The sequence below is a fragment of the Dendrobates tinctorius genome, unplaced genomic scaffold (genome assembly GCF_039654945.1).
Source record: "Dendrobates tinctorius isolate UK_male_01 unplaced genomic scaffold, ASM3965494v1 ptg000156l, whole genome shotgun sequence".
In the NCBI taxonomy this organism is placed as follows: Eukaryota; Metazoa; Chordata; class Amphibia; order Anura; family Dendrobatidae; genus Dendrobates; species Dendrobates tinctorius.
The window spans coordinates 20525931-20670109 of NW_027361823.1; positions in this window are offsets into that span (position 1 = coordinate 20525931).

Genomic DNA, 144179 nt, shown 5'->3' on the forward strand with positions numbered 1-144179 from the left:
CATTCATGTCCGAACTATAATGACCAATTTATGACAAAGCATCGTGAGAGGGCAGTCATGTTACCACAAGTATGTGATTTGCATACTTTCAACCACATTTCAAATAGACTTTATCCGTCCGAACTCAATACACTTGCAGTAAGTGAGGCCAGATGAGGTCTTGTTGGCACCTGTCCGCAATTTGCACACTTCTCGACTAGAAGGTTTCTGCCCTTGTGCAATACACTCTAACTGCGTCTAGTTGGCACGTGCGGGCACCAGAGAATCCTTGCAGCATGCAGTGTGGGCAATGTCAGAATTCACAAGTCTATAGTCATATAGAGTAACTGCAGACTTGTAACCCAAAGCCCGACAAGCCCTTTAAATACCAATAAAGAGAGAATCCATGCTATCTTGCAACAGACCTTCATGTCTTACAATAAACTTGATGGAAGAAAAGTTAAAGAGATATTTCACTACTATTTGAAACGATTATGAAGATACTAAGAAATCTGATTGCATAGGATAAGAATGAATCTGAGACCGAAATTGTGACAAAATAAACTGTATTAACAAGCAAGGTGTACAACATAAACTAATAGAGATTATCTTGAATTTACAGCGAAGTGCAAACAGCACAAAACAAAAATATCCAACAACTATGTTATATGAAGCAGAGTGCGACCGGCACTTATACATAATGAAAATGTCCAGCAACTTTCATGGCAGTCCAGAAATATGCAGGTGATGTTCAGCAATGAAGAGAATTTGCAGTGTACTACTTTAGGGCTGAAAAAGTCCCGCAAAGTTCAGCACCACAGCCTGCTCAGACACAGTTCAAGAATTAGTACACTGATAATGTCAAAGGTAATTACGGACACAGTAGTTTCAGAAAAGTTTAACTCCTCACTTAGACGTCCGAACAAAGGTAACCATGTGAGGAGACTGCAGGCACGTAGAATGCAGTAACGGACTGTACACAGACCAAGGGTGAAAGGGGTTTACCATACAGTAGAAACTCCACGTAGGGAGAAAACGGAGGGATAATATTCCCTAATACAGCAAAAAGCTAATGGGGATAACTTAAGGAACAGAGACAAGTAAAGCCGACAATACAATAAAGTATAACTTATCACTCAGGCGCCAGTCACAGTTGACTTTCTTTCTGTGACTGGTGCTGCCTAGATTGGGTCACAGTGGGGGTCTGTCACAATACTAAGGTAAATGATGTAGTATCTTTTGATGTTGGCGGTATCCTCCCGTGGTCCTGATGATGGCGGAAAATCCTCGGGATCCTGACGCTGGTCTTGGGTCCAGCAGATGAGGTGAAGAAGAGGGATTCATCCTCAGCGGTGAGTGTCCCAACGCTATGGAGATTTGCTGCACTGCCCAAACACAGTTTACAATGGACAGAACTTGTCTCTCACGGTCAGTACTGTCAGCAGGGGTGGATGTGGCAGCGATGTTAGCTGTTTCAGCAGTCTCAGCGAGGGTAGTGATGTTGGCTGGGACAGCAGTGTCTGAGTGGTACTCAGTCGACGGTCTCCTGTCAAAGCGCTCTGCTGTCCCAGGCTCTGCTCTGCCGAGACACCTCTCAGCTGATTTAACCTCACAGGCATCCCGTGCACCCAAAGTTCCCACCCAAACTGTCTGGTCATTCGCGCACTGCAGCTCTGTCAACTTAGCCATGCCCCGTTTTCCCTTAAAACAGAGTATGTTCTGGAGTCTCAAGCTTTCTACCCTGCAATATAGGTGACAGCCCCGACGGTTCCGGACCCTTCACGGAGGAGAAATGCCTAGTTAGTTTCTTCCCCATACAACCACAACCAGGATCAGGAAGCAGCACAGATGACTGAAGGCAGCTGGAAGTGCTGAGGCAGAGCACGACTAATGAGCAGCAGTAGGAACTACTGAAGCAAGCCAGGAGGTAGCTCAGGAGCCAGCAGCACACAAAATACTCAGGCAAGGAGTGTTTCCCTACCCAGACTTAAATAAGAGGACAGAGAGGAAGTTCAAGGGCTGGACAAAGTACCAGACTCCATCTTGGACAAAGGCAAAACAGGCTCCATTGACAATCCGTAATCCTTGCATTACTCCTACCTTAGAAGTGGCCTCAGGACAGTCCAGGACCAGGATTTCCAGGATATTTCTGATGAAGCAGAGCAATCTTTTGAGGAGCTCAGATATTACCAACATCCAAGAGTTCTCCTCAGATGAATATCCCTGTCACTTAATGAGGTACTGCAGCTGATTCCTCTGGATCCTGGAGTCCAGAAACTTCTCCACAACAAATTATTCTTGCTAGGCTGAGGAGGAGGTGTAATACGACCCTGAAAAGTATTCAGAGATACAGATTTTAATAAGGAGACATGGAACACAGGATGTACCATCATGGTCCTTGGTAACTTCAGACGGCAGGCAACGGAGCTCCCGATCCCAGAGATCTTGAATGGACCTATGAATTTTTGTCCCAGCTTCTGTGACAGAACATTCAATTTCAAACTCTTAGTGGATAATCACACAGACTTTCCTATCTTAAACATGAGTGCAGGTCTCCAGAACCTATCGGGTGATTTTTTGTATCTCTCCTGTGCAGCAGATAGCAATTCCTTCAGTGTTTCCAGATTTCGTTTCATCACCGCCAACCTCTCACCTACTGCAGGCACCAGAGCATCGCTCAGGGATCTGGAAAAATACTAGGATGATAACCCTGGTTAGCAAAGAAGGGTGTTACCTTAGTAGATGCATTCTGCGAGTTATTGTAAGAGAACTCTGCTAGAGGAAGAAACTCCAACCAGTCATCCTGTGAGTGACTGATATAGCACCAAAGATACTGCTCCATATTCTGATTTGTCTGCTCCGTCTGCCCATTAGTCTGAGGATAATACACTGAAGACAGACATTGATACCAAAAGCAGAAAAAAATCCCTCTCAGAATCTGGAGGTAAACTGCACTCCCCAATCAGAGATGATCTCATCTGGAACTCCATGCAGCCGAAACACATTCTGAATGACCAAATCTACCATCTTCTTAGCTGAGGGAAGACCAGTACAAGGAATGAAGTGGGCAGCTTTAGGAAGCTGATTTACTACAACCAGAATAGAGTTCTATCCCCCAGAGGTGGGCAATTCCACTATAAAGTCCATAGAAATGGACCCCCAAGAGCGAGCAGGAATAGGTAGTGGTTGCAGCAATCCAGTAGGTGATACACGAGGAGTCTTAAAATGTGCAAATACCTCACAAGAGAGAATGTAGCTCTTTACATCCCTCAGACACGTCGAACACAAAAAGAAAGGGCTCAGGAACTCCTGTGTCTTCTGTACCCCCGATGACCAGCCAACTTGGATTCAAGCTTGAGGACTGGCAGCCTTACGACCTCCATAATGTATAAACGTCAATCAAGGACCCACATACCGTACTTAAGAACCAAGTTCATATCATCAGTTAGCGAGAAATGGGTCTGCGTCGTATGCCTCCTTAATAGTCTTCCATATGTCCTTATTCTGGACGACTCCAGCAAAGTTGTCATAAGACAAAATGGTTTTGGATGGGGTCCCAGGTACGGAATCCATGGCATGGATTCGGGACAAAGCATCAACATTCCCATTACGTTTAATTTGGGTGGTACGAAATGATAAAATTAAATTGATTCAAAAATAAACTCCAACGAACCTGACGTGGAGAAAGACATCTAGCAGATGTAAGAAATTCCAGGTTGCGATGATCCGTGAGCACAATAACTTGTTGTGCTGCCCACTCTAGATGGTTCCTCCATTCCTTAAATGCAGCGATAATGGCTAGAAGCTCTTTATCTCCCACATCATAATTCTTCTCCGCAGCAGAAAGTCTACAAGAGAAAAAAGCACATGGATATAACAGACTTTTCTCTCCTGTTCTTTGCAAGAGGGTAGCACGGTGGCTCAGTGGTTAGCGTTGCAGCGCTGGAGTCCTGGGTTCGAGTCCCACCAAGGACAACATCTGCAAGGAGTTTGTATGTTCTCCCCGTGTTTGTGTGGGTTTCCTCTGGGCACTCCAGTTTCCTCCCACACTCCAAAAAACATACTGATAGGGAATTTAGATTGTGAGCCCCATCAGGGACAGTGATGAAAATGTGTGCGAACTGTAAAGCGCTGCGGAATATGTTAGCGCTATATAAAAATAAAGTATTATTATTAAGAGGATAGCTCCCAGAGCACAATCCAAAGCATCCACTTCCATGATGAAAGGATATGCTGGGTTAGGATGAATCAACAAAGGTGCAGAAGTAAAACGGGACTTGAGACAATCAAAAGCCTCTTGAGCCTGTGTAGACCACAAGAAAGTATTTTCCTTCTTGGTTAGTTGCGTAATAGATCAAACAATCTCAGAGAAATTCCCGGAGTGTTGCACAGACCAAAAGGCATCACAAGGTACTCGAAATGCCCATAACGACATCTAAATGCTGTCTCCATTCATCCCCAGAGCGGATCAAAATTAGGTCATAAGTTCCTCGAAGATCCAACTTAAGATTTTAGCGTGTTGTAATCTTTCCAGCAGTTCAGGAATTAACGGCAAAGGATAAAGGTTCTGAATGGTTACCTTGTTGAGCTCCCGATAATCAGTACAGGGTCTAAGAGTTCCATCCTTCTGTTTTACAAAAAAGAAGTGTGCTCCTGTCAGTGATGAGGGGCGGTGAATGAAACCCTTAGCCAGATTCTTATCAATTAAGGCCTGAAACTCTGCAGCTGCTAGTGGGTAGACATTCTTGAATGGAATAGCCGCCCCCAGAAGTCATTCAATGGGACAATCATAATGTTTGTGAGCAGGAATCTGATCTGTCATTTTCGTATCACAAATATCAAAAAATTCATTATAAATGGATGATAACATAGATACCTTTGTGGTACATTCGGTATCCCGAGAACTTGCCAGACTTGTTACTGGTGTGTCCCTTGGTGGAAAAGTGATCTCCTTGGTCTCCCAGTTGATCATTGGATTCTGCGACTGCAGCCATGGAATTCCTAGAATTAACGGGAAATGTGGCGAAGAAATTAACATATAGGACAGCACTTCCTGAAGATTGGGTTCTATGAAAATCTCCAGAGGTACTGTCTCCTGATCCACCGGTACTGAAACTAGAGCGGAACCATCCACTGTTTTTATGGTTTCTGGGGTGGCTATCTGTTGAATCTGTAAGCCATGTTAGGTCCATAAAGTTATTTCCCACCCCAGAATCTACCTTAGCTGCACAGGAGATCCATTGTCCTGACAACAAGATCTTAATTGGGAGCAAGCAATGCGTATCTTTATCCTTCCATATTTTAGGAGAGGTAGTCACCAACAGAGAATGAAAGACAGCATTCAAAGAAGAACTGGACCCAGAAATAACAGATTCAGCATCCTGATCCTCATACTCCCCTACCACGGCTAGTACCTTGCGAGGCTGCTTGGGACAATTAATAACAAAATGGTCTGATTGACCGCAGTAGAAGCACAAACTCTCACAAAAATGATGCTCTCTGTGCTCATTAAACTCAAGCCACTGTAAAGCATCCACTTGCATGGGAACTGGTTCCACTTCCCATGAGGATTTACCTGCCGGTTCTTTAGGAGAAAGGGGAGAGTTAGTAACACTATTAGTGGTCACAAATTTCTCCTGTCTACATTCAGTATTATGTATGTCAATGGGCACGCAATGCTGTATGAACGCCTCTAACTCTTGAGAAGCATCTACATGGGCTAACTCATCTTTAACCATACTATAACGTCCCCTCCAAAAAATGGGTACTTGAGCATAACAGTCCCAAACCGTATTCACTGCTAGCCATCTAAATTCAGTAGCTTATTCATAACAGAGCGCTTACCCTGACGTAACAATAACAATGCAGTTTCAGCAGTAGAGCGACAATTAGGAACATCAAACATCATAGACATTGCAGCTAGAAAATCGTCTAAATTATTCAAACGGGGGTCACGAGTCTCAATAAGTGGATTTGCCCAAGCGAGAACTCATGAGGTAAGTAGCATGATTATACATAGGAACTTGGACAGATCTGTATGAAAGTGGGCAGCATGCACATCAAAATACAAAATACATTGATTAATAAACCCACAAAATTTGTAGCGGTCTCCATTAAATCTAAATGGCAGTAGCTTTAGTGTGCTAATTGGCAGTGGCTGCACTGGAGGTATAGGCAGCTGTGCTGTTATTTGATTACTTAAGTCCTCCAGAGCCTGTCCGAAACAAACCTCCCAGTTAGCAATCTTGCTTTGTAGAGCCTCCACGTCCTCTTGTAAAGAGTTAATCATGGAGAACAACTGTTCCAACCTTGCCTCAGTTGCCATTATCCCAGCAGATTCCTTATTGTGGCCTGAGTATCCTGTAACAATTATGAAGATACTATGGAATATGATTGCATAGGATAACAATGAATCTGAGACCAAAGTTTTGACAAAATAAACTGTATTAACAAGCAAGGTGTACAACATAAACTAACAGAGAATATCCTGAATTTACAGCGAAGTGCAAACAGCACAAAATGAAAATGTCCAGCAACTATGTTATATGAAGCAGAGTGCGACCGGCACTTATACATAACAAAAATGTCCAGCAGCTACAGTGTGTTATATGTAGCAGAGTGCGACCGGCACTTATACGTAATGAAATTATCCAGCAACTTTCATGGCAGTCCAGAAATGTGCAGGTGATGTTCAACAATGAGGAGGATTTGTAGTGTACTATTTTAGGGCTGAAAAAGTCTGGCAAAGTCCAGCACCGCAGCCTGCTCAGACACAGTTCAAGAATTAGTACACTGATAATGTCAAAGGTTCTTACGGACACAGAAGTTCCAGAAAAGTATAACTCTTCACTTAGACGTCCGAACAAAGGTAACCACAGCCAGGATCAGGAAGCAGCACAGATGGTTGAATGCAGCTGGAAGTGATGAGGCAGTGCACCAAGTAAGGAGCAGCAGTAGAAACTACAGAAGCAAGCCAGGAGATAGCTCAGGAGCCAGCAGCACACAATATACTCAGGCAAAGAGTGTTTCCCAACCCGGACTTAAATAACAGGACAGACAGGAAGTTCAAGGATAGGAAGAAGTACCAGACTCCATCTTGGAAAAGGCAAAACAGGCTCCATGGAACATCTGGATTCCTTACACTATTTTAATAATCTTTCATTTGTACTAACGCTTCCTAATTAACATTTTTTTAATACACGTCAGGCTTCAACCTTTCCTGTCTGAGTGCTGCATTGAAGTACTTTGCCCTCAGCTGACAAGCCCTGTGAAATACTTTCTAACGATCAGCACATTGCAGGACATGTCAGCTGAATGAATGACACTTCAAAACAGGATTCAAGCAGAGAGGAGAGAAGACTGATCTGAGCATGCTTGCTCAAACTGCTGTCACTCGCCGAGATGAAGGGTCACCCCCACCAGTTAAGTGCCCTGCTCTGTTTGTCCGATTTCCATCCCCAGATCAAAAGTAGAAAAGCCAGAATCAAAATAGTAGGATATACTGTATGGCCCACAGAGAGATGAGCTTACAGGAGCAGGGCCAATAATAAAAGTATATTAGAAAAGTGTTAGCTAGAAAGAGATAGAAGAATTAAAAGATGGTTAAATTAGTAGTGGAAAACCTCTTTAAAGAAATTTAGGATGGCTTACTTTGCCCTTGAAATTGTCAGTTTAGCCATTTTCTATTTATGCCATTTTACTTTTACCCATATTCAGTTCAATGACTAATATACTTTACAATTTGTCTTTAAGAGAACAACCAAAGTTGTAAAATCTTCCTCTTGAAATATGGTATGTAATTAGTAACGTATGGTGCTACTGGGAAAATGTATTCTTGCCTGTTTGAACTCTTGATTCCATTAGTTTAAGCTATGTTTTTTATCAGACTGTTCCCTTTTGTCCTTTCCTTATTATTAATTACTTGCAAAAATGTATATCCAATAATTACCATTCTCCCTTGAGTAGGATACCCACCAAAAACTATGAGCAAAATAATTCACTTAAATGTCTTTACTACAAGAGAGTTAAGCTTTTACAGTTCTGAAATTGCTGATTTGATACAATGAAAACACGAATGATTTTTTAAACATGATGTACATTTTCAAATCTGTAGAGGTGGCATTAAAAAAAATAAAGGAAGCTATAAGATACAAAAGGCCAGCTAGTTTAATAAACTGTCTACAGCTTTGAAATTACAAGGCTGATATATATCAGAGAATGCAATCTTATCTAGAGTTCATCTGAGCAAATAATTAATTTGGCCCAAATTACAATCCGCAGTTCTATTTCATTACACAATGAAGGTGCTGGTTTGGGAATATTAATATTTTGGTTTTGTCAGTCTATTACGGTAAATTTCATTGTGAATTTGCTCACGAAAAATGTTCCCTTTAATACTTTCTAATGTTAAAATAGTCACTAGGTCTCACAAAAATCTGTTATCTATTGTGGTCTGAATGAGTCAGCTAAGGTTGGATGTTCTACACTAAATAAGGGATATACAGGATGGCCATTTATATCCATACACCTGAATAAAATGGGAATAATTGGTGATATCAACTTCCTGTTTGTGGCGCATTAGTATATGGGAGGGGGGAAACTTTTCAAGATGGGTGGTGACCATTTTGAAGTCGGACATTTTGGATCCAACGTTATTTTTTCCAATGGGAAGAGGGTCATGTGACACATCAGACTTATTGAGAATTTCACAAGAAAAACAATGGGGTTGCTAACAGTGTGCCAAGAGTGGGAGAAGAGGGTTGCATTGACAATCCAACACAATGGGCAGCACTTTGAACACATTTTATAAGTGGTCATAAACTTGTAAATAACTCATGAAAGAATAAAGTTACGTTAAAACCAAATATACCATTGTTTTTCTTGTGAAATTCTCTATTGTTAAACCCATCTTGAAAAGTTTCCCCCCTCCCATATACTAATGTGTCACAAACAGAAAGTTGATATCATCAACCATTCCCATTTTATTTAGGTGCATCCATATAAATGGCCCACCCTGTATATTACTAAGTTAAAAAAATCTTTTGCCCTCCCTAGCAGTCCCCCTAAAAACAGCTGTGTTGGACTCATTTCCAAAATATCAGAGGGTCCTTTAGGAAGTCTAAATTTTGACAAAATAATTGACCATAAAAACAATCCACATTAAGGCTATGTGCCCACCTAGCGTTTTTTTCCGGACACTAAAAACCGGACTCCTTCCCAGAAATCGCGCGTTTTTTTCCACGCGATTTCTCCGCGATTTTACCGCTTGTGTCCCTGTTGGAGGAAAAGTTGCAAAATCTCGAAGAGAGGTTAGCTACGTTGAAGATCATTAAGGAAGGTGAAGAGTTCTTGGACAGAGCAGAATTATCTCTTCATGTTACAGAAAGAGAAGAAATTCGAAGTGCACCTGAAGAAACAGAGGAATGGAGACATGTGACCCAGAGAAGCAGGAGGATCAGGAGGCAGTCAGCACCCATACTGCTCAGGAATCAGTACCAGGCTCTCACACAGGAAAACGATGAAGAAATACATCAGGATAAAACTTTGCCAACAAACAGCAACCTTGTACGCCTTCAGAGTCCTCCTGGATGGAGAAAGAAAAATGTTGTGAAGAAGAAACGGAGAGTGGTGGTCATGGGGGATTCCCTGTTGAGAGGAACAGAGGCCGCTATCTGCAGACCGGATATAACTTCAAGAGAAATGTGCTGTCTTCCAGGTGCAAAAATTAAAGATGTGTCTGACAGGATATCAGGACTCTTCAGACCTACAGATGGCTACCCATTCCTGCTACTACATGTGAGGACAAATAACATCGCAAGAAATGACCTGGAAACCATCTGCAGAGACTTTGAAGACTTAGGCAAGAAAGTGAAAGAACTGGGAGCGCAGGTGGTCTTCTCTTCCATCCTCCCAGTGGATGGCCATGGAACAAGGAGGTGGAATAAGATTCTGCAGGTGAACAACTGGCTACGTCAATGGTGCCGTCAGCAGCGATTTGGATTTATGGATCACGGATTGTGTTGAGCTTTCCGATACCGCAAGTATCGGGTATCGGCCGATATTTGCCGTATCGGAATTCCGATACCGAGTACCGATACTTTTTTCGTATCGGATACCGGAATCGGAAGTCCAAAATACAATGAGCCACTTTTGTGGCTCTGATTGGCTGCCGAAATGACGTCATCATGATGCGCTGTCTGTGCGCATCATGATGCGCCGTCAGTTCGGGCCTTCGGGGGGGCTGTGCCGACTGTCCGGGGGTCTGTACCGGCCTGCCGGTGGTCTGTGCAGGCTCCGGTGGTCTGTGCCGGCCTGCCGGGGGGCTGTGCCGGCCTGCCGGTGGTCTGTGCAGGCTCCAGTGGTCTGTGCCGGCCTGCCGGGGGGCTGTGCCGGCCTGCCGGTGGTCTGTGCAGGCTCCGGGGGTCTGTGCAGGCATCGTCCGATGGGACTACAAGTCCCATCGGGCGATGCCTGCTACCATGACAGTGATTGACACATTAGCCAATGATGGGACAGTAGTAGTCCCATCATCCGGCTAATGTGTTGAATGTAAAAAAAAAGAAAAAAAAAAAAAATTACATGCTACATACATGCTACATACATGCTACATACATACAACATGCATACTACATATATACTACATGTAACATACATACTACATACATGCTACATACTACATACATGTAGCATGTATGTAGCATGCATGTTGCATGTAGTATATATGTAGTATGTATGTTACATGTAGTATATATAGTATATATATAGTATGCATGTTGCATGCATGTAGTATATATGTTGTATGTATGTTGCATGCATGTAGTATACACTCACTGGCCACTTTATTAGGTACACCATGCTAGTAAGGGGTTGGACCCCCTTTTGCCTTCAGAACTGCCTCAATTCTTCGTGGCAGAGATTCAACAAGGTGCTGGAAGCATTCCTCAGAGATTTTGGACCATATTGACATGATGGCATCACACAGTTGGCGCAGATTTGTCGGCTGCACATCCCTGATGCGAATCTCCCGTTCCACCACATCCCAAAGATGCTCTATTGGATTGAGATCTGGTGACTGAGGAGGCCATTTGAGTACAGTAAACTCATTGTCATGTTCAAGAAACCAATCTGAGATGATTCGAGCTTTATGACATGGCGCATTATCCTGCTGAAAGTAGCCATCAGATGTTGGGTACATTGTGGTCATAAAGGGATGGACATGGTCAGCAACAATACTCAGGTAGGCTGTGGCGTTGCAACGATGCTCAATTGGTACCAAGGGGCCCAAAGAGTGCCCAGAAAAAATTCCCCACACCATGACACCACCACCACCAGCCTGAACCGTTGATACAAGGCAGGATGGATCCATGCTTTCATGTTGTTTACGCCAAATTCTGACCCTACCATCCGAATGTCGCAGCAGAAATCGAGACTCATCAGACCAGGCAACGTTTTTCCAATCTTCTACTGTCCAATTTCGATGAGCTTGTGCAAATTTTAGCCTCAGTTTCCTGTTCTTAGCTGAGAGGAGTGGTACCCAGTGTGGTCTTCTGCTGCTGTAGCCCATCTGCCTCAAAGTTCGACGCACTGTGCGTTCAGAGATGCTCTTCTGCCTACCTTGGTTGTAACGGGTGGCAATTTGAGTCACTGTTGCCTTTCTATCAGCTCGAACCAGTCTGCCCATTCTCCTCTGACCTCTGGCATCAACATGGCATTTCCGGCCACAGAACTGCCGCTCACTGGATTTTTTTTCTTTTTCGGACCATTCTCTGTAAACCCTAGAGATGGTTGTGCGTGAAAATCCCAGTAGATCAGCAGTTTCTGAAATTCTCAGACCAGCCCTTCTGGCACCAACAATCATGCCACGTTCAAAGGCACTCAAATCACCTTTCTTCCCCATACTGATGCTCGGTTTGAACTGCAGGAGATTGTCTTGACCATGTCTACATGCCTAAATGCACTGAGTTGCCGCCATGTGATTGGCTGATTAGAAATTAAGTCTTAACACACAGTTGGACAGGTGTACCTAATAAAGTGGCCAGTGAGTGTATATGTATTATGTATGTAGTATGTATGTAGCATGTATGTAGTAAGTAGCATGCATGTAGTATGTAGCATGTATGTAGTATGTATGTTACATGTAGTATATATGTAGTATGCATGTTGTATGTATGTAGCATGTATGTAGCATGTATGTAGCATGTAAATTTTTTTATTTTTTTTTACATTCAACACATTAGCCGGATGATGGGACTACTACTGTCCCATCATTGGCTAATGTGTCAATCACTGTCATGGTAGCAGGCATCGCCCGATGGGACTTGTAGTCCCATCGGACGATGCCTGCACAGACTACCGGAGCCTGCACAGACCACCGGCAGGCCGGCACAGACCACCGGAGCCTGCACAGACCACCGGCAGGCCGGCACAGCCCCCCGGCAGGCCGGCACAGACCACCGGAGCCTGCACAGACCCCCCGCAGGCCGGCACAGCCCCCCGGCAGGCCGGCACAGACCACCGGAGCCTGCACAGACCACCGGCAGGCCGGCACAGCCCCCCGGCAGGCCGGCACAGACCACCGGAGCCTGCACAGACCCCCCGGCAGGCTGGCACAGCCCCCCGAAAGGCCCGTACAGACCCCAGAGAGGCTGTACAAGGCAAAAATAGGGTTTTTCTTATTCTGATACCGGAAGTCCCATAGACTTGAATGGGACTTCCGGTATCGGAATCGGCGATACCCGATATTTTTTTTAGATCGGCCGAAACCATCCGATCCGATACTTTTAAATATCGGACGGTATCGCTCAACACTAATCACGGAGTGAATTACCTTTACGATGGACTACTTGCTAGAGATGGGGTGCACCTTACGAAGACTGGAAAACATGTATTTGGAAGTCGCCTTGCTACACTTGTAAGGAGAGCTTTAAACTAGAACAACATGGGAAGGGAAGCAAAAGACCAGAAAAAGCCAATCACCTGACAAATGCTATTGAGAACTCTGCTATTAGAAGTGGAAAGGAAGAACAAAGACAAAAGAATCTAATTAATAAAAATATTGGAGAAAGAGAAACCAATCACAAACTAAAATGTTTCTATACTAATGCACAAAGCATGGGCAACAAACAAGGAGAATTGGAACTACTAACACAGGAAAAAAAAACACATCCCATCACCCTCACTCCCCATACTCTGTCTGCATACATTTTTCACATCGCTACTCATACTGTGTCTGGAGCGCCCCGCGGGGCCTGGGGGTACTCGGTACCGGGCCCGTCGACTTCCATGGGGGATGGTGTCACGGCGGCGGTGACCCGGTCCGTGGCCCAGAGACGTCCAGTAAATGGAATAGGGGAAAGTTGTGTGGTATTTATGTGGTAAAAAATGAAAATAACGTTATTAGATGGTGAAATACGTGACGCCACCTGTGGTATTCTAGTCAGAGATGACCAGCGCTGCAGTGTTGCTTCTCTGGGATGGATGTTGGGTGCAGCTATGATGTTGTAGCCCTCCACAGGTAGGGCTGTAGTCCCAGGGCAAAGATGTTAAATAAATAGTAAAAGTGTCTGTAAACATTGGGGTGCAGATAAATGAGAGAAAGACACAGAGAGGTGCAGTTTCTTTACCTGTTACTGGTAATAGGTTGCAGTCCGGAGTACCACATACAGGTGATGGAATGAGTCCGGCTCGCCTGGAGGCATTCAGGGGATCCACCTTGCCAGGTGGGGATTTAGGACCTTCCTTTCTGCGCTTTGTATGTGGGTCTCCGCTGTATATAACTATGCTGCGACCGTCTATTCGTGATGGTTTCACTAACCTGTACAGCTGTCACGTGAGCCTCTTCCACGGGTACCGTTCTCGTCACCGTCGGCCCCGGGCTCCTTATCCGCTGCCGTGCCCTCAGGTGATTAATGTGCACAGGAATTTACAATCCCCTGTACTTTCAGATTCGGCTATCAGGGCGTACAGTTCCTGTCAGCCTAGGACTCTGATGTCCCTTTTCTCTTTATTAGCGTTTCACTCAGGGGTCTGCTATATGCAGTATTTTAGCTTCACTAGAGTCTCTCTGTCTCTGCTCTTGTCCTTTCCCTCTTCACAGATCAGCTCTGCCTATCGAGCTCCTCTCAGATCCACTCCCTGTCTTCATCTGACAGGATCTTCCAGAAAGATCTCTTTACTTCACTCCTCACGTTGTAACTGTCATTTCTCCTCACAGCTCACAGCTGTTTCGTTTCCATGACAACCCCTTCAGCTGATTTCTAGCTGACTCACCAACCCCCTATGCTGGCCAGAATTTATAAGGCATCTCCCTTTTCTGACCTGCAGCAGGAAATTGTGATAAATCTATGCTGCCTGGCATGGGGTCCCTTTCTGCCTCCAAGCATGACTTCACCTCTTAGAGGGAGGCAATGTCAATGTGACAACCGGACTCTGGGGTGTCACATTCCCCTGCAGTTAAGTTCAGTACTCCTGGACTGAGGAAAAATATAACAAGAATTGTTGACAACAACAATTAATGCAAATCTACAAAGTCTTAAAAATGTAAAAATTATCAAAAACCAGACAAGAAAAAGAAAACAATGCACAGTTACTGCAGCGACCAGTCATTACGCTGCTGTCGAGGAATTGTCTTTGTTCTTGTACCTGGAGTTTAGTTGGTGGGAACTGCCTTAACCCACTTTGTGTGTCGTACTTGGGCATGGCTACAGGGCACCCTGTAGATGGGCCTGTTTTTTGACCACACCGGCATCTTATTTCAAAGGCCTTTTTGGAGTAACTATTTACAAATACAGTTCTGACCACACATAGTCCTGTGGCCCAATTGTCCTTTAACTGTTTATTGCGAATACTTAAAAAGGTTCTTACAGTAAGTCTCTGTAGGCTCTCATGCTTAACGGTTACAACTATACATTCTTATTACTTTATTTACATCACGTAATCTCTGTAACGGGCAGGGATCTGACCTCTAGTACTGCGAGTGGATCTACGCAGTATAGGTATTTCTGATGACCTGACTTGTTCTCTGATGTCTACTGTTGGTGCATTAGTCACTACGCTATAAGTAGACTTGTGTAAGATAGGTATTCTAGACTGCCTTCTCTCTACTCCTAGACTCACCATGAGATTGTCAGATTCGCTGTTAGCAGGGGACAGATTTCCGCATTCATCTGCAGATGTGGTATCTGTTACTGGAGCCATTTCATTTAGAGTCTCTGCTTCATCTAGTGCAGTAGGCTGATGAAAGGTTAGTACTGGTTCTACTATTGCCTGATTTACTTGTGTCCACGTCTGAGGAAATTCTCCAAGTATAGTTAGAATCTATTCTTCCACCTCTACTATGGGTTGGGAAGTGTCTTGGACTTCTTTCTTGTCCTTCAATAGATCAGGGCCCATCTTTAGATGATCTCTTGAGACTGCTTCGAAGGTTTCTCCTCCATCTTTGCTGATGATACATACTTTGGTCTTATTAAAGTCTGAAGGTATCACGGTGTATGGCTCTGCTTCCCACTGGTCATCTAGTTTGTGAACATGTCTCTTTCTTTTAAGTACTTTGCTCTCCTGGTGTCAAGGGAACTGCAGGGGCGTGTTGGTTGTAATTTCTTTCCTGCCTCTGTCTTGCTTGGGACAAACTTTTCTCCACACATTCTTGCACTTTGCTGTATTGTTGCTGCTGCTCTGTATCCCAGTCTGCATCTGGTGATGTTGTCTCAGGTGTTAAGACTCCCATGTCTAAGTCAATAGGTAACTTGCCAGGTCTTGCTCTCATCAAGTAGGCCGGAGTGAAATTTGTGGAGTTTACCGGTATATGATTATATAGATCTACCAGATCTGGCAACTTCTCTGGCCAATGGTTTCATTCTTCCAGAGGTAAGGTCTTCAATAAATCAATGACCACCTGGTTCATCTTCTCACACATGCCATTTGTCTGTGGATGGTACAGCGTCATTCTGATTTTCTTGCAACCGTACATGTTACAGAACTCCTGAAACACTTCTGCCTCAAAGGCTGGACCTTGATCGGTGAGCACTTGTTCAGGGTATCCATGCGGTCGACAAAAGTGCTGCTGAAATGCCTTGGCTGCTGTCTTCGCTGTTTGGTCTTTAACAGGCACAACTGCCAAGAACCTTGAGTAATGGTCCACGATGGTCAAAGCATAGGTGTAGCCATTCCTACTCGGAGTTAACTTCACGTAATCCAAGGCTTATACCACCTTACACGGTGACACAGAGGAAGGTGCACATGAAAGTGAAGAGAAGGTGATGGATGACCCAGTTGTTGACCCAGATTAGCATCCATTGGGGGAAGAGGGTGCCGCTGCCAATAGCTCAGAAGAGGAGGAGGAGTATCCGCAGCAGGCAACGACATCGCAACAGCTGTTTTCCTGCATGACCGTAGCAGTCCAAAAACGTGTTACAAAAACCAAAAGAGTTGCAGGACAGCTTGGCCAGATCGTCAAATTAGCACAGCGTGCAAGATCTCAAAATGTTTTCCATAGTAGGAAGAGTGCAGTGTGGCACTTTTTTGAACAAAATCCTAATGATCAGGCAAAAGTTATCTGTAAGAAGTGCGCAAAGACCTTTAGCCGAGGGAAAAATCTGAGAAATTTGAATACCAGTTGCATGCTTAGACATTTAACCACCATGCACTTGCAAGCGTGGACGGACTACCAAACCTCACGTACCACATGTGCACCTGCTCCAAAAGCAGGTAGTCAGCAACGCTACATCGCTTCCCCCACTGTAAGCCCGCCGGTTAGCACACCACCAGCAGCAAATGTCGAGGTGTCGTCGCAAGGGCAAAGCAGTCATGGAATCACAATGTTATTGCTACGAAAGACTGAATTTAGGCCATCAGCAACACCATCAACACCTTCACCATCACCAACCCTCTCTCAGTCCGCCATGTCCACCACTAGTTCCACCATATGCAGCTCTCAAGTCCAGCACACCCTACCAGAGACTGAGTAGGACAAGAAAGTACTCCTCCTCTCATCCGCATACACTGGCTTTGAACACCCACATTGCCAAACTAATCTCGTTAGAGATGGTGCCCTACTGGTTGGTTGAAAGCAAAGCTTTCCACGAGCTCATGGCCTACGTAGTACCACGCTATGACCTACCCAGTTGGCACTTCTTTTTGCGAAAAGCCATCCCAGCCCTGCAAGTGCATGTGAAAGACCACATTGTCCATGCACTCAAGCAATCAGTGAGTGGAAAGGTGCACCTCACAACAGATGCATGGTCCAGTAGGCATGGCCAGGGCCGTTATGTGTCCATCACTGTGCACTGGGTTAATGTGATGGATGCAGGGTCCACAGAGGACAGCGGCGGTGGGACAGTGCTGCCTAGCCCACGGTATAGGAAACAGTTGGCTGTAGGCGTTTAACCCTCTTCCTCCAGAAGCGAAAGCTCATCCACAGAGTGCAGTCGCACGAGCACTCCATCCGCAGCTGCCAGTGTTGCACACGAGTTGTCCCACTATCGAACAGCTAGTGGTAAGCGTCAGCAGGCTGTGTTGAAGATGATGTTTGTGGACGACAACAGACATACCGCAGAGATACTGGCCTACTACTTGCAGCGACAAACTGAGTCATGGCTGGGCAGTCTACATCTTGAGGCAGGCAAGGTAGTTAGTGATAATGGCCGGAATTTTGTGGCAGCCATAGCCCTTTCAAAACTCAGACACATAGCTTGCCTGGCTCACACCTTGAACCTAGTGGTGCATTGCTTCCTCAATAATTATCCGGAGTTAACACCCCTGCTCCATAAGGTGCGAAGACTGTGCTTGCACATCCGCCGGTCACCTGTACACTCCAGTCGTATGCAGAAGCTGCAGCGATTGCGCCACCTTCCCAAGCACCGCCTAATTATCGACGTTGCAACAAGTTGGAACTCCACCCTGCACAAGGTTCAGAGTCTGGGCGAACAAAGGCAGGCTGTAATTCATTTGTGGGAGGATACACGGGCAGGCAGTTTGCAGGCAGACATGGAGTTGTCTGGTGTGCAGTGGTCGAAGCTGAAAGACCTCTGCAAAGTCCTTCACTGTTTTGAGGAATGCACACGGCTGATAAGCGCAGACGACGCCATCATAAGCATGAGCATCCCACTTATGCGTCTGCTCATGCGAACTTTGACGCACATTAAGGAGCAGGCATCTGCAGCCGAGGAGGAAGAGGAGGAGGGAAGCCTTGATGACAGTCAGCCATTGTCTCAGGGAAGTCTTGTGGATGAGGTGGAGGAAGAGGAGGAGGATGATGGGGATGATTATTTTGGGGAGGAGGATGCTTCTCAGGGGGCAAGAAAAAATGTTGGCGTGGCAAGGTCAGGTACAGGGTTTGTGCGTGACTGGAGGGATGTTGGTTTGCCAGAAAGTGCTCCTCCACCCAGCACTCGCAGTGTATCATTGACACCTGGAACATTGGCCCACATGTCTGATTATGCCTTGCAGATCCTAAAAAGGGACCCCTGCATTGCCAAAATGATGAACGATGATGACTACTGGTTGGCCAGCATCCTGGATCCACGCTATAAAGGTAAATATCAAAACATCAAGCCACAGGAGAACCTAGAGCTAATATTGGCTAACAAACAAGCAACTCTGGTAAACCATTTGTTTGAGGCATTCCCAGCACACAGCGGCGGTGATATTTTTCCAACGAGCCATAGGGAGCAACATGGAAGAGGTGCTCGTGGTGCACACAGCCAAAGTGGCGTTGGACACAGGGGTTTCATGACCATGTTGTGGACTGATTTTTCAAGTACCGCTCACATGACTGGTAATACTACATCAATCGAAAGTGACAGGAGACAGCAGTTGTCAACTATGGTAACAAACTACTTCTCCTCCCATATTGATGTTCTCCCTCACCGGTCATTCCCCTTTGACTATTGGGCCAGTAAACGTGACACCTGGCCTGAATTGGCACAATATGCCTTACAGGAGCTCGCTTGCCCTGCTGCTAGTGTGTTATCTGAACGAGTCTTCAGTGCTGCTGGATCAATCCTGACAGAAAAAAGGACCCGTCTGTCGACCCAAAATGTTGATGACCTAACCTTCATTAAAATGAACCATGCATGGGTTTCAAAGGATTTTGTCCCACCCTCCCCTGCTGACACGTAGGTTGCCAGAAAAATGGCTTGCTTTTGTCGTCCTCTTCCGCGGACTTCTCCAATTACTCCATTTGCAGCTGCTGAATGTCCATCATCAACATATGCCATTTTTTCCACCTCCCTAACTGGGCTGCCTCCCCCACAGGGCTGGTGTCACCACCTGGCGCACGCACCCGTGCGAGTGCCATTGCCCTGGACAGGTGGGTGGGCACACTCTTTGGCAACGGCACTGGCACAAGGTCCCTCATAGTAGAATCAAGTGTCTCTGACGGTGGGGGTGCACACCCGCCGTCAGACACACCAGCATACTATGAGGGGCCCTGTGCCAGTACCGCCGCCCACGAGTGGGCCCCCCCTGCTTGCTCAGGACACCAGCACTTGCAATACTTACCTCTCCCTGCTCCACCACTGTGTAGTCTGGCCTGTTAAATACTTCACTGGGACTGCCAATACAAATTTGGTGAAATGATAGATGATGGTTAAGATGTACCTATGCCCTGTCCTGCTGGGCTCTATCTTCAGATGATCAATGGCTTCCATTTGTTATGGACGTCGACTCACAATGAGATGCAGTGGTGGTTTATCATCAGCTTTCACGGTTTTCCGACTCACAGACGTGTGACATTCCTGCCCACATTTTTAAATGTGTCCTCTCATGCCAATCCAATAGAATCGCCAACGGCCTGTGGCTTGTGTCTTTTGCACACCAAAGTTACCTGACAGATCATGATAGGCAGAGAGGACAATGTCTACATCTGTCCCTGTGATCACAATTTAATGAAGATAAGTAACGGTGATGGGTTCCACGGTACTGCGATACAGCAAACCTTTATTCACAAGAACTGTTTTCGCTGTCTCCACAGACAAAGTAATTGAGGGTCAGCATCGCCTCTGAGAATTCTCCTGGGAGTTTTTACCGTGATTAGTAATTCTAAAATTTCTGCAATCACTCGACTTTCCATCTGTACTGGTATCCATCTCGTTTCCTCTTGAGGAGAGTCTGGACTGTCTTACTGAGACTGAAATATATATGAAGATTGAAAAATACCCCAACAGTGTATACTGGTGTACGCTTCGAATACATAACCCTTTTTCTACTTTTTAGATTCTTGTCTAATCCATACTGAGGCTGTGAGTGTCTTTGTCGGACTCCGGAAATATACACAGATTTTTAATGTTTAAACTATGCTATATATACCTGTTATCCGGTGATACTGTACCCTTTCTCAACTTTCTACAATCTTGTCGAATCCATACTGGGCCTGAGACCATCTGAGTCTGCCTCCTGATTAGAGATGAGCAGTGTTCGAGTCAACCTTTTCGCCAAGTTAAAATTCCAGCTGTTTTGGGCAGTGTTCAAGTCGTTTGTCGAACTCGAACACTTTGCTTAAAATTCGGCTGTTCGAGGTTCCGTTCGAGAACGGTTCGTTCACCAAAAGCGTAACTTCATTTTCACATTAATAATGGTTTTCAATGTTAATAGACTGTTTCATGGCATAGTAGCGGTGTGTGGTAGCAAGTGGTGTAGTACACCTGTCAAGGAGCTACACCGTGTGTGTTTCTAATTATTTTTTACCACATCTTGTCCAGAAAATCCTTTTGGGCCTTGTAGCACTGTCTGCTATTCAACAGAGGAGCCCACCAGTGAACCAAGCTATGCCGCCTGTTTATGTAAGAACTGCATGCTACTCAGCATAGGAGCCCAGCTGTTAAGCAAGCTACAGCACCTGTGGTTTGGACACTTAATTTTTTCTGGAATGCTGGTTAGGCCTAATTCTTGAATTCCGGTTGACCTGCACTTCCTCGTTCGCGGGGAAGAATTGTAATCCCAGATCCCCATCACTAACGGGGTTCAGCAGGTTATCTGCACCTGTAAGCGACACACGCTGGACCTTTCAGTGTAGCGTGCATGCAGCCCCGGACATGTAAGGGCATGACAGACCGGTTATTGATTGATCTCGCGTGCCAGAGCCTCGCGTGTCCCTCTAGTAAGCTTGACGCGTACCGCGGGGGCATGCCGGAGTCTCGTTCGTTAACGGAATTAAGCTGACAAATCACTAGCACAACAAAAAACGGACATCCACCACCACCCACAAAATCAACAAAGCTTGCAATCTGTCAATCTTTTCTGTAGCTGGCATGGTTGAGGTTGCCCATGTGGAGTCCAATTAAGGACATTCCTTTAAGGTTCAGCTTTGCAACCATACTGCCCCCGGAAAACAAACACTTTGCCTTCTTGGACGCTGTACGGAGGCTCGTGGGAATAACGCCGCCTGATCAGCATTTGGCCTAATTTACGGTGGGAAGTCCGACGGTATATGATCGTCTTCGATTTCAGATTTTTACTGTTTTTTGGTATTTTACATTTTTATTCCAGCCTTTCTTGACTTCATAAGGGCATGACATGCCTATATCTGTGTCTCCTCCTCCTCCATTTACTCCTCCACCTCTTTTCTATATGTAGTTGCCGTTTTCCATATGTTATTTTTGTATTCTGAGCATTTTGTTCTTTGGGACACCTTTTAAGGTGTTTTGTAATTGTTTTCTATGTGTTTGTATGTGTTTGTGTTTGCCTGCCATTGTTTTCAATGGTGTTCAACGTTGTTCGTCGAACATTCGACAAACATTCGACGAACTTGCCTCGTGTTCGACGAACCAAAACGAACTGGAACACTAGCGGGGTGGCTCAACACTACTCCTGAATATATAGACGTACATTTTTAATGTTTAAACTATGCTATATATACCTGGTATCTGGTGATACTGTACCCTTACTGCCAGGAAGTCCTCCTCCACCCACCACTCTAAGTGTATCATTGACACCTGGAACATTGTCCCACATGTGTGATTATTTCTTGCGGATCTTCTTGTTATATTGTGGTGTGATCCATCCTGAGCATGTGACAGTCTGTGTGTTAGTCCTGCAATTTAGATGTACATTTAAAAATTACCCCAACACTAGTGTTTACAGCTCTACACTTGTGATACATTACCCATTTACTGCTTTTTATATTCTGGTCTAATCCAAACTGACCAAGTGAGAGTTATTTTCTGACTGTGGAAATAAATACTGAGATTGAAAACAATGACCCCTACACTGTGTACAGCTGTACTCTTCAGATCCATTACCGTTTTAAGGCTTTTTATATTGTGTTGTAATCCATACTGAGCCTGAGAGCATCTGTGTCTGCCTCCTGAAATATCTACAGAGATTTAGAATGTTTAAACTATACTATATATACCTGCTATCTGTTGATACTGTACACTTTTTCTACTTTTTATATTCTTGTCTAATCCATACTGAGCCTGTGAGCATCTCTGTGTGACTGATGGTATATATAGGGAGATTGACAATCATCCTTTGACTGTATAGAGCTGTACGCTTCTGATACAGTACCATATATCTGATGTTATTTTGGGTTCATGTTCTGCAACATTTTGAAGTTTGGAGGAAGAGGCCGCGGATGTGGGCGGGCCAGCTGGTGCTGATGGTGGTGGTGCATGGGCTGGTAGTGGCAAAAGCACAATAACAGCTAAGGCAGGAGGTGTTGAGCCTGCGTCATGGTCTGGCTCTGGAATGCCTGGAAGGCTACCTTTTCTGGGAGTAGGTTAACCGCTTTTAAAGCCGGAGCATCAGGAACTGGTTTTGGCTTACATTGTCAAAACAGACTCCAGCAAATATGCCCTCCTCTTCTGAAGTTTCAAAAAATGCAAGCACTGAGTCGTCAAGTGCTGGCTCCTGGTCAGGAAGAACCCCTTTCCTTGTGTCCTTCACCCCCACCAAAAGTGAATGATGCAGCAGGCCACACATCACATTAGTCCATGTAGCTCTTTCTCACATACCATGCCTGGGTTATCAAGTCAAATCATGAATTCCCCAGTCCAAGATGAATCTGACATGGAATGTGGGTGGCCAGCCAGGGCAGTGGGGTTAATCGGTACGTGTATCGGCCGGTGTCTCAGAGGGATGTGTCACGTTGGTGGTGATGACCCGTTCCGTGGCCCTGCGTGTCCATGCAAAGGGGTGAATAATGTTTATAGGTGAATGATACGTGACGCCACCTGTGGTTTCTGATCAGATTGACCCGCGCTGCAGTGTCGCTTCTCTGGGACAGATGTTGTGGTGCAGCTAAGATGTAGAAGCCCTGCACAGGTAGGGCCGTAGTCGCAGGGCAGTTGAAAGAGTTGGTAGATGGTGTGCAGTGCAGGATGTAGCAGAGCCGTGACCCAGGCGCAGGAGAAAGATGACAGTCACAGTTGTACAGTTCCTTTACCTGTACTTGGTAAGTGCCGTCCAAGACCCAGAGTACAGATGGAGAAAGTGTTGGACAGCCTGGAAGCAAATTTGGAATTCTCTCTCTGCAGATAGGTAGTGTGGCCTCCGTTCTAGCGCTTATCTGAGGTACTCGCAGTACTGAGTTCACTGAAGTTCCCCCTGTTGACTCTCTTTTGGAACTTTCTCGTATGGCAGGCAGCCATAGCCTTTTCCTTCTGGCTCAAACATGTCACTGCTGGGGCCTCCGAGCCTTAGTTGGGAACAGAGCATTTACAGCTGCTACTCCCTCCGGTTTCTGCTGCAGGACCGTCAGTGTCCCTACAAACTCGGAGACCGGAATCCCAACCGTGCGCTCCAGCTAGGAGTGAGCCTTAACTCTGCTCATCCTCCAGCTCCCCTTCTCACGTCCACACACTTCCCCTTCCCTTCACAGACTGCCCTAACTTACCTCCTCCCGACCACAGAGAGCAGCTCCTCAGTAGTCAGGTTCAGAGGTTTCCCTGCTGGCCTGGAGTGGGAACTGTGTTGTGTGTTGGTTTAACTGCTAGAGAGATCCTTCATTGCTCCCAAGCATGGCATCACACTCCCTAGGAGGAAGGTAATGCCACTGTGGCGACCGTACTCCTGGGGGCGCCACAAGTGCACTGATGCCCAGCCACTGCTAGATGATTCTGGTGGTACATTGACACACCACTACATTCCCCTCGCACTCTACACAGCCAGAATCTGACCCTGATGAAACTCAGGTTCCCCTTCCCGCATACTATACCACCTTACACTGTGACAAAGAGGAAGGTGCAGATGAAAGTGCAGGTTCCTTGAGCAGGTGGGGGGGCATACTCATGGGCGACGGCACTGGCACAGGGCCCCTCATAGTACACAAAAGTGTCTCTGCCGGTGGGAGGGCCCGCCTTCAGACACACCGCCGTACTATGATGGGCCCTGTGCTAGTGCCGTCACCAACGAGTGGGCCCCCCGTTTGCTCAGGATCACAGCACTTGCAAAGTTGAAATACTTACCTCTCCCTGCTCCACCGCCGTGACGTCTTCCGCGTTTCCTGACAGTGACATTCTGGTCAGAGAGCGCGATGACATCACGTCTGTAGTCCTCTGCCTAAACAGTCCAAGTGCAGTGAGATGGAAGATGGGGACGACAAGGAGTCCAGACTAGTACAGGGATTCCCTAGCGAGGAGACTTATTTAATTGTTTTCAATGTTGGGACAGCTATTTTTGGGGAGCACTGTACTCTGGAGAATGATATATGAGGCCCACCATACACTGGAGCATTCCAAAGGAGGGCATCAGACACTGGAGCAGCATTTACAGGGCCCATTATACACTGAAGCATTAGAAATGGGGCCCATTATATATGGAGCATTATTTGGGCCCATAACACAGTGGAGCTTCATCCATGGGGACCAACATATACTAACATCTCGAGCTCTCAAAATTAGAACTAGAGAACACTACCGCGAAATCCTTAATGCCTGTGACATTAATGACTTGGATTTGTTGAAACCTATACCTAAACATTTTAAAATCCATCATAATTGTGATGCGAAGTCATTGAGGGTCAAAGGCATTGACAAAGTCCATATTGATTTCAGAGGAGGTAATTGGAGGAAAAATTTGGCCCAGTTGGAGGCCAAGTGGATCGCCAAAGTTGGGTCCATTCAACCTATGGGCTTAAATGAGATTCTTAGCTATGCCCCTTTTCTTTAATATTGTTTCGCCTTTTGTTTTTATTGTTACATTTCTGTGATTTTAACCTTTTTTCTTTTTATTTATTATAGTGTTTTTAGGTATTGCGGTTTTCCTGTATTGTGCGAAAATGACATCATTTTTTCTCTTCTGGCGGATATGAAGTATACAGTCTAGGAAGAAGATAATTCCCCTTTTTATCGTATGCCCCCCTTTTTTCACCTTTTTTATGCATTTTAAATACACTTTATTCTCATTTGTATACATTATTCACTTATGTGCTGTCATTGTAATATTATTGTATGTAGCACTTTTTTTCATGTATCATCAGTATTTGCACTTCTGTGACGCTTAGCCTTATTAATTGGCTTTATATTTTGTATATATAATAGTGTATTTCACTTTTTTGTCTATTGTTTTATGAATATACTTTCTTATTATTGCATACATTTATGTATCTTTCACTGTATTTTTATAAGATAATATTGTATTTCACTCTTTGCACATTTTGCACTGATACATCTTTTGTATAGCCACTTTGTTCAGCCTGGGTACGTGGTTCACTGTAGATTGGGCATGTAGCTCCTAGCCTGTGTCCTTATATTTGGGTTTATCTGCATAGTTCAGACTTCAGTTGTAAACAATCTCCTGCAGTGTGCCGCCCACAGAAGCTGTATGGCTGCATTCACGTCCGACCCTCCTCCTCACCCTGGCGCGCGGGGTGGGGGGGATGTTTGGGCACCGGGGTGGCGTTTTCCAACAGTTGCCTTGGTGACGCTCGAACGGGGTCTGGCCCCTCCCGCTCGCCCTGACGTGTCGGACGGGTGGGCGAGGCTTGTGCCCCATTGTGATATTGCTCGCCATGGCAACGCGCCGCTCTGGTGTCGGCCTCTCCTGCTCTGACGTTTGGGCTTGGAGACGCGTGGTGTCCTTGCGGGCCTCGGCTTTTGGTGGGCGTCACTCTGGAGCTGCGGGCGGACATGATGTCACTTCACCGCTGCCACTAATGATCTTGACACAATATAAAAGCGCCAATATATGGCAGTTTGATAACATCTCCCCTGGATAAAGCCAAGTGCGAAACGCGCTTTGGGGTCATTGCTGCTAACAGATATAGACACAGATTCCTTACATGGGCACCTTTTGCATAACCAGTGTTTCATTGTAGTACTTTCTCATGGTAATTAGACTTGATTGGTTTGATTATTCACTCATCCTGGGCAATGCTAATATAGCAATTTAATTATATACCTTAAGGACCATGGACTTGTCCCTTTTGTAGACCTATTTGTCTGGAATTGGTTCTTTTTTTGCACAGTCATCTTATTCACTCCATTACTGTTATGCTTGCATTGCTCTATTTATAGAGACGTCTCTCTAATACTTGGTACAAGCCTTCGTATATATATATATATAGATATATATAAATATATACAGTATATATATATATATATATAAACATTTCACTAGGATTTGGTCATGTAGGCTAGTCTTTTGGACATTTTTTGGTAAAATAACCTTTTTTGTATTCTCCATTAAGCTTATCTTTATCTGGGCACACTTTTATGCAGGGAATGCATCATCCATCTATACCATAGGATATTTGTGCAGCAATTTTTTTGTATTGGTGTTACCCGCTTTTAATTGGCATTGTTGCATTTATTAAATAAAATTTGTCTTTTACTATGAAAATATGTAAAATTTGCATTGTTGCATGTACTAAATAAAAATCCATTTTTTATGGTATTTGAGCTTCCATTATTTTTTCGGTTTTCCTGTAGCATTATGTGGAGCTCATCATATACTGTTTCAAACATTATATGGAACCAATGATTCTGTATGGAGAAATATGTGGGCCTCATTACTCTGTATAGCGCACTATGCGGTGGCCATAATACTGTATGGAGTAATATGCTGTCCGTTTTTGGAGCTATTGGAGAATTTAAAATGGATATCAGTCATGAGATGTAAGAAGTGAAGTATTTTTCATTGTACTATACCACTATTTCTCTGCTGTATCAGAGGATCATGAATTGTGGCATGTGTTAAAAGAGCCCAGTGACACTCTTTGGCCCAGGGCCCATGAAAATCTGGAGCCAGCCCTACCCCCCCTTATAACTTTAGCCAAATAACCCCCAGTTTTCAATGCCTAATTATTATTATAAAGTAAATTAAGGTTGACAAGTTTAAGTAATAAGAATTGATGTTTTTGGCATTAAAATGGGCACTGTAGGTGTGTTTCCTATCCTCCACTCCCTGGCGACCTTGGTTCCCCATTGATTTGCATTGGGTTTCGTGTGTCAGTCGGCCTTCGACTTTTCACGATAACCGGCCGATTTCGTTCAACTCGATTTTTGAGAAAGTCGGGTTTCATGAAACCCGACTCGACCCGAAAAAAGGCAGTCGCTCATCTCTATTTCTTATATTTAGAGACTCTATAGCGACGGGGTCTGTTCCACAGGACTGGCGAATAGCCAATGTGGTACCAATATTCAAAAAGGGCTCTAAATGTGAACCTGGAAATTATAGGCCAGTAAGTCTAACCTCTATTGTTGTTAAAATATTTGAAGGGTTTCTGAGGGATGTTATTCTGGATTATCTCAATGAGAATAAATGTTTAACGCCATATCAGCATGGGTTTATGAGGAATCGCTCCTGTCAAACCAATCTAATCAGTTTTTATGAAGAGGTAAGCTATAGACTGGACCAAGGTGAGTCATTGGATGTGGTATATCTTGATTTTTCCAAAGTGTTTGATACCGTGCCACACAAGAGGTTGGTACACAAAATTAGAATGCTGGGTCTGGGGGAAAATGTGTGTAAATGGGTAAGTAACTGGCTTAGTGATAGAAAGCAGAGGGTGGTTATAAATGGTATATTCTCTAACTGGGTCGCTGTGACCAGTGGGTTACCGCAGGGGTCGGTGTTGGGACCTATTCTCTTCAACATATTTATTAACGATCTGGTAGAAGGTTTGCACAGTAAAATATCAATATTTGCAGATGATACAAAACTATGTAAAGCAGTCAATACAAGAGAAGATAGCATTCTGCTACAGATGGATCTGGATAAGTTGGGAACTTGGGCTGAAAGGTGGCAGATGCAGTTTAACAATGATAAATGTAAGGTTATACACATGGGAAGAAGGAATCAATATCACCATTACACACTGAACGGTAAACCACTGGGTAAATCTGACATGGAGAAGGACTTGGGGATCCTAGTTAATGATAAACTTACCTGGAGCAGCCAGTGCCAGGCAGCGGCTGCCAATGCAAACAGGATCATGGGTTGCATTAAAAGAGGTCTGGATACACATGATGAGAGCATTGTACTGCCTCTGTACAAATCTCTGGTTAGATCGCACATGGAGTACTGTGTACAGTTTTGGGCACCGGTGCTGGGGAAAGATATAATGGAACTAGAGTGGGTACAAAGGAGGGCAACAAAATTAATAAAGGGGATGGGGAAACTACAATACACAGAGAGATTAGCAAAATTAGGATTATTTAGTCTAGAAAAAAGACAACTGAGGGGCGATCTAATAACCATGTATAAGTATATAAGGGGACAATACAAATATCTCTCCGAGGATTTGTTTATACCAAGGAAGGTGACGGTCACAAGGGGGCATTCTCTGCATCTGTAGGAGAGAAGGTTTTCCACCAACATAGAAGAGGATTCTCTACTGTTAGGGCAGTGAGAATCTGGAATTCCCTGCCTGAGGAGGTGGTGATGGTGAACTCAGTCGAAGGGTTCAAGAGAGGCCTGGATGTCTTCCTGGAGAGTAACAATATTGTATCTTACAGTTATTGTTAGGTTCTTTAGAAGGACATAGATCTGGGGATTTATTCTGACAGAATTTTATAGACTGAACTGGATGGACTAATGTCTTTTTTCAGTCTTACTAACTATGTTACTATGTTACCCTTGGGAAAATAAAAAAATTGTTGCTAAAAGATCATTTTTGTGACTAAAAAGTTAAATGTTCATTTCTCTAGTCACCTTCCACGACAGCCATATCGGAGGATGTCTTCCCGCCCTAATGGGGGACAGGAAATGCACAAGAGGTTAAATAACCCTCCCCTTCCTGCTATATCCAGTGTTTTTCCTGTCCCCTATGGGGCATGAAGAGGTCCTGATAGTGCTGCCGTGGCCAGCGACCGGAGGCACTTCAACATCAGATATCTGTAACGCCGGGCAGTCAACGGTCGGGGGCTCTGATCTCCTCCGTAGGAATGCTGCTCCCATCTCCACTTTGGTGGTACTCGGGACCCTTGCCCGCCCCTCCTGCGCCCCCTCAGCAGGGTAAAGCGGGGTGGTGCTGTGCGGCCGGGGTCCTCCTGGAGCTCCCCGGCATCCTCCTCCCCATGTGGCATGCGATCCGGGCGTGCACGTGCCGAACTTCCGGTTTGCCTTCCACCTGTGTGCCAGGTGGGAACGCATGCGCGACTGCAGACGCGGTCCGGGGCCCCAGCCACAGGCCCTTCTGGGCTGAGCGTGGCTGCTCTCGTCAGAGGATGGAGCACCGCCGAGTGTGCAGGAGCAGCCGCTGAGCAACTGGGGAATTCAGCTGTTGGGAGAGGTGATTGAAATGACCCTCACCCGTGGACCAAGGGGAGGAGGAGCACACAACACACTGAATGGACCTCGGTTATTCTAATCCCGATCCGGGTGCGTCCAGGTAAGGCCATTATCTGTACAGTGACTGTGGCTGGCTGACTGACCATGGATGGCGACAAACCCTTACTGCCAGCTACTGCGGGCACAGCGTCACCCTCCTACTGTAAGTAGCGGGGTGGGTCCCCCCTTTTCTGTCCAGAATAGTCTCGGAGGTGGCTTAGTATGCCTTCTCTCTCTCTCATAGGGAGACAGGGCCTCTGACCCTAAAAAGAATAAACCAGGTGTGGTTCCAGGCCTCCCTCTTCAAATAGGGTAGCTTTGTCAGCCCTGCACGGATGATGTATTACGTACAGAGCAGCCCTCCCTACTGGACAGTATAAAAACTCTCATCGGACAAGAAGTCCAATCTTCTATGACGACATTTTCCCAGCCACAGCCCCCTCCTGCTAAGAGGAAATCAGCACCTGTGTAATCTGATTTGACTCGGGTGAATTTGATAACTCTAACGCAGAGGATGCTTGGGAAAATGAGGGTTCCACTTCCACCCTCAGATCTGGGAATACTATCTCTCTTCCGAAGGTGCCTCCGGCCATTCTAGGCTGAGCATGACTACATTTGTCACGGCCGCTAAGCAGCTTGAGGCTGGGCCAGGACGGGAATGAGAGACCAGATTAGTTAGTACGGGAGGAGGAAGTGGAATTCTCTATATAAGATGAGATGTTTGGAGGGGCTGAAGCCTTCACGGCTGGTAATGGGCCCCTCCCGAGAGAGACTTGGTGTCACCTCAGAATTGAGGAATCGGTTTTTCCCTTGGACGGAGATGGCTCCTTATGGGAAGTCCATAAAGTGGACATGCAAGAGAGCGGCTCTTCCATTTAAGGGCAACTGTCAATGGCAAGCTTGCTCAGGAAATCCTGGGACGCCTCCACAACCTTGCTTAAGGCCAATATAGCCTCTACATGTGTAGCTGGGTCCCTGTCTGCTGGTGGCGTACACCGGAGGATCACCTCACTCAGGGTACCTCCAGGGAAGAAACCCTTGACTCTCTTTCCCTATTACAAAGCGACAGGGTTCCTAGCGGATGCTTCCGCTAAGTCCGTCCGGGTAGCAGCAAAATCTGCGTTGTCAACCAGCCCTTCTAGGTTCCGCAGGTGGTGGCTGCTAAGCAGCTTGAGGCTGGGCTGGGACCCAAATGGGAGACCAGCCTGCAATCGCAGGTCACAGGTCATGCATTTACCTCTCCAACTCAGCCAGGGGAACTCTGTGGCTGAAAGCTGGGGGAGGAGACTTTATGTCAAACGTCTATACGTTTCCCTTTCAGGGAAATTATTATGTGGCCCAGCTCTGGATGATATCCTAGAGAAAGCAACTGATAAAAAGAAGTCTCTTCCGGAACCTAGGAAACGATTTTTTCGTCTCCCTTGCTGTTACCAGTCCTCCCAGAATTCACGGTTCTCTGGTCGGGGGCCGACCCTTGAATTTCATAGATTGTTGCAATCCATCTCAAACCAATGGGTTATTTGCACCTTTCACAATGGCTGAGATTGAGGTTCGAGAGTCTTCCCCTGCAATGCCTAAGAATGACGTCCTTGCAGGCGTACCTCCAAAAATCCTTGCTGTCAGACATAAAGACACTTCTGCAAAGTGATCTCCCCAGTCCACGCTGTGCGTGACTGCTCCCGTTGGGTGTCGATTGCTGGGCGGCTTGGAGCAGGTCCGGAACCAGAGTGGGAGACAAGCAAGCAAATCCACAGGAGATAGGCAGAGGCCACTACTCTCGCCTCTTTATAATTGTAAAACTCTCAGGAAAGCAGGGTTATAATAAACTTAAAACCCTTGAACCAAGTGGTAAAGTACAGATGATTCAGGATGGAGTCGGTTAAGTTGGCAATCCCCCTCATAGGACAAATTGGGTGTTGGCCACAATCAACCTGAGGGACGCTTACTATCATGTCCCGATTCATCCAGACCACAGAGAATTCCTCAGGTTTGCGGTTTTCCAGGGTCCCTGGGCCAACCACTACCAGTTCAACGTCCTGCCGTTTGGGGTATCATCAGCCCTCCAGTGTTTACCAAGATAATGGTTAAAACTAAAAGAGAAAGAGCGCAATAGGGTCTTACCCAGGTAAAAGAGATATAGTTCAAGCTATTATACTCACCAATAGCAGGAGAGTTGGAGGCATAAAGGAATAGAAGTCAAAGCTGCTGCACATCCAAATGGCCACTCCGTGACCATAAATCATCAGATATCAAAGAAATAATTTTCGGATTAACCGTGCGCTGCTAGACAAAACGACTCCTTTCCAGATTGTGTACTTGTATACTTTTATTTTCCCAACGCGTTTCGAAGTTTCAAACTTCTTCCTCAGGGGATGATATGTACAAACAGACAGAGTAGCTCCCAGTTTTATACATACAAATTTCAAATATTGGCGCCAAAGGTCACATGTTACAGGGAAAGAATGTCAAAGGTCATCAGTACCAAAAAAATGTACAAAAAAATGTTTAAAACTGCATTGTTTCTACCTTAATACATTCTCTTAAAATATTTATTTGCAGGTCATAAAAAGAAAAAGAAGAATAAACGAAAAACGCAATGAGATAAATATATAAAAATATAAAATGATAGACCTGTGCTAGAACTTATAAAAAAAGCAAGAAGGAGCAGTAAATCACAGCTCAAACCATCATCCTAAATGGGCAGACAAAAGAGAACGAGAAAAAGAAGAAAAGAAGAAAATGATGGATAATGATTATACATATATATATATATTAAAAAGATTATTTTATTCAATATAATAAAAATGTTTTAAATGTTTTATATAAAAATATTCGCATAATATGTACTTAATAAAAAATATTAGAGATAAAAAAATGTTTTTATGTGTATTTTGTATTTAAAAATTTAACCAATTTAAAAAGTGATAGATTGATAAAAAACTGTAATATAGGTACACGTTTAAAAGTACTGGATGATAGGGGTTAATGAAAAAGGTTTGCAAAGACATCTGTGAAAACTCAATGGCTCACAGAAAAAGAAGACAGCTCACGAGGGAGGGAAGCACCCAGGGAAGACGGATCGCATCCAGGAGGGGGAGAGAGACCGGAGAAGACACCTGACCAGACCGCAAGACGGTATACACGTCTTGCGGTTTGGTCAGGTGTCTTCTCCAGTCTCTCTCCCCCCCTCCTGGATGCGATCCGTCTTCCCTGGGTGCTTCCCTCCCTCGTGAGCTGTCTTCTTTTTCTGTGAGCCATTGAGTTTTCACAGATGTCTTTGCAAACCTTTTTCATTAACCCCTATCATCCAGTACTTTTAAACGTGTACCTATATTACAGTTTTTTATCAATCTATCACTAGAGTTGAGCGACTTTGGTCGGATCGGGTTTCGTGAAACCCGAATGAAACAAAATAAGTTTCAGATGAAACTCGTCCGACTAGAGCAAAAAAAGTCGGAGTTTCGTCCGACTTTTATTTCCCATTGACTTGCATTGGGGTCGGGTTTCGGACGAAACTCCGACTTTGTTTTGCTCTAGTCGGACGAGTTTCATCTGAAACTTATTTTGTTTCATTCGGGTTTCACAAAACCCGATCCGACCAAAGTCGCTCAACTCTATCACTTTTTAAATTGGTTAAATTTTTAAATACAAAATACACATAAAAACATTTTTTTATCTCTAATATTTTTTATTAAGTACATATTATGCGAATATTTTTATATAAAACATTCAAAACATTTTTATTATATTGAATAAAATAATCTTTTTAATATATATATGTATAACACAGGTCAACGAAAAAAATTTTTTTTTCTGGTGTCCAAAATATTTTAATGAATTTGGGGTATTTTTGGGGTGCTGATTCTGAATATGTCATCAGTTTTGCCAGATTGGCTCAAGTTTTTGAGATTTTTGGTATCTTATTTATAGCACTTGTTGGTAAATGCGACGCATCATCTCATTAATTTCTTTGGATTAGTACTTGAACTGAGCAGTTCTCAATATAGTTTTGTGTTAATTAGTGTTCTAAAAGTTTGTTCATAGCTTGATTTTTGCACTAACTTTATGTTGTTGTCTGTTTTCCAGTGAAAAGCATGAACTCATCATGAAGAAGTTGTCTTAACGATCCAGACTCATTCTGTTACATTTGTGGTGAATATACACTGCCAAAACATAGAAGAAACATAACAGACTTCGTAAAAAAAGTGTATTTTGCCTATTTTGGGGTTATGCTTGGGGACCAAGACAAGTTTTGGGCACCACACATAGTGTGCAAAGCATGTATCGAATTATTACGAAAATGGAGCAAAGGACAAAGAAAAAGCTTCAAATTTGGTGTTCCAATGGTGTGGAGAGAGCCAAAAAATCATCATGATGACTGTTATTTCTGTGCAGTGCAAGTGCAAGGATTCAATAAGCATAAGAAACGAAAATGGGAGTAACATGGAATCTGCAAGAAGGCCTGTCCCTCATTGTGAAGATGTGCCTGTACCTGTGTTTACCATAAATAACAGTCATCATGATGATTTTTTGGCTCTCTCCACACCATTGGAACACCAAATTTGAAGCTTTTTCTTTGTCCTTTGCTCCATTTTCGTAATAATTCGATACATGCTTTGCACACTATGTGTGGTGCCCAAAACTTGTCTTGGTCCCCAAGCATAACCCCAAAATAGGCAAAATACACTTTTTTTACGAAGTCTGTTATGTTTCTTCTATGTTTTGGCAGTGTGTATTCACCACAAATGTAACAGAATGAGTCTGGATCGTTAAGACAACTTCTTCTTGATGAGTTCATGCTTTTCACTGGAAAACAGACAACAACATAAAGTTAGTGCAAAAATCAAGCTATGAACAAACTTTTAGAACACTAATTAACACAAAACTATATTGAGAACTGCTCAGTTCAAGTACTAATCCAAAGAAATTAATGAGATGATGCGTCGCATTTACCAACAAGTGCTATAAATAAGATACCAAAAATCTCAAAAACTTGAGCCAATCTGGCAAAACTGATGACATATTCAGAATCAGCACCCCAAAAATACCCTAAATTCGATGAAATATCTTTGGCACCAAAAATGCTGTTGACCAGTGTAATCATTATCCATCATTTTCTTCTTTTCTTCTTTTTCTCGTTCTCTTTCGTCTGCCCATTTAGGATGATGGTTTGAGCTGTGATTTACTGCTCCTTCTTGCTTTTTTTTATAAGTTCTAGCACAGGTCTATCATTTTATATTCTCATTGCGTTTTTCGTTTATTCTTCTTTTTCTTTTTATGACCTGCAAATAAATATTTTAAGAGAATGTATTAAGGTAGAAACAATGCAGTTTTAAACATTTTTTTGTACATTTTTTTGGTACTGATGACTAGAGTTGAGCGACTTTGGTCGGATCGGGTTTCGTGAAACCCGAATGAAACAAAATAAGTTTCAGATGAAACTCGTCCGACTAGAGCAAAACAAAGTCGGAGTTTCGTCCGAAACCCGACCCCAATGCAAGTCAATGGGAAATAAAAGTCGGACGAAACTCCAACTTTTTTTGCTCTAGTCGGACGAGTTTCATCTGAAACTTATTTTGTTTCATTCGGGTTTCACGAAACCCGATCCGACCAAAGTCGCTCAACTCTACTGATGACCTTTGACATTCTTTCCCTGTAACATGTGACCTTTGGCGCCAATATTTGATATTTGTATGTATAAAACTAGGAGCTACTCTGTCTGTTTGTACATATCATCCCCTGAGGAAGAAGTTTGAAACTTCGAAACGCGTTGGGAAAAATAAAAGTATACAAGTACACAATCTGGAAAGGAGTCGTTTTGTTTAGCAGCGCACGGTTAATCCGAAAATTATTTCTTTACCAAGATAATGGCAGAGGCAATGATCTTCATTTTCCAGCAGGGGATTTGCATTGTCCCATACCTAGATGACCTTCTAATAATGGCTCCATCCATGTCTTGCCTGAACCCGGACGTAGGAAAGTCCCTGGAAATTTTACGGTCCTTGGGTTGGATCCCCAACCTGGAGAAATCAGACCTTCTTCCTTCGCCAGGGAAGAAGTTCTTAGGGATACTCCTGGACTCAGGAATGCAAACATCTTTCTTACCCAGGGAATGACAACTCGACCTTGTTCAGAGGTCCTCCAGGTCGGAGACCACAGAGCACCAACCCTAAGACTCAATGTCCATCCTAGGTTCGCTTACAGCGTGCATTCAAACTGTTTCCTGGGCTCAAGCCCATACTCGGTTCCCTCGGTCCTATGTACTCCGGTGTTCAAAGAAGTATCGGAATACTCTGACCAAGTGAGCCCCTCTTCCTGGTCATGTGAAGGCGTCTCTCCTATGGTGGCTGGACTACCAGAACCTCCAGCGGGACGTCAGCTGGGATCAGCTCTCCCTGGAAATTGTCACCACAAACGCCAGTCAGAGAGTCTGGAGTGCTATAGTGGAGAAATCACACTTCCAGGGGGTATGGCCCCCAGACGTCAGAGCCAGCTCCTCAAATGTGAGAGCACTGAAAACTGTGGAGGAAGCGTTGAAAGCAGCATCAACCCTTGTCCAAATCATTATGTACGTGTCTGCCCAGACAATGCGACTACAGTGTCCTACATCCGACATCAAGGAGGCACGAAATTCTTCAACCAAAAAACTGGTAGCTGCAAGAAATTTTTCTTGGGCAGAGAAACGTCTCTTGTCCATATCAGCAGGTGAACTTCCTCAGCAGGAAGGATGTTCATTCCGGGGAATGGAGCCTAGGCCAAACAGTATTTTTTGCCTCTGGTGTCAAGGTGGGGAAATCTCGATGTGAACCCTTTGCGCCAGCGGTCAAAACGCGAAGGTGGAAACTTTCTTCCCTCAGTCCCACCGACGGAGCGTGGGGAGTAGTTGCCTTCTCCCATCCATGGCAGTTCAATCTTTCTTACACCTTCCCTCCGATTCCCACGGTAGCGAGAACACTGCAGAAGATACGGGCAGAACAAGTCGCTACAATCCTAGTGACTCCCTTGTGGCCAGGGGAAAGCTGGTACGGAGCCCTACGGAACATGGCTCAGAAAGGCCCAATAGTTCTGCCCCTAGAGGGCCAGTCTCCTTTACTAAGACCCTCTACTGCACCCAGACACGCACAGAATGAACCTTGCGGCCTGGCTACTGAAGCCGGAATTTTAATGGCTTAAGGCTTTTCCGAGGAAGTGATCCAAACTCTACAGGGCCACTGGCCATTCTAGGCTGAGCATGAGTAAGGTTTACGGGAAGGTTTGTAAGATGTTCTCATCTTGGTGTTCACTAAGTGCCCTGGACCCCTTCCATCCTAATATCACAAATCTTAGAATTTCTTCAAGACGGCTTAGTTCTAGGGCTCACTCCTAGTACACTAAAGGTACAGGTATCAGCTCTTAGTTCATTTTACAATCAAGATCTGGCAAGCCATTGCTGGATCAAGCAATTCATAATCTCAGCAACTAGAATCCATCCCAGACTCCATAGTCTGTTTCTCTGTGGGACTTGAACCTAGTTCTCAAAGGCTCGACCAGGGAACCACTGACCCACTGTCTTCCACGGCTGTGTAAAACTTAACAATAAAAACTGTTTTTGATAGCAATTACTACCGCAAGGCGCATAGGAGAATTACAGGCCCTTTCAATACAGGAGCCATACTTGACCATCACGGAAGATGGCATCTTCCTAAGGTTAAATCCCTCCTTTATGCCTAAGGTAGTCCCAAACTTTCATAGGTTCCAAGACATTGTATTACCTTCCTTCTGTTCAAACCCCTCCAACATGAAAGAAGAAGCCTTTCACACCCTCGACGTCTGTAGAGTAGTTCTCTTCTACCTCCAGCAGACGGAGAGTTGGAGGATTGACCAGATTTTATTTATTCAAATTTCCGGTTGGAATAAAGGCAAAAAGGCAGCAAAAATTACAATCACGAATTGGGTCAGGCAAGCTATCAGCCTCACCTACTCGTCACAGAACGTTCCTACTCCTACATCTCTGAAAGCCCACTCTGCTCATCAGTATCAACATCATGGGCAGGAAGAGGAAACGCATCTTTTGAGCAGATATGCAGAGCCGCCAACTGGTCGTCTGTACATACATTCACCAGACACTATACACTAAATTTCAACAGGGATTTAACGTTTGGCAGATATGTTCTGCAGGCTGTTGTCTCTCCATAAGAAATTAGTTGTTGGTATTTCTCCGATATGGCTGTCATGGAATGTGACTAGAGAAAATAGAATTAGTCTTACCTGTAATTCGGTTTCTAGGAACCTTCCACGACAGCACTAATTTCCCTCCCTATCTGATACTCTTATTGGATGATTCCTACACCTTGGTGGTAACTATACATGCTAGTGTGTCCAGAAAAAACACTGGATATAGCAGGAAGGGTAGGGTTATTTAACCTTTTGTGCATTTCCTGTCCCCCTTTAGGGCAGGGAGACGTCCTCCGATATGGCTGTCATGGAAGGTTCCTAGAAACCGAATTACCGGTAAGACTAATTCTATTTTTTCCTTCCAAGTTACTTCTGCTCCTGTGAAGCACGTGAAGGGTTAATAAACTTTTTGAATGTGGTTTTGATCAGCTTGAGGGGTGCAGTTTTTAGAATGGTGTCATTTTTTGGTATTTTCTGCCATATAGACCCCTAAAAGTGACTTCAAATGTGAGGTGGTCCCTAAAAAAATGGTTTTGTAAATTTTGTTGTAAAAATGAGAAATTGCTGGTCAACTTTTAATCCTTATAACTTCCTAACAAAAAAATAATTTGTTTCCAAAATTGTACTGATGTAAAGTAGACATGTGGGAAATGTTATTTATTAACTATTTTGTGGCATATTTCTCTGTTTTAAGGGCATAAAAGTTTGAAAATTGCAAAATGTTCCAAATTTTCATCAAATTTCCGTTTTTTACACAAGCGCAAGATATATTGAAGAAATTTTACCACTAACATGAAGTACAATATGTCACGAGAAAACAACGTCAGAATCACCGGGATCCGTTGAAGCATTCTAAAGTTATTACCTCATAAAGGGACAGTGGTCAGAATTGTAAAAATTGACCCAGTCAATAACGTGGAAACCACCCATATGGGTTTAAATGTACTCCATATGTATTCCCCAATATGTTATTTATTAGGTTCTCCATTGTAGGGTTTTTATCCTAGTATTTATTATCTGTAGCCTAATTAGCAATGTTGCTTCACGCTACTCCAGATTTATGTCTGTTTCTTCTATATTATAATTTTCTACAGTGCATCTTCTTTATTCTTTGAAAATGCTGATACAGGATGATTAAAACAATGGTTAATCTGAGCAATCTTCTTAAACTGGGCTGCACTCTAGTCATGTTGAGGTTTTCCCTTGCGCACTTTCTTTATTGTCCATAGATAAGCTATGGTTGTTATGCGTTCCAGCATGGAACGCATATCCAAATGCATGTGCCCAGTAATATTACAGGAAGTACTTGGCACGTCCAATGCATTCCACCTTGGAGCGCATACTGGCGTGACACACCGCTCATCTAAATTGCTTAATGTGATTAGCTTGTGATACCACTACATGTGTGTTACGTTCTAAGAACATGTAGATATCGGGCCACCCCTCCTCGATGAGTATACGGCCACACACTTTTCTGAAGCTACACCAACATGGCGGATTACCGGAGGAAAGCAGACAGAGACTCAGTGCTTGTACCTCTGATTTTTTTCAGGTGGGTGTGTTGCTTGTTTCATTGATTGGTCCCCTGTTTTCTGGGAAGGATATATAAATCCCCTAAGCATAGGCTATTTGGGTATACTTTCCTCATTGGAGCACCTTCTATCTCTGGCATAGCCAGGTTTCTATCAGGCCTCCTGATGAACCGCATGGACTGGGAAATGCGTCAAGGCGAGATCTCCTACATGGGATAAGTCGCTTTAATTTATTTCCTTCCATTAGGCTGTGTATGCCTTATCTGTCTGTAGCTTTAAGAATTAGGTTACACTTCCTTTTATATATGGGCCTTGAATTGATTGCATTATTATATGCCTTTTTTTTCCCATAGAAGGAATCTTTTTTTACTCCACAGGGATATTATACCTGTGGTGTTGGTTATTATAGGGATACAGTGCATTTGTGAACTAATTTTTTTATCGCCCTTGGTATTCCTTAAGGTTTTTTTTATTTCCTGGTCATAAAAAAAGATTATCTCTAATATATTGCTGCAATATAATTATAATTATATCTATATTTCATATCTTATCTTTAACCTATATGTTTCCCACCTGTGTAGTACAGGGAATAATAAGGAGAGATTGGGAAAGTCATCAGAGTTAAGGCGCCATCCACTACAGCTAGGAAGTGAACAGATAGGGTTAGACCAGGGAGTCATTAGGTTATTCGATGGATATTATCAGTCTAAGTATCTATTAGTATTGTTACCTACTTTTGTTTATCTCAACACTATTTATTGGTTTTACACACTGGGTGGTGTTTTTTAGAAGAAATTAATACTGACACAATACAATTGCAGGTCTCTATAAAAAATGTTTGTGTTAAGTATTAGTTACACCAGGGCTCATTGCAATGATGCAGTACAAGCAGTACAAGATATACAGTAGATGGAATAGTTGACAGGTTCATTCTACAGCTCTCCAAAACTTATAATAGTGATTGGGCATGAAATATAAAAAATGTGAAAATCCTTTGAAGTTTTATTTAGTTCGGTATCAGTATGATATATCTGAAAGGTCCATGTGGGTCTAGACATCTTGCATGAAAGTAGAAGAAAATATATCAAAATGGGTTGCAAACTGCCTGGTTCTATAGAATTTTAATAAGTAGAATTTTTTTAATATGTTACTCTTCAAACTAACATGTTTTATACAGACCCAATGGATGTTTTCTTCCTGTTATATGTAACCCATTAGTCAGCTTTGCTACACTAGATTGGGACACAGTGAGCGGAGCCATCTCATCATTAAAGGACAAGCAAGTTAAGAACCGCTCTTTTTTACTGCTGTTATAAAGCACACTATACAGATACAGAAGAAATAATACAATCCAAATATGGCTGCCCCATGGAAAGTTTTTAAAAATAAATGCCTTTCGCATACCATCAACCCTGCTGCAAAGATTAAGAGATATCAGGAGTTTACTGTATTGTATAGAGACCGGACCGTGGGTACCTGCATGCTGGGTCCGGAACTAGAAAGGCTGCATCCTTTGTTCCCGGGAAAAGCCTGAGCAAGGAGGACCTTTGTAGGGACGGAGAAGGGCGGGGAAAGCCAGAAAAGGGCACACAGCAGAGGCATAAAAGGAAAAAGCGTGCGATGTGGGGCTGTCTGGCAAGGAGCAGTGTGCAGCGCAGTGAGCAGCGCGCTCTGCTTCTCTCACCAGAGGTTATGGGTGTGGCGACAGGCAGAGCAGAACCGTGTCAACAGAGCAGAGCCATGTCAGCAGAGCCGAGCCATGTCAGCAGAGCAGAGCTGAGCAGGGTGTTGCAGCAGCGAGAGAGAAGTGCTCTATCCAGGGAGCACCAGCCCCCCACAGACCAGTGACCGCTGTCGCCCACCGCCAACTGCGGGGACCAGAGAGAGAGGCAGGCAGTGTGTGCCCGGTGATTGATATAAAGCCAGGAGCCAGACACTTCAGGATCGTGAGTATCATGCGTGTGCTGCCTGAAAGGGACCGGTAGTGTGAACGTAACCTACACCCTGACTGTGCTAGTAAATCTCGGCCCCAGACACTTGTGACTTGACTTGGCCTTCGTATACATACAGAGCCACTCTGCACTCATACAGGACTGTGCCCCTTACCGTTGTTTAGCCTCTACAATATAAGAACTAGGGACAGTGGAAGGTACCGGAGACCGACCACTGTCACCAGAAGATGGGATATTGTCATTTACTTGGCCCCACTGGATGGACATTGTGCCAGCCACTGTCGGCACAATTAAGTATGCAGCCGGAGCTTCAGATTTAGGACTTCCTAAAATGCTTGCTACTGAACTGCCATTAACTGTACCATTGTAACTCACCTCGCAAAATCCATTGTCATTTATATTGTTTAACCTTTTAGCTCCCTGCATGGAGTATTCCCCTGTAAATAAACCTGTTAACCCCCTGCTCTGCCTGCATCCCATCACTGCATCCCACGTTCCTGCTTGTTCTATTACATTTGGCGTAATCAGCAGGATGCAGTATGGGCACAGGGGTGGCAGACCAAGCGGTTGGGGGAGCTTCAAGGGCCAGTTTACCACTGGGGACAATTTTGAGTAAGCTCCCCAAGTTTACATGGAGCAATGTTCTGTTATTTAGCTGAACTGAGCAGGTTAGGGGGATGAGAATGTACCCCATCACTCCTGCGCCAGTTGCGGAGGTTTCCCTGATGGCTCTAGACAGAGAGGCCAGGGATTCCATCATGCTACAACCTCCCCTTGACCGAGACACTTTTGACAAAGTACTGCAAATACTCGAAGAGACACATGGAGACCCCACAGACATAGGAGAGTTACACATACACTTATTTAGGCGTATTCAAAGAGAGGGGGAGACTGTGACTCAGTACATGAACGTGCTACAGGAGTTGCACACTGCAATTCTTAAGAAAGATGGCATAGGAGCCTCCGACATAGTGCTGCGTGACCAGTTGGTGACAGACCTGAGAGATGTGCTGCTTGGGCGGGCGTTGCGTGAGCGCCTGCGAGCTAGCCCACACATGACTTTTGCAGAAATTGGGGCAGAGGCGTGCATAGGTGAACAGGAGCAGGGGGTTGCAGCCTTGACAGGGATGGTCTGGTGTTGCGGAGTACCCAATCCAAACAAGGAAAAGCTTATGTGTACTCGTGCATTATGGCAGGGAATACAGAAGGTCTGGGAAAAAGTTGTAAAGCTGGAGGAAGCTCTTACAGCTGTCTTGGAGTCCCTTGCCATCCCCCAAGGTGACTTGCAGCAAAACCTAAAGGAAGTTAGGGGAGAGGTGTGGAGCATCAGAGGTACCCCAGCAGTTGTCCCGAAGTTTGTTTTCAGATTGTGGAGTGAAGAACGAATTCAGAGGGGGCATGCTTCCCGGAGAGGATGGCGATCCAGACCGAAGCTCCCACCAAACAGGCGCAGAAACAAATGTTGGATGTGTGGAAGAATGGGACACTTGTGCAGAAGTAGCTTGACCCAAAACAGACGACGGAGAAGATCCGCTCATCCCTCTGAGGGTCCTGTGAGTTGGAGAGAACGCCGCCTCTGGGAGAAATGGTACAGCGAGAAGGGAGCAGCCGCACCAAGAGCCAGACAGAGCCACAATGCCGGGTGCCAAGAAGAGATGGAGAAGAGGTCGACTATCTATGGTGCAGGGTCAGTGTTGGTCAGGGGCATGGAGGCGAGCCTGGTGGAGCTCCAACTTCGATCCGAAGGTTCTGTCTGTGAGACAGCCTGAAGAAGAGAAAGAGCCAGATGTCCCTGAAACTCCCACAGTTCCTGTTTGTGAGAAGGAAGGATCACTTAACTTGTCCTCTGAAGTGGACAGTTTGCCGGCCGTCAGCTCAGGGGACCCTGATCCGATGGAAGACCTGCAAGGTGCCCCTGAGGTACTCCCGCCAGAAACAGTAGACTATAAAGAGGAAGAAGGTCCTGAGACATTACATCCGGCAGCTCTAGAATATGAAGAGGCGAGTCTGGTGACACTCCAACCTGGAGTCCCCCTGTAGTGCCATCCCTGAAGACCTACCTGAAAGGAAAGAAGGTGTCTAATCGAATGATCCACCGAAGCCTGTCGTGTCCCTGCCTGGTATGGGAACCTGTAGAAAGGGAAAAAGTGCCAAGTGTTCCCAGTACGCCCCCTTCTACGATTCCCATTTGTGAAGAGGAAGAACCACTGGCTTTGCTCTCTGAAGTGGAAAGTTTGCCGCCTGATAGCCCTGGAGATCTTGACTGGTTGGAAGAGGCGAAGCAGCTGGGTAAGGCAGAGAGTGTGGCTGAAAAGCAATGGGAAGTGATGCTCGCAGTATCCAGCGAGTACGACGAAAGACCTGGTCTACATGTTCTTAATCCATCCAATTTCTGTCCTGACGGGAGTGCGCCTGTCAAAGAGAGGGTATGCTTTGGAGAAGAATTGCCAGTACTTAGTCCACAGACTGAGGAGTCTGAGCAAGAAGTCCCTAAGGTTTCCGCAGAAGACAAGGAAAAGGACGAACTGTCTGCTGGCAGCAAAGCTAAGAACAGGAAAAAGAAGAAAGGTGTGAAAGTGAATGATGTTGCAGAGATATTGGATGAGACTGAAGATGTGACAAAAGTGACTAAAGTCCCTACCACTTCACTCAAAGGTTGGAGTAACCTCTACAAGCCTTACTGGGAGAAGATGGAGCCAGAAAGGCAGGAGAAGTTGCGAAAATTATGGGCAGCTGTCGGCCCTCAGGAGAGCATCGTGGACTACGACGAAGCCTTGCCTATGGAATGGCGAGTTAAAAGAGAGGGGGAATGTAGGGAGATAGATCGGACCATGGGTACCTGCATGCCGGGTCCGGAACTAGAAAGGCTGCATCCTTTGTTCCCGGGGGGAAGCCTGAGCAAGGAGGGCCTTCCTGAGGACGGAGAAGGACGGGAAGAGACAGAAAAGGGCGCGCCACAACCCCTGCTCTGCCTGCCTCCCATGACTGCATCCTGCGTTCCTGTTTGTTCTCTTACAGTATCATGGTAAGGTAAGTTTATGATGAGCAGAATGATAAGGTATATTTTTCTATTAAATAAATAATGCAGTGTACTAGAGAAGAGTAAAAAAAGATTAGCAACACACAGTTATGACCACTTGTTCAGTCCTCATTTCACTTTATCATCCTCAGCCTGGGATTTCATAGGCTTCTCTGTTGCTAGGACCAGAAAAATGTGTAATGAAAGAGTCTCAAAGAAGATACCAGAAACAGAAGTGAAGTCTGGTTGCAACATAAGACTGGACCAGAGGTTTGAACTGAGTACCATTAATCTTTCCATTCATTTTTCCAAGGCACAAATAATCTAATTTCACATAAATCCAATGATTATTTCAACAACTGCACTTATTTGCAATGTTCAACCAAGAGATCTATGCTATAACAATTCTGCATTCTTCAAAGTTTTATTTTACAATGGAGGAGAGGCAAAGACTAAGGAACGTAAACAAAGATTAGGGAGTCAATCAACCATTAGACACATGCATAAGATGGACATAGTCATTAGTTTTGGAGTTTGTCATTTGGGATATATTACTCTAAGAGCACTAGAACAGCGTGTTTATGCACAGACATCTTTTTTCATGCCAGGTACTCTTCCATTATTAATTGCACAACAACGGGTGATTTCGTTGAGGTCCATTAGGGATCATATATCTTTGTCAATTTGTATAGGTGATTCCCTAGGGTCTGCAGCATCTGTTGCTATTTTGAAAGGATAGTTAGGTGATTTAGACACGATGCAAGAGCTACGTAGAAGATGGGAATAACATTACATGCTAAGGGTCAAATTGAGAACTATAAATCAGAAAATTCCTTACTTAGACATCATGCCTTAGTCTCAATTATTAAGGTTCTTCACAAGTAGTTAGAGCATGGAAGTAAATTCGACTTAGCAGGAAAATCATTTTCCCTCTACATAGATAGAATTTTTCAAGATCATATTTCTTCTGTGTTTTAAGGCTGCTTTTACTATGTGTTTTTGCTTCATTATTGCATTTGTGTGATGGGAGTATCTACATGGTACTGCCGTGCCAAGACCTTCTACTTTAGTGACTTCATAACGAATCAAACAAATACTTGGACTCATTATTGTTGAGTATTGTCAGTGTGAGTTTAAACTCCATTTACGTTGAAAGAAAATAGTACAAGAGCGTTCTTAAGTATAAGCAATCTGCTGATCATCCGATAAATGAGCAAATCGCTTGCTCATCGGTGAAGCGATACAAAAACATTATCGTCCACAGCAGTACATTGTACTTTGTGAACAGGACTCGCACTGCCGAGAACCATCCTGGCCTATGAGCAGTGATCAATATATTACAGATCTCTCAGTGTAATTCATAGACCGAAGGCAGATAGAGGGGTCAGGGAATCATAGACAAGGAGGATTAGACCCATTGTATAGTTCAGTCCTTCCTTGTGCACTAAAATTTAATTAGCACAAAACTTCAGATGATGATTAAAAAAGAACCACAAAGCTGATTTCTTCACCAAATATTATCAAGGTAATCAGTATTGCAGCATCTTTACAAGTATGTCTTTACTCTACATTACAAAATCGTGCATAGTTTCTCTTTAATTGCTTTTATCATACTTGTGCTGTAACAACACTGTATTAAATATCTATTTTCTGTGACCTCCATCTACCCCCCAATGCCATTACATTGCCAAGTGCAGTTTTCGAATATAATGCAGGGGTTATTATCCATTTTTTACTTTATGATCTCTGTTCTTGTATGACCTAATGTGCATACATTTAATACTGTACCATAGTGGGTATAATCAGCAAACCCTATGGCTTCACAATGTTTCTTATCTATATACTGTGAATACATTGTTCCAAAACTATGCAATAATTAGCAAATTTTGACATTACTGTGTTCATTAACTCTTGGATTTGACTTACAGGCTCTATTTCCCATTTGCTGTGATATCATTATATGTTAGTGATTTGTGGGTCACAAACTAGCCGGCACATTGAGGGAAAATGGGAGCTGCTCCCTCTTGAGAGCCACATATACTTTATGAACTGGCTTTGACTTAGGGTAAACTTATGTGGTCTGAACGTTTCGATATGTTGTACCCCTGTACTGTGAATACCCTTAAACCCTAGACAGAGATTTCATTGCTTATTATCTATTTAGTATGATCTCACCGCATTAATTATCCATGCCCTGTGACTTTTGAGTATTTATGCTAGCGGTGAGATACAGATTGCATTACCCATCATTTCTGTGCAGCGGTATCACACTGCATTTCGATAGGGTTATTGACAAGGTGCAAAGGTTGGAGTTGCCTCTGGACCTTTATAGGAAGCCAGTACTAGAAATTGAATGTAACTTAGGGGCCCTGTTTTAGATTCTGACTCAGATCTAAGAACTTCAAGTTATGGCTCTGGGCCTAGCTACAATATATTTTAGTAAACTGACCTCATAACTAGACTTTTGTTGACCAAAGCTCACCTTCTATGATCTTATTATAGGAAAACTGCAACAGAGAACTATCAGGATTGTGACGGGAATGTATAATATAGAATAAAAATCATGAAGCAAAATAATAGATTTTGACTGTCTTCCTAAATTGTAAGGACAAATTTCCTAATTAAAGAATATTCAATCTATCTGTGCTGCCAAGCCGCACCGGAGACCTTGTTTAATTTATCTGTGCTGCCAAGCTTCTCATCCTGAGACTAGGCTTCTGCTTTTTGCATAAATTTCTGTAGCACGTGTATGTTCCACAATTCCTTTGACACGCTGCGTGCTCAGGTTGTGTATGACTTTTTTTTCTGCAGTAAACTTCCAGTTAATACAATAGGGTCTTGTCTTTCTTTTCTTTCTAAATATGTTTGATGATGTTAGCATTCATAGCCTTGAGTCAAGGAGTCCAACGTCATTACACGGCAATTGATCTAGACAGGAATAGCAACAATGAGCTGGACCTTTAAAATGATAAAATATGTTGCTACTAGGAATGGTCAAGCATCATTTTATGTCCATGGTTTGCTTTAAAGGGAACCTATCAATGCTATTAGCCTGCAGATATAGGATTTATCTGAAGGTTAATATCAATTGAAAGATGCCTGGCTACAGTCACTGCAGCTGTAACTATGTCCCAGCATTTGCACTGACAGCTGACCCTGCAAAAAAGCATTGCAGAGCCAACTGTCAATCCAAATGCCGGGGCATGCATACGGCCGCCACCCTCAGTACTGTAAGCTGTGACTCCAACCATGTCGGTACACCTGTATGACTGAAAGTCAGAGGGTCCAAGGAGGAATAAAGTACATTTCTAAGGTAAGGTTCACATTTGCGGTTGAGTACGCAGCGTATCGTCCGCAAATGCATGCAAAAATGCATGCACATGCATTTGCGGTTGCGGTTGAGGACGATTGGCAAGTGCTATTTTCCCGGCCAATTTCTGAATTTACACAAGACATGCCCTATGGGTGTGTCTTATGTAAATTCATGCGTATGCAAATGCAAAGCGTATGCATGTGCTTGCGTACGTGTGGTAATTGCAGGTACGCAGGATGCAGTGACGAGTCACGAGACAATTTGGTGCTTTCTATAATAACGTTTATAAGACTAGAGGGAACTTTCCTCAGTCACGGCTGGATCACCAAAAGGGGTAACACGGGTTGCCCTCGCAGGGGCTCTAAAACAAGCAAACACAAACTGGTAGAACACAACTACTTCCGGCAATAGCCGGTCACTATAGGGCCGCGGTATGGCCGTCTACGGGTCCGTAAATATATAGTCAACTTACCCGTCCAGATGTCCTTCGCCATTTGGGATGGTGGTCTTTCGGCGTAGTAGTTGCTGGGCCCAGTTGTTGAGGCGTTGGCGAAGTCTTCGTGCGCTCCAGCACGCTGATGACACTGAAGCCCTACAGGCCTCGGCGGAGCCCTTGGATGGGTGGGCCGCAGTCCCCGGACTGGGGCAAGCGGCAGCGATGTAGGGTGGCGAATCACAGACCACCTGCACAGCTAACGGCTGCGATGGGGAGTCTGCGGCCAGCAGAGGCTCGGCCCCTGCTGCAGACCGGAGCGGGACAGTGGTGGCCACCGGCGGCACTGTACTTGCCGCGGCCACTGGTGAGAGCAGGGCGGCTGCGGGTGGCAGGGAACAGGCCGCAGCCGCGGGCTGGAGCGAGATGGCAGCGGCCGCGGGTGACCGCGGGTAGGCCGCAGCCACAGGCTGAAGGGAGGCGGCAGCGGCCGCAGGTTGAACTGGGGCCGCAGTGGCCGTGGGCTGGAGCGGGGCAGTAAGTACCAGGTGATTGCCTCGGTACCGTCCTTCTGGAGTCCTCGGTGAGCGTCCTCTCTGGCACTGGTGAGTCGCTCTCACTTTCAGCTGCTCCCACGGTCTCCTGCTGTCTCTGTGTCGGTCTGCTGACTCATCGTCCCGGGGATTCCCCACCTCCTTTATACTGGTCCCTCCCCCAGCCCATCTGTCTGTCACAATGGTCCGTCCACGAACTCTGTCCCCCGGGGACAGTTTCCCCCGGAACCCATATGACGGCTCCCTTGGTTCCGGCCCGGACACTCGACGGGGGCCATTCCTCCCACATACGCATGCGTTTCCATACTCTGTAATGCGTTATTTAGACGCAATCCTTCTGCAAGCATCCGCATGTGCTTGGAGGCGGCAATTTGCTGCCTCCAAAATTGCAACATGTTGCGTTAGCCGCACCCTGCCGCACACCCCGAAATGAAGCATGCGTAAAAAAACACGGTCGAACGCATACAAACACATGTAAGTGCGTCCACAAAGTTAAAGATAGGAAAACATGACGCATGCGGATGTATGCGTCAGAAACACTGCAGACACAACCACAAATGTGAACCCAGCCTAATACTATTAACCTGCATAATAATCATATATCAGGAGGATAATTGCATTACATGAAGTGACAGGTTGTCTTTAAAGTATGAAAAGAAGACCAAAGAGAAGTGATTGGAGCAACAGGCATCAATAGAAAAATTATAAGGCGGACCAAGGACAAGTGCATATACAGTTTACTAACGTTTAGCCCATTCTTGGCCCTAAGAATCCAGCAAAATTATGGATGCCTGCCTGCCATTTTGCTGGATTTGTGCAAATAAAATCCCCGAAACTTTAGATTCTCTGGATCCATATTTTTGTGTCATTTGTAGTAAAATTGATTATTTTAGAACTGATTCCAGTAAAATATTATGCAAACCTCATAGAATGTGTTGAATTTATAAAGATAGTTGGCTTGCATATTAAGGAGGCAAGAGGAGTAAGCATTAAATGAAAACATAAGTAAAACATGCCCAAAAAAGGTAACTAATTAAAAAACAGTGATTTTTACAACTTAGGCTGCTTTCACACATCCGGCTTTTTGAATCCGGCACGATGTGGCGAAATTTGGAACAACCGGATCCGGTACCGGATCCGGTTTTGTCCCATAGAGTTGTATTGTCGCCGCACCGTGCCGGATGGGTATGCGGCGCATCCGATTTTGCCGGAAACGGCAAGAAGTAGCCGTCCGGCATCTGCAAAAAAACGATCGCTGCAACGTTTTTTGACAGCGCCGAACCGTTTTTTCTCACAGCGCATGCGCGGAGACTCTGAGTCTCGCGCTGCTCTTTTAAATGTGGGCACCACTGTATCCGGCCACACAGGCATCTGGTGTCTCCGGCACATCCCGGATCCGCCCCTACGGCTTTTCGCCGCACGGCGCCGGAGACACAAAGCAGGATGTGTGAAAGAAGCCTTACTATTTAATTTCTTCCTGACGTAGCCAAATTCCATTTTTAAGTTTTCGTTTTTCACTTCCCTTCTTCCAAGAGCCCGAACGTTTTATATTTCTGTCCACATAGATATGAGGGCTTGTTTTTGGGGACAAGTTGTACTTTTGAATAACAGCATATGTTTTACCACATAGTGTACTGGGAAATGGGGAAAAAAATCAAAATTGCAAAATTGTGAGAGAAAGAGCAAAATTTTGATAGTTTTTTGGGAATTGTTTTTACAGTATACATTGCATGGTAAAAATGACTTGGCAATATGATTCTCCTCATCAGTACAATAATGGCGATACCAAAATTGCCCATTTATTTATATAATTTTAATGGTGAGGATTTTATTTATACCATTTTGGAATAAATATGATATTTACCGCTTCTTGCACAATTTTTTGCAGACAATTTTGGGTTGCTGATTTTTTTGTTATGTATGGTATTTAACTATCTGGATAATTATTCTTATATCATGATAGATCAGACTGTTCTGCATGCTATGATACCCCATATGTGTATTTTGTTATTATATTTATTTTTAATAGCAGAAACTGGGGATGGTTCAAACTTTTGTGTTTTTTGTATTTTTTTCAAAACTTTTTTTTTCTTTACTTTTTACTGCATTTATTAGTCTCCTTATGGGATTTGACCCTGCGTCGCCTGAACATTTGTGATATTCACAGTAATAGCACAGTATAATAAAAATCATGGCTACTGGTCTCCTTTGAAGCTCGGCCACAGGCTGGGTTACAAAGTAGCTCCCTGATAACAGGCATAGAGATCCTTATTAGACATCCTGCTGTCATAGTAACTAGAGTTGAGCGAAACGGGTCGAAAAATTTCAAAAGTCGCCGACTTTTGGCAAAGTTGGGTTTCATGAAACAAAACCCGACCCTAGGATGAGGTCGGCCATGAGGGCGGCGACTTACGCGCCAAAGTCGCGTTTCAAAAGTTTGTTTTGCGCTCTTTTTCAGCCAATCAGGATCCACGGACACTGTGGGCAACGTGATGACATAGACAGGGGTCACCACCATCTTTCAGAAGGGCATGCAAGTGATTGGCTTGCTTTGGTGGGCGTCACAGGGGTTATAAAAGGGCGTGCACGCCGACCGCCATCTTACTTCTGCTTATCTTAGCATAGGGAGAGGTTGCTGATTCTGTAGGGAGAGCATTAGGCAGGGAAGAAGAAAAAAAAAACTGCTTCTGCTGCTAGCGATTTTGCCTGTACAACACACCAGTCACTGTGTGTGCAGTGCAAGGGGAGGCTATATTGTGGTGGATCAGCGGTGTTGGTTGTTAGGCTGCCTTCTAAGGCTTCCTGACAGCTGCATTGCTGTTTGCCCACTGCTCTGCAAACTGCTTTTTTAAAAGCAATCCCAATTTTTTTTTTGTCCTGCTGAGGTACTGAGCGTGCATTTTTTCACACCATACAGTGTCAGTGGGCCTCACACAATCCAAAAGTGTCCAGTGTCCACTAGTGTCTGCAGAAATTCAAAATCTCCCTTATCCTGTAGTCACTTTTTTCACACCTGTGCCATCGAGCCTGTGACATAGCGCTCTGATATTCAGTGGGCCTCACACAATCCAAAAGTGTCCAGTGTCCACTAGTGTCTGCAGAAATTCAAAATCTCCCTTATCCTGTAGTCACTTTTTTCACACCTGTGCCATCGAGCCTGTGACATAGCGCTCTGATATTCAGTGGGCTTCACACAATCCAAAAGTGTCCAGTGTCCACTAGTGTCTGCAGAAATTCAAAATCTCCCTTATCCTGTAGTCACTTTTTTCACACCTGTGCCATCGAGCCTGTGACATAGCGCTCTGATATTCAGTGGGCCTCACACAATCCAAAAGTGTCCAGTGTCCACTAGTGTCTGCAGAAATTCAAAATCTCCCTTATCCTGTAGTCACTTTTTTCACACCTGTGCCATCGAGCCTGTGACATAGCGCTCTGATATTCAGTGGGCCTCACACAATCCAAAAGTGTCCAGTGTCCACTAGTGTCTGCAGAAATTCAAAATCTCCCTTATCCTCTAGTGACATTTTTCACACCTGCGACATCGAGCCAGTGACATAGCGCTGTGATTTTCAGTGGGCCTCACACAATCCAAAAGTGTCCAGTGTCCACTAGTGTCTGCAGAAATTCAAAATCTCCCCTGTCCTATAGACACCTTGTACCTTGTTTTACATTACTATATAGTTTGTTGGATTTTGTCTACATTTCTACCAAAAATGAGGAAGGCTGGTGGAAGAGGCCGTGGAATTGGGCGGGGGTTGGCAGCTGGTAATGATGGTGTTGGTGGTGGATCTGATGGTAGTGGCAAAAGCAAAATAGGACCGAATGCAGGAGGTGTTGAGCCTGCGTCATCGTCTGGCACCACAAGGCCTCGAAGGCTTAGTTTTCTAGGAGTTGGCAAACCGCTTTTAAAGCCAGAGCTTCAGGAAAAAGTTTTGTCTTACATTGCTGACTCAGCCTCCAGCTCTATCGCCTCCTCTTCTGAAGTTGTAAAAAATAAAAGCACTGAGTCGTCATTGGAGGCTCATGTTCATGAACCACACCTTTCCTTGTGTCCTTCACCCCAACCAAGATTGAAGGATGACACAGGCCATACTACTGATTACTCCATGGAGCTGTTTTCACATACCATGCCTGGATTATCAAGTGAAATGGTGAATTACCCAGGCCAGGATGAATCTGACATGGAGTGCACTGATGCACAGCCGCTGATAGATGATTCTGCTGGTACATTCACTCAGAGCACTACATTGTCCTCGCAGTGTACACAGCCAGATTCTGACCCTGATGAGACTCAGGTGCCCCTTCCCGCACACTATACCACCATACACGGTGACACAGAGGAAGGTGCACATGACATTGAAGAGGAGGTGATGGATGACCCAGTTGTTGACCCAGATTGGCATCCATTGGAGGAAGAGGGTGCTGCTTCCAATGGCTCAGATGAGGAGGAGCATCCACAGCAGACATCGACATCGCAACAGCTGTTATCTGGCAGGCCCGGAGCACTCCAAAGACAGGTTCCAAAAATCAAAAGAGTTGCTGGACAGCTTGTCCAGACGGTCAAAAGATCACAGCGTGCTAGGCCGCAAAATGTCTGCCAAACTAGGAAGAGTGCAGTGTGGCACTTTTTTGAACAAAATCCTCATGATCAGGCCAAGGTTATCTGTAAGAAGTGCGCAAAGACCTTTAGCCGAGGGAAAAATCTGAAAAATTTGAATACCAGTTGCATGCTTAGACATTTAACCAGCATGCACTTGCAAGCATGGACACAACACCAAACCTCAAGTGCCACTTGTGCAACTGATCACAAAGAAGGTAGTCAACAACGCTACATTGTTTCCCCCACTGTAAGCCCACCGGTTAGCACAGCAGCAAATGTTGAGGTGTCGTTGCAAGGCCACAGCAGTCAGGGAATCCCACTGTTATATCAACGAAATACTGAATCTAGGCCATCAGAAAGAACACCAACTCCATCACCATCATCAACCCTCTCTCAGTCCGCCCTGTCCACCGCTACTTCCACCATATGCAGCTCTCAAGTCCAGCTCACCCTCCCAGACACTATGAGTAGGTCAAGAAAGTTCTCAGTCTCTCATCCGCGTACACTGGGTTTGAACGCCCACATTGCCAAACTAATCTCGTTTGAGATGATGCCCTATCGGTTGGTGGAAAGCGCAGCTTTCCGCGAACTCATGGCCTATGCAGTACCACGCTATGACCTACCCAGTCGCCACTTCTTCTCTCGCAAAGCCATCCCAGCCCTCCACCATCATGTAAAAGACCGCATTGTCCATGCACTCAAGCAGTCAGTGAGTGGAAAGGTGCACCTCACAACTGATGCATGGTCCAGTCGGCATGGCCAGGGCCGTTACGTGTCCATCACTGCGCACTGGGTTAATGTGGTGGATGCAGGGTCCACAGGGGACAGCGGTGGTGGGACAGTGCTGCCTAGCCCACGGTATAGGAAACAGTTGGCTGTAGGCGTTCGACCCTCCTCCTCCTCCTCCTCCTCCTCCAGAAGCGAAAGCTCGTCCACAGAACGCAGTCGTACGAGCACTCCATCTGCAGCTGCCACTGTTGCACACGAGGTGTCCCCCTATCGAGCAGCTAGTGGAAAGCGTCAGCAGGCTGTGTTGTAGATGATGTGTTTGGGCGACAGACACACCGCTGAGGTGCTGGCCGAGTACTTGAAGCGACAAACTGAGTCATGGCTGGGCAGTGTACATCTTGAGGCAGGCAAGGTAGTTAGTGATAACGGCCGTAATTTTGTGGCAGCCATAGCCCTTTCAAAACTCAGCCACATACCTTGCTTGGCTCACACCTTGAACCTGGTGGTGCAGTGCTTCCTCAAAAGTTATCCGGAGTTAACAGCCCTGCTCCAGAAGGTGCGAAGACTGTGCGCGCACATCCGCCGGTCGCCTGTACACTCCGTTCGTATGCAGAAGCTGCAGCGATTGCTCCACCTTCCCAACCACCGCCTCATTATCGACATTGCAACAAGGTGGAACTCCACCCTGCACATGGTGGAGCGGCTGTGCGAGCAGAGGTAGGCCATAATGCATTTGTGGGAGGATACACGGCCAGGCACTTTGAGAGCAGACATGGAGTTGACAGGTGTGCAGTGGTCGAACCTGAAAGACCTCTGTAAAGTCCTTCAGTGTTTTGAGGAATGCACACGGCTGGTAAGCGCAGACGACGCCATCCTAAGCATGAGCATCCCACTTATGCGTCTGCTCATGCAAACTTTGACGCACCTTAAGGAGCAGGCGTCTGCAGCCAATGTTGATGAGGAGGAAGAGGAGGAGGGAATCCTTGATGACATTCAGCCATTGTCTGCTCAGGGACCTCTCCTGGACGAGGTGGAGGAAGAAGAGGAGGAGGAGGATGATGATGGGGATGATTACTTAGGGGAGGAGGATGCATCTCGTGGGGCAAGTGAAAATGTTGGCGTGGCAAGGTCTGGTACAGGGTTTGTGCGTGACTGGAGGGATGTGGATTTGCCAGAAAGTGCTCCTCCACCCAGCACTCGCAGTGCATCATTGACACCGGGAACATTGGCCCACATGTCAGATTATGCCTTGCAGATCCTAAAAAGGGACCCCCGCATTGACAAAATGATGAACGATGACGACTACTGGTTGGCCAGCATCCTGGATCCACGCTATAAAGGCAAATTACAAAACATCATGCCACAGGAGAACCTTGACCTAATATTGGCTAATAAACAAGCAACTCTGGTAAATCGGTTGCTTGAGGCATTCCCAGCACACAGCAGCGGTGATGGTTCTCACACGAGCCGTACGGGCCGGAGGCAGCTTGGCAGAGGTGTTCATGGTGCACACAGCAGAAGTGGCGTTGGAGACAGGGGTTTCATGATAATGTTGTGGACTGATTTTTCACGGACCGCTCACACAACTGGTAATACTGCATCGATGGAAAGTGACAGGAGACAGCAGTTGTCAACTATGGTTACAAACTACTTTTCCTCCCATATCGATGTTCTCCCACACAGGTCATTCCCCTTTGACTATTGGGCCGCTAAACTGGACACCTGGCCTGAATTGGCAAAAGTATGCCTTACAGGAGCTCGCTTGCCCAGCTGCAAGTGTGCTATCGGAAAGAGTCTTCAGTGCAGCTGGATCAATCCTGACAGAAAAAAGGACCCGTCTGTCAACCCAAAATGTGGATGATCTAACCTTCATTAAAATGAACCATGCATGGGTTTCCAAGGATTTTGTCCCACCTTCCCCTGATGACACATAGGGTGACAGAAAAATGGCTTGCTTTGGTCCACCTCTTCCTGGGACTTGACCTATTTCGCCTTTTGCATCAGCTGAATGTCCAACATCAACATATGCCACTTTCTAAAACTCCCTAACTGTGCTGCCTCCCCCCCATGGCCGGGGTCACCACCTAGCGCACGACACCGTGCGAGTGCCGTTGCCCTGGACAGGTGGGTAGGCCGACTCTTGGGCGCGGGCACTGGCACAGGGTCCCTCATAGTGCAATCAAGTGTCTCTGACGGTGGTGGTGCACACCCGCCGTCAGACACACCGCCGTACTATGAGGGGCCCAGTGCCAGTACCGACGCCCACGAGTGGGCCCCCCTTGCTTGGGCAGGGCCCCAGCTTTTGCAATCTTTACCTCTCCCTGCTCCTCCGCTGTGTAGTCTGGGCCATCAAATCCATACTGTGCCTGACACCGTCTGAGCCTACCTCCTGATGTATAGACATATATTTTGAATGTGTACGCTATCCATACATGTTATCCGGGGATACGGTACCCTTTCTCACCTTTGTGCAATCACGTGCAAGCCATACTGGGCCTAACACCGTCTGAGCCTGCCTCCTGATGTATAGACATATATTTTGAATGTGTACGCTATCCATACATGTTATCCTGGGATACGGTACCCTTTCTCACCTTTGTGCAATCACGTGCAAGCCATACTGGGCCTAACACCATCTGAGCCTGCCTCCTGATGTATAGACATATATTTTGAATGTGTACGCTATCCATACATGTTATCCTGGGATACGGTACCCTTTCTCACCTTTGTGCAATCACGTGCAAGCCATACTGGGCCTAACACCGTCTGAGCCTGCCTCCTGATGTATAGACATATATTTTGAATGTGTACGCTATCCATACATGTTATCCGGGGATACGGTACCCTTTCTCACCTTTGTGCAATCACGTGCAAGCCATACTGGGCCTAACACCGTCTGAGCCTGCCTCCTGATGTATAGACATATATTTTGAATGTGTACGCTATCCATACATGTTATCCGGGGATACGGTACCCTTTCTCACCTTTGTGCAATCACGTGCAAGCCATACTGGGCCTAACACCGTCTAAGCCTGCCTCCTGATGTATAGACATATATTTTGAATGTGTACGCTATCCATACATGTTATCCTGGGATACGGTACCCTTTCTCACCTTTGTGCAATCACGTGCAAGCCATACTGGGCCTAACACCGTCTGAGCCTGCCTCCTGATGTATAGACATATATTTTGAATGTGTACGCTATCCATACATGTTATCCGGGGATACGGTACCCTTTCTCACCTTTGTGCAATCACGTGCAAGCCATACTGGGCCTAACACCGTCTGAGCCTGCCTCCTGATGTATAGACATATATTTTGAATGTGTACGCTATCCATACATGTTATCCGGGGATACGGTACCCTTTCTCACCTTTGTGCAATCACGTGCAAGCCATACTGGGCCTAACACCGTCTGAGCCTGCCTCCTGATGTATAGACATATATTTTGAATGTGTACGCTATCCATACATGTTATCCGGGGATACGGTACCCTTTCTCACCTTTGTGCAATCAAGTGCAAGCCATACTGGGCCTAACACCGTCTGAGCCTGCCTCCTGATGTATAGACATATATTTTGAATGTGTACGCTATCCATACATGTTATCCGGGGATACGGTACCCTTTCTCACCTTTGTGCAATCACGTGCAAGCCATACTGGGCCTAACACCGTCTGAGCCTGCCTCCTGATGTATAGACATATATTTTGAATGTGTACGCTATCCATACATGTTATCCGGGGATACGGTACCCTTTCTCACCTTTGTGCAATCACGTGTAATCCATACTGGGCGTGAGAACGGCTGGCGAGCTGTTAAGCAAGCTACAGCACCTGTGGTTTGCACACGTAAGTTTTTCATTTTTTCAGGAATGACGGTTAGGCCTAATTCCAGAACTGCGGTTGACCTGCACTTACTGGGAAATCATCGTTCGCGGGTAATAATTGTAATCAGTGATCCCCATCACTAACGTTGTTCAGCGGGTTATCTGCACCTGTAAGCGACAAACGCTGGCCTTTTCAGTGTAGCGCACATGCAGCCACGGACATGTAAGGGCATGACACACCAGTTATTGGCCAATCTCATGTGCCAGAGCCTCACGTGTCCCTCTAGTAAGCCGGACTCGGACCGTGGGGCATGACGGAGTCTCGTTCATTAACGGAATTAAGCTTACAATGTGTGCATCTGTTCTGTAGCTCGCATGGTTGAGGTTTCCCAGGTGGAGTCGAATTTAACCGTAGGCTCCACTCCTGGTGGTGCCCTTCTGGACATTCCTTTAAGGTTCAGCTTTGCAACCATACTGCCCACGTAAAACAAACACTTTGCCTTCATGAACGCTGTTTGGAGGGTCATGACTAGTGGGAATAACGCCGCCCAATCAGTTAACCTGCTAGAGAGATCCTTCGTTGCTCCCAAGCATGACATCACACTCCCTAGGAGGAAGGTAATGCCACTGTGGCGACCGTACTCCTGGGGGCGACACAAGTGCACTGATGCCCAGCCACTGCTCGATGAATCTGCTGGTACATTGACTCAGACCACTACATTCCCCTCGCACGCTACACGGCCTGAATCTGACCCTGATGAAACTCAGGTTACCCTTCCCATATACAGTTCCATCTTACACGGTGACAAAGAGGAAGCTGCAGATGAAAGTGCAGGTTCGGCCCACCCACCATCAGACACACCACCGTACTATCAGGGGCCCTGTGCCAGTGCCGTCGCCAACGAGTGGGCCCCCCTGCTTGCTCAGGATCACAGCACTTGCAAGGTTGAAATACTGTGCAGTGAGATGGAAGATGGGGACGACGGGGAGTCCAGACTAGTACAGGGATTCCCTAGCGAGGAGACTTATTTGATTGTTTTCAATGTTGGGACAGCAATTTTTGGGGAGCACTATACTCTGGAGAATGATTTGGAACATTCCAAAGGTGGACATCAGACACTGGAGCAGCATTTACAGGGCCCATTATACACTAGAGCATTAGAAATGGGGCCCATTATGTTTGGAGCATTATTTGGGCCCATAAGACAGTGGAGCTTCATCCATGGGGACCAACATATACTGTAGCATTATGTGGAGCTCATCATATACTGTTTCAAACATTACATGGGACCAATGATTCTGTATGGAGAAATAGATGGGCCTCGTCATGAGATGTAAAAAGTGAAGTATTTTTCATTGTACTATACCGCTATTTCTCTGCCGTATCGGAGCATGATGAGTTGTGGTATGTGTTAAAGGGGCGCTCTTTCGCCCAGGGCACATGAAAACCTGGAGCCAGCCCTACCCCCCACAACTTTAGCCAAATAACCCCCAATTTTCAGTGCGTAACTTGTATTATGAAGTTAATTAAGGTTGACAAGCTTAAGTAAGAAGAATTGATGCTTTTGGCATTCAAATGGGCACTGTAGGTGTGTTTCCTGTCCTCCTCTCACTGCCGACTTTTATTCCCCATTGACTTACATTGGGTTTCGTGTTTCGGGACGACCCCGACTTTTCCCTATAATCGGCCGATCTTGCTCGACCCGACTTTTGGAAAAGTCGGGTTTCACGAAACGAAACTCAACCCTAAAAAAACAAAAGTCGCTCAACTCTAATAGTAACCCATTAGTGCCGCATGATCGGTTCACGGGAATGCGGATGGCCACATAGAATGATATGCTCCCATGCCAGCGTACTGTTAAAGCCACTGTCAGAGTTTGACAGCAGCATTTAATGGGTAAAAAGTCTGCATCTGATAGAAGCACGTCCTGGCTGTGTGTCTCAGCCATTATCTGCTGGGTATGGGTCAGGCTCATCTGGTGAGCCTGCTTCATACACCCTCTACCAACTTGCGCCCTACATGTCGCTAAGTAATTAATGGATTATCATAATACAAAGATTAAGTACTCAAAAAATTGAATACAAAAGCCATGCAATACAAAATTCAATGCCATGCAATTTAGTGAAATACAAAATAATGATAAAACTGCGAAGGTCAAAAAACCTTCTGTATCACCTAGAGTAATATTGGCACTAATTAGATATTTCATAATGTCGTAATCACTTTTTTCTTACAGTTGTCCCATTACCTATATTGCTCAAGTTCATTTGAACAGATTTATGGAAAAAAAAAATCCTTCAAGGCATCTAGATCTATGTCTTAATTAGATTTTATCTCATTGACTGTTTTAATATATTTTTTTTACGGAATATTATGAATTTTGAAATTAACTGCTGATGAACCATCAAATATGCATGGTCAACACAAGTCCTACTGGAAACTAAAATTGAAAATTAATTCATAAATGCTACTCTCAATCTTCTCATCATGGTAATTATCTATCATAGGTCATCTCTTCCATGCACACCAGCTTAATTATTTACTTAGCTCACAAATCAGCTACACTTTGAATTTAAATGGTCATTTAGCCCTGTAGTACAACCGGGAGCATTGCAATTTTGAAAAATGCTAACTATGTTCATGCCATAATAACTCAAACTACGGTTGATTCATTTATATTTTTAATTGTGTAGCTAAAATACACAATTTTTAAAGAAGTATTCTCAAGTTGTCTCTTAGGTAGATCAGAACCATGTATTCTCCTTAAACTCTACTTCCTGGAACCGGGCATGTCAGGTATTCTTCCTTGAGGCATAATGCCTGTCAGTAGCAGAGCTACAGGTTTAGGAGAACTGTAAGGCTATGTGCACACGTTGCAGAATTCCCGCAGAAAAACTAGCGATTTGCAAGCGTAATTAGCTTGCAGAATGCTAGCGTTTTAAAAAGCGATCTGTAGCATCGCTTGGAGAACTGATTAACAGGTTGGTCACACTCGTCAAACATAGTGTTTGACAAGTGTGACCAACTTTTTACTATTGAGGCTGCCTATGCAGCATCAGTAGTAAAAAGATTTAATGTTAAAAATAATAAAAAAATAAAAAATGGCGTTTTTCTCACCTTCTGGCGTCCCGCGCAGCGTTCCCGATCATCGCGATGCTCTCGTTCCCAGCGATGCCTTGCGAGACCTTTGATTACGTAGCGGTCTCGCGAGACCGCTACGTCATCACAGGTCCTTGCCGCAAGGCATTACTGGGAACGGGAGTTGGCGGGAGCATCGGTAAGACTGGCGGGATGCCGGAAGGTGAATATAACTTGATTTTTTTATTTTTAACTCTTTTTTTTTTTTACAGGGATATGGTACCCACAGCCTGGAGGAGAGTCTCCTCTCCTCCATCCCCTGGGTACCATTCGCAAATGTTCTGCTTACTTTTCGCATGGTTGGCACAGCAAAATTAATGAGTATGCTGCGTATTTCTCCGTGATGCGATTCCGCCGTGGAAAAATCCGCAGCATTAGCACAGCATTGCAGAATCCCATAGGATTGCATGGGATGCTTTTTTTTTTGCGTTTTCGCGGCAAAATCACACGTTTAAAAATGGCGCAAAAAAAATGCTTCGTGTGAACACAGCCTAAAGCTCAGTACAAGTTTTGTTGTAACACATTAAGCAATCAGTGATTCATTCTGAGTCTACACTGCCATGACTGTATTTACACACAGAGATTAGAGTGCCTTTTCAGAAGTGCACAGCTCAGTAGAGTGAAAGCTATTAGGAGAACTGCTCTGGAAGCAGCCAATGCTGCTCAATGCTGATTTTACATGATTTATAACAGATGAACATCAGAAGCTGAGACAGAAGGGGAGGGAGGTGAGCAATCAACTGCTGTATAGAAATCAATGAGCTAGAGAGAGGTTGCTGAGATATTAGGAGTTAACCATTGTCCATGAATATAAATTCTGCACACTCTTGGCCAGGGTGGGGGCAGACACTAGCAGAGATCTATGGAAACCAGCTATACGTTATGAAAGATAAAAGCTCTCGTTCCAGTATTCCCATTGGAAAGACAGCAGACAGAAAAGGACGTTAACTGCAAACTTTCTTTATATTTGTAAGGGGATGGACCAGACCACAGGTACCTGCATGCTGGGTCTGGAACTTGAGAGGCTGCATCTTCTATCCCCAGGAGGAAGGATTAGGGAGGCGGACAATCCCCGGCAGTCTCGGGGAAGCTTGAGGGAGACGGAGCTCCCTGGAGTGACAGGAGGGCGGGGGGAAGCTGAAAAGAGTGCGCAGTGTCAGCAGGATAAAGGGAAAAGCACGCGAAGCTGCAGAGCCTGGTGCCGGCACACTGGAGTGCAGAGGGCTGTGCTGATAGCAGCTGGGAGAATGGTGAGTGGCGTGCCCTGCCTTTCCCCTAAGAGAGTTTTGGGGCAGTGACAGGCAGTGCTGCACACAATGAGAGAGACAGAGACAGGGACCGCTGTGCAGAGAGTGCAGTGCTGTGTGAAGCTGAGCCAGAGAGTGCAGAGCCGTGTAAAGCCGAGCTAGAGAGAGCAGAGCCGTGTGAAGCCAAGCCAGAGGGTGCATAGCCGTGTGAAGCCGAGCCAGAGAGAGCAGAGCCATGTGAAGCCGAGCCAGAGAGTGCTGAGCCATGTGAAGCTGAGCCAGAAAGTGCACAGCCATGTGAAGCTGAGCCAGAGAGTGCATAGCCGTGTGAAGCCGAACCAGAGAGTGCAGAGCCGTGTAAAGACGAGCCAGAGAGTGCAGAGCTGTGCAGGGCCGTGCACACTGAGCAGTGCCATGCGGACCAGCGTCCGTCGTCACCCGCCGCCAACAGTGGGGACCAGGGAAAGCGGGATGTACAGTGCGTGACCAGTGACTGCCAGAGAACTGGGTGCTGTGCCCTACATGACCATGAGTACCACACATGTGCTGCACAAGAGAGACGGTATAGCAGACTGACACTTGCGCCCTGACTGGGTCAGTAGATAGTTGCCCTGACATTTTTGACCGTACGTTACTAGTGGAAATAGTTGAGGAACCACGTTGGGCCCATACAGAACTGTGGCCCGTGCTTTTAATTAGCCACGTTAATAAATGGACAATGGGCAGTGGAAGGTGCTGGAGACCGACCACTGTCACCAGAAGAAGGACCATCATTTACAGTGACCTCCAGGACGAGGTGCAGCGCCCGCCGTTGTCAGCACTATGGAGTGCGCAGCAGAAGCTGCAGAGTAAGGACTTCCTAATATACCTCTTATGCAAATTGTCGTATATTTGTACCGTTATTATTAATTCTTTTATCTCCCTCCATGGAGTAATTTCCCTTGCAATTAAACCTGTTAACCCCTGCTCTACTTGCGCCCGTCAATGCATCCCGCGTTGATGCTTAGTACCTTACATTTTCATGCTTGCTAACCAAAGCAATTTAATAACCCAAGAACACCCCTTTAATATATGTATATAGGCACTCGATTAACCCAAATGAAGAATACTCTCCATGAGGTAAGCGTTTCAATATCTAAGTCTACCATAATGACAAGATGTTATGAGAGAAAATACAGAGGACTACACACATGAAACTGAGATCAACCTGTACCAGAATGATCGGAAGAAGAAATTATGTAGACGCCTTGGGATGATTCATGATCCAAAGCATACCACATCCCCTATAAATATGGTAGATGGCAGTATGGTGGCATGGGCATGGATGGCTTCCAATGACACTGGTCACCAGTGTTTATTGATGACATGACTGAAAACAGAAGCAGACAAATGAATTCTGCTACTTTTTTGCTCAGATTCAACCAAATGCAGCTAGGCTGATTGGACAGCTCTTCACAGTACACATGGACAATGACCCAAAACATACTGCGAAAGCAAACCAGCAGTTTTGTAAGACAAAGCATTGGAATCCTCTGCAATTGCCAAGTCAATCACCAGATCTCAACCCCATCAAACATGCATGTTACATACTTAAGACAAAACTTAAGGCACAAAATCCTTTTACCAAAAGTTAAATAGATGCCATGAGAGATAAACTTGGTGAGCCACAAAGTATAGGTAAGTCCTACTGTCAAAACATCCATCAACAGATATCAGAGGACCCAGTCTCTGCCAAGAAAGCATTCCCAACACCGCTTTACCTGCAGTAGCCAGAATAGCTGACATCTAACAGCAAGGGTTCATTGAGTCATACTGCTTTCAGAATATTGTGATCAGATTGAGACAACAGGAATCTGGATTTATCTGACCAGAGAGGGGTTTTTTTTCCATCGCTTTGTGATACAATTTCTACAGTTTTTTGCCCACTGTAATCTTGCCATCTGTTCTCCTTATAAATTAATGCATTCAAACTAGTGATCTGCTGTTATAGCTTATTAGGCATTTGGACTTTTAAATTGGACTGCTAGTTTTGTGATCAGTTGCAGTTTGCATGACTTTCATCAGATAAATTGTTCATCAGAACGGTTCTTGACAGCTTCTTGAGAACAATTTCATCAGAAGTTGCTTACATCCGAAAAATGGATATTTTTACTCAATAGAACCATTCTCAGTCTAATAGATAGATAGACATATAGAGAGGCAGACAGATAGATAGATACCAAAAACTGAAAGTAGCACTGAAAAAATGGCAAAAAAGTGGTTCATTAACCCACAGTGATAACAATAATAAACCACTCTTTTTGCCATAATTAGAGTGCTATGTCGAATTTTTGCTTTTTGTCTAGATTTTCTGGTTACGGATATACAAAATATACTATATATTAAAATTAACTGGTAAAACTAAATAGCGTTTAATGAAGGTCCCAAAGATTACAACCAAGCAAACTGTACTAGTTTCTAATGACATCTGATGACACTACCATTGTGGCTTGGTTCTTATAAAGATTGACCATCATAGTAACTTATTACCTATCCAGTGGACAGGTGATAAATCGCTGGGGATCCTACTGCTGGGATACCCGCTGTGTGTGATAACAGGGCTTGTGGCACCTTGTTGGAATGAATTGTGTATGGGACTGAGGGAGATAAGAGAGAATGCTATATTCAAAAATGGAACTCATGAATCCAAATTTTGGTAATGGTGGGAACTTCATCAGTTGCACCTCAGCAACCATACACTTATCAGCTATCCTGTAAAAGATGAAAAGGTAGACACTACTTCTTTGAAGAAGTCATGTCCTTTAGGGTCGATCTATTTTCAAGCGGTTCTAAAAAAACTGTGATGGATCCCATTGATTTATAATAGTAACGTTATTGAGATATTGATCAGTATTTGGGAGTTTTTGAGCCACAAACAATGTTGGCATAATCAAAGTCAATGATGTCTGGAGAGAAGATAGTGCGTGTTCAGTTTCTTCTCATCATTTAATATAATTACAGTGACTAATACAGAACTTACAAATCCATTGCAAGTGATAAAATATTGTTTTATGCTTTACTACAATATATGGAGCCTAAAACTGCCTGCTAGGTAGAGTCCACTGATAATGTGTTTGTTGTGTAATTTCAGCTGTGGAATCCCTGTCAAAATTGGTCAACAAAACAAAGACTATGCTGATGACACCCAATTATACGCTTCTTCTCCTGACATCACGCCAGCCTTTCTAAAAAACACAGGCGATTGTCTAAACGCTGTGTCTAACATCATGCCCTCACTATATCTGAAACTGAACCTGTCAAAGACTGAACTCCTGGTGTTTCCTCCCTCTACTAATGTACCTATACCCGACATTGCCATTTCTGTGTGTGGTTCCACTATTACTCCCCAGCAACAGGCCCGCTGTCTTGGGGTCATACTTGATTCAGAGCTTTCCTTTGCCCCCCACATTCGATCACTGGCTCGCTCTTGTCATCTGCACCTCAAAAACATTTCTAGAATTTGACCTTTTCTTACTTTTGACTCTGCAAAAACTCTTACTGTTTCTCTTATTCATTCTCGTCTCGACTATTGTAACTCTCTTCTAATCGGTCTCCCTCTTACCAAACTCTCCCCTCTCCAATCTGTCTTGAATGCTGCAGCCAGGATCATATTCCTCACCAATCGTTACACCGATGCCTTTACCTTGTGCCAGTCATTACCCTGGCTACCCATCCACTCCAGAATTCAGTATAAACTTATTACCCTCACCCACAAAGCCCTCCATAGCTCAGCACCACCTTACATCTCCTCCCTTGTTTCAGTATACCACCCTACCCGCGCCCTCCGTTCTGCTGATGACCTGAGGTTAGCATCCTCAATAGTCAGAACCTCCCACTCCCGTCTCCAAGACTTTTCACGTGCCACGCCAATTCTTTGGAATGCACTTCCCAGGTGAATACGATTAGTCCCCAATCCCCACAATTTTAAGCGTGCCCTGAAAACGCATTTATTCAGACTGGCCTATCGCCTCAACACATTAACCTAATCTATCCATGTGTGGCACAGCCAAAAGTTTTACCATAACCAGATTTCCTGCATCATGTTCCCACATGCTTTATGCATCCATTAGCCCTTTGTGTTTGTACTGTTACACACTTAACATTATGGCTGGTCCATACAATCAGGGCAACTGTTACCACCCACCTTTCGTGTCTCTCTCTTTCCTCATAGATTGTAAGCTTGCGAGCAGGGCCCTCATTCCTCTTGGTATCTGTTATGATCTATGTGATTATTGTTATGCTGTAATGTCTATTGTCTGTACAAATCCCCTCTGAAATGTAAAGTGCTGCGGAATATGTCGGCGCTATAGAAATAAAATTTATTATTATTATTATTATAAAGACCATTTTGATTCTATTTATAGTGTAGAAGAAAAACACCAATTTTAGCCATGTGGCTGATATTCAATTCAATATATGATACATCGTGTAAACTTGGCCTAAAAGTTTTCTAGTTAGACCCAGCATCAATGTCAATTTCAATTTACTCTTATTTATTCAGTCCTGGAGAACTAATATAAAAATAGCAAATCTAGTCACTGTAAATTGAAGGAGCCAATGTACAGAAGACCATAGTACTTAGGCTGAGTGTTATAAAGTGTCACAAAGTGAATTATTATATTAGACTAGGTATTATAAAATACTTACATATTGCACAGACCTGGTAGGAATAGTACTTCACAGCTCGCAGATGGTATGTCAAGGCTGAATGACATAACCCTGCCTAATCAATAGATTTAACCATGCACCAAGGATTTTTTTTTTATAATTAATTAATTAGAATATCTCAAGGACTGAAAGAAGGTTAGACAATGTTCAGGTTTCAGATGCATAAACTCCAAATTAAATTTGTAGTCTACTAAAAATGGAACAGTAAAACAATCCTGAACACTTAGTATCCAGAAATATTAATGTCATAGGAAGAACAACTCAAAACAGCAAATATCCAGTATATCAAAGCAATCACCGGCCGCATTTACTGTCAGTAATGCCTTTATTACTTAAATACAGAAGTAAATTTACACAGTGTATGGAGCATGTCGAATTTGGGAGTGCTTGTAAAATGCTATCGGGTGCGCTACAAGACCTATTGTAGTAATTAATTTGATGAAACCACAATTTGCCAATATCAGGCATAACAATTTAGACAACAATAATGCATAATCATGGCCTGTTCAAAACAATTCAGCAACTACTTATATTCAGCATCTAGATTTTATTCTTCAAAAGCATTTCTAAGAATGGTGAATATAACATGACTGTAGAGTAGATCATAATTCCAAGGAGGACTTTTTAGAGGTACGGTACATATTTATGATGTACAACACTTTGTTCCTCTTTGCTCCTTAAAATCCACACCACTGGGATTAATCTAAAGATTTGAATTAATAAATGGGCAACAACATATTAATCAAGAAACTGTCTATCTGGTAACTAAATACATGTTAACACCAAAATGGTGCATTTTTTTCCATATTGATTAGTACATATAAAACTAAAAACTATTGAAGAAATTATATATGCCTAAATTGTAGAGATCAGTGAATTGATTCGATATGAATCAAATTCGTGTTGAATTTTTATAAAAATTGAAGGCCTAGGCAAATTCATACAATTTGCAGTTTGATTTGTGTTAATCGACCGAAAATTGCCAAATGAGGCTGAAATACCTTGGTGGCTTCCCTCATAATGCTTTGCAGCTACTGCATCACATGGTATCTATATATATAATTGTCTTATGTCTGTCTGTAACCGAAATCCTGCATCGCTGATTGGTCGCGGCAGTTAGGCCGTGACCAATCAGCGACAGTTGCTTAGTCGTCGCGGCAACACGGCCGCATCGCTTATTGTACAGGCACATTACAGCCGTTAAAGGCATCACTGCTGCATCGCTCATTACACAGGCACAGTCCTGTACATATACAATATATTAGGTAACAGCAGAACTGTCACTGCAGCTCTGGGTGTAACTGGAGTACACTACATTAGGTAACAGCAAGACAGAGACTGCAGATCTGGGTGTAACTGGAGTACATTAGGTAACAGCAGAACAGTGACTGCAGATCTGGGTGTAACTGAAGTACAATACATTAGGTAACAGCAATACAGTGACTGCAGATCTGGGTGTAACTGGAGTACACTACATTAGGTAACAGCAATACAGTGACTGCAGCTCTGGGTGTAACTTGAGTACAATACATTAGGTAACAGCAGAACAGTGACTGCAGCTCTGGGTGTAACTTGAGTACAATACATTTGGTAAGATCTGAACAGTGACTGCAGCTCTGGCTGTAACAGGAGTATAATACATTAGGTAAGAGCAAAACAGTGACAGCAGCTCTGGGTGTAACTGGAGTACAATACATTAGGTAACAGCAGAACAGTGACTGCAGCTCTGGCTGTAACTGGAGTACAATACATTAGGTAACAGTAGAACATTGACAGCAGCTCCGGATGTAACAGGAGTATAATACACTAGATGGTGGCCTGATTCTATCGCATCGGGTATTCTAGAGTCTCTGTTAAAATAAAAAATAGTTATATACTCACCTTTTGACGGCCCAGGGACTCTGTACCTCCACTCACCACACGCCCGGCATCTTCCAGTTCCAGTAATGCTTAGCGAGAAGGGCTGAAGATGACGTCACTCTCACGAGAGCGTGACGTCATCAGCGGTGTTTTGCGCAAAGCCTTACTAGAACCGGAAGATGCCAGGCACGTGGAGAGGAGAGAAAGTGTCCGGGGGCCGTCGAAAGGTGAGTATATAACTATTTTTTATTTTAACAGAGACTCTAGAATACCCGATGCGATAGAATCGGGCCACCATCTAGTAGTCAATAATAATAATTAATAATAATTTTATTTCTATAGTGCCAACATATTCCGCAGCACTTTTCATCATAGAGGGGACTTGTACAGACAATAGACATTACAGCATAACAATAATCACATAGATCAAAACAGATACCAAGAGGAATGAGGGCCCTGCTCGCAAGCTTACAATCTATAAGATTGGAGGGACTTTCATAGCTTGTATAAAAGCAGATGTAACGTGATTAAGGATAGTGAGAGGATGTCCAAGCTCACAGTTTAGTAATGGAGATAAGAAGAGAAAGTCATAAAACATTGGTCAAATACTCCAGGCAGAAGAGTGTTGTTTAGCTGCATCAATGAAGAAGATGGAAGATGAGCACAGTAGTATGTGAATAATGCAGAGGTTAAATGGATAGTGGGGAGAGAGGTAGGGGAGGTGTCAGCAGCAGTGCTGACTTAACGTAATTCATCATTGATTTGGTGTACCTGGCATTTATCCTGCTGCATTTTGCACTGCAAAAAAACTTGCCCACCATCATTTCCCACACTGCTGAAGAATAACATCATTTTCGTTTGCATTTCGTAGCATTTCCTGTGTGTATACGCACATCTGTCTCTACTATAGCTATTGTTTCCTCTTCTGCTTGTCTGTCTTTTGTCCTGCATACCCAGTTGTCCTGTTGCTCGCTGATCCATGTGCCATCCATCAAGACCCACTCCACTGTACCATAACCTCCAGTCTGTGCTGCCCACCCTGACCTAGGACTTAATTTAGTGGACACTTTTCAAAATTTGTTTTAAGATTTACACTGTGTAAGGCCTCTTTCACACTTCAGTTTTTTTCATCAGTTCAAATCCACCAAAAAGTCATTCAAGCGGATCCGTTGTTAACTGATGTGAACGGATGGCACAGGATCCGTTTTTAGACGGATCCTGAAAATGCGGAAACTTAAAGGAAATGCTGGCTGGGAAGAGGAGAGAGAGAGAGAGAGAGAGAGACCCAGAATGACAGCTAATATGTCTTTTTACTGACCTGAGATATAAGAGAATATCATCCCCATACAGGTGACAATCCAGAAGCTGTCAACTGTACACTATAGCTGACAACTTGCTGCATCACAAACTATCAGTGATGGCACTGTCCATATCTGTTTAACCCCTTAGTTGCTGCTGTCAAAAGTGATTACATCAAATAAATGGTTAATAGATTGTGGGGGCTTCTGCTTTAATCTAATTGACACACCGAGATCATGATTGTGTGGTCCTGATGTTTGCGATAGCAGTTCATGGCCAAATAGCGGCCTTAGGGTACCGTTACACTTAGCGATGCACCAGCGATCCCGACAACGATATGGATCGCTGGTGCATCGCTAAGTGGTCGCTAGTGAGCTGCCACACAGGCAGATCTCACCAGCGAGATCGCTGGGGTCGCTACTTACCTGTCAGACGTGACGATCCTGACGTCCTCCCGCCCGCGTCCGCGCGTCGCTCATCAGCGCCACAGGAAACCCAGCAGGAATCGCCCGACGAGAAATGATCCAGGACCTTCTCGCGCGACCAGCGATAATCAGCGGGGGAGCCGGTCGGAGGTAAGTATCACATGTAGCGATATCCCTAGCAATATCGCTGCTATGTCACAAAATCTGTAACTTTACAGCGATACTGCTAGCGATATCGCAGTGTGTAATGGGGGCTTTAGAGTCTCCCGGCTATAGCGATCAGTTCAGAAGTTAGCAACTTTTAGGTGGTAAACAAACAATTTTTCATTCCTGCTATACCACTTTGCATTAATCCCTGAAAAGCACCTGAAGGGTTAATAAACTATCTGATAGAAGTTTTCAATATGTCAGGGGGTGCTGTTTTTACAATGGTATCACGTTTGGGGTTTTCCAATATATAGCACCCCTATAGTCACTTCAAACCTGGATAGGTCCCTCAAAAAAATAAATTTTGTAAATTTCCTTGAAAAAATGAAAAATGACTGCTACATTTTTAAACCTCCTGAAAGGCTAACAAAATAAATTAGCGTTTTAAAAATGGTACTGATGTAAAGCACACTTGTGGGAAATGTTATTTATTAATGTTTTGCTGTGGTATGACTATCTGGATTAAAGGGATAATCATTCAAAGTTTGAAAATTGCAATTTTTTTTACATTTTGTCAAGTTTCTGATATTTTTTATAAATACAAAACGTATCAACCTAAATTTACCTTTTTCATAAATTATAATGTGCCACGAATAAACAGTCTCAAAATCAAAGGGATTTGTTGAAGCGTTCCAGAGTTATTACCACATAAAGTGACATTGGTCAGAATTTAAAAAATTGGCCCCGTCACTAAGGGGTTAATCAGTGTACTTGCTCTCTGCACCTTCAGGGTCTCCTCTGATTTGCTGCAAACCCCTTCCATACGATTGCGCACAAACAGAGACACAGTCTAGTTGCAACTTAAAACGTAGAACTTTACTTTTTCCTTGTCGCAGCACATCCTTGTCAGATATATCAGCATAGGGTTCCATACAGTCCACATTCTCCACTTTCCCTGCACTTCTTCCTATGGTCTTCAGTACGTTCCCAGGTCATACCACCTCTTGCGGTAATGCAGCGTACTCCCTATTCAGACTCACTATGCTCAGAAGTTCCCTCGTCTGTTTCGCCCCGGATACAAGGGTATCTGCCCATGCAGTGAACTGCCACATTGTAGAGCCACCTGCCTCCCCCTACTGTTGATACCATGCCTTTAGCCTGTGTTCCTCCAATGCTGTCACACTGCTGCTAAGGCTGAACTTCTGGCCCAGTGGGCCCTGGATGGCTGGGTTTCACACTTAAACATTGTGTAGTCCCTGTATAGCCTGGGTTCTAAGCCCACCTGAGCTGCCTGGGCACCCATGACTTACTGACTCTAACCAGGAAACTGTTCCTGCTTTATGCCAGTAAACTCCTCCTATAGTTAACTATATACAAGGCTACTGCAGCTAAACTATAGTGTGCCCCCTCTAGTGACCTAACTAAGGCACTGCACTATCCCTATGTTAACAACATTATACATAGTAAAACATATATAACTATACATAAAGGAAGTATTACATATAGGAAGGGAGTGGAGTGTTATGATTGAGTCACCGTAGGAGGCAAAAATAGAAATGCTAGCTAAGTCCAGAAAACCAGAGAAGTTGGCAGCTATCGGATTGCAGACCCCTGAACCTATCAACACAACTAGCAGTAGCCGTGGGGGGCTCCTACAATGCCCTAGGCCCCTCGATCACAGCCGGAGGACTACATAGCCTAAAGACAGAAAGGGAAATCTAAACTGCCCTAGAGCACACCCCAAAGCAAAAGGCAGCCCCCCACATATAATGACGGTGAAGCAAGAAGAAAGAACAAAACACAGACAGAAAGATAGACTGAGCAAAGATGGGACCCACGCTAGCTTCGATAGGAAAGGACAGGAAGGCTGCTGTCTGCAATCTGTGAAAAACCCTATGAAAATAAGAGCCAACAAACTGACAGTAAAAAAAGGCCCTGAAGACGCTAGGCTTCAAAAAAGCTATGTCAGTACTCAGGAATATTCTGAAGACAGAGCAACAGGCAAAAGGAGATTCAGCTCACCCCAGCAGGGAATGGCAGAATCCAGAAAAGCAAGGAAAACAAAAGACTAATGCAAAAAGGCAAAGCAGAAATCTTAGCTTTAGATGAGCAGGAATCAGACTGGTTTCCTAGAAGTCCACAGAGAAATCACCCGCAGGCCAGAAGGGCGTCGTCAGCCTTATATCCAGTCATTAACTCCACTCAGCCAGTCATCATCATCAGCCCCAGGTGTTTGACAATCAGGCTCACTACCTTTCTTCGCCAGAAGAGGGAGTCCCTCAGGCCTCAGTAGTGAAGGGGAAAATGAACTCACAACAGTGGAGTATCACACAGTCCCAGCACACCCCTTACATATGTTTGCCCTGATCCAAGATGGGGTCTCGTATCTCAACCTGTCATGGAACTTACTGTCTGTCCTGATTATTTAAGTCCAGGTCATGTGCTCCTCTGTGCCTGAGTATTTTGTTGCTGTTGGCTCCAGAGCTCCTGCCTGTCTGCTGGTGTACTCACAACAGCTGCTGCTCATTACTCAGCGCTCTGCCGCCTACAGTCCTCTGTGCATCTCCCTGATGCTGTCTGTGCTTAACTATGGTCTGGACTTCTAACATGGAGTTATTCGCACCTGGAACTGATGTGGCTTGTAAGGAATGCTGACATCTCCATTTCCTCTAGGTCTGTGTTTGTTTGGGCTGTGTTGCTGGACTTGTGCGGGACTTTCAGCCCTAAAGGTACATATAGTACCTTCTCCTGTTTATGCCGCTCTTGTATCAAGCTGGACTTCCATGTTTAAGTGACGTGTGCATTTCCACCGTTATGAGTGCTGGACTTCTACAATTTAGTATTGTGTGCATGCTCATTCATAACATTGCAGGACTGCCTTATTAAATGTGGTGTGCTTACTTTCATACATACTGCTGGACTCCGTTCAGTGCCTTGTGCACACCTGCGTCATATTACTGTTGGACTGGTTTATATTAGCTGTCGCGCACCGCTCTTCAGTTATTTTGCATCATTCTATATTGTGCTGTTTTTGTTACTATTGCAGGAAGTGCTCTGCTAGTTTTACTTTACTTGCTTCACTCTATATTTTACTGTGTTTTCCTTACCATTGCAGGAAGAACTCTGTTAGTTGTGTTACCCTTGTTAAGTATACTTATTTGCTTCAACTTTGGTCTCAGTCTCGTATTATCCATGCAATTAGATTCTGTAGAACCCTTTTAGTTGTTACAGGATGCTGGGCAGGTCCTTGAGGGGAGATATGTATCATTAAGGTTGGTAGCTTCAGTGATGTAAGCCCGGGAAAACATGCTTCAGCACATAAAGTGCTGAGAGAGTTATTAGGGCGTATCAGGGCCAAGTTTTACGAGCAGTCAAAGAGATGGGTGGGAGTGGCTGTTCACATATCACCACTCAAGGGGTGTGGTTTCACAGATAAAATGGAGACCGAGTATCTCACTCAATGTCTGGGACTTGTGGTGTGGAGACCTACAGTGTGTTTGGTAAAGGACACTTACCTGAGTGGGTGGACCCCGACTACTATATGGACTGTTTATTTTCTGGGTTTTTTTCACTCTGTGCCAGAAAAGGCTGTCTTGTTTTGTTTGCTTAAATTGTTCAGTTTATGAAGTTTAATAAACCTGCCTGGACGTTTTTACAGAAACCGCTTCCGATGCATACCTCAACCGCAGCTGAGTGTATGAGTAGTAGTAGTAGAGAGCCAGCGCATATTTGCATTCAGTTTTAGGGATTTAGGCTGGAGTCACACTAACCTGCGCAAAATACGCTCCGTATTTAACATGCGTAATACGGATGAATCACCACTAAATAGTGGTCCGTAGGTCATCCGTAAGCAAGGTGAGGTCGCGTATTTTGCGCATGTGTGTATCCGTATGTAATCCGTATGCAATCCGTATGGCGAGATTTTCTCGCAGCCTTGCAAAATGGACATTTAACGGTTTTGAGGCCTGCAAACAATTTAAATCATTAGCCTGCACCCTATTTAGACACTCAGAAACAGGTGGCTGCCTACATTCTGTACATTTGTCACCTTGCTTTCACGAGGTGTGTTGGTGTTCTTTGTACAGCATGGCAGAGGGTCTGACATTCAATACAACTGAGCAGGTTCTCTGTACCTGGCTTTTGTCACGGCGCTTTGGGCAACCATACCCAGTGATAGTGGATCCGCGGAGGAGGAGACGCATGTGGGTACATCCACTTTTGAGGCAACGACTCACAAGAGGTCATTTTCACCGCCTCTATTTGGCTCTGCGGGAGCATCCGGAGAAATTTTACCAGTACTGTCGAATGAGCATTTCCACATTTGATCGCCTCTTGGAGACAGTGTGCCCTGGGATCACCTTTCAGGACACTAGGATGCGCAAAGCCATATCTGCAGAGGAGCGACTTCTACTCACAATACGGTATGTACTACACAACCACATTCTCTATGTTCATAATGTGTGTGCTAATTTATGTTTTTTGGCCTTCTTGGACAAAGTTTAATACCCTCATCTTACTCAAAATATGTTTCACCTGACACAGCAGAATGTTACATCTAATATGTCTTGCATATCACTTAGTCATTGTGCCACCAAATATGTGTGTGTTGTTCTCTCTCATTTCCTACCAAGTTTGGTCGGCATGTAACTGATTTTTTTTTACTTTAGCCATTCTAAACTGTACTATTTCTGTTGTTCTACAGCTTCCTGTCCACTGGCCTGTCTTATGCCGCCCTCCACCATGAGTTTCTCATTGGAAAGTCAACCATTTCAGGCATAGTGAGGTCTACATGTGCACAAATCTGGACAAGACTCCATCAGGTGGTCCTACCCGAGCCCAGGATGGAAGACTGGTTAAGGATTTCAAGGGACTTTGAGGAGGACTGCCAGTTTCCAAATTGTATTGGGGCCCTGGATGGCAAACATATCAGGGTGCGTAAGCCGCTGAACTCAGGCTCCCAATTCTTCAATTATAAACAATACTTTTCTGTTGTATTGTTGGCTCTGGTAGACCCTCAATACAAGTTTATAATTGTTGACATTGGGGCCTATGGAAGGACGGGAGACTCTAGAGTCTTCAATACTTCCATAATGGGTCGGCGGCTACGCACCAACCAGTTGGATCTACCACCACCACGCCAGCTACCAGGCTCCCCCGAATAGTCAGTCCCTTATCTCCTTGTGGCAGATGAGGCCTTTCAGTTATCAAGCAATGTCATGAGGCCATATCCCCGGCGCAACCTTGACCACAGGCGCAGAATTTTTAACTTGCGCCTATCACGTGCTAGGCGACTGGTGGAGTGTTCCTTTGGGATTCTTTGTGCCAAATGGTGGGTACTCCAGTTGAGTGAGCAAAATGTGAATGAAGTTGTCAAAGCCTGTGTTCTGCATAACTTCACCAGGATACATGATTGTTCCTCCTCTGATGGTGTTGTGCGTAGGCCGGACAATGTGCGCAGGGTGAGACCACCTATCATCCCTCAACGTAGACCGCTCTCTGGCCTCAAAGTGCGTGATATATTCACGAATTACTTTATCTCACCTGAGGGGGCAACTTCTTGGCAAGAGAATGCTGTGTCTATGTTATAATTTGTTTCTTTAAAAGTGTGTCTAAATATATATTACTCAAGCCTTTATGATTCTATGACTGTTTCATTGCATTGGTTGGTGTCTGTTAGTATGTTGTGAGGGATTGTGAAAAATCACACAGAGATGTTAACTAGAGTAGACAAATTTTTAGTTTTGCCTTTTTTTTTTTTGTTTTGCTTAAAGGCAAACATAATTTTGCCATAACACAAATTTGGCAATGGCCAAAATGACCCTTTGTGCCTTCTTTAACTTGGTGTAACATTAACATTACAGAAAAAAACTGCAACAAACATTATGCAATAACAACATTGCTGCATGCCTACATTAACCTTGATTAGGCAACAAAGGGTGAGCTCCATCATCTAAATAAAGTCAATAAGATAACACTCACATTTCCTCATGTTATCCAATCATAGAAAGATTCCACCATGACAGGCAAGGCTACCTCACATCTTTCACACAGATATTACCTGTCTGTAGAACAGACAATATTTAAGCATGCTATACTGGAAAGGATGAAAATACAAAACTCACTTGTTAAGACATAGAGAGAGCGTGATATTCTGAATGCTGGTCGCCTCAAATTGTTTTACTAGAGATTGCTAACAACAAAGTTGACTACTTAACTAAAGGCAAGCACGCCTTTCCTATGCGTTAGCAAGTGAATAGTGTATTTTCATCCTTTCATGTAACAGTATAGCGCATTTAAATATTCTCTTTTATACACACATTTAATATCTGTGTGAAAGGCGTGAGGTAGCGTTGCCTGTCATGATGGATTGTTTCATATGTTTGGAAAACATTGTTTAAAAATGTGAGTGTTAAATTATGTTCTAAATGTTGGTGAAGGAGAACACCTGTTTTTTTGTCTAGATTAGAAGCACCAGTTACATGTCACTGGACATCTCCAAACTTTTGAATCATAAATCCTCATATGTAGGGGAAGGGGAACGTGGAGAAACAGCCTGTGGGTGCTGCTGGACATTGTGGGCAACATAGCCCTGTGTGGGGCCAAACTGTTGCCCATGATGCTGTAGTTGTCCAGCCTCCTGGGCCTGTTGGTGATACTGGCCAGAGTACTGATGATGGTGAGGGGCTTCTTGTTGGCTATGGTAGGCCCGTGGCTCATACCCACCAACATAGCCAGATCGTCCCCAACCAGGTTGGGACCAGCCTCCAACACTGGGTGGGTACAAGTGGCCATATTGGTGGGGTTGGCTTGAGGAAGACATTTGGGGCTGCGGAATAGAAGGATGGGTAGGGGGAGGAAGGGCTTGAGGTGTTGGCCCACGTATTAGGGGCTGTTCAGACCCTGCTTGAGCATGCATCTGTGTGGATGGTCTCATGCGCATTAAATTTCTTGGTGAGAGCTGCCACCTCTCCAGAAATTCAAACACCTCATATGGGGTATTGGGGGGGGTGCTTGCATCAAGCAGGATCTGAATACATCCCCTAATACGGAGCCTGACCTCACGGGTAAGGGCACAGAGATAAAGGGTGAGGCTACGTGCATAGGCCTCCTCACCATCATCTGTAGTGACTCTGGACAAGTAATTCAGCACCCCTGTGTCCACATTGGTCCTGCTCTCTTGAATGGTGACCTGGCGCCTTCTTCTTATTCGCCGTGATGCTAGAGCAGCCTGTGGGGAGGGCCTGATCTGGGCAGTTGGGCTGCTGCTCAAGTTGCCCGGCTCTTCCAGGATGGGTGAGGTTGCAGCAGCAGACCGTCCTGGTGGTGTGTTGTGTAGGGCAGCCATTGTGTGTTCTGGTGATGCCTCCTCTTCAGCCATCCTTCTTGTAGGGGGAGAAGATGGGCCAGCCACCTCATCCCCTACAGGATCTATAATGGGCTCTGCCTCTGAGGCCGTTCCTCGATCCGTAAGGTTGGATTGAGTTCTGTTATGAAATAGAACAGAGGCAAAAATACATCAATATTTTTGTCCCTGTAAAGTATTTGTGTAATGTTTTTGTGCCATGTGGTGTGAGGTATATACTTACGGTCTCAGAGCCAGAATTGGGGCGAGGAAGTTCAGCCGGTCATAGTATATATATTTGCGCTTTACATGGCCAGCATCCCACTCCTGGACCGCTGCTGGCGTTCCCAGCGGTACTGGTCCCGGATGCTTCTCCACCGTTTCATCACATCTTCCACTGCAATGTGACAGGAAAGATTGTCAAAATCACATATTTGAGAGGTCACATTTTCAAACAGTAGTCTAAGCATGGGGCCTTCTGGGGTGTGCGTTCTACCCATGGTGGCATATGTAATTGGGCCGATACCCAGGGTCTCATTAGCTCCACTGAAACTAATTTTATTGGCTAGGAGGATGAGGAGCTTGTGGCCTAACCCCTAATTATGGCTGTGTGAAGCCACGTGTCACATCCTAATGTAACGGCCTCATGAGGCTAAGAAAAGTACATGCACAGGAAGGGGGGTGCTGATTGTAGATTCATTTTATAGCGCGCGCTAAGGTTAATTATATTTTTATGGTTGCACTTACGAATTTTATGCTGCTCATCACGTGGTCTGTCACCAGTCATGGTACATCTGGCAACAGATGCGCCTCCATGACGCCTCCTTTCTTGTGCGGTTCGCATAGTTTGCATCGCGTGGGTCCCATATTTCTGGACGCTCCTGCACCAGCACAATGAGGAGCTCTACATTAATGTATGTGGACGCCATGCTGCTGCTGTACTCCGTGGAGGCTGACTTCCTGGATGTCTGGAGCGGTTTTTGAGCTCATCTGCATGTCTAGGCTTCCTGATGATGGATTGGCCCATTTCCTGTTCACCAGCCAAAAGACCTGCGTATTGCTCGCAGGTCACACGTGTGTTCCGTGTGTAATCCGTATTTTTTGTGCACCCATAGACTTGCATTGGCGTACTACGGGCGTAGTACGCTGACAATCGCAGCATGCTGCGAGTGGCATGGAGCGTAGGATACGGAGGAGAAATATACGCCTGGTGCGAGTGACCCCATAGAGAATCATTTGTCCGTGTCTAATGCGTGCTTTTAGCGCCTCTCACTCTCCCGTATTCCTCGCCAGTGTGACCCCGGCCTTATGCACAAGTCAGGACTTAACTATTGTGGTTGCAATGGGTGTGACCATGACTGGGCCCTTGTGGGAGTGGCAGCCAACTGATGCTAGCACGTATTTTACCTGGATGTGTGTCCTAGGATGCCCATACAGCTGAAATGTAATACGTTGCAGGTACCTATCTCCCTGCATCACAATGGACGCCGCTGGCCATTTAGAGGCCATCAGCTGACATTGGTGTTCCAGTCAGAAGCAGCGCATTGCATTGATTTCATGCAACGTCCATAGCAGGCACATCAAAGTCAGCTGCCAGCCTCAGTGCCAGCTATAGAAAAGGATGTCGCTCGGCGTTGCAGTTGAAGAAGTTGAGAAAAAAAAATTTTTAACAACCAAGGCAAATTTTACAATTCTGACCAGTTTCACTTTATGGAGTTATACCTCTAGAATGCTTCAACGTATCCCATTGATTCTGAGATTGTTTTTTCATGACATATTGTACTTCATAATAATGGTAACATTTCTTCTATATGATTTGTGCTTATTTATTGAAAAAAAATGGAAATTTGGCAAAAATTTTGAATAATTTAGCAATTTTCAAACTTTTAATTTTGTGCCCTTAAATCAGAGTTATGTCTCACAATAGTTCATAAACAACATTTTCCACATGTCTACATTGCATAAGCATAATTTTGGAAACAATTTTTTTTTGTTAGGACGTTAGAAGGGTTAAAATTTGAACAGCAATTTCTCATTTTTCCAACAAAATTTACAAAACCATTATTTTAGGGACCACATTACATTTAAAGTGACTTTGATGGGCGTATATGACAGAAAATCCTCAAAAGCAACACCATTCTAAAAACTGTACCCCTCAAGGTGCTCAAAACCCCATTCAAGAAGTTTATTAACCCTTCAGTTGCTTCACAGGAACTAAAGAAATGTGAAAGGAAAAATGAACATTTAACTTTTCTCACAAAAAAATTATTTTAAACCCAAACTTTTTTATCTTCACAAGGGTAACAAGAGAAAATGGACCACACAATTTGTTGTGCAATTTCTCCTGAGTATGCCGATACTCCATATGTGGAGGAAATCCACTGTTTGGGTGCACGAGAGTACCCAGAAGGGAAGGAGCACCGTTTGACTTTATGAACACAAGATTGGCTGGAATCGAGAGCAAACCCATGTTGCATTTGGAGGTGACTAAACAGTGTAACCCCCCACAAGTGACCCCATTTTGAAAACCACTCCCCTCTAGGCTTTTATTCATGGGTATAGTGAGCATTTTGAACAGACAGGTATGACACTGAGTTTGATAAAATACATTAGGTCATTATATTGAGTACGTCATCATTAGGGTTGAGCGCAATTGCTAGCTCTTCCAGTTTGTATCGGATACTCAGATATGCACCAGGTATCGCGGGTGCTAGAGTGACATGCTTGAGTCCCTGCCCCACATGGTTATTGGCTGACACCCAAAAAACCATGCGGGGATCCGAGTTACTCCATCCATACCCGAGCACCCAATGCAAACCCGAGTAGCGAGCACTTGCATTCAACACTAGCCGTCATATCGTCATCATTTTGTTTTACTTAAAAAAAAAAAACAAATCTAACTCCAACCCTAACGCTAACACAACCATAACTGCAACCCTAATATAACCCTAACCGCAATTCTGGCCCTAATACAACCCTCACCCCAAACCTAAACTCAAAGCTAACTGCAAAGAATGGAAAAATTACAATTTTTTGAGCTTGCAAAAGGTGATTTGATTTACATTTTTTTTCTTTTGATCACCATGATAGGGTCTATCACATTGATCAAATGGAGCCAATAGGAAAAATTCCCTATTGTTGCCGGGTACCAGCTGGCAAATCTCGGTGGGTGCATGACATTTTTTCCAAGGAAGATGACACAGAGGGCCAGTGGATGGAGCAGGAGGGTCTGCGAATGACGGAGATACTGGGTGGACTCGGGGGACCCCATTTCTCTGACATGTTATATCATCAGAAGAAAGGAAAGTTCATTTTAAATCAGAATTTTTTTTTTGTGATCACTGTTATTCAGTGAATAACAGCAATCACATTACAAGTGACCATAAAAACTAGCCCTGATCATGTTCTACAGGGTCTCGGCTACCCCATGTAACCAAGACAATAGGGATTTTCCGACGCTGGGGGCACTGTATCCTTATTTCTCATTGTCTTAAAAAGCAGCGCTGAGGAATAAGTATCTTTAACTGCTGCTGTTAAAAAGCGTATCACAGTCGTTAAGGGGTTAATGTGTTAATGAACAGTGGCAGAAGAGGGAGTATAGGATGGGGAAAATTATTACTGGAAGAAGCCCAAGATGGGGGACACTATATGAACCAATCCAAGGGCAATCCAAAAGATATCAGGAGATCCAGTAAAAGAAAACTTATTTGAATCACTAAAACATATCCAACATGGCAAGATCAGAGACAGAGGAAAAACATCCACAAAAATAACCTCCAAGGTTATGAGTGAGAAGTATCACCTTTTTAATCCATGTATTGGATCATTTGCTATCTAGTGGATTGCCTTTGGGTTGTCTGATACAGTGTCCCCAATCCTAGTCCAATTCCAGTAATAATGCCCCTCATTCTGATGTAATGTCCTGATCCTGGCTCCTTCCAGTAATATATGTCCCGTATCCTGGGCCCCTTCCTGGTATAATGTCCCAACTTCTGTGCCCATCTTGTAATAATGCTCACTGTTCTGCTGCTGTTCTCTAACAGATTAAAAAAAAAATGTTCTCACCTTCCTCCAGTGCAATGCCAAGAGATGCCCTCTTCTTTAGCTGGCGCAGAAGCTGGCAGCTGGCTTCGATGTGCCTACTATGGACATTACATGACGTCAGAGCTACGCGCCGCCTGTAACTGGCACACCAATGTCAGCTACCAGTCTCCAATTGTCCGGCAGCATGTATTGTGATGCAGGAACCTGGAAGTTCACTGCGCCATAATACATTTCAGCTGAATTAGCATCCCCAGACAGACATCCAACTAAGATACATGATGACTTCAGCAGGCCCCCATCATGGTGGCACCCCCTTGAATCATGATAGTTACGCCCTGAATTGAGCATAAACCCTAAAACTGTATGTAGTCATGAGCTGGCTCCCTACTACTATGGCAATGTTAGTCTTAAATCAAAGGGAAAAGTGGAACCTAGAGAAAAATAAGGAACATCTGGCCTGTCTTGGGTTAACCATTTAACTGATTCAATATAAGCTGTATTCTTATAATCAGTGACCACAGTGACTATATGAACCGCCCACTCCAAAATATGACTCCATTCCCGAAAGGCTAATTTGACAGCGGGAAACTCACGATTCCCAACATCGTAATTTCTTTCAGCAGATGAACCTTTTTTTTTTTAAAAATGCACATTGCGCAAGTTGGTCAGAGTTTTGGAGCCCTAAGATTGCATGGCTCCTACCCTGACCTCCAAAGCATTCACATCCACAATTATTGGCTCTGGGAGATTAGGTTGAATTAGAAGAGGAGAAAATAGGAAGCACTATTTCAATTTGCTAAATGCCCCAATAGCATCGGGTGAGCAAATCTTGAGATCCACCGCCTTATGTGTGAGATTCGTAAAAGGTTTTGCAATCTGAGAAAAAGTCCTAATGAATTGTCTATAATTGGCAAATCCAAGAAAGCGTTGCAATGCTTTAAGGTCGCAAGGTTGTACCCTATCAGTTAAGGCACTTCACCTTCCAAAGCATCCATCTTAACTCCCTCAGTCGATAAAATAAACTCTAGGAATGAAATCTCCTGAGCACAAAAAATACATTTCTCTAATTTAGCAAGCAAAGAATTATTGTTCAACTTTGTAATACCTTACGCACATGTTCCTGGTGAGAATCCAAATCTGGAGAAAAAATTTTAAATATCATTGTAACGCCGTTGTGTTTGTGCCTTGTTTCCCCGGCATTACTCTCCATATCTGTTCTCTTACCCTTTGCTCCTTTCCATCTAATCAGCTGGGATACTGTTGTCTGTTATATGTATGGATGCTGCTCAGTTCCCTGCTCTGCTGCGCAGCCGTACATGTGTTGTAGTGTCCTTGCTCCGCTGCATGACCATCCACATGTGCGGCCCCTGGTTGCTGCTGTGGAAGCGATCTGCGGGTTGCGAGGTCCTCTGCAGCTGGTGCATGACTTTCCATGTGTGTCCAGGCTTGCAGTCACTGCCAGGTGCCTTTAACCTCAGTTCCTGTGCTGGCTATGCTGTACTGGTTTCTGTCTGTGCTTAGGGTGCATGCGGCCACACCTTCCCTGCTTTAAGGATAGTGTGTGCGCTTGATTTGCTGTCCCCAGCCTATTGCTGAGGGGCAGCTCCTATTTAAAGTTCCGCTTCCCTGTTGGGCGTGGCCAGAGCTTTTCATTAGGTTCCTGAACCTAGCCATGTGTGTTTGGTCCTCCATGTTGCTCCTGGTCTGCCTTGTCTTCAGCTCTTGTTCTGCTTGCTGTCAGTTCTGGGAAAGCTGATGTCTTTGTCCCTGGACCTGTCCTGTCTCTGTGTTGGTACCAAAGCCCTTGCCCTGATTCCTGCTGTGTGATGTTCCCGGATTCCTTCTGTGTCTAGAACCACGTACCCAGTGACTGCGAATTTCCTGTAACTTGTGTCCTATGAATAAAACTGAATTTGTCTTTTGAAGATGGAGTCCGGTATTTCTTCTGAGCGTCTACTATGCTGTGCTCAGCTTGTTATGCAGTCCAAGCTCCGGTCCAATCCTGCGGTGCTTGCGCTATACCTCATGAGTTCCTTTCTAGGTCGTGTCCGGAGTCTGGCGACCGGTGTCTGGTGCCTGGAGCCTGACAACTGCTGTCTGGTGCCTGGAGGTCATGTCCAATGTCTGGAGCCTGACGACTGCTGCCTTGTGCCTGGATAAATACAGCGCAGAACAGAAAATATAAGTAACAGTCTCTCACACATGCTCACAGTGGGGGAGCCAAAAGAGCTGAGAGACTAATAGAACAAAGGGGGACACTCCCAACACCAGAGCATAAGAACCAAAGAAAGAAAATGGAGTACAAGTCCAAAATAATAAAAAGGTACAAGTTTGTTAAATAGTTCATCACATTGTTTGTTAGGTGCCGGATTCCTGAAGCTACACAACAGGAATCCAGAGCCTCACATGCTGCTCTGCAGCAAGTCATTCCTGAGGCTAAGTTCCTCTGCCGCTCCACTGAGCATGCTTACGAGACGATCTCCCATTGGAGGTCGGGAGTCACGTGCTCAGGTTCTTCTCCAGATCTGATTGGTACATCTCAGAGATCTGGAAGGTCCCGGCAGTGTACGGCTATAAAAGGCCTGCATGGCCGCTCGGCCATGCGCTAGTATAGACTGTTCTTGCTAGATGTGTGAATGGTGATGGATGTATGATTCTGGTGACTGACTTATTAAGATTCCCCTCCCTCTGATATTACGCATGTGGATAGGGAACTATAGAAAGTGTCAGCGCCAGTCAGTGGCAAGCCATAGGCCACTGTGCACACCGCACCTCTACACTAGCGTCCGGTGGTGTCTCGTCTCTCACAGCACTATCGCATAGCGGCTGTGTCTGCCACCGCGCTGCATTCAGCAGCACTTACCGGCGTCTGCAGTAGCGACGCCGCACGCACGGTAGGTCTAGACGGACACCGTCCCCTGTCTTGGTCCCGTGTCCTGTGACCTGATACCGTGTGTGCAATTTCGCTGAGACCTGTGAGTCTAACAGGCTCGGTGTTTAGGTTTATGCTACAGTACCTCTGCGAGTTAAGAGTCCGCTCTGCGCACATGGGGTGACGTCGAACCCGTGTGCATTATACCGCCATATAGCGCATCTGCCATTAATTAGCAGCAGTTTAACACCTCTGCACGGTGGACCACGAGCGGCGAACGCACTTTATTATTTATTTATTTAGTGCGTTCTGCCGTTCCTAACAGTTTATAGACATAAAATAAAAATAATTAGAAAATAAATGAGTATTACATGTTCAGCGAGGGCAAACCAAGGTAGAACAGACCAGTGTGCTAATCCAGAAATACCACACATATCACAAATATAAAGTGCTTAGTGCTTTGTAAACAATGGGAGAGAAAGCCAGGACAGAGTAAATAATGTGGCTAATTTAGAAGTCCTATAAGCCTAGAGACAAGTGCCCCATAAATATAAAGACCTACTGAACTCTGGATTCCTTGCCCATGTTGTGGTATAGCTGGATCCACACCGTGGGGCTCCACAATGTGGTCAGTGGTCTTCTGAAGTCCTGTGGAATGACGCAGCTCTCAGATGCCAATTCCTCAGGTGTCTTTCGGAGTCTCTTAAGGATGCTCTGGCTCTACATGCACCACATGATTGTTTGGTGGAGGTCATGAATCAGGCTATCCGCATAGATCCGAGTATGCGGAAATGGCGTGAGGTATAAAAAGAGGCTCCATTATGTCCAACTGGCCCGGTTTGTGCATCTGAGGTAGAACCTATGGAGGTTGGTACTAGCAGCTCTAGGATTAAGGAGAGGAGATGCCGGCGGGAACTTGGACTTTGTCTCTATTGTGGCCAAGCTGGACATTTCTTAATGGATTGCTTGGCACGACCTGCAGCCAGCAAGCTGTCAGGAAACACCTAAATCTGGGTGATGGTCGAGGATGTCACTCAGACTTTCAGGTACCCTTTTACTCCTCTGATAAGGTGTTGTTGAATGCTGAACTTATTTTTCAAGATCAGTGTCTGTTCACATTTGCGCTTATTGACTGCGGATCTGCTGCTAACTTCACAGATGAGGGACTGGTTCTGAACTTAGGATTAGGGACAGTTAAGCTAGAAAGCCCTATTCAAATTGTAACCGATCAACAGGAGTCGGGTTAATCAGTCCACGGGGACCTCGCCATTTTTCTGTAATTACGTGTTTCATCCTCATTTTGGTGAGTTTTCCAGGATAAGTTCTGGGTGTCCTGGGGTGGATGTCACCATTTAAGAGCTGGGGGATGTTTTTGGAGGAAGGTTAAAAAGAACACTGGGGTGGATCAGCAAGCGGAAGGCCTATAAGAGGTGCTTGTCAGGGGTCGCCTTCAAAGTGGGAGATAAAGTATGGCTTTCCTCTAAGAATACTAAATTGAAGGTGCCCTCACTAAAGTTGGGTCCTAGATTCATTGGTCTGTTTGAAAGTCTGGAGGTGGTCAATCCATTTGCCTTCCGATTAAAGCTCCCTTGGTCTTTTTGTATTTCTAATGTGTTCCACAAGTCGTTGTTGAAGAAATTTATTCCCCCTGTTCTGTAGTCTTTGGCCCCACCTCCTCCGGTTTCTATTGAGGGAAAATTGGAATATGAGGTACAAAGGGTCATTGATTCTCAAATGGTCCAGAATTCCTTTCAATACTTGGTACATTTGAAGTGGTATGGACCTGAGGAACGTTCCTGGGTTCCAGCTCCTTCTGTAAGGGCTGATTGGTTGGTCCAGACCTTTCATTGGAGGTTTCCTGGGAAACCTGGGTGTCCGGTGGCCCCCTTGAAGAGGGGGTACTGTCATGATTTCCACTCTGTTTCTGTCTTTTTATTAGTTTGTGTCGGGGCTGTCAGTCTGTGATGGGCCTGGGCTGCAATCACCTGTGTTCATTTTCCTTAATCAGGCTTCTATTTATATACTGTATCTGTCTTGTTAGATGTTACTTGTTGTATCTGTTGTTATATATTATGTTACCTCTTTGCCACAAAGAATTCCTTGTATATATGTAATATGTACTTGGCGATAATAAATTTGATTGATTGATTGATTGATTTAAGCATGCTAGTTCTTCCCTCCAGTGTCAATCGTACACTTGCTGTTGCCTGAACATCTGGATTGATTGGGCTGCTGGACAATCCTTAATTTGCATGGGAATAGCACAGCACTGACCTGCCTTTGATTGAGTGGCCGAGCTATCCCATTCACAAAACTGACAGCCCAGTACACCCCTGAAATCTATAGGATATCTGAGCTGTCACTCACTGCATCCATAGGACACAGAGTGGCGGACTCATAACAGCAGCACTGGGGTCCTGGGTTCAAATCCCACCATGGATAAAGTTTGCAAGGAGTTTGTATGTTCTCCTCAAATTTGTATGGGCTTCCTCCAGGTTCTCCAGTTTCCTACCACTTTCCAAAGACATACTGATAGGAATTTAGATTGAGAGCCTCAATGGAGTCAATTGGGACAATGATGATAATGTCTATAAAGCACTGAGGAGATAAAGGTGCTGTATAAGTGAGCTTCATAATTGAATGTATTGTTATACGAGGAAGATTATCTCATAACGTCATTGTTGGATTTCACCATAATGTGATATATCTTTTTTATTTGATAATGTTGTAGTGTTTCTTCAAAACAAAAAGATCAAGAAATTACATGTTGATCTTAGTTGATCACAACTATCAATTATCCCCATGGCATTCTAAGGGGCTGCTTTTGCTGCACCTACAACTTTAGTCTTCAAGTTCCAACAGTATTCTGCAAAGATCTACACAAGATTTTGTAGATGTTTGAGAGCTTGATTTTCAAATATTAATTAAAAAAAGGATAGCTGCATCAAAACATCAGCTGAAGACAACTAACCTCAGCAGCCAGGGAAAGTAATGGAGTGAGTTTTAGATCTAGGTCAAAACTTTATTTAAACAAAATTGCAATATTAGGACTGAAAGAAATTTTCTATTTTCATTCACATCATAAATGTTCTTGTTCTCATTAATGATGACCTCCTTATAACTATGCATAACATGTTTAGATAAAGTATTACATTTTAAAGGATTTTCACATTCATATTGTCTACATGTTTGCAGTTATATTAAGAAGAAATCACCTTTGTCATATTTAATGCCACCAAAGGTCGAAAGCATATTAAATTTAAATTCTCCAACATAAATTAGTTATAGCATTTTTTGCTAAATGAGGACACCTGACTCTATTAATAAAGTAGATGGAGAGGGGAATTAACTTGAATATAAAATATTCCAATCCATTTTGCATTAGTCTGCAACATATTAGGATGTTAGTGATTTCCAATAAACCACAATGGTTCTTACTGAGCTTGTGATCAAGAACGACACCTGTAAAACTGTGATAAAGTAAATTTGAAATTCTGCTGGTAAGACCTTATTAGCAGTAAATATTTATATTATACATTTTTAACCATTAAAAATATACAAGGTTAATAGAAAATCAGCACTAGTAATTAGCATAAAGAGCAGGAGTCTAGTGACTGTACCAATTTACCATATTTTTTGGATTATAAGATGCACTTTTTCCCTCAAATTTGGGGGACAAATGGGGGTGTGTCTTATAATTCGAATATACCTTAATGGCCTCAGTGGAGTTGGGTCCTAGAGTCGCTGCTGTAGGAGGAAAGAGTGGTGCGCAGCTGCAGGCCGCAGGCTGGGATGAGGGGGTTTTTGGAGGTGCGACACTGCGGGTGTTCGATGCTGCGAGGGGCTCTGACGAAATTTTGTGAAAACCACTTCTATGGTTTACATTGCGGTGGACTCTGGGGAAAATGGCTGTTGGGGGCAGCGCATGCACAGATGGAGATCTCTGCCCCATGATCTTGGGAGATGAGATCTCAGCGCCAAGATCTCCATCTGCACATGGGCCGCCCCCGGCGGCCTTTTTCTCAGACCAGAGTCCATCGCAAATAAAACCATGGAAGTACGGGGGCCCAGGCTGTCACAAAATGTCAGCAGAGCCCCCGCACCATCGAACACCTGCAGCATTGCACATCCGAACACCCCTTTGTCCCAGTCTGGGGTCCGCCAACAGTGACCCAGCCACCACCCCTATTAAGCAGTAAGATGCATGGATTGTAAGAAGCACCACCATTTTATTAAAAAAAAGTTTTTTTCCTATTTTTCGCCTCAAAATTTGGGGTGCGTCTTATAATCCGGTACATCTTATAAACCGCAAAATATGGTATGTTGCATTTTGTGTATCATCATTAAAATAGCTCCTATATGAGCAGTCACCAAATGTAACATCTTATGCAGAGGTGCTGCAACTAAAGGGAACCTGTCACCAGGTTTTCCCAATATAAAGTAAAGATACCACCTTTAACTGGTCTATTTTGCAGGACTCCATCAACATACTGTATATACAGTTGTGTGAAAGTGTTTGCCCCTTCCTGATTTTCTATTCTTTTGCATGTTTGCCACGCTTAAATGTTTCAGTTCACCAAATAAATGTAAATATTAGATAAAGATAACACAAGTAAACACAAAATACAGTTTTTAAATGGAGGTCCTATTATTAAGGGAAAAAGAGATCCAAGGAGGCCATGTGTGAAACAGTGAAACAGTGATTGCCCCCTAAACCTAATAACTGGTTGGGTGACCCTTAGCAGCAACAACTGCAATCAAATGTTTGCAGTAACTGGCATTGAGTCTTTTAAAATGCTATGGATAAATTTTGACCCACCCAGATTATTGTAATTCAGTCACATTGGTGAGTTTCTGAGCATGAACCGCTTTTTTAAGGTCATGCCACAGCATCACCATCACATTAAGGTTAGGACTTTGACTAGGCCACTCCAAAGTCTTAATTTTGTTTTTCTTAAGCCATTCACAGGTTGACTTTCTGGTGTGCTTTGGATCATTTTCCTGCTTCATAACCCAAGTGAGCTTCAGTCTGAGCTCAGGAAAAGATGGACGGACATTCTCCTTCAGGATTTTTTGGTAGACAGCAGAATTCATGGTTCCATTTATCACAGCAAGCCTTCCAGATCCTGAAGCAGCAAAACAGCCCCAGACCATCATACTATCATCACCAAATTTTACTGTTGGTATGCTGTTCTTTTTCTGAAATGCTGTGTTACTTCTACGCCAGATGTAATGGCACATACACCTTCCAAAAAGTTTAACTTTTGTCTTGTCAGTTCACAGAGTAATCTCCCAAAAGTCTTTGAGATCATCAGGATGTTTTCCTGCAAAACTGAGATTAGCCTTCATTTTCTTATTGCTCAGCAGTTGTTTTTGTCTTGGAACTCTGCCATGCAGGTAATTTTTGCCCAGTCTCTTCCTTATGGTGGAGTCATGAACACTTACCTTAACTGAGGCAAGTGACCCTTGCATCTCTTTGGGTGAAAAACCCTACAGACAAATACTTTATTAATAAAAGAACCCAAAATCGGTTCACACCACTAAGTGAACAAATCAAAATAAACAACAAGTGCCCAAAAACAATTTAAAAGAAAGGGGGTATATCTACGAGTCCCTGATACACACTATTACTCGAACCTTTCTGGCCGCGGAGGTTGGCACCCTAGGGGGGGACGTTGTGGCGCCCCCGCTCAATGATGACTCTCCCTAGGCACCCTGATATACCCTGCAGCCACTAGGGAGCCCTCTACCCGATGACTAGAGGGACCCCTAACACTAGACATAGGCAATCCTGTGATAAAGAGGACCCTAGACCCCACACACATAAAAAATATATAGGAATACAGAGGCAGTATGTTGGCGTGAATTGTGAAGATAAATCAGGATGATAAATAAAATCCTATTTCATTCAAAGACTGACTATATACATTACTGGTTAAACACCATACAGATCAGCAGACTATTATGAAATGGATTACTCCTGACCATCATGTAATATTCAAAAATTCATGGGCTACTCCACATAATTCCCATTCAACATAAATAGAGCAGAGAATTGCTATTGGGTCAATCTCAAAAATGATGCCCTTAGACCCATATCGGGATCAGTCTCAACATAGATGTACACAACAATACATTCAAGGTAGGCTCATAGAATGCATGCACCAAAAATAAATGGTACCACATCGGGACACATGATATTTTTACATCAGGCCTCCTGATGAGCCCAATGGGATGAAACACGTTGAGTCGCAGTCATTGATTGGCAGATGGCGGGTGAAATGATGAGTATCCATTCTATTTTTATCTGACCATTTATTTTTGGTACATGCATTCTAAGATTCTGCCTATAGAGAAGTTGCAGACCACTGACACTCATCGGACCAAATCATGCTAATATGCATATAGAGTGGGACACTTATGAAAGATATTTTTGTGATATGCATAGAGATTTGGGACCTTATATACAAGTTGATGGACTGCGGTAATAAACCAGTTAAAGGTGATGGTCTTATTTTATATTGGGTAAACTTGGTGATAGGTTCACTTTAAATTAACAGAAAAAAAATAATTGTACTTTATACTAGTTTACTAGATATTATACTCATATTATCAATAGACAAATATTAAGTCATCTTTCATGAGCCCACTAGGACTGGAACTGTTTTTTTTTTAGTGGCACTCCCACATGGCTCATCATATAGTGTAGGTTTTGAGTTTAGCATGGACAACTTACAGCAAGGGAACCACTATGTACAGTATATCGAAATCGAGTTCAACTAATGCTTTCCACTTTAAAAACATCAAAACTAATTTTCTCCTAGCTGCACTAACAAACTTGTCACAACCTCCTGGGTACCACAGAAACACTGTTTTTCAGAGGACAAGCAAACTAACAATATGTTCTTAATATAATCCTTATTTAACAGCTTACTGATTTCCTACTGTACATCAAAGGAGAATGGAAGAAACTGAAATGCAAATATTAGGATTGCAATTCAATTTAATGTTCCTAAATTAGTATATTTAAACAGATTAAACTCAGCAAAGACAGACTTGGTTTTCATGTTAAATATTAGGAAAGTTTCTAAACCTAGTATAAATAAAGATTATTTTAGGCTAAGTTGAATACAAATTGCATTCCTTGCATTGGGTGCCTTGAATTTATTGCCAATTCCTTTACATTAGAATTCTAAATCTACATGATCAGATCTCTAGTGCTACTTACATGACTAGTAAGCATGACAGTAATGCTCCAAAACTATTCATTGCAGGAAGGAAAAAGGAAGATATTAGAACTGGCCTTCTATAAATTCAGAGCTAGCCTTGGTAAAGCATTTATGCAGGGGTGCATTTATGCACATGTAAACGAAGTACATGTATCAAAGTACGCTGGCAGTTATAACATGGCAGTTAGACAGGGCAGGAGACAGGTAAGACTAATAAATAAATCTATTCCCTGTACATTTGGGCTACCGCAAATATTTACCATATGCATTTGTATAATTTATATACTGGCCGCTGCATTTACACACATCCACGGCCCTGGTATTAAGTCTCTACACTCCGTCCATATTGGCCCCTCACTCCTTTCCTCTCCTATGTATAGCACTCATGCTCTTTTCACATTGCTCTGTCTCTCTTAATTGTGCCCTTTGGAATTCTTGCTCAGTGTGTAACACTCTCCTTCATTCATGACTTTTTCCTTTCTAATTCTCTTAACCTTCTGGCTCTTACTGAAACCTGGATCCAGCAGTCAGACACTACCTCTGATGCTGCTCTTTCATATGGTGGACTACACTTCTCTCATACCCCAAGATTAGACAATAGAGCAGGTGGAGGCATTGGTCTGCTCCTATCACCAAAGTGTACCTTTCAGGTTATCCCTCAAGTACCCTCACTTGTCTTCCCTTCTTTTGAGGTCCATGCCATCAGACTCTACACCCCCTTCTCCATGCGAGTGGCGGTGGTATATCGTCCTCCCGGCCCCTCCCATCAGTTCCTGGATCATTTTGCCACTTGGCTTCCACATTTTCTCTCCTGTGACATCCCTACCCTCATCATGGGCGATTTCAACATCCCCATTGCTCTTCCCCTCTCCCCATCTGCTGCTCACCTTTTATCTCTAACCTCCTCGTTTGGCCTTTCGCAGCTTACTAATTCTACAACGCATGAAGATGGAAACTCCCTCGACTTGGTCTCTCGGCTTTGTGCAGTGGATGATTTTGCAAACTTCCCTCTCCTGCTCTCTGACCACAACCTTCTTTCATTCTCTATCAAGAACTGCCAGGCTGCTCAGGTCACCCCCACTGTTCATATTTATAGAAACATACAGGCCATTAACACCCAGAAACTTATGAAGAACTTGCAGTCTTGATTGGCCCCTATCTCCTCCCTCTCATGTCCTGATTCTGCATTGAAGCATTACAATTAAACGCTTCAAAGTGTCCTGGATGAATTTGAACCTCCTATACATAGAACACCACAACACAGACAGCTACAACCCTGGCACACCCTGCAAACACGTTTCCTGCAGCGGTGCTCCAGGTGCGCCGAACGTCTGGAGAAAATCCAACCTACCCGAAGATTTCATCCATTATAAGTTTATGCTTCGAACATACAACACTGCCCTTCACCTCTCAAAACAAACCTATTTCAACACCCTCATCACCTCACTGTCCAATAACCCTAAATGTCTCTTTGACACTTTTCATTCTCTACTCAACCCAAGAGTACAGGCCGCAACCACGGAGCTTTGAGCCGACGATCTCGCCAATTACTTCAAAGAAAAAATTGACCATAGCTGACAGGAAATTATCTCCCAATCACCTCTTACCATGCACTGTCCTCCCTCCCCCACTGCTTCTAGCTCACTCTCTGATTTTGAACCAGTCACAGAAGAAGTAACCAGGCTCCTTGCATCTTCTCGCCCAACCACTTGCACCAGTGACCCATTTCCGTCACATCTACTCCAGCCCCTTTCCCCTGCTGTCGACCCTCACCTGACTAAAATATTTAACCTCTCTCTCTTCTGGTATCTTTCCCTCCTCATTTAAGCATGCCATCATACATCCACTACTTAAAAAACCATCCCTCGACCAAAACTGTGCCGCTAACTATAGACCTGTCTCTAATTTTTACTTCATCTCTAAACTCCTGGAATGCCTGGTCCACTCCCATCTTATCCGCTATCTCTTTGATAACTCTCTTCTTGACCCTCTCCAATCCGGTTTCCGCTCTTTACACTCTACTGAAACTGCCCTCACTAAAGTCTCTAAAGATCTACTAACAGCTAAATCATTACTCCATGCTAATTCTCTTGAATCTCTCTGTAGCATTCGATACTGTGGATCAGCTCCTCCTCACTATGCTCCATTCCATTGGCCTTAAGGACATCGTTCTCTCCTGGTTCTCCTCCTATCTCTCTGATCGCTCCTTTACTGTATCTTTTGCTGGCTCCTCCTCTCATCTTCCCCTTACTGTTGGGGTTCCTCAAGGATCAGTCCTAGGCCCCCTCCTCTTCTCTTTGTATACTGCCCCTATTGGTCAAACAATCAGTAGATTTGGTTTCCAGCACCATCTCTATGCTGATGACACCCAATTATACGCTTCTTCTCCCGACATCATGCCAGCCTTTCTAGAAAACACCGGCGATTGTCTAAATGCTGTGTCTAACATTATGTCCTCATTATATCTGAAACTGAACCTGTCAAAGACTGAACTCCTTGTGTTTCCTCCCTCTACTAATGTACCTATACCCGACATTGCCATTTCTGTGTGTGGTTCCACTATTACTCCCCAGCAACATGCCCGCTGGCTGTCTTGGGGTCATACTTGACTCTGAGCTTTCCTTTGTCCTCCACATCACTGGCTCGCTCTTGTTATCTGCACCTCAAAAAAATTTCTAGAATTCGACCTTTTCTTACTTTTGACTCCGCAAAAACTCTTACTGTTTCTCTTATTCATTCTCGTCTTGACTATTGCAACTCTCTTCTAATCGGTCTCCCTCTTAGCAAACCCTCCCCCCTCCAATCTGTCTTGAATGCTGCTGCCAGGATCATATTCCTCGCCAATCGTTACACCCATGCCTCTACCTTGTGCCAGTCATTACACTGGCTACCCATCCACTCCAGAATCCAGTACAAACTTATTACCCTCACCCACAAAGCTCTTCATGGCTCAGCACCACCCTACATCTCCTCCCTTCTTTCAGTATACCATCCTACCTGCTCCCTCCGTTCTGCTGATGACCTGAGGTTAGCATCCTCAATAATCAGAACCTCCCACTCCCGTCTCCGACTATACACGTGCTGCGCCAATTCTTTGGAATGCACTTCCCAGGTCAATAGGATTAGTCCCCAATCCCCACAATTTTAAGCGTGCCCTGAAAACTCATTTATTCAGACTGGCCTACCGTCTCAACACATTAACCTAATCTATCCCTATGTGGCACAGCCAAAAGTTTTTACCATAACCAGGTTCCCCACATCATGTTCCCACATGCTTTATACATCCATTAGCCCTCTGCGTCTGTACTGTTACACACTTAACATTATGGCTGGTCCATACAATCAGCGCAACTGTTACCACCCACCTTTTGTGTCTCCCTTTTTCCTCATAGATTGTAAGCTTGCGAGCAGGGCCCTCATTCCTCTTGGTATCTGTTGTGATCTATGTGATTATTGTTATGCTGTAATGTCTATTGTCTGTACAAGTCCCCTCTGAAATGTAAAGTGCTGCGGAATATGTCGGAGCTATAGAAATAAAATTTATTATTTTTACATTATTATTGCATCTCTTATTCATTTTATAACCTAGTAGTTACTCAATTCCAATTCTGAATGTTGTGGTATTAATATAAACACATGGAGCACCATGTCTGCACAATATTGCTTATGAAGTATATTGTCCATAGCAGCAAGAAAGACTCCCATTCCTTTCATGTCTTGGAAAAATAACATGGGAATGGAAGGAGATGGACAAGTGTATTATTATGTTGCACAATGTGAATTTTGACTTGCCCTAATAATAATGTTGTGTGATGAGTGACAGTGGGAAAAGTTAAAGTTAATGGTTGGGACTAGCCCAGAATGGGAAGGTCTAAGATGAAGGAACAGAGACAGTTTCCTGTCAGAACCTCAAAAAGGGCCCAGTGTGCATAAAGAGCAGACCTAAGGTCTAATGTGACCAGCGCCACATGGCGTGGGTGTCCCTAAGGTGAGAGGAGACTAAGACAGAGGAAAGAAAGATCATAACAGAAAGTAGGAGAGAAGTGATCGAAAGAACAGAGTGAACGATTGGAGACGGGTCCTGGGTCAGGACGCCTAGCAGTACCGCCCAGAGTTTATAACTCACAGAGGTAATGGAACTAGATGGGACAGAATACGCGAGATGAAGAGTTCCCCAGGTGAAAGTTCAAGAGCATCAGGAACACAGAAGATAAGTACCGGCCATACTGACAAAATAGTTTCCTAGAGGAGAAAGAAGATGTGGAATGGCGGGATGTGAATAGGACTCACTGGACTGTAGTTCTGAGCTGGGCTGTGGTGAAGTAGAGAGGAACAGTAAAGATAGAGAAAGAGAGAAGACAAAGGAATTCAAACTGTACATGGAAAATTCTACATATTGTGAAGTAAATTATCATCAAGTTGCGTACCCGCTATGTTTTCTATATAATCCTCATCAAGTTATCTTTTAGAAAAAAGATTATTTGTGAATGATAGTCAACCTCATTGAACTGTACAACATCTGGTCCTGGGCAACCAAAGTCATTGGTTACATGTGGCCTGCAAGGGCGTAGAGCCCCCACATCACAAGTCCACACAGCCAGCAAGGACCCCACCTTCATGTAACGTGCCAGGGCATAAGAAATGGGTACCTTACCCCCGGCTACCTCCTCGCATCACATTACATATGCCTAAATTTTAGTTTTCTTATCATACTGCTATCCAAAATGCTTCTCTAACAGAGGCAGCCATAGTACTAGTCCAAAACATCTAGAATCCAAATTTTTAGGGGTCCATAAAAAATGGAAATAACAACCTGATTAGTTGGTAAATAAAATATTATAGCTTACATCCCAAGTAATTTTGGCAGCCACATTCAATGCCCATAAAACAATGTCAATTACAATTAGCACCCTAAAATATTGCAAGTGCAACCCAAAGTCATTAATCCATAAAATTGCAAATCACTTTCAGTATCCTGAGAATATTTTCATACATAGTCAATTCTTCTATAGCACGACTAACCAAAGTCAGTGCCCCATAACGTTGACAGCCATATGAAGTTATACACTTACCTACACCTCTGTCCATGTTTCCTGTGCATTTCATTACAAAGGATCATCCAAGCTGACAGAAGGAGACTCATAGGCCAGACAATGTTCCTTGGATAAAAGATGTGAAAGTTAACTCTTTTCCAAGATGGAGAAAGCTGGATATATACGGCCAATTATTATAAGTAGCAAGTCCTGTAAGTCAATTTCTGCCTCACTACCTGCCTTCCCAGATGACTTGAGCAAGAAAACACTGGAAAACCATAGTGCAATTTAGGATCTTGGTGTGCTCACCAGTTGAGGCTGTGTTGGCCACAACACTTTATGAGTTCAGAAAAAACGACTGCTGAAGATCCAAGGAGGGAAATCCAGTGGAGAAAAAAAAAAGAGATAGATCTTTGCTGCACTGCTGACGACACCATCGGTATTATCAGCGTATAAGAAGTATCCAGGAAGCAACATAGATAAATGGCAGTTTTTATTGTCAATGCATTCAAAGTTCAGACTTCTTCATCAGGACCAATCACATTTCCAAAACAAGAGATACAGGCTTAAATTGATGATGCATTCAAATAAAGGTACCAATTCGACATAAAAGGTTTCAGAAGACCAAACCAATGTCAGTTTGAATTACGATTATCGACAAGAAGTAGAATATCTCATAATGTGTTAGACAATATACACAAAACATAAAAAAGAGAGATCATTCTTTTATTTACTAATATAACAAAAATTAAAGTTAAAATAAAAAGGTGTCTATATGTAAAAATGTGCGTATGTAGTGACAGGTGGAGAAGAACTGATGAACGTAGTGCTATAGGAAAGAAACAAGACTGTTAAACTTACATGTGAAAGAAGTGACCCACAAGAGCGGAGGTAATGTAGGGATAAAAACACAGAGATATATTCTAGGTGAAAATGAAAAAGGATAAATAAATGTTTGGAAGCTCACTCATGTCTCTCCTTTGCTGGTCCACCCACTGGACCAAAAAATCCCAGAAAGAGCTAAGGATTAAATGTTGTTGAAAGTTGTACATCCCTCTTCTGGCATGTGGGTCATGAATCGAGAGCAACTGACGCCATCTCCTCATCAAGACTATTGTGAACAACGCCTGTCTAGATTTTTTGAGCAGAAGTAATGTAGGGTTAAAAACACAGACAAAAAAAGTTGTACATCCCTCTTCCGGCACATGGGTCATGAATCGAGAGCAACTGACGCTATCTCCTCATCAAAACTATTGTGAACAATGCCTGTCGTGATTTATTGAGCAGAAGTAATGTAGGGATAAAAACATAGAGATATATTGTGGGTAAAAATTGAAAAGGATAAATAAATGTTTGGAAGCTCACTCATGTCTCCCCTTTGCTGGTCCACCCACTGGAGCAAAAAATCCCAGAAACAGCTGAGGATTGAATGGCTAAAACTCAGTTTATACTTAATCTTTTGTCATAAAACTATAAATCAATCTACTCAGCTCCCCTTGTTCTATAGCATGATGTCTGCAGACTGAACAGCATTTTTATGCAGACAGGTTCTTTAACAAATAACCTCTATAGGCGTTGTCTGAGCAAAGCGCTAAATTCAATAGGTCTGATTCAGCAAAGTTTTCAATCCACAATTTTGGCAAAAAAGCTTTGAAAAGTAATTTAGTCGCAAATCAGAGGTGTGACAAAATTTTCGAACTTTTGGTGCTTTCACAGCACTTTTTCCCAGCTTTAACAAAATGGGTGGAGCTGGGGCTGGATGGCCATCGCTCATCAAATTTATGATGAGTGTTGCCATTTGCTACGCCAAAAATCTTACCCCAGAAGGGGCTGGAAGGTTTGACAAAGTTGTACATCCCTCTTCCGGCACATGGGTCATGAATCAATAGCATCTGATGCCATCTCCTCATCAAGACAGTTGTGAACAACACCTGTCTTGATTTATTGAGCCCAATGTTTTTAATATGCATCATTTTTTATTCAAATTTCAACTAAAACAAATCTATAGTCACAATACTCATAGCTCTCATGTCATTGTTTTATTATACCCAGGATTTGAGGACATAACTATATGTTGCAGCATCTAAAAATCTTTTACAGTCATATATCCAAAATTAATGCATTTTCAACTTAATCATAAAAGCCTTTCGATATCAAATTCTGCTGCTGTGATATTAATATTCAACTCAGCAGTTTAGTCTCTAGATTTATTGCTTTAAAACAGATGTCAGATGCAAAAAAAAAACCCCTTATTATTCATATAAAAGTGGTTGCACACCAGGAAGGAACGTCCATTAGTGTAGATAGATAATACGCCCTTTACGACACTGCAGGAAGTCAAACACAAAAAAATAGACATGAGCATAACTGACATTTAGGATTCCCTTGCTAACTATGTGATCAGTCAACCTTAGAACCACTTGCTTTTGGAACACTGAAGTGCATGCCCCACATACTAATTATGAACTTGACGCTCCGGCTGATGTACTGAGTATTGATTGCCTAGCTCTAAGGATGGAAATGGGCAGCCAGATCCCAGCTTTCAACTTGCGGAAGTTAAATCGTAATCATTTTGCCTATCTTCACATGCAATCCACGGCATGCCAAAATAAACATTTCATTTTTCATTGTCAGGCGTACTTAAAATGAGCATAAATTCTCTTAGAAAAATATGTTGACATTATAAGGAAAGAGTCTGATTATTTCTCAGTGGAAAAATGGTCATAAATATTCCATTTATAGCTGGTTATTTGGTGAATTATTTATAGCGCTGCACTTTAAGTCTGCAACAGGATGTATTTGAAAATGTAATAGACTTGACATTTCTCACTGAATAATTTCTTTCTTACAATCCTGTTCATAAGCCTTAAAACAGTTGTTAAGTTTTGTTCTGGAAAAAAAGACATTACTTTGAGATATTGTACTATGCAGAATGCTTCAGGCGGTTAAAATACACTTTATAACCAGAAGGGAAAAAAATATTTTATGCAAAACATGCATATCCCTTAGCATATTACACCAAGGCTTCTTCTGAAACAACTCCGTTATATATTTTGACGGGATCTGCCTTCATGCCGGGCGACACACTACAACTCTGTTTAAGAGACAGGTATATACCGTAAGTGTTATGTTAGCTACGTTGTGAAACAATGAATTTTTACTTGGTTGCTGTGAAGTAGAGACAAGCTGTTTTTTGGAGAGGAAATAGAAAGGAGCTTAAGGCGCATCCATCCGAATAAAAGCAATTTTCTTTATTTAGATTTCCATAAATTAGGTGGACCTAAACAATAGACTTAAAAACTGCCGTGTTTCTGGCGTGATAAGTTCTAATCAAGTTCTTAGGTTAGCTAGGGTGTTTGTCACACCAGTAATGCGTAGGATTTTTAAGGCACAGCCGTCTGATCAATTTTGGCAGCGAAAGAAGCAGATAACTCTGATAAGATAATGTTAGGGACGGCGGAACGCACTAAATATAAATAATAGGAAGTGCGTTTGCCGCCCGGGGTCCACCGTGCAGTAGGTGTAACAACCGCTGCTGACTAGTAATGGCGGACTCGCTTTATGGCGGTATGCTGTGCTCAGGTTAAACGTCACCCGGGGTGCACAGAGCGGACTCTGTTGAACTCAGAGGCCCTAAAGCATAAACGCCGAGCCTGTTAGCTTCACAGGTCTCAGCTGGTGTGTATACATGGTATATGGTCACCGGACATGGCCCAAGACAGAGATCGGTGTCCATCTTGACCAACCGTGCGTGCGGCGTCGCTAACGAGGACGCCGGTAAGTGCTGCTAACTGCAGCGTGGTGGTAACTACTGCTGCTATACGACAGTGCCTTGAGGCGCTGATTATCCCTCTAGTTCCCTATCCACATGCGTAATATCAGAGGGAAGGGGTTTCAAATGAGTCAGTCACCAGAATCATACATCCGTCACCATTCACACATAGCAAGTATAGTCTATACTAGCGCATGGGTGTGTGGCCATGCAGGCCTTTCATAGCCGTGCGCTTCCGGGACCTTCCAGACCTCTGAGATGGGCCAATCAGATCAGGACAAGGACCTGAGCACGTGACCCCCGATCTCCACTGGGAGATCGTCTCGTGGGCATGCCCAGTAGCGCGGCGAGAGGACTTAGCCTCTGGAGTGGTTCCTGCAACGCAGGTTGCGCTACCATTGCTGGTCCAGAGGTGGCAGCAACATCCAGACCCAGAGAGCTGGTCTGAGCAGGGCGCCTGGATCGCCGAGATTGCAGTGCAGATCCCTGAGCGGTCGGAAAGGAATGGGAGACCGCTGGATGTATGGCTCTGGATTCCTGCTGTGCAGCTGCAGGAATCCGACGCATAACAGATATATTACAAAGTTGCTTATTTTCATGTGTGCTGTTGATTTCTGAAATAAAGAGTAACCGTTGTTTTAATATTTAAGTCTGTTGTACAGTATGGATCCACTTATTTTATGAGAACCTAAATAAAGAAAATTCCTTTTATTCAGATGGATGTGCAATGTGTTAACTATGCTCTGTCAACCGATTTAGGAACCCATCGATGGATTGTTTTCGGTGCCCTTATTTTACAGCAGGCGTGGTGAGCTTAAAAAAAATGTTCTCCTTTCTCTAGCTGTTTTTTTACTTGTAGCCAACCCAAAAAGTCTGTTTAAGCAAATCCTTGTACTCTCAATAATGAATTAAGATTTGATTCTTTTGAACTCTGCATTTTGCAGTTCTTATGTTATTCCTACCAAGAATTAATAAAAAATTTGACAACTTGACAATTGAGTGTTACCAGTAATGGATGTATCCCTACACAGTCAGATTAGCCCAACACTGCCCAATCAGTAGTGCCACTATCACATTGTACAGGGTATAGTGCAGCGGGGCTGGTGCAGTGCGACTGGCAAGGACCACAGAAAATCCAGCATAAACAGTGTCGCAGCTGCATTTCTAGAAATAGAGTCCATGTTCAAAACCCATTGCCGTGGACAATTGCACCGCCGTGTCTCTTAGGTGCATCAGCTGCCTTGAAGTCCCTGGCTCTGTGTTAGCTCCACCCAGACCTGGGTTGCACAGAGCCTCCTGCTCTGCAGCTTGCAAACTCCAAACTGACACACACAAGGCCAAACTGACAGATTTTAATGGAATTGTGGCCATATAGCCACTTGAAAAACACGGAATGGAGAGAGAGATTCACCCCATAACCAAACCTGCAAATCCATCTAAAGATAAAAGCATTTAATAACCCTCCATCCGCATTCTGGGGGACACATATCTCACATATGATCCCCCTCACTGCTTCACAATGGTCTCCCTCCTCCTGTCTAGGTAGCACTTAGCACACAGGAATTACACATTGTGGAGTTATAAGAAGTGATGACAAGTAAGGACAGTAAGCAGGTCTCTTTTAAAGGTAGGCTCAATCAACATGGTGCTCTACTTTTTAGCAATCTTAGTTATGTTTAATGGCTATGTGCACTTTAGAACAGATTTTCTTTTAATTGCTTAAATCATAAATGCGAAATTAAGCAATTTTCTAAACAATCTTTGTTAAAAAATTTCAACCACTTAGCTTCTGCAGGGTGTCTGTGATTTCTTTGCAAATCTAAACCAAATGAATGAGCCAGAACACATGTTGGTATAAATGCAATGTGTAGGTGTACATTCACACTGCAGCCAATTTAACAGACAAAACCTAAGATAAAAACAAAATGAGCAAATAACCCGTAGTAAGTAAATAAATAAAGAAATGGTAATAATACATGTAAATCGCACAGAGTACTTGGTTAACACTATTTTGATCAAAAAAGCCACAAGGTGTACCCAATCAAGACACTCTCAGACTCTTGTAGTTCAACTCCCTATGTGTCAGCTGACCTCAAAATACATGGGAAAAGAGCAGGACCCAGGCCCAACTGTTTGGACATCTGTCCTTGGAAATATATATATATATATATATATATATATATATATATATATATACTAAATACCCAGCCCAAAAAGTTTATTAGGTCTTGGCTATGCCTTGGCACAATGGGATGGCCTTTACAATTTTCTATGAAAATATTGTGAACTTAGTACCTTATGTTATTTGCATGCACTGTTACTATTTATTTATTTATTTACTACAGGGTATTTGCTCATTTTGCTTTTATCTTAGTTTTTTCTTTGCAAATTTGTCAAAACTTCTGGCTCTGATAAGCTAGTTTCACATTTGCGTGTCAGGGTGCAGCGATGGCCTGTGCACGGCCACCGCTAAGCCCTGCCCCCTGTCGCGCCTCCGCCGGTAGCTCCGCCTACGGACGCATGAAGCTGCATGCGTCCTGCATCCCCTATAATTAGCAATGGGGATGCAGGCCGTGCGCAGTATGCGTTTGGCGGCGAATGCGTCTTGACGGTGCGCCGACCAGCGCCAAACGCAACCTGTTGCAATTTGGTTGTGCTTGGCATACTGTCAAAAGGACGCATGTGCCGCCAAAAGCATACTGCGCACAGCCTGCGTCCCCATTGCTAAAGATAGAGGACGCATGCAGCTTCATGCGTCCGTAGGTGGAGCTACTGGTGGGGGCGCGGCAGGGGGCAGGGCTTAGCGGCGGCCGTGTGCAGCCCGACGCTGCGGCCGTAAACGCTAATGTGAAACTAGCCATAGGCTCCTTTTCAGTGTTAGAGACAGCAAGAGTGTGGAAGAGGTTGTTGTAAACAGAACTTCACAATGTGGAGAGGGGAGAAAGTATCTCAATGCAGATAAAACAGGACATAGACAAGGAGACATGGGGAGAAAAGTACAGCGCTAAAGCTGTACTGATGCATTAAATTAAGTGAGGACATCTGCACCCTGGATATTCACCTAGCTCACATCCAGCAGGGAGAGACACTCCGACAAGAGAAAAATCTGAAACATGGGTTAGGATGCAATCTGAATATCAGGGGATCTTAAAATTAATGCAGGATTTTTTTCCTATTACAAAGGTACTCTAAATCTTTTAAATGAAAATAGCATTAAATATATTTTTCATATGTAAAAACGAGGGTGTGTACATACAAGCTCTCTAAACTATGCTTGAACATTAAAAGGCTAGAGGGCTCTTTAGTGAACATTATCCCTCTTGACTTAAGCGCTAAAGCACAGTCCAGTTCTTTTTCTCCTTGGCCCAGGTAAGACACTTCTGGCGTTGTCTATTGGTCATGAGTGGCTTGACACAAGGAATGTGACACGTGTAGTCCATGTCCTGGATACGTCTGTGGGTGGTGGCTCTTGAAGCAATGACTCGAGCAGCAGTCCACTCCTTGTGAATCTCCCCCTAAGTTTTGAATGGCCTTTTCCTAACAATCCATTCAAGGCTGCAGTTATCCCGGTTGCTTGTACAACTTTTGTGGCTTACCCTCCTTGTGGAGTGTAAATACTTAAAAATATGATACACAGCCAGATTTATATAGAAAATAGAATGTTTATTAACAGGTTACATATAGTATATCAGAAGGCTGTCAAAAGGAAAAACCACCAGGTGGCGCAAGAGTGCAGGACACAAATAAAGTGTATATATATACTGTTATATACTGTGTGTATATATATATATATATATCAGTATATACAGTACATATATACAGCTCAACCAAAAATTAAGAGACCACTTCCAAATATTCATTTTGTCTGATTTTTCTTTTTGTAGGTATATTTTTGAGTAAAATGTAAATTGTCCTTTTAGTCTACAAACTTCTGACAACATGTCTCCGAATTTCAAAGCATTAAATTTTGTATTTTTTTTTCTGAAAAGAAGAAATGGTCAAAATGAAAAAAAAAAACAGTGCTTTCAGACCTCAAATAAAGAAAGCACTGGAGCCATAGGCGGAGGAGGACATGACTTGGGGATGTGTGGCGCCCATGAGGGTTCAGTCGCCACAGAGGTACTGCACCTCCTCCTGAGGTGTGGTACCCCACCATTCAGGTAAGGTGGAGACACCAGACCACGCTCTAACACCAGCATCCCACACAACATAGTAGTGTAGCAAAGCACCCTTGGTGGCTCCCTGCTTGGAACACGAAGCGTGCTGGGAGGCGGGTGGAGTTTAGGTTGCATCAAAAGAGCGGGAAGAGTTTAGGATTTAGTCAGTCAGTCAGTCAGTAGGAGCCTGACGGAGTGAGAGGAAGAGTGAAGATCCCCTGAGTGGGATGGAGGAAGGAAGTGCTGCAGCCGACCTCAGTGATCTGGGTCCGCTGGCACAGGAAAGGAACTGGGAGAGAAAGCCTGACTCTCCATAAGAAGGAAAGGATTAGTACGGAAAGTAAGGAGAAGAAGAGCACTAAGGATTAGGGTAAGAGGAGAACCCTTCCCACGTTCTAAGCGCAAGGCCAGGGTCCGGTCCCCGAGGTTGTATGGATACTAATGGTCCTGCAGCAGACACCGGAGGAATAGAAGTTGTCACCACTTTATTCTCACACCAACTTGGGGGCACAACAGCAACGATAGTGAGCCGGGACTAGGTAGTAAGGAGTCCCCGAAGCAGGCTACAGCTGTCTGCCGTACAAGTAGAGTTCATAGGAACATCTGACAGGAGGAACTCCAGTGTAACTCAGTACTGTGAGTACTTCACTAAAGGCGCTAAGAGGGAGACGTTCAGAAAAGGCATATATTTTGGCGGAGTGTTGGAATGGAGTGCTTCATCTTGCCTGGGGGCTGGCTGAGCCCCTGACCCGGAGGACACGGCACCGAGGCAGGCACCTGTACCTGCAACAGACTGTGAGTAAAGCTTTGGAACTACATGCCCTGGTGTCCTCCAATTATTCCTGCGTCAACACACCCAGTACTGCTACATCCTTGTGTCTAGCCCTGCGCCCACCACTACACCATCTACGTGTCACTTCATCTCACTGCCCTGGGACTACAGCCCTGCCTGTGGAGGGCTATAACATCATTGCTGCACCCCACCATCTGTCCCAGAGGATCTGTCTGCAGCATCGGCTTATCATCTTCATTGCCGAACACCACAGGTGGCGTCACAACTCATTCATTCATAAACTTTAATCATCATAAGCACACTGAACATTCGCCCTTTGTTACAATGGGAGCCCAGGGCTATGGGCCGGGTCCCAGCTGCCGTGACATCTCCCACTGAAGCTCATCAGGCCCGGTACCGAGTACCCTACCGCCCTGGGAGGGCGACCCAGATGGGTGGACCTTTACTCCTGCAGCTTTTTTGGTATAGTGGTGTAGATTTTAAGCAAGAGTGATGTTGCTTTAAGAGTAAGAAGCACAGTATGTATGTGCCTGGGGGTTACTGTGAGGAGGGTGGGGCTTATATAGAGCAGGAAATCTGTCTCTCTCCCTCTTTCTTACACAGGATGAACAGGAGGAAGCATGTCTGCAGTTTCAGGGAGTATAATACTGGGGTTATCACCTCACATTACAGATGATAGGAGCACATTCACCTCAGACATCATGTACTAGTGTAGTATCAGCTCCTACATTATGTATGGGATCATTATTACCTCAGAAATTCATGCAGCTGCCATGTCCCTCATGTGCATGCTACATTTTCCTCACAGAATGTGAGACAACTTCTGTGTGACCTCCCTGCAGACATGTTTGATATACTACTCTGCATTCACCTCAGACATTGTGTACTAGTGTAGTATCAGCTCCTACATCATATATGGGATCAAGATTACCTCAGAAATTCATGTAGCTGCCATGTTCCTCACTTATTGCAGAGGCAGCTTTTGGGTGACCTCCCTGCAGACATTTCTGATATACCACATTACTGCTGTATTATACAGAGTCTTCATGAGTTCTGGGTATATGTATGATAGGATAGAGCAGTGTCTGCCATTACTATGGTGGAGCTGGGCAGTCATATGTATTAGAGACACTGGTGAGAGAGGGGCAGTCGGGGGATGGTATATGTATGATGATGAGAGGCTGCACTTAATGTCCGTGCACTGTATACTGACCCTGCTATGTGCTGATTATCCCCCCTTCCCAGTTATGGAGTCTGATGATTTGTATGTGACCTCATCTCTGTTAAATACTTTGATGCTGGGTGTGCAGATCCAGTGTAACCAGGTTACTCACTAAATGTTCCGTGCCATACCGGGGTGGTGTGTTCTGACAGCAAAGGCAGGAAGAGAAGATGCCATTACACGTGTCTCTGCCGTCTGTTGCAGGGAGAGAAGCCTCCATTACACATTTGTCTCAGCTGTCTCTCTGGTGCCTGCGTCTGTGAGCAGTGTGGAGTTAGGTCAGTGGCATCAGTGACAGGCAGGAGGGTTTAGTAAGTAACAGGCTGGTGTCTTCTTAGATGTTTGGTTGATGGGGCTGATACTTGGGGCTAACTAGTGGGATTTGGGTGCTTATCTGGGAGCTGTTGCGCTCCCAGAGGGGAGGGGGGATTAATGCAAGCTGGTGGGGTCTGGTTGGATCCAGGGGGTTAATGCACGCTTGTGGGGTCTTTGGGCAGGGGTTGATGCACGCTTACGGGGTCTGTTTAGGGTCTGGAGGGGTTAATGCTTGCTTGTGGGGTCTGCTTGGGCTACAGGGGGGTTAATGCATGCTTGCAGGGGTTATTTGGGGTCTGGGCAGGTTAATGCATGCTTGTGGGGTCTGTTTGGGTAGGGGGTAGGGGTTAATGCATGTGGGTCGCCCTCCCAGCGCTGTGGGGTACTCGGTACCGGGCCGGTCTCTCAGAGGGGATTGTCACAGCAGCGGTGACCCAGACCGTGACCCTGGGCGCCCATGTAAAAGGGGTTGAGTTGGGAATAAAGTTTATAAGTGATTCGTGACACCACCTGTGGTGTTCGGCATGGGAGGTGTTAAGCCGACGCTGCAAGCAGATCCTCTGGGACAGATGGTGTAGTGCAGCAATGATGTTGTAGCCCTCCACAGGTAGGGCTGTTGGTCCCAGGGCAGTGTAGCGGAATGTTTAGGAAGAGGATGCAGTGTTTGGCACAGAGATGTAGCAGTGCTGAGGATGTTGCAGGAAGGAGGCAAGGACACAACAGGGTGCAGTTTCTTTACCGTTACTTGGCAAACGCAGTCCAGGGTCCTGGTTACAGATGGCACAGGAGAAGGCTAGCCTGGAAGCAACTCAGGGATCTCTCTATCAGATGGGTTGTGTAGTCTCCTTCCTAGCGCTGGCTTGAGGTACATGCAGTACAGTGTTACACTGAAGTTCCTCCTTCTTATCTTCTCTTAGAACTACCTCGTATGGCAGACAGCTGTAGCCCTCTGTCTCTCTTGGCTCACCCGTCGCTGTTGTGCCTCTGAGTCTTAGTTGGGAATAGAGCATTTACAGCTTCCTATTCCTCTGGTTTCTGTTGCAGGACCTTCAGTATCCATACAACCGTGGAGACCAGGCTCCAGATCAGGCGCTATCACTGGGAGGGAGCTCTCTTTCCTCAGCTCAACCTCCAGCTTCTCTCCACACATCTACACTCGTTGCCCTCCTCACACTAACCCCCAATTTCCCTTCCTGGCCCTCAGAGAGCACTCCTCCCCCAATTCTGGTTCAGAGCTCCCTCTGCTGGCCTGGAGTGGGAACCGTGTTGCATGACAAGGTTAACTGTTAGAGAGACCCTTCATTGCCTCCAAGCCTGACATCACCCTCCCTGGAGGAAGGCAATGCCACTGTGGCGACCATACTCCTGGGGGCGCCACACATGCTTACAGGTCTGTTTGGGGTCTGGGGGGTTAATGTATGCTTGTGGGGTCTGTTTGGGGCAGGGGGCTTGGGGTATAATGCACACCTGTGGGGTCTGGTTGTACTTCGGGGGTACTAATGCATGCTTGTGGGGTCTGTTTGGGGCAGGGGGTGGGGGTTTAATGCACGCTTGTGGGGTCTGGTTGTACTTCGGGGGGTACTAATGCATGCTTGTGGGGTCTGGTTGGGGCAGGGGGTCGGGGGGTTAATGCACGCTTGTGGGGTCTGGTTGTACTTCGGGAGGTACTAATGCATGCTTGTGGGGTCTGTTTGGGGCAGGGGGGTGGGGGTTATTGCACGCTTATGGGTCTGGGGGGGTTAATGCATGCTTGTGGGGTCTGGTTGGGGGTGGGGGGTTAATGCACGCTTGTGGGGTCTGGTTGTAATTCGGGGGGGTACTAATGCATGCTTCTGGGGTCTGTCTGGGGCAGGGGGTGGGGGTTAATGCACGCTTCTGGGGTCTGTTTGGGGCAGGGGGTGGGGGTTAATGCACGCTTGTGGGGGTCTGGTTGTACTTTGGGGGGTACTAATGCATGCATATGAGGTCTGTTTTGGGCTCCCAGGGGGGTTAATGCATGCTTGCTGGGTCTGTTGGGTCAGGGGGGTGGGGGTTAATGCACACTTGTGGGTTCTGCTTGGGCTCCCAGGGGGGTTAAGACTGGCTTGTGGGGTCTGTTTGGGTCGGGGGGGGGTTAAGACTGGCTTGTGGGGTCTGTTTGGGTCGGGGGGGTCCTGGGGGGGTTAATGCATGTGGGACGCCCTCACACCCAGGGCTGTGGGGTACTCGGTATCGGGCCCGATGAGCTTCAATGGGAGATGTCACGACAGCTGGGACCCGGCCCGTGGCCCTGGGCACCCATTGTAAAAGGGAAATGTTCAGTGTGCTTATGATGAGTGATTCGTGATGCCACCTGTGGTGTTCAGCAATAGAGATGTAAGCCGACGCTGCAGACAGATCCTCTGGGACAGATGGTGTGGTGCAGCAGTGATAGTATAGCCCTCCACAGGCAGGGCTGTAGTCCCAGGGCAGTGTAGATGAAGTGACACTTAGATGGTGTAGTGTCAGGCGCAAGGGATGTGGCAGTGCTGGGCAGGTTGGCGCAGGAATAAGTGGAGGACACCAGGGCATGTAGTTCCAAAGCTTTACTCACAGTCTTTTACAGGTACAGGTGCTTGCATCCGTGCCGTGTCCTCCGGGTCAGGAGCTCAGCCAACTTCCAGGCAAGATGAAGTACTCCTTTCCAACACTCCGCCAACATATGTGCCTTTTCTGAACGTCTCCTCTTATAGCGCCTTTGAATGAAGAACTCCTAGTACTGAGTTACACTGGAGTTCCTCAAGTCAGATGTTCCTATGAACTCTACTTGTACGGCAGACAGCTGTAGCCTGCTTCGGGGACTCCTTGCTACTAAGTCCCGGCTCACTAATATGTTGCTGTTGTGCCCCCAAGTCTTGTGTGGGAATAAAGTGGTCACTACTTCTATTCCTCCGGTGTCTGCTGCAGGACCATTAGTATCCGTACAACCTTCGGGGACCGGACCCCGGCCTTGTGCTTAGAACTTGAAAAGGGTTCTCCTCTAACCCTGGTCCTTGTTCTCTTATTCTCCTCACGTTCTGTGCTAATCCTTCTTCGCAATGGAGAATCAAGCTTCCTTTCTCTGTCTCTTTCCTGTGCCAGCAGACCCAGATCACTGTGGCCTGCTGCAGCACTTCCTTCTTCCATCCCTCTCCCGGGGATCTTCTCTGTCTCACACTCTGTCCTTCTACATCCTAACTCATTGACTGAATGAAAGACTGACTGACTAAACTCTTCCCGCTCTTTTGTGCGAACTAAACTCCACCCACCTCCCAGCACGTTTCGTGTTCCAAGCAGGGAGCCACCAAGGGGTGCTATGCTACACTCCAAGCAGGGAGCCGCTGAAGGTGCTTTGCTACACTACTTTGGTGTGGAGTGCAGGTGTTGGAGTGTGGTCAGGTGTCTCCACCTTACCTGGATGGTGGGGTACCACACCTCAGGAGGAGGTGCAGGACCTCTGTGGCGACTGAACCCTCAGGGGCACCACACACGTTTGCGGGGTCTGGTTGGGTCTCCGGGGGGTGTTAATGCACGCTCCTGGGGTCTGGCTGAGTACCGGGGGTTAGTGCACGCTTGTGGTGTCTGGTAGTCCCGGGAGAGGGGGGTTGATGATGCACGCTTGTGGTGTCTGGTAGTCCCGGGAGAGGGGGGTTAATGCACGCTTGTGATGTCTGGTAGTCCCGAGAGAGGGGGGTCGATGATGCACGCTTGTGGTGTCTGGTAGTTCCGGGAGAGGGGGGTTAATGATGCACGTGTGGCGCCCCTGAGGCTTCAGTCGCCACAGAGGTACTGCACTTTCTCCTAAGGTGTAGTGCCCCACCATCCAGGTAAGGTGGGAACTCCTGACCACGCTCCACACCTGCATTCCACACACAGGATAGTTCAGTGGGGCCACCTAACAGCTTCAGGCTGGGGGTTAGCAGAGCACCCCTCGTGGAACCCTGCTTCGTAACACGAGATGTGCTGGGAGGCAGGTGGAGTGTGATGATACAAAAGAGGGAAAGTGTAGGATTTCAGGTCAGTCTGAAAGTCGGTCAGTCTGGGGTGAGTCCCAGAGAAGGGATTCAGACGAGGGTCTGAGAGAGAGCCTGAGAGTCAGTCAGGAGAGGCTGAGGACTGGTCTTAGTGGAACGAGCTCCTCAGGGAAGGAAGAGAAGGAGAAAGACGTAGACCGGAGACTACAGATTCCATAAGAGAGATAGAACAGATCGGAACGAAGGAGGATAGAAGGACGGTGGGAAGAAGGTTGAGAAAGAGAACCCTTCCAGTCCAGAGAGCGCAAAGGCCGGGGCCTGGTCCCCGAGGTTGATTGGATCTTTATGTCCGGCAACAGACACCGGAGGAGTAGTGAGCCACTAACGCCTTGCTCCCATCATAGACTTGGGACACAACAGCAACCGATTTGCGAGCCAGGACTCTTGAGAGGAGTCCCCGATAGAGGCTACAGCTGTCTGTCATACAAGTAAAGACTAGGAACACCTAGAGAGAGGCATTCCAGAGTAACTAAGTACTGGAATCCTATCCTGCCTGGAGGTTGGCTGGAGTCCTGACCTGGAGAACACAGTACGGAGGCAGGCTGTGGTGTGAACTGCAAACAGTGAGTAAAGCTTTGGAACCGCATACTCTGGTGTCCTCCAGTTATTCCAGCACCGCTACATCTGGGTACCAGTATCCGTACCATTCTGCGCCTCTCCACATCCATTGCACCTACACTGCCCTGGGACTACAGCTCCACCTGTGGGGAGCTACACCTTTGCTGCACCACAACATCAGTCCCAGCGGATCTGCATGCAGCGTTGGCTCAACATCTTACTTGCCAAACACCATGGGTGGCGTCACAGACTACTCTAATAAACTTTAACACCATTAACATCACCGTCACTGATATTGGGCGCCCAGGGCCACGGACCGGGCCGCCGCTGCTGTGACACGTTCCCGCCTGACACCGGCCGGGTACCGAGTAAACTCCCCGCTGCCCTGGGTGTGCAACGCCCGACGACGCGCATGGGGTGCCCCACACGCCTGGGGTGTCTGGTAGTCCCGGAAGAGGGGGGGTTAATGATGCACGCTTGGGGTGTCTGGTAGTCCCGGGAGAGGGGGTTAATGATGCACGCTTGGGGTGTCTGGTAGTCCCGGGAGAGGGGGGTTAATGATGCATGCTTGTGGTGTCTGGCAGTCTCGGGAGAGGGGGGTTAATGATGCACACTTGTGGTGTCTGGTAGTCCCGGGAGAGGGGGGTTAATGATGCACGCTTGTGGTGTCTGGCAGTCCTGGGAAAGGGGGATTAATGATGCACGCTTGTGGTGTCTGGTAGTTCCGGGAGAGGGGGGTTAATGATGTACGCTTGTGGTGTCTGGTAGTCCCAGGAGAGGGGGGTTAATGATGCACGCTTGTGGTGTCTGGTAGTCCCGGGAGAGGGGGGTTAATGATGCACGCTTGTGGTGTCTGGTAATCCCGGGAGAGGGGGGTTAATGATGCACGCTTGTGGTCTCTGGTAGTCCCGGGAGAGGGGGGGTTAATGATGCACGCTTGTGGTGTCTGGTAGTCCCGGGAGAGGGGGGTTAATGATGCATGCTTGTGGTGTCTGGTAGTCCCGGGAGAGGGGGGTTAATGATGCACGCTTGTGGGGTCTGGTAGTCCCGGGAGAGGGGGGGTTAATGATGCATGCTTGTGGGGTCTGGCTGGGGGTTAATGAACGCTTGTGGGCTCTGGTTGTACTTCGGGGGGTACTAATGCATGCTTGTGGGGTCTGCTTGGGCTCCCAGGAGGGTTAATGCACGCTTGCCGTGTCTGATTGGGTCCCGGGGGGGGTTAATGCACGCTTGCCGTGTTTGGTTGGGTCCCGGGGGGGTTAATGCACGCTTGCCGTGTTTGGCTGGGTTCCGGGGGGGGGGTTAATGCACACTTGCCTTGTTTGGTTTGTTTGGTTGGGTCCCGGGGGGGCGGGGTTAATGCACATGCTTGCAGGGTCAGGTAGTCTCGGGGGGGGTTAATGCACGCTTGTGGGTTCTGTTTGGGTCCCGGGGCGGTTAATGCACATTTGTGAGGTCTGGTTGGGCTCCCGGGGGATTAATCCACGCTTATGGGTTCCGGTTGGATCCCAGGGGTGGTTAGTGTATGCTTGTGGGTTCTGTTTGGGTTTCCAGCGGGATTAATGCATGTGGGTCGCCCTCCCAGGGCTGTGGGGTACTCGGTACTGGGCCGGTGTAGGCAGGATGTGTCACAGCAGCGGGGACCCGGTCCGTGGCCCTGGGTGCCCAATTAATAGGGGGAGTTTGAATGGTGGAATGTAATTAATGGAATAGTTCTTGACGCCACCTGTGGTGTTCGGCAAGCGAGATGTTAAGCCGACGCTGCTTGCAGATCCTCTGGGGCTGGTGGTGTGTTGCAGCCAAGATGGTGAAGCTCCCCACAGGTGAAGCTGTAGCCCCAGGGCAGTGTAGATGTGGAGTTAGAGGAGAGGCACAAGCAGTGTAGAAGCTGATACCTAGATGTAGTAGTGCTGGGTGTGTTGGCGCAAGAATCAATGGAGGACACCACGGCTTGTAGTTCCAAAGCTTTACTCACAGTCTGTAGTACACACAGGTGCCTGCCTCCATACTGTGTCCTCCGGGTCAGAGGCTCAATCAACCTCCAGGTCGGATGGAATGCTCCCTTCCAACGCTCCGCCAACATGTACCTTTCTGAACGTCTCCTCTTATAGCGCCTTTCTGTGTGAAGATCTCCTAGTACTGAGTTACACTGGAGTTCCTCCTGACAGATGTTCCCAAGAACTCTACTTGTACGGCAGACAGCTGTAGCCTGCTTCGGGGACTCCTCACTCCTGAGTCCCGGCTCACTATCCAAGTTGCTGTTGTGCCCCCAAGTCTTAGATGGGAGTAGTGCATTTACAGCCCACTACTCCACTGGTGTCTGCTGCAGGACCATTAGCATCCATACAACCTCGGGGACCGGGTCCCGGCCTTGCGCTTAGAACTTCTAGGCAGGGTTTTCTCCTAACTCACGTCCTCTCTGTTCCATTTTTCTCCTTCATTCCGTACTAATCTCTCTCTCTAATGGAAGATCAGGTTTCAGTTCAATGTCTTTCTCCTTTCCTTTCCCGTGCCAACAGACCCAGGTCACTGAGGTCTGCTGCAGCACCTCCTTCCTCCATCCCTCTCTCAGGGATCTTCTTTCCTCACTCCTCTCTGAGTGGCTTCCTCTCCCAGACTGACCTGTAATCCTAAACATTCCCGCTCTTTTATGTATTGTCAACTTCATCCGCCTCCCAGCACGTTTCGTGTTCCAAGCAGGGAGCCAACAAAGGTGCTCTGCTACACTCCAAGCAGGAGCTGCAATGTGGCTTTGCTGAACTACTGTGTTGTATGGGGTGCGAGTGTTGGAGCGTGGTCAGGAGCCTCCAACTTACCTGGATGGGGCACCACACCTCAGGAGGAGGTGTAGTACCTCTGTGGCGACTGAGCCTCAGGGGCGCCACACATGCTTGTGGGGTCTGGGTGGGCTCCTCACTGTGGGGGGATTAGTGCACGTTTTTGTGGTTTGGTTGGGCTCCAGGGGGGGTTAATGCATGCTTTTGGAGTCTAGTTGGGCCCCGGGGGGGGGGTTAATGCACGTTTGCAGGGTCTGGGTGGACCCTGCATTAACCCACCCCAGAAGCCCACCAGATCCTACAAGCGCCCGAGGGTTTAATGCACGCTTGTGTGTCTGGTTGGGCTCACAGGGAGGGGGTTAATGCATGCTTTTGTGGTCTGGTGGGCTCCTTGGGGGTCTAATGCAGGGCCCAACCAGAACTCTCAAGCGTGCATTAACCCTCCCCCGGGGCCCTACCAGACCCCACAAGCATGCGTTAATCGACCCCCAGAAGCCCAACCAGACCCCACGAGTGTGCATTATCCCCAGTAGGCCCCCCCTGGGGACAAACAGACCCCACAAGCGTGCATTAAGTCCTCCTGGTCTGGTTGAGATCTTGGGACAGGGGGGGATTTAATGCACAATTGTGGTGTCTGAGTGTCTTGGGGACTTGATGCTTGGGCAATGGGGCCTGTCTGCATCTGTTGTGACTTTAAAGGGGGGGTTGATTTTGGGGCAGGCGCTCGACTGGTAGGGCTTTTTGTTTGGGGAAGAGGTGCTGTCTGATGGAGGTTTATACTTGGGGGGGTGTCCGACGGGGGAGGAGGACATCCAACAGGGGTTTATGATGGGGAAGATGGACATCTGATGGGACATGCTGGGAGGGGTTGGATGTCTGATGGGGGTTTATGCTTAAGGGGGGGTGAACGTCCGATGAGGTTTATGCTGGGGAGGGGTCAGGGGTGGACGTCCGATGAGGTTTGTGTGCGGGGGGGTGGATGTCCAATGACGGTTTTATGCTGGGAATGGCATCCAATAGGGGCTTATGCTTAAGGGGGGTGGACGTCTGATAGGGGCTTAGGCTTAAGGGGGTGGACGTCCGATGAGGGTTTATGCTGGGGGGGACATCCGATGGGGGTTTATGCTGGGGTGGACGTCCGATGGGGGTTTAATCTGGGGGTGGACATCTGATGGGGTTTTATGCTTGGGGGCGTGTGGATGTCCGATGGGGGCCATACAGTCTATATCTACAATAATATGTACCTGATAGGAGCGCATACAGTCTATATCTACAATAATGTATACCTGACAGGAGCCCATACATTCTTTATCTACAATAATATATACCTGACAGGAGCCCATACAGTCTGTATCTACAATAATATATACCTGACAGGAGCCCATACAGTCTATATCTACAATAATATATACCTGACAGGAGCCCATACAGTCTATATCTACAATAATATATACCTGACAGGAGCCCATACATTCTTTATCTACAATAATATACACCTGACAGGAGCCTGTCAGTCTATATCTACAATAATATATACCTGACAGGAGCTCGTACAGTCTGTATCTACAATAATATATACCTGACAGGAGGCCGTACAGTCTATATCTACAATAATATATACCTGACAGGAGCCCGTACAGTCTATATCTACAATAATATATACCTGACAGGAGCCCAACAGTCTATATCTACAATAATATATACCTGACAGGAGCCCGTACAGTCTATATCTACAATAATATATACCTGACAGGAGCCCATACAGTCTATATCTACAATAATATATACCTGACAGGAGCCCATACAGTCTGTATCTACAATAATATATACCTGACAGGAGCCCACACAGTCTATATCTACAATAATATATACCTGACAGGAGCCCGTACAGTCTATATCTACAGTCATGGCCAAAAGTATTGACACCCCTGCAATTCTGCCAGATAATACTCAGTTTCTTCCTGAAAATGATTGCAAACACAAATTCTTTGGTATTATTATCTTCATTTAATTTGTCTTAAATGAAAAAACACAAAAAGAATTGTCCTAAAGCCAAATTGGATATAATTCCACACCAAACATAACAAAGAGGGTGGACAAAAGTATTGGCACTGTTCAAAAAATCATGTGATGCTTCTCTAATTTGTGTAATTAACAGCACCTATAACTTACCTGTGGCACCTAACAGGGGTTGGCAATAACTAAATCACACTTGCAGCCAGTTAACATGGATTAAAGTTGACTCAACCTCTGTCCTGTGTCCTTGTGTGTACCACATTGAGCATGGAGAAAAGAAAGAAGACCAAAGAACTGTCTGAGGACTTGAGAAACCAAATTGTGAGGAAGCATAAGCAATCTCAAGGCTACAAGTCCATCTCCAAAGACCTGAATGTTCCTGTGTCTACCGTGCGCAGTGTCATCAAGAAGTTTAAAGCCCATGGCACTGTGGCTAACCTCCCTAGATGTGGCCGGAAAAGAAAAATTGACAAGAGATTTCAACGCAAGATTGTGCTGATGTTGGATAAAGAACCTCCACTAACATCCAAACAAGTTCAAGCTGCCCTGCAGTCCGAGGGTACAACGGTGTCAACCCGTACTATCCGTCGGCATCTGAATGAAAAGGGACTGTATGGTAGGAGACCAAGGAAGACTCCACTTCTTACCCCGAGACATAAAAAAGCCAGGCTGGAGTTTGCCAAATCTTACCTGAAAAAGCCTAAAACATTTTGGAAGAATGTTCTCTGGTCAGATGAGACAAAAGTAGAGCTTTTAGGGCAAAAGCATCAACATAGAGTTTACAGGAGAAAAAAGAGGCATTCAAAGAAAAGTACACGGTCCCTACAGTCAAACATGGCGGAGGTTCCCTGGTGTTTTGGGGTTGCTTTGCTGCCTCTGGCACTGGACTGCTTGACCGTGTGCATGGCATTATGAAGTCAGAAGACTACCAACAAATTTTGCAGCATAATTTAGAGCCCAGTGTGAGAAAGCTGGGTCTACCTCAGAGGTCATGGGTCTTCCAGCAGGACAATAACCCAAAACACACTTCAAAAAGCACTAGAAAATGGTTTGAGAGAAAGCACTGGAGACTTCTAAGGTGGCCAGCAATGAGTCCAGACCTGAATCCCATAGAACACCTGTGGAGAGATCTAAAAATGGCAGTTTGGAGAAGGCACCCTTCAAATATCAGGGACCTGGAGTAGTTTGCCAAAGAAGAATGGTCTAAAATTCCAGCAGAGCATTGTAAGAAACTCATTGATGGTTACCGGAAGCGGTTGGTCGCAGTTATTTTGGCTAAAGGTTGTGCAATCAAGTATTAGGCTGAGGGTGCCAATACTTTTGTCCGGCCCATTTTTGGAGTTTTGTGTGAAATGATCAATGTTTTGCTTTTTGCTTCATTCTCTTTTGTGTTTTTTCATTTAAGACAAATTAAATGAAGATAATAATACCAAAGAATTTGTGTTTGCAATCATTTTCAGGAAGAAACTGAATATTATCTGACAGAATTGCAGGGGTGTCAATACTTTTGGCCATGACTGTACAATAATATATACCTGACAGGAGCCCATACAGTCTATATCTACAATAATATATACCTGACAGGAGCCCACACAGTCTATATCTACAATAATATATACCTGGCAGGAGCCCGTACAGTCTATATCTACAATAATATACACCTGGAAGGAGCCCACACAGTCTATATCTACAATAATATATACCTGACAGGAGCCCGTACAGTCTGTATCTACAATAATATATACCTGACAGGAGCCCGTACAGTCTGTATCTACAATAATATATACCTGACAGGAGCCCGTACAGTCTATATCTACAATAATATATACCTGACAGGAGTCCGTACAGTCTGTATCTACAATAATATATACCTGACAGGAGCCCATACAGTCTATATCTACAATAATATATACCTGACAGGAGCCCGTACAGTCTATATCTACAGTAATATATACCTGACAGGAGCCCTTACAGTCTATATCTACAATAATATACACCTGACAGGAGCCCGTGCAGTCTATAGATTCAAGATTCAAAGAAGCTTTATTGGCAGGACTAAATACACATTAGTTTTGCCAAAGCAAGTGTGCAGAAGGGAATAGGGATAGGGACTGTAGGGATGTTGGGTAGGGGCTGTTGAAAATCTGGATGGGGCAGATCCAGGATGGGGCTGTAGAAGTCCATGGCATAGGGAAGGTGGATGGGGGATGGGACAGATCCAGGATGAGGCTATAGAAGTCCATGGCATAGGGAATGTCTCCTATATCTACAATAATATATACCTGATGGGTATATGGGCACGGGACTATGGGATGGAGGATATGTATGATGGGTATATGGGCACGGGACTATGAGATGAAGGATGTGTGATGGGTATATGGGCACTCGACTATGGGATGGTGAATATATATGATGGGTATATGAGCATGGGACTATGGGATGGAGAATATGTATGATGGGTATATGGGCATGGGACTATGGGATGGAAGATGTGTGATGGGTATATGGGCACTCGACTATGGGATGGAGGATATGTATGATGGGTATATGGGCATGGGCCTATGGGATCGTGGATATCTATGATGGGTATATGGGCACGGGCCTATGGGATGGAGGATAATTATAATTTTCTATAACTAACCACAGTTAGCTACTATGCCCGGGCAGCGCCGGGCTCTTCAGCTAGTCTACAATAATATATACCTGACAGGAGCCCGTACAGTCTATCTACAATAATATATACCTGACAGGAGCCCATACAGTCTATATCTACAATAATATATACCTGACAGGAGACCATACAGTCAAGATTCAAAGAAGCTTTATTGGCAGGACTAAATACACATTAGTTTTGCCAAAGCAAGTGTACAGAAGGGAATAGGGATAGGGACTGTAGGGATGTTGGGAAGGTGCTGTAGGAAAGGTGGATGGGGCAGATCCAGGATGGGGCTATAAAAGTCCATGGCATAGGGAAGGTGGATGGGGGCATGGGGGCAGATCCAGGATGAGGCTATAGAAGTCCATGGCATAGGGAAGGTGGATGGGGGGTTGGGGCATATCCAGGGTGGGGGCCATAGAAGTCCATGGCATATCATAGTTCTCTTTCTCGCAGTCTATGACATTCGCTCACATATTGCGCTGCTATCTCCACTGCTCTCTCTTTTTCCCCCAGCAGGATATATGTTTTCTCTTCCTCCTTCAAGGTGGTGAAATCCGGGAAGAGATGTGAGAGTCTCCTGAAGTGAGTGTCCCTCACTGCTGAGTACTTGGAGCAGTGTAGCAGGAAGTGGGTCTCATCCTCCAGGGCCTCCTGGTCACAGTGTTGGCACAGTCTTTCCTCCCTTTCCTCCCTCGGCCGGATTCGATGGTCAGACTGTGGGCACTGAGTCTATACCGGCTCAGGATCTTGCAGTCTCTGGGGTCCGGGAGTTTCTCCAGGTATGGGGCCAGTCTGTAGTCTCTCTGTAGACTCTGGTACATGGTCAGTTTCTGTGAGCTGATGATGTCGTTCTTCCAGTCACTTACGTACCTCTCCTGGCCTTCGTCTAACATCTTCCTGATTCCAGCTTTTGTCAGGTTGTTGTGATTGGTGTTCTGGTCAGGTTGGGTTTGGGTGAGTTGTTCCAAGGGTCCTGGTTTTTCTGTTTCCCCTACATGTGTCCTGGCTTTATGGTGATGGGAGCTTGGATTGCTCCTATGTAGGTGAGCCCGGAATGACAGTGCCCTCTTTAGAACCGTTAGGTGTAGAGGGAATCTGCCCAGCTCAGCCCGGCAAGCACTGTTGGAGGTGCTCCGATGGACTTGGAGAAGGTGCTTGCAGAATTCCAGGTGGAATATTTCTGTTGGGCTTGAATCCCACCTTGACCAGTCTGAGTAGGTGTGAGGACCCCAGACTTCACTGCCATACGGGAGGATTCTGGCGATGATAGAGTCGAAGATTTTTAACCAGACCCTCACTGGTGGCTTTAGATGGTAGAGTTTCCTTCGGATGGCATAGAAGGTTTTGCATGCCTTGTCTTTCAGGGTCTCTATGGCTTGATTGAAGCTCGCTGATCGGTGAATCTCTAGGCCCAGGTAGGTATATTTGTCCGTTCCTGTAAGGGCACAGTTGTTGAGGATAAATGGAGGGTGCTGGTATGATTTTCTCTTTCTCTTCTGGAACACCATGATGTTGGTTTTCTTTAGGTTGACCGGTAGAGCCCAGGTGGAGCTGAATTTCTCTAATATTTTCAGGTTGTCTTGGAGGTCTTTCTCGGTTGGTGACAGAAGCAGCAAGTCATCTGCATACAGCAGGAATTTTACCTGCGCGTGATGGAGGGCGAGACCTGGTGCTGTGGAAGATTCCAGAGCGGTAGCCAGCTCGTTGATGTAAATGTTGAAGAGCGTTGGGCTTAGGCTGCAGCCTTGCCAGACTCCCCGGCTCTGCTGGAAATAAGCCGTTCTTCTGCCGTTCACACTCACACTGCAGAGGTTCTCGGTGTAGGAGCTCTTGATAACATCATAGGTCTTTCCTCCTATTCCGCTCTCCAGCAGTTTCAGGAATAAGCCTGGGTGCCACACCGAATCAAAGGCCTTTTTAAAGTCCACGAAACAGGCATGTATATCTTCCTGTTCTTTGTATCGTGGACGTGGCTCTGAATGAGGCTGTGCAGGGTGTAGATGTGGTCAGTAGTGCGGTGGTTTGGCATGAACCCTGCTTGGCTCTTGCTGAGGACGTTATGCTCGGTAAGGAAACTGAGGATCCTCTTGTTCAGGATGCTGTTGAACAGTTTTCCCAGGTTGCTGCTGACACATATGCCTCTGTAGTTGGCTGGGTCATACCTGTCCCCATTCTTGTGGATGGGTGTGATGAGGCCTTGATTCCAGGTACGAGGGAAGTAGCCGGCACTTAGCACAATATTGAAGAGTTTAACCATTGCGGCCTGTATTTCTGGTGGGCTGCACTTCAGCATTTCTGGTAGGATTCCATCCAGGCACCGGCTACAGTCTATATCTACAGTAATATATACCTGACAGGAGCCCGTACAGTCCATATCTACAATGATATACACCTGACAGGAGCCATACAGTCTATCTTCAATAATATATACCTGACAGGAACCCGTACAGTCTGTATCTTCAATAATATATACCTGACAGGAGCCCATACAGTCTGTATCTACAATAATATATACCTGACAGGAGCCCATACAGTCTATATCTACAATAATATACACCTGACAGGAGCCCATACAGTCTGTATCTTCAATAATATATACCTGACAGGAGCCCCTACAGTCTGTATCTACAATAATATATACCTGACAGGAGCCCATACAGTCTGCATCTACAATAATATATACCTGACAGGAGCCCATACAGTCTGTATCTACAATAATATATACCTGACAGGAGCCCATACAGTCTATATCTACAATAATATACACCTGACAGGAGCCCATACAGTCTGTATCTTCAATAATATATACCTGACAGGAGCCCCTACAGTCTGTATCTACAATAATATATACCTGACAGGAGCCCATACAGTCTGCATCTACAATAATATATACCTGACAGGAGCCCATACAGTCTATATCTAAAATAATATATACCTGACAGGAGCATGTACAATCTATATCTACAATAATATATACCTGACAGGAGCCCATACAGTCTATATCTACAGTAATATATACCTGACAGGAGCCCGTACAGTCTGTATCTACAATAATATATAACTGACAAGAGCCCATACAGTCTGTATCTACAATAATATATACCTGACAGGAGCCCATACAGTCTATATCTACAGTAATATATACCTGACAGGAGCCCGTACAGTCTGTATCTACAATAATATATAACTGACAAGAGCCCATACAGTCTGTATCTACAATAATATATACCTGACAGGAGCTCATACAGTCTATATCTACAATAATATAGAACTGACAGGAGCCCGTACAGTCTGTATCTTAAATAATATACACCTGACAGGAGCCCATACAGTCTGTATCTACAATAATATGTACCTGACAGGAGCCCATACAGTCTATATCTACAATAATATACACCTGACAGAAGCCCATACAGTCTGTATCTACAATAATATATACCTGACAGGAGCCCATACAGTCTGTATCTACAATAATATACACCTGACAGGAGCCCGTACAGTCTATATCTACAATAATATATACCTAACAGGAGCCCGTACAGTCTATATCTACAATAATATAAACCTGACAGGAGCTCATACAGTCTATATCTACAATAATATAGAACTGACAGGAGCCCGTACAGTCTATATCTACAATAATATGTACCTGATAGGAGCCCATACAGTCTATATCTACAGTAATATATATCTGACAGGAGCCCATACAGTCTGTATCTACAATAATATATACCTGACTGGAGCCCATACAGTCTATATCTACAATAATATATACCTGACAGGAGCTCATACAGTCTACATCTACAATAATATAGAACTGACAGGAGCCCATACAGTCTGTATCTTAAATAATATACACCTGACAGGAGCCCATACAGTCTGTATCTACAATAATATGTACCTGACAGGAGCCCATACAGTCTATATCTACAATAATATGTACCTGATAGGAGCCCATACAGTCTATATCTGCAATAATATACACCTGACAGGAGCCCCTACAGTCTGTATCTACAATAATATATACCTGACAGAAGCCCATACAGTCTGTATCTACAATAATATATACCTGACAGGAGCCCATACAGTCTGTATCTACAATAATATACACCTGACAGGAGCCCGTACAGTCTGTATCTACAATAATATATACCTAACAGGAGCCCGTACAGTCTATATCTACAATAATATAAACCTGACAGGAGCTCATACAGTCTATATCTACAATAATATAGAACTGACAGCAGCCCGTACAGTCTGTATCTACAATAATATGTACCTGACAGGAGCCCATACAGTCTATATCTTCAATAATATACACCTGACAGGAGCCCGTACAGTCTGTATCTACAATAATATATACCTGACAGGAGCCCATACAGTCTATATCTACAATAATATATACCTGACAGGAGCCCATACAGTCTGTATCTACAATAATATATACCTGACAGGAGCCCGTACAGTCTGTAACTACAATAATATATACCTGACAGGAGCCCATACAGTCTATATCTACAATAATATATACCTGACAGGAGCCCGTACAGTCTGTATCTACAATAATATATACCTGACAGGAGCCCATACAGTCTATATCTACAGTAATATGTACCTGACAGGAGCCCGTACAGTCTGTATCTACAATAATATATACCTGACAGGAGCCAGTCTATATCTACAATAATATATACCTGACAGGAGCCATACAGTCTGTATCTACAATAATATATACCTGACAGGACCCCATACTGTCTATATCTACAATAATATATACCTGACAGGAGCCCATACAGTCTGTATCTATAATAATATATACCTGACAGGAGCCCGTACAGTCTGTATCTACAATAATATATACCTGACAGGAGGCCGTACAGTCTATATCTACAATAATATATACCTGACAGGAGCCCATACAGTCTATATCTACAATAATATATACCTGACAGGAGCCCATACAGTCTGTATCTACAGTAATATGTACCTGACAGGAGCCCGTACAGTCTGTATCTACAGTAATATATACCTGACAGGAGCCAGTCTATATCTACAATAATATATACCTGACAGGAGCCATACAGTCTGTATCTACAATAATATATACCTGGCAGGAGCCCATACAGTCTGCATCTACAATAATATATACCTGACAGGAGCCCGTACAGTCTGTATCTACAATAATATATACCTGACAGGAGCCATACAGTCTATATCTACAATAATATATACCTGACAGGAGCCCGTACAGTCTATATCTACAATAATATATACCTGACAGGAGCCTGTACAGTCTATATCTACAATAATATATACCTGACAGGAGCCCGCACAGTCTGTATCTACAATAATATATACCTGACAGGGGCCCATACAGTCTATATCTACAATAATATATACCTGACAGGAGCCCATACAGTCTGTATCTACAATAATATATACCTGACAGGAGCCCGAACAGTCTATATCTACAATAATATATACCTGACAAGAGCCTGTACAGTCTATATCTACAATAATATATACCTGACAGGAGCCCGTACAGTCTGTATCTACAATAATATATACCTGACAGGAGCCCATACAGTCTATATCTACAATAATATATACCTGACAGGAGCCCGTACAGTCTGTATCTATAATAATATATACCTGACAGGAGCCCGTACAGTCTGTATCTACAATAATATATACCTGACAGGAGGCCGTACAGTCTATATCTACAATAATATATACCTGACAGGAGCCCATACAGTCTATATCTACAATAATATATACCTGACAGGAGCCCATACAGTCTGTATCTACAATAATATATACCTGACAGGAGCCCGTACAGTCTGTATCTACAATAATATATACCTGACAGGAGCCCATACAGTCTGTATCTACAGTAATATGTACCTGACAGGACCCCGTACAGTCTGTATCTACAATAATATATACCTGACAGGAGCCAGTCTATATCTACAATAATATATACCTGACAGGAGCCATACAGTCTGTATCTACAATAATATATACCTGGCAGGAGCCCATACAGTCTGCATCTACAATAATATATACCTGACAGGAGCCCGTACAGTCTGTATCTACAATAATATATACATGACAGGAGCCATACAGTCTATATCTACAATAATATATACCTGACAGGAGCCCGTACAGTCTATATCTACAATAATATATACCTGACAGGAGCCTGTACAGTCTATATCTACAATAATATATACCTGACAGGAGCCTGTACAGTCTGTATCTACAATAATATATACCTGACAGGAGCCCATACAGTCTATATCTACAATAATATATACCTGACAGGAGCCCATACAGTCTGTATCTACAATAATATATACCTGACAGGAGCCCGAACAGTCTATATCTACAATAATATATACCTGACAAGAGCCTGTACAGTCTATATCTACAATAATATATACCTGACAGGAGCCCATACAGTCTGTATCTACAATAATATATACCTGACAGGAGCCCATACAGTCTATATCTACAATAATATATACCTGACAGGAGCCTGTACAGTCTGTATCTGCAATAATATATACCTAACAGGAGGCCGTACAGTCTATATCTACAATAATATATACCTGACGGGAGCCATACAGTCTATATCTACGATAATATATACCTGACAGGAGCCATACAGTCTGTATCTACAATAATATATAACTGACAGGAGCCCATACTGTCTATATCTACAATAATATATACCTGACAGGAGCTCGTACAGTCTGTATCTACAATAATATATACCTGACAGGAGCCCGTACAGTCTATATCTACAATAATATATAACTGACAGGAGCCCATACAGTCTATATCTACAATAATATGTACCTGACAGGAGCCCGTACAGTCTGTATCTACAATAATATATACCTGACAGGAGCCCGTACAGTCTATATCTACAATAATATATACCTGACAGGAGCCCGTACAGTCTGTATCTACAATAATATATACCTGACAGGAGCTTGTACAGTCTGTATCTACAATAATATATACCTGGATGGAGCCCATATAGTCTATATCTACAATAATATATACCTGACAGGAGCCCGTACAGTCTGTATCTACAATAATATATACCTGACAGGAGCCCGTACAGTCTATATCTACAATAATATATACCTGACAGGAGCTTGTACAGTCTGTATCTACAATAATATATAACTGACAGGAGCCCATACAGTCTATATCTACAATAATATATACCTGACAGGAGCCCATACAGTCTGTATCTACAATAATATATACCTGACAGGAGCCCGTACAGTCTATATCTACAATAATATATACCTGACAGGAGCTTGTACAGTCTGTATCTACAATAATTTATACCTGACAGGAGCCCATACAGTCTATATCTACAATAATATATACCTGACCTGATAGTGTGTAGGACTATCCCGAACAGAGTTACCTTGTCGTGGTGGGATGGCTTTCATGCTACTTTTGATCAAAAACAGTATTACTAAAAATTCTGTATTATTTAGATGCACTTTTGCTTTTACTTATTTAGTTACAGCAGGGTTTTTGCTCACTTTGTCTTTTGCAGGTTTTATGTTTTATGGCCAATGTCAACATGCATTTATACGCTGCATGTGTATTATCTCAAACCAAGCTCAATTTTTGTGTTTTTTCTTTGTATTTTATGCATTCTGTGCAAGCTGGGGTGTGGCCTCCCTCTCCTGAGCTGGAAATTGTATATAAGGCTTCCCCAGACTGGTGTCTACTGTTTGGGACCCAGTCCTTTTGTCTGCCCTTGTTCACACATTGAGGTCAACTTTGACACAAAGCAAGGTTTTTAATATTAGACAGTGTAGGACTATCCCGAACAGAGTTACCTTGTCGTGGTGGGATGGCTTTCATGCTACTTTTGATCAAAAACAGTATTACTAAAAACTCTGTATTATTTAGATACAGTCTGTATCTACAATAATATATACCTGACAGGAGCTTGTACAGTCTGTATCTACAATAATATATACCTGACAGGAGCTTGTACAGTCTGTATCTACAATAATATATACCTGACAGGAGCCCATACAGTCTGTATCTACAATAATATATACCTGACAGGAGCCCGTACAGTCTGTATCTACAATAATATATACCTGGATGGAGCCCATACAGTCTGTATCTACAATAATATATACCTGACAGGAGCCCGTACAGTCTATATCTACAATAATATATACCTGACAGGAGCCCATACAGTCTATATCTACAATAATATATACCTGACAGGAGCTCGTAAAGTCTGTATCTACAATAATATATACCTGACAGGAGCCCGTACAGTCTTTATCTACAATAATATATACCTGACAGGAGCTTGTACAGTCTGTATCTACAATAATATATACCTGACAGGAGCCCGTACAGTCTATATCTACAATAATATATACCTGGATGGAGCCCATATAGTCGATATCTACAATAATATATACCTGACAGGAGCTTGTACAGTCTGTATCTACAATAATATATACCTGACAGGAGCCCGTACAGTCTGTATCTACAATAATATATACCTGGATGGAGCCCATATAGTCTATATCTACAATAATATATACCTGACAGGAGCCCGTGCAGTCTGTATCTACAATAATATATACCTGACAGGAGCCCGTACAGTCTGTAACTACAATAATATATACCTGACAGGAGCCCATACAGTCTATATCTACAATAATATATACCTGACAGGAGCCCGTACAGTCTGTATCTACAATAATATATACCTGACAGGAGCCCATACAGTCTATATCTACAGTAATATGTACCTGACAGGAGCCCGTACAGTCTGTATCTACAATAATATATACCTGACAGGAGCCAGTCTATATCTACAATAATATATACCTGACAGGAGCCATACAGTCTGTATCTACAATAATATATACCTGACAGGACCCCATACTGTCTATATCTACAATAATATATACCTGACAGGAGCCCATACAGTCTGTATCTATAATAATATATACCTGACAGGAGCCCGTACAGTCTGTATCTACAATAATATATACCTGACAGGAGGCCGTACAGTCTATATCTACAATAATATATACCTGACAGGAGCCCATACAGTCTATATCTACAATAATATATACCTGACAGGAGCCCATACAGTCTGTATCTACAGTAATATGTACCTGACAGGAGCCCGTACAGTCTGTATCTACAGTAATATATACCTGACAGGAGCCAGTCTATATCTACAATAATATATACCTGACAGGAGCCATACAGTCTGTATCTACAATAATATATACCTGGCAGGAGCCCATACAGTCTGCATCTACAATAATATATACCTGACAGGAGCCCGTACAGTCTGTATCTACAATAATATATACCTGACAGGAGCCATACAGTCTATATCTACAATAATATATACCTGACAGGAGCCCGTACAGTCTATATCTACAATAATATATACCTGACAGGAGCCTGTACAGTCTATATCTACAATAATATATACCTGACAGGAGCCCGCACAGTCTGTATCTACAATAATATATACCTGACAGGGGCCCATACAGTCTATATCTACAATAATATATACCTGACAGGAGCCCATACAGTCTGTATCTACAATAATATATACCTGACAGGAGCCCGAACAGTCTATATCTACAATAATATATACCTGACAAGAGCCTGTACAGTCTATATCTACAATAATATATACCTGACAGGAGCCCGTACAGTCTGTATCTACAATAATATATACCTGACAGGAGCCCATACAGTCTATATCTACAATAATATATACCTGACAGGAGCCCGTACAGTCTGTATCTATAATAATATATACCTGACAGGAGCCCGTACAGTCTGTATCTACAATAATATATACCTGACAGGAGGCCGTACAGTCTATATCTACAATAATATATACCTGACAGGAGCCCATACAGTCTATATCTACAATAATATATACCTGACAGGAGCCCATACAGTCTGTATCTACAATAATATATACCTGACAGGAGCCCGTACAGTCTGTATCTACAATAATATATACCTGACAGGAGCCCATACAGTCTGTATCTACAGTAATATGTACCTGACAGGACCCCGTACAGTCTGTATCTACAATAATATATACCTGACAGGAGCCAGTCTATATCTACAATAATATATACCTGACAGGAGCCATACAGTCTGTATCTACAATAATATATACCTGGCAGGAGCCCATACAGTCTGCATCTACAATAATATATACCTGACAGGAGCCCGTACAGTCTGTATCTACAATAATATATACATGACAGGAGCCATACAGTCTATATCTACAATAATATATACCTGACAGGAGCCCGTACAGTCTATATCTACAATAATATATACCTGACAGGAGCCTGTACAGTCTATATCTACAATAATATATACCTGACAGGAGCCCGTACAGTCTGTATCTACAATAATATATACCTGACAGGAGCCCATACAGTCTATATCTACAATAATATATACCTGACAGGAGCCCATACAGTCTGTATCTACAATAATATATACCTGACAGGAGCCCGAACAGTCTATATCTACAATAATATATACCTGACAAGAGCCTGTACAGTCTATATCTACAATAATATATACCTGACAGGAGCCCGTACAGTCTGTATCTACAATAATATATACCTGACAGGAGCCCATACAGTCTATATCTACAATAATATATACCTGACAGGAGCCTGTACAGTCTGTATCTGCAATAATATATACCTGACAGGAGGCCGTACAGTCTATATCTACAATAATATATACCTGACGGGAGCCATACAGTCTATATCTACGATAATATATACCTGACAGGAGCCATACAGTCTGTATCTACAATAATATATAACTGACAGGAGCCCATACTGTCTATATCTACAATAATATATACCTGACAGGAGCTCGTACAGTCTGTATCTACAATAATATATACCTGACAGGAGCCCGTACAGTCTATATCTACAATAATATATAACTGACAGGAGCCCATACAGTCTATATCTACAATAATATGTACCTGACAGGAGCCCGTACAGTCTGTATCTACAATAATATATACCTGACAGGAGCCCGTACAGTCTATATCTACAATAATATATACCTGACAGGAGCCCGTACAGTCTGTATCTACAATAATATATACCTGACAGGAGCTTGTACAGTCTGTATCTACAATAATATATACCTGGATGGAGCCCATATAGTCTATATCTACAATAATATATACCTGACAGGAGCCCGTTCAGTCTGTATCTACAATAATATATACCTGACAGGAGCCCGTACAGTCTATATCTACAATAATATATACCTGACAGGAGCTTGTACAGTCTGTATCTACAATAATATATAACTGACAGGAGCCCATACAGTCTATATCTACAATAATATATACCTGACAGGAGCCCATACAGTCTGTATCTACAATAATATATACCTGACAGGAGCCCGTACAGTCTATATCTACAATAATATATACCTGACAGGAGCTTGTACAGTCTGTATCTACAATAATTTATACCTGACAGGAGCCCATACAGTCTATATCTACAATAATATATACCTGACCTGATAGTGTGTAGGACTATCCCGAACAGAGTTACCTTGTCGTGGTGGGATGGCTTTCATGCTACTTTTGATCAAAAACAGTATTACTAAAAATTCTGTATTATTTAGATGCACTTTTGCTTTTACTTATTTAGTTACAGCAGGGTTTTTGCTCACTTTGTCTTTTGCAGGTTTTATGTTTTATGGCCAATGTCAACATGCATTTATACGCTGCATGTGTATTATCTCAAACCAAGCTCAATTTTTGTGTTTTTTCTTTGTATTTTATGCATTCTGTGCAAGCTGGGGTGTGGCCTCCCTCTCCTGAGCTGGAAATTGTATATAAGGCTTCCCCAGACTGGTGTCTACTGTTTGGGACCCAGTCCTTTTGTCTGCCCTTGTTCACACATTGAGGTCAACTTTGACACAAAGCAAGGTTTTTAATATTAGACAGTGTAGGACTATCCCGAACAGAGTTACCTTGTCGTGGTGGGATGGCTTTCATGCTACTTTTGATCAAAAACAGTATTACTAAAAACTCTGTATTATTTAGATACAGTCTGTATCTACAATAATATATACCTGACAGGAGCTTGTACAGTCTGTATCTACAATAATATATACCTGACAGGAGCCCATACAGTCTGTATCTACAATAATATATACCTGACAGGAGCCCGTACAGTCTGTATCTACAATAATATATACCTGGATGGAGCCCATACAGTCTGTATCTACAATAATATATACCTGACAGGAGCCCGTACAGTCTATATCTACAATAATATATACCTGACAGGAGCCCATACAGTCTATATCTACAATAATATATACCTGACAGGAGCTCGTAAAGTCTGTATCTACAATAATATATACCTGACAGGAGCCCGTACAGTCTTTATCTACAATAATATATACCTGACAGGAGCTTGTACAGTCTGTATCTACAATAATATATACCTGACAGGAGCCCGTACAGTCTATATCTACAATAATATATACCTGGATGGAGCCCATATAGTCGATATCTACAATAATATATACCTGACAGGAGCTTGTACAGTCTGTATCTACAATAATATATACCTGACAGGAGCCCGTACAGTCTGTATCTACAATAATATATACCTGGATGGAGCCCATATAGTCTATATCTACAATAATATATACCTGACAGGAGCCCGTGCAGTCTGTATCTACAATAATATATACCTGACAGGAGCCCGTACAGTCTGTAACTACAATAATATATACCTGACAGGAGCCCATACAGTCTATATCTACAATAATATATACCTGACAGGAGCCCGTACAGTCTGTATCTACAATAATATATACCTGACAGGAGCCCATACAGTCTATATCTACAGTAATATGTACCTGACAGGAGCCCGTACAGTCTGTATCTACAATAATATATACCTGACAGGAGCCAGTCTATATCTACAATAATATATACCTGACAGGAGCCATACAGTCTGTATCTACAATAATATATACCTGACAGGACCCCATACTGTCTATATCTACAATAATATATACCTGACAGGAGCCCATACAGTCTGTATCTATAATAATATATACCTGACAGGAGCCCGTACAGTCTGTATCTACAATAATATATACCTGACAGGAGGCCGTACAGTCTATATCTACAATAATATATACCTGACAGGAGCCCATACAGTCTATATCTACAATAATATATACCTGACAGGAGCCCATACAGTCTGTATCTACAGTAATATGTACCTGACAGGAGCCCGTACAGTCTGTATCTACAGTAATATATACCTGACAGGAGCCAGTCTATATCTACAATAATATATACCTGACAGGAGCCATACAGTCTGTATCTACAATAATATATACCTGGCAGGAGCCCATACAGTCTGCATCTACAATAATATATACCTGACAGGAGCCCGTACAGTCTGTATCTACAATAATATATACCTGACAGGAGCCATACAGTCTATATCTACAATAATATATACCTGACAGGAGCCCGTACAGTCTATATCTACAATAATATATACCTGACAGGAGCCTGTACAGTCTATATCTACAATAATATATACCTGACAGGAGCCCGCACAGTCTGTATCTACAATAATATATACCTGACAGGGGCCCATACAGTCTATATCTACAATAATATATACCTGACAGGAGCCCATACAGTCTGTATCTACAATAATATATACCTGACAGGAGCCCGAACAGTCTATATCTACAATAATATATACCTGACAAGAGCCTGTACAGTCTATATCTACAATAATATATACCTGACAGGAGCCCGTACAGTCTGTATCTACAATAATATATACCTGACAGGAGCCCATACAGTCTATATCTACAATAATATATACCTGACAGGAGCCCGTACAGTCTGTATCTATAATAATATATACCTGACAGGAGCCCGTACAGTCTGTATCTACAATAATATATACCTGACAGGAGGCCGTACAGTCTATATCTACAATAATATATACCTGACAGGAGCCCATACAGTCTATATCTACAATAATATATACCTGACAGGAGCCCATACAGTCTGTATCTACAATAATATATACCTGACAGGAGCCCGTACAGTCTGTATCTACAATAATATATACCTGACAGGAGCCCATACAGTCTGTATCTACAGTAATATGTACCTGACAGGACCCCGTACAGTCTGTATCTACAATAATATATACCTGACAGGAGCCAGTCTATATCTACAATAATATATACCTGACAGGAGCCATACAGTCTGTATCTACAATAATATATACCTGGCAGGAGCCCATACAGTCTGCATCTACAATAATATATACCTGACAGGAGCCCGTACAGTCTGTATCTACAATAATATATACATGACAGGAGCCATACAGTCTATATCTACAATAATATATACCTGACAGGAGCCCGTACAGTCTATATCTACAATAATATATACCTGACAGGAGCCTGTACAGTCTATATCTACAATAATATATACCTGACAGGAGCCCGTACAGTCTGTATCTACAATAATATATACCTGACAGGAGCCCATACAGTCTATATCTACAATAATATATACCTGACAGGAGCCCATACAGTCTGTATCTACAATAATATATACCTGACAGGAGCCCGAACAGTCTATATCTACAATAATATATACCTGACAAGAGCCTGTACAGTCTATATCTACAATAATATATACCTGACAGGAGCCCGTACAGTCTGTATCTACAATAATATATACCTGACAGGAGCCCATACAGTCTATATCTACAATAATATATACCTGACAGGAGCCTGTACAGTCTGTATCTGCAATAATATATACCTGACAGGAGGCCGTACAGTCTATATCTACAATAATATATACCTGACGGGAGCCATACAGTCTATATCTACGATAATATATACCTGACAGGAGCCATACAGTCTGTATCTACAATAATATATAACTGACAGGAGCCCATACTGTCTATATCTACAATAATATATACCTGACAGGAGCTCGTACAGTCGGTATCTACAATAATATATACCTGACAGGAGCCCGTACAGTCTATATCTACAATAATATATAACTGACAGGAGCCCATACAGTCTATATCTACAATAATATGTACCTGACAGGAGCCCGTACAGTCTGTATCTACAATAATATATACCTGACAGGAGCCCGTACAGTCTATATCTACAATAATATATACCTGACAGGAGCCCGTACAGTCTGTATCTACAATAATATATACCTGACAGGAGCTTGTACAGTCTGTATCTACAATAATATATACCTGGATGGAGCCCATATAGTCTATATCTACAATAATATATACCTGACAGGAGCCCGTACAGTCTGTATCTACAATAATATATACCTGACAGGAGCCCGTACAGTCTATATCTACAATAATATATACCTGACAGGAGCTTGTACAGTCTGTATCTACAATAATATATAACTGACAGGAGCCCATACAGTCTATATCTACAATAATATATACCTGACAGGAGCCCATACAGTCTGTATCTACAATAATATATACCTGACAGGAGCCCGTACAGTCTATATCTACAATAATATATACCTGACAGGAGCTTGTACAGTCTGTATCTACAATAATTTATACCTGACAGGAGCCCATACAGTCTATATCTACAATAATATATACCTGACCTGATAGTGTGTAGGACTATCCCGAACAGAGTTACCTTGTCGTGGTGGGATGGCTTTCATGCTACTTTTGATCAAAAACAGTATTACTAAAAATTCTGTATTATTTAGATGCACTTTTGCTTTTACTTATTTAGTTACAGCAGGGTTTTTGCTCACTTTGTCTTTTGCAGGTTTTATGTTTTATGGCCAATGTCAACATGCATTTATACGCTGCATGTGTATTATCTCAAACCAAGCTCAATTTTTGTGTTTTTTCTTTGTATTTTATGCATTCTGTGCAAGCTGGGGTGTGGCCTCCCTCTCCTGAGCTGGAAATTGTATATAAGGCTTCCCCAGACTGGTGTCTACTGTTTGGGACCCAGTCCTTTTGTCTGCCCTTGTTCACACATTGAGGTCAACTTTGACACAAAGCAAGGTTTTTAATATTAGACAGTGTAGGACTATCCCGAACAGAGTTACCTTGTCGTGGTGGGATGGCTTTCATGCTACTTTTGATCAAAAACAGTATTACTAAAAACTCTGTATTATTTAGATACAGTCTGTATCTACAATAATATATACCTGACAGGAGCTTGTACAGTCTGTATCTACAATAATATATACCTGACAGGAGCCCATACAGTCTGTATCTACAATAATATATACCTGACAGGAGCCCGTACAGTCTGTATCTACAATAATATATACCTGGATGGAGCCCATACAGTCTGTATCTACAATAATATATACCTGACAGGAGCCCGTACAGTCTATATCTACAATAATATATACCTGACAGGAGCCCATACAGTCTATATCTACAATAATATATACCTGACAGGAGCTCGTAAAGTCTGTATCTACAATAATATATACCTGACAGGAGCCCGTACAGTCTTTATCTACAATAATATATACCTGACAGGAGCTTGTACAGTCTGTATCTACAATAATATATACCTGACAGGAGCCCGTACAGTCTATATCTACAATAATATATACCTGGATGGAGCCCATATAGTCGATATCTACAATAATATATACCTGACAGGAGCTTGTACAGTCTGTATCTACAATAATATATACCTGACAGGAGCCCGTACAGTCTGTATCTACAATAATATATACCTGGATGGAGCCCATATAGTCTATATCTACAATAATATATACCTGACAGGAGCCCGTGCAGTCTGTATCTACAATAATATATACCTGGATGGAGCCCATATAGTCTAGTATCTTCAGTAGTGAGCCAGCTAGACTGTATGGGCTGCAGTTAGGACCTGGAAGGAGCCTATATATTTGGCAGGCTTTAATAATTTATACCTTGAAGGAGTACATACATTCTAGTGTCATGTGTGGGTTGCAGTCAGGGCCAGGCAGCAGCCCATAATGTCTGCTATCTTCAAGAAAATATACCTGGAAGGAGCCCACGCAGTCTAGCACCTTCAGTAGTGAGTCGGCTAGACTGTTTGGGCTGCAGTCATGCACCTGGAAGGAGCCCATACAGTCTAGGCTCAACATTCTTTCAGTGGTGCAGCAGGACTTGTGATTCCATCAGCACTATGTGACCAGTAAGGGCAGAGCTCAAGCAAGCAGTGGTGCCAGCAGGGCCTGTGATGATGTCAGCACCATGTGACCAGTAGGGGCGGAGCTCAGCAGAGCAGTGGTTGTGAGCAGGACCTGTGATGAGGTCATCACCATGTGACCAGTAGGGGCGGAGCTAAGCAGGGCAGAGGCGCAGCAGGCACAAGAAGAAGAAATGAACCCAGAGGAGTCGGCGCCAAATTCAAAAGCTGGACATGACTGACGTATATGTGGCTCTGTGTCCAGGGGCGAAAGACCTGCCCCCCCTGACAAATATCAGGTATGTCTGACCAATTTTAAAAACGATTATTTCTGGGGTGGAAGGGACGCTGAATAAAAGAGCCACCTTGACAGAATGCAGCATTAATGCTGCACAAGGTGGCTCTTTTACTTAAAAATGCCTGCGGGGGTGACAGGTTCCCTTTAACCTGTTGTATACCTTGGTTGTAAACCTGCATGGTGTTTTCACCCTCACTTATCTCACATCTTGTGCGGTTGGAGGGGTCATTGAAGTTGGTTAAATATGGTCTCGGGGATCCAATGGGATATGGTTTCCTCTTTTTGGAATTTAATATGGCTCTGGATCTGGTGAAAGGTGGAGGGGAGTTTCGGCAAGGGTTTGTCGGATCCCCACGAAATTCAAGTGAACATTGGAACCCTTGTGGTTATGGTGCTCCTGAGCTAGTGGGGTAACGGCTGGGAGTAATTGTTGGTACATTTTATGTTTGGTGGTCACCAGCTTTTGGGAGCTTCAAGGACTCCCCTCAGCTTGTTAATATTATTTATGCTTTGATGTTTTATTGTATGTTTGTTTTAATAAGGGTCTGTGCACACGGTGCGGTTTCTACTGCGTATGCGCAGCGGATTTGCTGCTGCGGATCTGCAGCAGAACTGCAGGTGATGTACAGTACCATTATAGCCTATGTAAAAAAAAAAAAACGCTGTGCACATGCTGCGGATTTTTCCGTGCGGTTTTTGATTAGAAAAAAAAAGCAACATGTGACTTCTTTTAGGCGGTTTTGCTGCAGTTTTCCACCTGCTCCATTCTACAAATCCACAGGTGGAAAACAGCACAAAAACGGCAGTAAAACTGCAAAAAAAAAAGGAAGAAATCCGCAGGAAAAATACAGGTCATTTGACCTGCGGATTTAGTAAAATCCACGTGAGGAACCGCGCCGTGCGCACATAGCCTTAAGGCGTGAATTAAAAAAAAAAAAAAAAAAAAGGGATCGGTGTATACCCACCAAGTGCTTATTTTATATTACTTAAGATGGCGGATAGCACAGGCCTGAGTGAATTACCTGGAGCCTGGTAGTTGAGGGGTCCTTGAATTTGGTTAGAAATTGGTCTGGAGAATCCATTGGGATATGGATTCCTCTTTTTGGAAGTTAATATGGTTCTGGACCTGGTGAAATGTAGAGGGGCATTCTGGCAAGGGTTTGTTGGATCCCCAGGAAATTCAAGTGAACATTGAAACCCTTATGACTATGGTGCTCCTGAGCTAGTGGGGGTAACGGCTGGGAGTAATTGTTGGTACATTTTATGTTTGTTAATCACCAGATTTGGGAGCTTTAACCCCTTTCCTACATTGGACGTAATATTCCGTCCATGTGACCTGGGCCCTAAGTCCCATGGACGGAATATTACGTCATGCCCTTTAATGCGACATCGCGACTTAAGTCGCGGTGATTGCATTAAAATGCCGATGCCATCTTACCTCAGGATAGATGGCCTCGGCATCCCGGGCAGTCTCTGCCCTAACCCGCCCCTCTGTGAGCTGTGATTGGCTGTTCAATTCAGAACAGCCAATCACAGTGCTTCTCTTTGTTTCAGCCAATCAGATTGGCTGAAACAACAGGAATCTAGGCTAGGATCGAGTACTGATGTACTCGATCCTAGGACCGGTGCCTGGCAATGCCCCCAGATTGGCGCGATCGCCGATCTAATCGATCGCTCCAATCGCAGTGCACAGCGGCGCAATATCGCCGCTGTGCCCTGCCGGTACCGGCCCGGATCGGTGCTGTAATAGCACCAATCCTAGGCCAGAGCCTAGGACAGGCCCAGAAGGGCCTGCAGGAAGTGGTTGGCGCGATCGATTAGATCGGCGATCCCGCCAGCCACAGGGCACAGCTGCGGTCACGCTGTGACCGCTCTGTGCCCTGCTGATGACCTGGCCATGACCTGCCTAGGAATCGGAGCTGTGAGCTCCGATCCTAGGCAGCTACCATGGTCACCAGGCAGAGCAGGGATTGGTGGGATCGATGTAATCATTCGATCCCACAATGACAGGTCACAGCAGCGATGTGACCGCTCTGTGACCTGCCCCTGACCTTCCTCTGACCTGTCTGCAGGGGTCCTCACTCTAGCTGAGGATTCCTGCAGAGAGGTCGGACGCAGCAAGAGCTCCTGTGCTGGGTATTGTGGTGCCACAACTTATAGCATCACAATCCCTGCAGAAAGAAGAAAGAAAAAAACGCCAACCGTAAGTGTTCCTGATCCCCTGCCCAATCTATCTTCACCCCCCATCTATCTCCTTCCCCCTCCACCCCCCTTCATTTTTTTTACCCCCCATTGTGCCACCGAACTACCACCCTAACTGATCCCTGCCCAATCTCTCTTCATCCACCCCAATCCCCCTTCCCCCTATTTTTACCCCCCTCCACCCGACTTTTGCGCCACCTCCGTGCACAGCCGCCGATCGTTGATCGGTGACGCAGTTCACTGATCAACACTCCTGCTCGCTTTTTTTCCTTAGCCCCCTTTGCGCCACCTCCGTACACACATCCCGCAGCTGCAAAACTTGGATAAGTGACACACGTCACTTATCCAAGCTTGTGCCTGCCGTTTTTCATTTTTTCCACCCCCCTTTGTGCCACGTAACTACAACCCTAACTGTTGATCCCTGCCCGATCTCTATTCATCCACCCCAATCCCCCCAGCCCCCTATTTTTACCACCCTTTGCGCCGTTTCCGTGTGCACATTTAGCAGCCGCCGAGTTTTGATAAGTGACGCAATTCACTTATCAAAGTTTGTGTCAGCTGTTTTCCATTTTTCTTTTTCACCTCCCCCTCCCTTTGCGCCACCCCTGTGCACAAATCCAGCAGCCACTAAATTTTGATAAGTGACGCCGTTCACTTATCATATCTAGGACCTGCTGTTTTAGACTTTTTTACACAGGTATTTTGCTCCACATTTCCTTTTAGCTTTTTTTTACAGGATAGTGTGCACCAATCACTAGCCCCCCCACCACATACACAGTTATAAATAAAGTACACCCAAGCACCATATTTACACAAAAAAAGTCCCGCCCATCACGTTCCTCCCAACAGCGCTATTCAATGGAGGTGGCATATTCTTACCTTGCCTCCGACACTGATAGCGAGGATGACGATCCGACTTTTCTTTATTTTTCGGATTCTTCATCCTCTTTCCCCCCCCCCTCATCTTCCTCCTCTGGACCTGTGGAAACGCGACGCAGACGCTCCAGGACAGAAGATGAGGCAGCGCCCACCATGCCTGCAGCTGATTAAGCAGACCCTGTGTGGACCTCGCCCCCGAAAATTACGAACCACTGATTCCTGATTTTGTGGCAGAATCAGGAATCAAGTTTGACACCACCGGCCTCACAGAAATTGACTTTTTCAAAGTCTTTTTCTCTGAGGATTTTGTTAACCTCATGGTGGAGTAAACTAATTTGTATGCTCGGCAATTTTTGGAGCAAAACCCGCGTTCATCCTATACTAACTGGTCTCCTGTGGACGCAGTTGAAATGACGAAGTTTTGGGGCCTGGTCCTCCACATGGGTATCCTGAAGAAGCCTGAAATTCGGCAATATTGGAGTGTTAATATTTTATACAACACTCCAGTGTTCCGAATGGTCATGGTCCGGACGCGTTTTCAGGCCATCCACAAGTTTCTGCATTATAACGATAATGCACAGTGTCCCGGACGAGATGACCCCAACTTTAACCGTCTGGTCAAAGTTCGGCCTGTCATCGAACACGTCAACAAAAAGTTTGCTGAAGTGTACGTGCCTCAAAGGAACATCTGCGTGGATGAGTCCTTGGTCCATTTTAAGGGCAGGCTCAGATTCCGTCAATACCTGTCCAGTAAGAGGGCCAGGTACGGAATCAAACTCTATAAGCTGTATGAGAGTACCTCAGGGTACACCCACAGGTTTAGAGTGTATGAAGGAAAGGACACCAGGATTGAACCCCCTGAGTGTCCTCCTGACCTGGGAGTGAGTGGGAAAATTGTGTGGGATTTGGTGCACCCACTGCTGGATAAAGGTTATCACCTCTACACTGATAACTTTTATACCAGTGTCCCACTCTACAAATCCCTCTCTGCGCGAGGTACCGCAGCTTGCGGTACTGTCCGCAAAAATCAGAGCGGCCTCCCGAAGACGCTATTTGGGCAGATGCTCCGAAAAGGTGAGAGCAGGGCCCAATGTAGCGACCACCTGCTGGTGGTCAAGGACAAGAGGGATGTCCTTCTCTTGACCACCATACACGGTGATGGCAGCGCCCTCAGCACTGTACGGGGTACCTCTGCACAGGTCAGCAAACCTGAATGTGTGCTGGGGTACAATAAAAACATGGGGGGCGTTGATCGCTCCGATCAACTCCTCAAACCGTACAATGCTTTGAGAAAGGCCAAGGTGTGGTACAAAAAGCTGGCTGTGCACATCGTCCAATTGGCAATGCTTAACGCATTCCTGCTGTCACAATGTGCATGCCCCAGCGATACGTCGTACCTTGAGTTCCAGGAGGTAGTGGTTAAGGCCCTGATGTTTGGCACTCTGGAAGGAGCGGGCCCCAGAACTTCCGGAACTGAAGGTGCTCGTATTGTACAGTGGGGAAAAAAAGTATTTAGTCAGTCAGCAATAGTGCAAGTTCCACCACTTAAAAAGATGAGAGGCGTCTGTAATTTACATCATAGGTAGACCTCAACTATGGGAGACAAACTGAGAAAAAAAAATCCAGAAAATCACATTGTCTGTTTTTTTTTCATTTTATTTGCATATTATGGTGGAAAATAAGTATTTGGTCAGAAACAAGCAATCAAGATTTCTGGCTCTCACAGACCTGTAACTTCTTCTTTAAGAGTCTCCTCTTTCCTCCACTCATTACCTGTAGTAATGGCACCTGTTTAAACTTGTTATCAGTATAAAAAGACACCTGTGCACACCCTCAAACAGTCTGACTCCAAACTCCACTATGGTGAAGACCAAAGAGCTGTCAAAGGACACCAGAAACAAAATTGTAGCCCTGCACCAGGCTGGGAAGACTGAATCTGCAATAGCCAACCAGCTTGGAGTGAAGAAATCAACTGTGGGAGCAATAATTAGAAAATGGAAGACATACAAGACCACTGATAATCTCCCTCGATCTGGTGCTCCACGCAAAATCCCACCCCGTGGGGTTAGAATGATCACAAGAACGGTGAGCAAAAATCCCAGAACCACGCGGGGGGACCTAGTGAATGAACTGCAGAGAGCTGGGACCAATGTAACAAGGCCTACCATAAGTAACACACTACGCCACCATGGACTCAGATCCTGCAGTGCCAGACGTGTCCCACTGCTTAAGCCTGTACATGTCCGGGCCCGTCTGAAGTTTGCTAGAGTGCATTTGGATGATCCAGAGGAGTTTTGGGAGAATGTCCTATGGTCTGATGAAACCAAACTGGAACTGTTTGGTAGAAACACAACTTGTCGTGTTTGGAGGAAAAAGAATACTGAGTTGCATCCATCAAACACCATACCTACTGTAAAGCATGGTGGTGGAAACATCATGCTTTGGGGCTGTTTCTCTGCAAAGTGGCCAGGACGACTGATCCGGGTACATGAAAGAATGAATGGGGCCATGTATCGTGAGATTTTGAGTGCAAACCTCCTTCCATCAGCAAGGGCATTGAAGATGAAACGTGGCTGGGTCTTTCAACATGACAATGATCCAAAGCACACCTCCAGGGCAACGAAGGAGTGGCTTCATAAGAAGCATTTCAAGGTCCTGGAGTGTCCTAGCCAGTCTCCAGATCTCAACCCTATAGAAAACCTTTGGAGGGAGTTGAAAGTCTGTGTTGCCAAGCGAAAAGCCAAAAACATCACTGCTCTAGAGGAGATCTGCATGGAGGAATGGGCCAACATACCAACAACAGTGTGTGGCAACCTTGTGAAGACTTACAGAAAACGTTTGACCTCTGTCATTGAAAACAAAGGATATATCACAAAGTATTGAGATGAAATTTTGTTTCTGACCAAATACTTATTTTCCACCATAATATGCAAATAAAATGAAAAAAAACAGACAATGTGATTTTCTGGATTTTTTTTTCTCAGTTTGTCTCCCATAGTTGAGGTCTACCTATGATGTAAATTACAGACGCCTCTCATCTTTTTAAGTGGTGGAACTTGCACTATTGCTGACTGACTAAATACTTTTTTTCCCCAATGTACCAGGTCAGCATTTCCCGGGGGAGGTCCCGCAAACTGGAAAAAGAGGTAAATCGCAAAAAAGGTGCCGAGTGTGTTACAAAAACGGAATACGCAAAGACACCATTTATCAATGCGACACCTGCCCTAAAAAACCTGGCCTGTGTATGAAGGATTGCTTCAAATTGTACCACACCTCAATGCACTACTAAATTACTTTACCGGAAACGTTAGATTAGTTGGGGCACATCTAGATAAATTCCTTGGGGGTCTAGTTTCCAAAACAATGTCACTTGTGGGTTTTTTCTACTGTTTAGGCACATCAGGGGCTCTGCAAATGGAAAATGACACCCACAGACCATTCCATCTAAGTCTGCATTCCAAAACGTCACTCCCTTCCGATCCCCGGCATGTGCCTAAACAGTTTTTTCCCCACATATGGGGTACCAGCATACTCAGGACAAATTGGACAACAACTTTTGGGGTCCAATTTCTCCTGTTACGCTTGGGAAAATTAAAAATTGGGGACTAAACGATCATTTTTGTGGGCACAAAATAGGATTTTTTATTTTCACGTCAGGGCAATATAAACTTTAGTGAAACACTGGGGGGGTTCAAAGTTCTCACCACATATCTAGATAGTTTCCAAAATGGGGTCACTTGTGGGGGTTTTCACTGTTTGGGCACATTGGGGGCTCGTCAAACGCAATCTCAATTCCAGCCAATTTTAGGTTGAAAAAATCAAACGGCGCTGCTTCCCTTCCGAGCCCTGCCGTGCGCCCAAACAGTGGTCCCCCCACATATAGAGTATCAGCGTACTCAGGACAAATTGGAAAACAACTTTTGGGGTCCAATTTCTCCTGCTACCTTTGGGAGAAAAAAATTTGGGAACTAAACGATCATGTTTGTGGAATAAATATGATTTTTTATTTTCACGCCCGGGCATTATAAACTCCTGTGAAGCCCT